Raw genomic sequence first — 140,279 nt, 5'->3', positions numbered from 1 at the left:
GATGCCAGGTGGGGACAGGTGGGCTCGACAGACCCTCCTGGGACCACAGCTGCCCACATCTTCACATCTGGGCGCCCCATCGCTCTGATGGCCCTTCTGACCCTGCAGGACGCAGCTTACCACTGTGTGGCCTCCCTGTTTTACTTCGGTGCCTCCGTCCTGGAAGCTTTTGCCACCATCCAGATGCAAGACGGCTTCAGGTACAAACAGTACCATGAAAACATCTCTGCCGTGGTGAGTCCACAGTCAACCTGCCATGTTCACGGCTCCCACCACCCACTGACAGACAGGCTGAGCCAAAGGCTGCCCAGGCCCTCCCTGTTTTTTAATACTTCACTGATGTTTGAATAAAGTACACCTTCCCCCTCATTTCTGAAGGAAAAAAGCCCCAGAGAAGGGAAACGATGTGCCGCAGGTTCCCTGAGCCATCGGTCAGTGCTGCACTGCCCAGGCCTGGGCTGGCTGGGGGTCCGTGCCTGGGTGGGCTTCGGGGAAGGCAGATGTGTCGGGAGGCATGACCACACACACCTGGCACTGTCTGAGCTCCCTGTGAACAATCTTATTTACCCATCAGAGCAGCCCGAGGATGGAGGTGCTGTTATTATACCCATTTCACAGATGGAGAAGCAGGGCTCAAAGAGCATACACACCTTGTCTCAAGGTCACAAAGAATTGGTGGGCCCTGCTGTCCAGGACCAGTGCTCTGTCACCACACTCCTAGCACCAGTTTGAGCAGAGAGTATGGCAACTTGGGTTCCCAGCTCTCTCCAGTCTTCCAAGAAAGCGTACAGTCAGGGCCACAGGAGTGCTGAGCCCAAGGACAGAAAGTTGAGTGGCCAGTGTCTCCCAGGCGCTCACTCTGAGGGTGGGGCTGTGGGGAGGCCCTTCCAGGTGCAACGTGTCCAGACCCCCAGTTGTGGGGATTTGCTGTTGGGATCAGGCTGTCCTCTTTCCTGTCATTGCCCAACGCTGTCTCCTGCCTGACAGGAGGAGGGGCTGGAGCTCACTCACCCATTCCTTGTGCAAGTCCCTTGTGCCCTCTGAGCCTTGGCTTACTCATCTATAAAATAGGGTGGTGACTCCTGTTGTTTCCCTGGAGGACTAGAGAGCTAGTAAACCACTTCCCCCGCAGGCTTCCCAGTGAGCAGTGGGTGGAACAGGGGCTGAGCCTCCTCCACTCCATCAGTAGAGCAGGTGGGGGTGAGGCTGTGTGTGACTGGGGCACCTTGCCTGCCTGTCTCTGAGCTCTGATGTCCTCCAACTGCAGGGCCAGATCCATTAGTGAGCTGTGAGGTCACAGCCTAATTTTCTTCTTGACGAAATGGACCAGAATAACAGAGAATAAGAGAATGTGTTGTTTCATAGAACTCTCTTCCAGAGTTGTACATGTGTGGCTATGTCCCTGGATGCTAACTCATGGTGTCGGAAGTTTTTCTAACCATGGATATTGTTTTAAAAATAAGAAAATGTTGTGGGAAATGCACTCGCAGATTTCTAGCAATCCACCTATTTATTATACAAACGCTGAGGTCAAATATCTTGACATATCATGAGATGCCAGCTCCAGGTGCCAGAGCTGTGCCACCTCCACCCCTTTTTGGAAAGGGCAGAGCAGAGGCTGAGGGAAAGCCCACAGGCTGGGTGGTGTTGAGGTCTGGGAAGGGATTTAGCGAGGCTGCCCTTCCTGCTTCCGTTGGCGGGGTCTCAGGAGAGGTCTTCAAAGCCTGTCTGCTGGCCCCATGACAGCATCCCCTGCCTCGGGAAAGCAACACACTCCCCTTAAGCTCCCAACCTACTCCCCAGTTCCATAAACATGGCCACTTCATGCTCCCTGACGCCCTCAAATGGCCCACAGTGTGGGGCCATATCTGACACTGGCTTATCTCCCACGATGGCTGGTTTCTAAGCAGTAACACAGCCAGGCAGCACTTTGGCTCATCTTCTTTCCCTAGGGAGACTGGTAATCTGCCTCCTCTATCACCTTCAAATGACTCTATTTCATTGCCCCCTCACTGCAGAGCTTACACGTACTTCTCCCATCCCAACCCCAGGAGCCTCCTCTCTGCACAGACATCAGCCAGGCATTTGACAATGATTTCAGTAAGCTTACTGCAGACAACAGCAGGGAAACGTAGATGGAATGTGGATAGTGGGTCAGCTCCTGATGGAACAACCAGGTGCGTGAGCTAATGACCCTGCCCGCTAGGCCGATCACTATTTGAGAGCCACTGGACTCAACCATGTTCCGACCTTCCTCTTTTACTTTCTATCAAAATACAGCATAAACATGCATCCAGAGAGGTGAGCAGGATGCAGGTGAATTTCCGTATTTCCTCCATTATTCGCAATCCACAAGTCCTCTGTGTGACAAGCATCAAGATTAAGAAACAGAACATAATAAACAGCTCCCAGAAATCCCCCGCTGGTCCTGCTGCCCTCACTGTGCACCCGAACTGAGGATAAGCACTGTCCTGACTTCTAGCTGCAGGGTTCCATTTCGCCTGCTTTGGATCCTCAGGCTGGTGGAATGATACATGTGCCTTCTACATCTGGCTTCTGTCTCAAGCTTAGGTCTGTGGGGCTCGTCCACGTTGGAGGATGGGGACGCAGAGGGCGTCTTCTCACTGCTGTACAGGGCTGCACTGATGACCACCCCAATATCTGTGTATCCCTCCCATGACTGATCATGCCCCTACATCTTTGTGAGTTGAGTTGGAGAACCATGAGCAGGTCCAGGCAAAGTCAGCAGAGCTAGAATCAGGAATCCAAATGTTGTGAGCAGGTAGGTAAGCTGAGCTGAAGGCACCCAGATGAAACATGAGCCCCATTCTATGTAAAGTCACGCCTTTCTATTCAAAGTATCAGTTGTATCCATGCCCGCAGGAGAAGTGGTCATGATCACACACTCAGGATTTAACCCCACACCCTGCCCAACCACAACATGCCCTTCCATGGTCTCGGGGGTGGCCAGTCCCAGGATGTGGGGAGGCATCTCAAGACCTTCTCCCACACACCCCTGGTCTTTGGGAGTACCTGGCCTGCCTCTCGCCCCCTCTGTGGTTCCTGACCTGCCTCAAAACCTGAGCTTCTCCCTCCCTCCTCAGCTGGCAGCATGGAGTCTGTCCTCAAGGGGTCCCTGGGATTGGTGGGAATTTCCTGAGAGTTGCTGGAAAATTCTGCAGCAATCTGGAGGTTCCTGGATACTAACTGTGGAGGGCGATAATGGCAGCTATTTAGGGAGAGGGGTTTCTGAGGGCCGAGGTAAATATCCATTCAGGTCCCTGGCTCTCAGTGTCCCCAGTGTGCCATTTCTTGATCTCCCTTGGAAAACAAGTCTCTGATTCCTGTCCCTGTGGGGACTTCTGAGCTGCTTCTGCCCAGGGTTCTCACAGGGTCTGGAGGCCCCCAGATTGCTTCCTCCTGGTGGGGAGAGGTGTCTTCTGGGGCCTTCTCACTCATGTGTGATTGCTCCCTTCAGACAGTGTCTTTGAGTTCCCAGATGAGTTCTCTTACTTTGGTTATTCAGTAACTCGGCTTACTCATCGCCTCTGGCCATGAGGGTGAGGGTTCGCCCAGGTGTGGAGGCAGGGCGAGAGCAGGCATGGTAATGGCTGGTTTTTATGGGCATTTTCAATAGTCACGGGAGCGTAGCCAGCCTGACGCTGTGCTTGGGTTGGAAACTCTCGACCCCACACCCAAGGTCACAAGCCAGGTGCAGGTATCTGCCTGGGGGCAGGCAGCCTTCAGAGACCAGCCACCCGGAGCAGGGTGATAGGATAGGTGGTGCCCAGCGAACATGGCAGGTCAGGGCCTGGGCAGGGCACAGAGTGACCGTTTCCACATTTCCAGGGCCTCTGTTCCCAGCGGCTTTCTCAGTAAGCCTCCTCCTTTTGTCAAAAGCAAAATCCTTCCTCCCTGTCCCAGTCCCTCACTTCCTGTGGCCGGTTCTCTTGCCCATGCTTGTGAAGTTCACAATTTTAGGACAAAATTCGGGTCTGGTCTGAGGAGGTCCAGGGAGCATCAAGACCATAAGCAGGGACAGCAAACCCACGTGTTCATGATCTTTCCCGAGGACACTGGGATCAGCGCTAGTAGACTCTGGTCTTAGTGGTTTGCTGGAGGGAAGTTTTCCATGAAAAGCAGTTGATACTCGCCTGCAATTATCATCTGTGGGGTCTCTGAGGGCCCTTGTTTCTAGTTGGGTGGCACCAAATAGTGATGTGTGATAGCAGAGAGCTGACCTTGCACACCAAGGCCAGCAGGTCGTTAGGTCCCCTGGAGTCTGTGCTGAGAGCATTCTGGGCCACATCTGGGCTCTGCAGGAAAGGATAACTCTCTGAGTGATGGGAAGCAGTGGTGGTCCCCACAACTTCAGGGCTGTCAGCCAGGAGCACCATGCAAGTGGTCACCCTATTGTGGGCAGCCCACGCCTTTCCCTCTCCCCACGCCTTTCCCTCTCCCCATGCAACCCATTAACGGTCATTTGCCTTGGTTTCAGGTGTTCTCATACACAGTCACTCTGCTGTACGTGGTCCACGCAGTGTTTTCTTTAATCAGATGGAAGTCTTCGTAAAGCAGCTGAAGAACTTTAGCTGAAAACCCAGGAGGGTGTTAACTGATCAGCCCACCTTACAGCATAACATTTTGAAGGCAAAAATACTCTCAATGATGGAAAAAGAAAACAAATAGCAACGCTCTGTGTCTTTGTGGGTATTAGGTCTCCTCTTCCATATTCCCTCATCTTAGGGTAGGGGACTTGCTACGTTTATCCTCTTAACTATTGAGCTATCTTTCTAAGATCATTTCCTATTTGAAAGGGGGCAGTGGGTGTGGGAAGTGGGGACTGTGATCTGAGAGACCATGAAACAAGGATCCCCTGCTGACCCCTGGACAGGATCTTGAGAACTGTCTACTGGAATTTTCCATGAGCTCTTCTGATTGTCCATCCTGCAGCAAGTTTCTAATATTCATGGATGTACTATGTCTTCATGGATAGTCTACGTGTTCACAGATATTCTGTCATGGGGAGTAAGACTTGCCCAACAAGTATTTGCAGATGTCCACAGTGGGAGATGATAAACCTTTGAAATGCTTTATAAAGTGCCCTTATGTTCAATATTTTCTTGGGTGTTTTTTTGTATTTAATTCCCCAGTATTGGGAACACCATCATTTCAGCTTTCTTTCTGAGGAATCCTTGACTTAGACCAGATCTCCCGAGGCAGCATCAGCGAGCAGTTCAGATGACAGCTGTTGTGCCCAGCCACTGCATCTCAGAAAGCCCAGCTGATACCCCATACTCCCCAGCTACCAGGGAGATCAGAAGGCCTCGTCCTCTCTGGAAATTTACCAAGTACCAGCCTGGGGCCCTCTTCTTTCTTCCTATAAAATAAAGGTTTCTGTGCTCAACTAGCAAGTTCTTAAGCCCAAAGAAAACAAGTGCAGAAGTGTCTTCTCACTTTTTGCAAAGCTGATCAGAAACGTCCAGGGTAGCAAGTGTATTCTGTGTTGTGTCCCAACTAGGAATGTGGAAAAGATACTGTTTTTAGACTTTCCTTGGATGACTCCATAGGAGAGAATGCGGACCAGGCTACAGTGTGAGAGGAAGCACAGTGACAAGTGGTTAAGGACCACGTTTCAGGTATGAGTCGTCTGTGATGGAAGGAGAGAGGGTGACTAGGAAGGAGGGCACTCAGTTAGGAATCCTGAAAGCCCAGCTCTTGTTAAATGCTCCTTTATCCCTTCATTCAAAGAAGTTAATGATATTCCAGAGCTGGGACCCCGAACAGGTGCCTCAAAAACAGGCCAGTTTCCAGCATGGAGGTGTGAGGGCAGAGGCTGGACAACCTCTTGCTAGCAGGCATGCAGAGCAATGATTCAAGCCTCAAGCAGAGATTTAACTAGTTAATATCTTACTCCCCTCCAATTTGGGGACCTCGTGACTAAACTGGGTCTCAGTGGTATCTTCGGGTGGTCCTTTGTTATCCCAGGGTAACTGTATCAGAAAAGGTCATTTTCGGGGGGGAGGGTGTAGCTCAAGTGGTAGAGCGCATGTTTAGCATACACAAGGTCCTGAGTTCAATCCCCAGTACTGCCTAAAAACTAAATATATAAACCTCCCTCCTCATCCCCCCAAAAATCTTCAGAAAAGGCTGTTTTAACTGAATCCACTTAAAATTTAGATTAGAATGTTACAGTAAATTAGGAGCAAATGGTTTGATTGGGACTTACCCTCAAAAATTAAAATAAAAATTAGGAAATGATAGTAAGTTTGTCACTTTTTAACAAAATCTGCCATTAAATGTTGATTGAGGAAAGTATCATTTTCTCACAAAGCACCATGATGCTAACAGAGGCTCATTTTTTACCCCATCAAAGAAAGGAAGAAAGAAAGAGAGAAAGAAAGAAAGAAAGGACAGACAGACAAACCAGAGGTTTAGCTGAAATTTTCAAAGGTATCTCAATGTTTCCAAATTTCAATCACCCTCTTTAAAGGAACTTTGATATGCTCTTTCCTGTTTTCTCTTTTTCACGTGCAAATTGTCTAACTCTAAACCCTCCTTAGTCCTAGGCTTTGCAAAAGATTCTTTGACATGATTTTCTCATTCCTCCTATGGACTCCTCCAGGGTCATTTTTTAAATCTGCAGCTTCCTTGAGCATTTAATTTGCATCCTTTTCGCATTGGATTTTAATAGGGGTGGGCAGCCTCAAAACATGCCCTCTCCTGGTCCTGTTTGTCTTCACCCAGACCACTCCTCCCTCCCAACCCCAGCAGACCCTGGTCCAGCCTTCCTGCTGGTGCCTCTTATTGCTCAGCTCCATTTGCATCCAGCTGTTTAGGAAGTGTTTGCGCTGGCCAGTGGGCAGGCCTCTCTGCTAAGAGCAATGCTCCCAGGAAACCCAGGCTGCCTAGGGAAGGTAGCGTTCAAGCCGCCTACTTGGCAATAGCAGAAAGGTCCTCAGACCACAGAAAATGTGTGTTGATTGAGGACATACTGTGTGCTGGGACCAATGGCCCTTGAGGTGTGTGATGGTACTACCCCACAAACTTCTCATGACTGGTATACCTCAGTCTGTTTCTGAGTCTTGGGCAGGAGAGAACCTTCTCTGGGGTTGATGCCATGCCAAGGACAGGCGGGACACTCCTTACAGGTTACTGAGGTTACCTGCTTGGTGGACCTGACTTGGACCAAAAGTCAGGTAGCACAATTATCCAACCACCACTGCACAAAGGACTCACATTTGCACTGTGTGACCATCTTGCCTGCCATGTTTGGAGCACCTGCCTTGGGTTAGGCACTGCAGAAGCGCTTTACATATAGAGAGCCTCCTGTCATCCTCCCAGTGGGCACAGGAGATGGCTACTACTGTCCTTCCACAGGTAAGGAAACAGACTCACTCAGCTGGTGAGAACTGGAACTGGGCTGAGGGCTGACTCCTTCTGTCCCTGAAGCCCCGTGGCCACCTACTGCCCTCGGGTACCCAGACTTGTCCCTATGTGGGTCTGTCCTCTGGCTTCTGAGGAAGTAACAGTAAGACAAGACCTTGTAGTAGACCTGATGTCAGTGGGGGATGACCCCAGGCATTTGGGAGAGCCCCAGACACGTGCAGGGTCTGCAGGAGGCCACCTGGCCAAGTCCAGGTCCTGGGTGCAGTGTCTCCCAAAAGGTGCTGACTGCTCTGAGCGGCAAAGTCACAGCCACGCCCGTTCAGGCAGCTACTGAGTGCCACTTTGCAGCCCCCACAATGCCAAAGCCTCCCCAGTCCAGATGATGCTTTGGGAAGAAGGTGAATAACTGGGTGTTTTTAAGTTCATGGAACAAAGAGCTAAATCCCTCTACAGGCCTCAGAAGGGATTAAGAAGAAATCGATATCTGTACGTGACCAAGTGCCAAAGCTTTCCGAACAGAACAAACCACAGTGACTACACACGTGGGTGGTACACACGGGATGGGAAGAACAAGAGGCAGCTGTGGACAAATCCCACCAGGACATTTTGGAGGCTCTGGCCTATGACTTCAGTGACTGCGGCCCCCTGCTTCATGGGAGATCTAGGGGCATGTCCTAGGGGCACTCCCTGTGCAGGGCAGGGGGGCCTGGCAGGGGCTACATCTGCACACGGTCCTCCTCTGGGACCCGACCTCCTGCCCTCAGCTGGACTCACAGCTGGCCCCACTGGGTCTGCCCTCCTCCTGGGGAGAATATAGTTTAGACGAGCTGAGCTTCACCGACATCCTAGAATCCAAAACCTAAAAAGCACCTCTTATCAGAACCCTGGTAGAAGCTCAAGTGGGGGATTTAAGGCCTCTTTCTACTGATCTTAAAGAGACAGCAAAACGTTCGCACTGCCAGCAGTGGGCCAAGGGCCAGTGCAGCCTTCAGGGTCCACACAAGGGCCTGTTGTTCCCGGAATCACTCGGGGCCAGTTCAATGTCACAACGGGGTCTTTCAGAGGACAAAGAGCCTCTGGCCCAGCCTATTGCCCCTGCACACATGGGCATCCGCCCATGGCATTTAAAATAACACGACTCGAAAAAAAGATTTAAAGTGATTGTCCCCACTCTCTGGGTGTTTCATAGCCTTTGTTCTGTCTCCATCGTACAGTCAGGGCATCCTCTAAGAGCTAGGGTGCTGGAGGCAGACAACAGGGCTCCTAAGCGCTGACCTCTCTCTTCCTTCACAGGTAACCTGGGACAATTAGAGTGCCAGGCTCTAGAGATGGTACCCAGAGAGGTTTGATACATGCAGGGTGCTCAGCTTTCAGGATGTCCTTCAGCCAATACATGGTCAATGAGAACTTGGTAGGAAGCAGACACCTGGGGACATGATGGGAGAAGACTTGTCAACAACACTGGATGCCCTGTGCTGCTTGAAGCACTTTACTCATTCACTTAGTCTTCGTGACAATGCTATGTGGTGGATACTATTTAGATGAGGAATCGGAGGCACAGAGAGGTTAAATGATTTACCCAAGGTCATACAGCAAGTAGGTGTGACTTGAGTTCCAAGGGTCTGGCTCCACAGGCCTCAATGTTACCTGTCATGTGCCACATCTCATAGGACCGGGGGGGAATAGCCCTGCCAGGTAAGTCCTTCAGACCCACAACACCGACAGATGATACTGAAGGTTCCAAATGTCACACAGGGAGTGTCAGGGAAACCCAGGCAGAAGCCTAACGCACCAGGGAGGGGTGTCTGAAATGAGAGAGCCTGGAGACTTGGAGGCTTCCCTGGGCAGAGCCAAGGCAGTGATCCAGCAGGTGGGGTCGAGGAGGGGATGTCTCAGGAGCTTAGGAGGGCACCAGGGTGGCCCTAAAAGGTGAGGTTACAGCCTGGCTTTCAGCCCCGCTGGGAGTACCTGTTGAACAGTGGCAGCTGTCCAGGTGAGAGATGCTGTGGGTCTGGGCAATGGCAGTTGGACGAAGGGGGTGGGGCATAGACAGGCTGGACTGGGGAGGTGGGATAGACTTGCCCAGGTTTGGGAGAACAGAAAACCCATAGAAGGAAGTGGCAGAGGGCATGGACCCTGAGTCAGCACACATGAGTGGCCTCTCTCAGCCTCAGGGCCCTTGCCTGCAAAGTGGGAATATTCATCCTGCCTCATAGGTTGTTGGGAGGACTCAAGGACTTGGTTCAGGTAAGCCCTGGGACTGAGGAAGGCTGAAGAAGTGCCAGCTGGGGTCAACATCAGGGGAATGAAGGAGGGAAAGGTCTAGAATGATCCTGAAGTCTCTAGCCTGGGCAGATGATGGTTGTTGGCATTGTGTCTATTAATTAACCATGTTCCTGATATTGTCATTAACTTGGATTGATACTTTTGCTCTTCCCCCCAGAACTGAACATTTAATCAGTAATGACACACTTTAAAATAGCCGCACCAAGTTGATGACAAGACTGAAATCATAACGGTGTAACTACAGTTCAGGCTCACAAAACAGAGTCGGGCAGCCATTGAGGATCTGGCCTCAGACACGTCGCTGCACCACTGAGAATTTCAGCTTTCTCTTAACTTGATCAAACCGCAAAACACCAGCCCTTTTTAAAACAATGCTATCTAGAACTCTGTAGTCTCAAGGTTGTCCCCCCCCCCAACAGCTGTACAGTCATTACAGACCCAACAATCCTTACTTCTTGCCAGGCTCCAATTATAATTCCTGACCAACAGCTCATGTTACTAACGGTGGCCTTGCAGGTCTTGCCTGTATAAGTTCTCTCCACTTTGCAGTCAGCAGAACACAACTCAAGTGCTTTCTGAATTTGTGTGTACCAGGCTGCAGTTCTAACAGACCCCAAATAAATGCCTCTTTATTTCCATCAGGTCTCCATTTCTGAAATTTTGGTTAACACAGTAAACCAAACTTCAGTCCCTTGGGAAGGAAACTATTTCTGCAAAAACCTTTCAAGCACTAAGGGCCCTGGGAGGGCCCGAGAGGGTCATGGTCATCTGACCAGGCCCTTCAATGCCCTCACTCACCCAGGAATGAGAAGCCAGACCTATGCAACCTCACCTCTCCTGGCCTCTGTCAAGGACAGCAGTGCTGGGGAGGGGCTGGAGACACTACAGATGAGGAACAGGCGGCAGAAGGGGTAGACACTCGCCCAGAGCACCCAGTAGGCTAGTGCTGGAGCTGCCACTCAGCCTCGGGCCCCCGGGTACCCTGTTCTGCCAGCTGCCCCTTGTCTTCCTGCCCCTGCTGCCCTCATTACCATGCTGTACAATAATACATGCCCAGGACATACTCATCTTACAACTGGGAGCTTGCACCTTTGACCACCTTCGCCCAATTCTCCTACTCCCAACCCCCAGCCTCTGGCAACCACAAATCTGATCTTTGTTTCTACAAGATTTTTTTTTTTTTAGATTCCATATAAGTGAGATCCTACAGTATTTGTCTTTCTCTGCGTGACTGACTTCACTTAGCATAAGGCAATCACTATCCCAGAGAGACATCTGCACCCTCATGTTCACCACAGCATTATGTACAGTAGCCAAGACACAGACACAATCTAAGTGTCCACTGGCAGGAACTTGAAAGCATCATGCCTTCCTCTTCTGAGATGCCCCACTGCTTTCTGCCACTGCACTGAGGCAGAACAGAGAGAGGGGTTAAATTAGCAATCTGCACTGAAGACGTGGAAAAGGCTCAAAAACAACCATCCCTGTGAGTGTGGGGGTACAATCCCCTGGCTCTGTGGCCCACCAGCAGACCTGCGGCCTTCAGTTTCTGGGGTAAGAACTGATGACAATCCGGTGAATCACACAGGACAGCGTCCACCAGCAGCTAGTGAGGGGCAGCGCCGTCCCCGAGATCATGCACAAATCACCCAGCAAACTTCATACACTGCTGTATGGATGTCAGAGATAATGGCGACAACAATGATGGTGGTGGTGATGGTGACACTGTTAACATCCACCCGCCCAAACCCTGCCCAGCTGGATGCCACAGCTTCCTGGGAGCTGTCCCCATACCCAGCAGGCTCCTGCTCCCAGTGCCCTGCTCTCTGCACCCCCAGCCTCTGCTCCCTAAGCCTGCAAGCACCTCCCCCAGCCCCACCTCCCAGGCAGATGCCCTGACCAGTTGCTTCTCTGCAGATGCTCAGCCACACCCACCCCGCACCAGGATCTAGTGAGGCCAGAGGACCAGGGGCTCTTAGCAGCTCCCAAGGCAGAAAGTGGCAGAGGGAGGAGGAAGTGAACTGGCTCCGAGGGCCCTTCCTATGACTTATTCCTGTCACCAGGACAGGAAGAGATGGCCAGCAGGGGAAGTGCAGGTAGACAGATAGCGTATTTCCACTGAACCGTCACTTCCGAAAGCAGGGCAGGGGCCTCCCATCTTGGCCTGTTCCCTGCCTTGAGCAAACAACGACAGGAATGCACCCTGAGACAGCACACCTGGGGAGCTGTCCTTGTAAGCCAGATGCTCAGGCAAGGCTGCCTACCCTTCACCCCACTCACGTGAGTCAGTTCGGGCCCTAGATGCTAACAGGTGAAGAATCTTTTGGGGGGGGGTCTCCCCACAGGGTTCCCTCTGTGTCCTGGCACAGCCTCAGGCTGCTGTAATGGAAGAGGCAAAGGTTTCTGGCCTCACCAGGCAGGAAGGTGAGGGAGAGGTAACAAGGGGCAGAGAACCCTGCCCAGCGGTCAGTGTCAGGCCCCATCCTGCCCCTCACCACCTGCTCAGCTCTGTTAAACACGAGGTTCCCCAGTGGCCGGCATGCATTCTCAGTAGGACTGTAGATAAGAGCTTCCCATGCTTTCTGTGCTGTCGCCTCACAACGATCCTACCAGGCAGATGCTATTACCATTTCCACTGTGCAGATCCTGAATCACACCCAGCTGAAGCTGCTGCTAAGAGGCTGAGCCAGGCACTGAACCAGGCAGGCTGATCCGGAGCCCAGGCAGGGAAGGAGCCATCCCTGCAGAGGCGTCCCGTAGACCAATGCATCCCCCACATTCCCCTGTGCCCTCGAGCACATGTCTTCTTCACTCCCCCAGCCCCAGGTCTGGCTCCACACAGGTTCTCAGCCGCCCTTGTTCATCTCTGGGGCGTAAAAGGTCTACTTCCCCGCAAGATGCTTGCAATGTAGCAGGAGACCCTGACAATCTGCGAGAGAGGCTCTAATGGTGTTTGGGCACCAGGATCCCACTTTCTGGTCTTGAAACTTTTCTTGCAATGAGAATGTTCCTCCCACTGGGGTGGGGAAACAGATCCACAGGGAATGGACTCCCTCACATCCCAACCCTGAGAAGCAGGAAGAAGCCCCAGATGGATTCAGTGAGCTCTACTACCCACTCTCCCAGAAGTTCCTTCCCAGATAGCTGTGAGAAAGAAGAGACGTGGCTGCAGCAGCCATCAGGGTCTTTGAGATGTAAGGAGGCAGGAAGAGGGGCAGGGGACAAGGACAGCTAAAAGACCTCCTCCTTTCTTGGGCAGATCACACAAGCTGATGTGGGTTTGGCTCACTGGGTGGCCTCACATCTGCACTGGGACCAAGGCCATGTGTAAGATTCTCCCAGGCCACCCGCCACGACGGTGTACTCCAGGGACCCTTCCCTCTCCCTGGTCAGGAAGAGATGGCTCTCTCTCACTCTGCCCTCCTAACTGGGGTGCTGAGAACACTCCACGGCTCGCAGACTGGTGATGCCACCACCGCCCTCCCTGCCTCCAACCTCAGCAGGGCCTCAGCCAGCAATGGAGGCCCATCCATGACCTGAAAGAAATTTGAAACTCATGCCTCTCCTCAAGACCGTACTGGTCATCCCCTTTAGCACAGCAAGTGACTTCACCTCCTACTTCTAAAAACAAATTTTTTTAAAGAACTAAAAATGTTAAAAAGTAGTAGAAGGAGAAGGAAGAGGAAGTAGCAGTTCAGAGGAACTTTCCCCCGGCCTTGACCTTGCTGGGCGCCTTCCCGCTGCCCTGTCCCTCACAGGCTACAAACCCACCTCTGTCCTCCTGGTCCCTCAGGGCCCTTCCCCCTCCCGGGGCCGGTGCTCAGCGGCCGCCCCTCCGGACAGGACCGACGCCCCCGCTAGCCGCGACAGACCCACACAGAAACAAGCCAGACCAAAACACAGGAATCCAGCAACAACCCAAATCAACCCAAATCAAGCCAAAGCAACGGCAAAGTCTTCCCTCCACCCCGCTCGGCGCCCCTTCGCAGCCGGACTTCTGAACGAGTCCGCTCCGGGCCCGTTCAGGCCTGACCCGCTTAGCGCACGAAGCTGTCACCGCCCACCCACGGGCCCCCAGGAAAATACGACGGAATCCAGCCAACATGGTAAGGTCTGACCTCTTCTCTTGAGCGCAGTCTAGTTCACTGGCCTCCATGGGGCCGGGCGCAGAGGCCTCGCACCTAACGTATCGCCAACACCCGGACTTCGCGCCTTGAGGTGAAGCTGCGACTCATACTCAATCCAAGGTGGCAGCGGAGGGCTGTGTGCAGAGATGCCGCCCCACCCTTCAGTGCGTCGTGCGGTCAGCAACGCGCATGCGCCAGACTCACAGGCCCCGCCCACCTGCCCCGCCCCCCGCAGACCAGAGCCTGTGAAGCGGACCCGCTTTTACTAAAAATTATTTCTCACTTCAGTCATCAAAGAAATAGCAACTCTGGAGTCTTGGATGCAGCAGAGCAATGCTCAAAACACACACACACACACACACACACACACACACACACACAACTGGGTGTGTATCAGATATATATTTGAATCTCGTTATCTGCAGTAGTTCAGTTCTATGAAGCCACCACAAACACTGACTTAGTAAATACTGAACCACTGCTCTAGGGTAGTTACAGGACTGTATTTTATAAGTCTATGGTCACATTTCACCAGCTGGCAAATACATAACCTTATTTTATGTGTGTTTCTGTTGAAAGACACCTTCTTACCATCAAAGACCTAGAATTGCCAAAGCGTTACTGAAGAGAAAGAAAGAGGCTGGAGGAATAACTCTCCCAGACTTCAGACAATACTATAGAGCTACAGTCATCAAGACAGCATGGTATTGGTACCAAAACAGACATATAGACCAATGGAACAGAATAGAGAGCCCAGAAATGAACCCACAAACTTTTGGTAAACTCATCTTTGACAAAGGAGGCAAGAATATACATTGGAATAAAGACAGTCTCTTCAGCAAATGGTGTTGGGAAAACTGGACAGCAGCATGTAAAACAATGAAGCTAGAACACTCCCTTACACCATATACAAAAATCAACTCAAAATGGATTAAAGACTTAAACATAAGACAAGATACAATAAACCTCCTAGAGGAAAACATAGGCAAAACATTATCTGACATACATTTCAAAAATTTTCTCGTAGAAGAAATAAAAGCAAGAATAAACAAGTGGGACCTAATGAAACTTACAAGCTTCTGCACAGCAAAGGAAACCATAAATAAAACAAGAAGAAAACCTATGGAATGGGAGAAAATTTTTGCAAGTGAAACCAACAAAGGCTTGATCTCCAGAATATATAAGCAGCTCATAAGACTCAATAAGAAAAAAGTAAACAACCCAATCCAAAAATGGGCAGAAGACCTAAACAAGCAATTCTCCAAGGAAGACATACAAATGATCAAAAAGCACATGAAAAAATGCTCAATATCACTAATTATCAGAGAAATGCAAATCAAAACTACAATGAGGTATCACCTCACACCAGTCAGAATGGCCGTCATTCAAAAATCCACAAATGACAAATGCTGGAGAGGCTGTGGAGAAAGGGGAACCCTCCTACACTGCTGGGGGGAATGCAGTTTGGTGCAGCCACTATGGAAAACAGTGTGGAGATTCCTCAAAAGACTAGGAATAGACTTACCATATGACCCAGGAATCCCACTCCTGGGCTTGTATCCAGAAGGAAATCTACTTCAGGATGACACCTGCACCCCAATGTTCATAGCAGCACTATTTACAATAGCCAAAACATGGAAACAGCCTAAATGTCCATCAACAGGTGACTGGATAAAGAAGAAGTGGTATATTTATACAATGGAATACTACTCAGCCATAAAAACCAACAACATAATGCCATTTGCAGCAACATGGATGCTCCTGGAGAATGTCATTCTAAGTGAAGTAAGCCAGAAAGAGAAAGAAAAATACCATATGAGATCGCTCATATGTGGAATCTAAAAAACAAAAACAAAAACAAACAAACAAACAAAAACAAAGCGTAAATAAAGGACAGAAATAGACTCACAGAGAATACAGACTTGTGGTTACCAGGGGGGAGGAGGGTGGGAAGGGATAGACTGGGATTTCAAAATTGTAGAATAGACTACACTGTATAGCACAGGGAAATATACACAAAATGTTATGATAACTCACAGAGAAAAAAATGTGACAATGAGTGTGTATATGTCCATGAATAACTGAAAAATTGTGCTGAACACTGGAATTTGACACAACATTGTAAAATGATTATAAATCAATAAAAAAATGTTTAAAAAAAAAAAAAAAGACCAGAAAGAACTGCCTAACAAACTCAGCCAAGATCTGTTGACCAATCTTGCCTCGCTGACTGGTAGAATCCAGAGCAATAATAAATGGTTATTGTTTTAAGCCACAAAAAAAAAAAAAAAGAAAGACACCTTCTTTAATGCGTTTTGTTGATTAATTAACATTGAGCACATGGCCAACAGCACTATAATTCATTCTTGAATGAAGCTTATCTGACACAGATATTTTCTCTGTAAGACACACTAGCCAGCACTATGCTTAGCACCATTTGAAAAAGAAAAGTTACCAACAAAAAGCACAGAAAACATGGCACTAAACAGACCATGAAAAGGATTCTTGGTTACAGTACAAGGGCTGAAACATGAAGGCAGAGCATCACCTTGTTCAGCCTCGGCCAGAATGTGCACATCAGACAACTCAAGTTCTAAGTATTCTGCACATGTCCACAAATGACCACAGAAGTACCATGAGGACTTCAGGGTTACAAATAAATATTAGCAAGCCAGCAAATTCGCAATACAGAATTACAGTTAAGGAGAAGCAACTGTACAGATTGTCAGAAGAATACATGATCTAAGTTGGATACAAGACCTTTGTCAGGCATATGTACTGTGAATATTTGCTCCCAGTCTGTGGCTTGTCTTTTTGTTTTCTTAATGCTATCTTTTGAAAAGCAGAAGATTTTTATATTTATGAGGACTGGTTTACCAATGTTTCTTTTTTATGATTTGTGCTTTTTGTGTTTTTAAGACACATCAGTTTTTGCCTACCCCAAGGCCTTGAAGATTTTTTCCTACATTTTCTTCTTGAAATTTTATTGCTCTAACTTTTATATTTAGGTCTATGATCCATTTTGAATTAACGTTTGTGTGTAGCCTAAAGTAAGGACAAGATTTTTTTCTACCTGAATATCCAAGTTTTCCACCACTACATGCTAAAAAGACTGTCCTTTTCCTCATTGAATTAACTTGGACCCTTGGTCAAAAATCAGTTGACCATATTTGTCAAAAATTGTTTCACCATATATGTGCAGGTCTATTTCTAGATTCTCTTTGGTGTACCATTGATCCATGTGTCTATCCTTTTGTCAGTACCACACTGTTTTGATTATTGTACTTTTATTATAGGTCTTGAAATCAGCTATTATAAGCCTTCTTTTGTCTTCTTTTTCAACATGGTTTTGACTCTTCTAGGTCCTTTACATCTCCATATAAATTTTCTATCAATTTCAGCAAAAAAAAAAAAAAAAAAAAAGCTTGACAAGTCTATGTTAGGGATTGCATTGAATCTACAGATAAATTTGGTGAAAACTGACATCTTAACAATATTGAGTATTCTAATCTTTATATATGCTATATCTCTCCATTTATTTAATCTTCTTTAACTTCTCACCAATGTTTTTTTCCCTAGATACAGAACTTACACACATTGTTATTCTTCCTTTTTTATGTTATTGCAAATGACATAGTTTTTCATTTTTAAATGTTTGGTGTTACATCTAGAAATATAATAGATTTCTTTACTGAGCCTATATGACTTTGCTAAACTCATTTATGATTTCTGGTAGGTTTTCATAGATTCCTTAGATATTTATACAGATACAATCATACCTGCTGTGAATAAACACATTTTACTTTTTCTTTTTCCATCTTACGCCTTTTATTTCTTTTCTTTGCCTTATGAGCCTGACTGGGGCCTCCAGTACAGAGCTAAATAGTTGTTGTGAGAATAAGTATTCTTGCTTTGTTTCTGATCTTAGAAAGAAAGCATTCGAGCTTTCACTATTAGATACGATGCATCTTGCAGGGTTTTCACACATGGTTTTTACCAGGTTGAGGAAGTTTCCTTCCCTTTCAAATTTTCTAAGAGAGTTAATCCTGAACAGTTGTTGAATTTTGTCGAATTTTATCAAATGCTTTTTCTGCATCTGTTAAGATGATCATATGGGTTTTCTTTATTCTATTAATGTGGTGAATTACATCACTTTATTATTAAACGTTCCCAACTTTGTATTCCTAGGACGAACTCCACTTGGTCATGGTGCATTTTTAATGTTTCCATATAAAAATACATTTTGCTGGATTCAACTTTCTAACATTTGCCAAAGATTTTTGTGTCTTGGCTTATAAGTTTTGCTGGTCTGTAGTATTATTGTCTTGTAATGTGTTCATCCAGTTCAGGTATGAGAGATATACTGGCCCCATGGAATGAGTTGGGATGTTTTACCTCCTTTTCCATTTTCTGAGTTGTGTAGGAATGAGATTATTTTATTTTTTAAGTGTTTGGTTAAGTTAATCTGGATCTGAAGTGTTGTTTGGGTAATGGCTCATATTTATAATGGGGTGCAAAAGCTGCTCAGAAGTTCTGAGTGCAAGTAGTTAATATCCTAGAGCATCACTGTATGTGGGAGGGCTGTGTAGTGAAGGAATTTCCAGTATCACCATCTATTCCAAGAAAACTCTGTCAGCCCTCACCTTCCTGACCTCTCACCTGCATTTGATACCAGTGGGCCTCCCCACTCTGACACTGCTTCGTCCCTGCACTTCAGTGGCCTCACAATGTCCTGGTCTCCCACCTCTTTCTCTGTTTCAGTACCTTCAGTGCTCCATCTGAGGGGTAGGGCATCATGGCGGCCATCCAGGTGGACTCCTTCCCCTGCCTGTTTCAGGCTGACTCAAAGTCTTAGGGGATATCTCAGCATGCCCACTTTGAGTGGAAGGGTTATGTGTTAATGGCCTCAAATGAACGCACTATAAACAAGCCCTCACTACCTAGCTGACCTCATGGCTCTTCCCTAGGTGTGAGCAGGCTATGGATTTGGGGTGACCTGGTGAGTGTCTGATTTACAGGCTCAAATCAGATGTCCTGGCCACTGAAGGTCTCATATAGCTTCCTGCTGAGGGGAGGGCAGACTTTGTCTTGGCCAGGAAGCTAAGGACAGATAAGGCCTGCAGAGACCTCCCCATCGGGAGACTGGGGCTCCATGCTGCCCGAGTTGGGCAGCAACCCAGCCAGCTGGCACCTTGGTCAGGCTGGGGTGAGTAGGGTGGTGTGGGTCCTGGGGCCGTGAGTCTGGCCCAGCCCACTCTCGCCTTTGTCACTGCCTGCTACTACTATACTCCCCCTTCCTCCCCACCCTCCTCAAGTGTCCCTGAAGCTGGGTGTTCACGATGGTTGTCTGCCCCCTAACAGAGCCTCCAGCTAAGGCTCTAAACCAACCAAGTTCCCAAGGCCCCGGCGGGTGTGCACCTAACCACCCCCGCCCCTACTTGGAAGGCCCCACATCACATACACCCAGACAGCTCCTTCTCATTCCTTAAGACCCCAGGCAGCCCCCCCTTACCCTCTCTGAGATCCTGGGGCTTTCTTCCCAGAGGCCATAGAAACCTGATTGGTGACCTCCCCTGATGCTCTAAACTGGGTTTCTTCCTTCCACCACGAATGGATCCTGGATCAAGGAACTTCTACAGCCTTATGAGGGCAGTCTGGCCTTAGGGGCTGGACAAGCACTGGAGTCAGCCTGCCTGCGTGACAACCCCAGCCTCACCTCCTACTAAATTGTCATCTTGAGCAAGTTATTTAATCTAGGGATCTCAGTGCTCAAGGGTTATTAATTTAAATATGTAATGGATTACACTCTGTCTAGTATGTGTTAACTGCTCAATAGATGTCAGCCATTACCATGCTCATTCTAAAAAAATTTTTTTTAAGTCACAGGACATAAATACGAACTTGGTGAAACAAGAAACTTGGTAAGATTGAGAGTCTAAACATGGAAGTAATGAGCAAACTCTCAGGGTGTGTGATCCCCCACTTAGTGCTGAGAAAAAGGCAGGAGTGCACCTACCTGACGCAGGTTACAGCGTAGAAACAGCTCATCACGACCACATTTGCTCAGAGCGAGGCACCTTCTGCCCTGTGTCCAGGTCTCACTTGCTGGCAAGTATTGCCTTTTCTGAAAGGATGAGCATCTTAGAAGCAGCGACACTGGGCTGCAGAGAGAAGCTGGCTTCCCCTGACAAGCCACAGGTCCAAGAATGCCCAACTCAGAAGGCTGCAATCCCAGGACCGCCATTTGTCCCCTGCAGCCCACCAGCAACTGCCCTCTCCTCTGTGAACCTGGCTCACATGCTTCCCTCCCTCCTCCAGCAGCACATATGGGGCCTGGGCTGCACTGGTGGGTAGGGCGGCTTTCATAAGCAACACTCATGCCCTGGGAACTCATTTCTTCTTTTTGGAAAGCTGAGGCTGGGGGCTGGGGGTACATAGAGTGGTTAAGCAAGTTGACGTCACAGCAAGTCAAAGGACTTTCAAACTGTCCTCCCCAGATCCCGCCTGCTTCCTGCAGCTGCCCCACAACCCTGACTTATTCTTTGGGCTTGTGATAAACCTCACTGTAAATGCAGTGAGATGCGGCTGAAAGAAGTTTGAAAAGCCTGCATGAGAGGAAGAGAGGCAATCGGAATTCTTTCAAGACAGATCTTTGTAGCATAGATCTGGAATTTAACTTGAATCGTGATGCTAGCAGGTGATTATACTCCTGGGAATCCACACCTAGCACTTCAAATTAGAATGGTTTACCTATATAGCAGACAAGCATTTCCAACTGCAAAATACTTCTTTGAGAAGACAGATGGGTTTCTACTAGAATCATCCATGTCTACAGTAGCAGGTACCACCTCTTTCAATAAACAGAACAGGGACTATTTCGGGAGCTCTGCCTGCCCCCTAGTGGTTGTAACTATAACTTCTTAACAGTTTTAACCTGGTTTAACAGAGGGCACATGTTTAAAGTGCACACTTTGGAAATTTTTGACATTGTATCCACTGTGAAACCATCACCACAATCAAGATAATAAACATATCTATTACTCTCAAAAGTTCCTTATGCTCCTCTGTCACCCTCCCTCCCACCCCTCTCCACCCTCTCTTACCCCCAGGAAACCACTGATCTGCATCCCATTACTATAGATTAGTTTGCCCTCTCTAGATTTTTATATAAATGGAATCATACAATATGTACTCACTTTTGGCTAGTTTCTTTCACCCAACATAGTTATTTTGAGATTCAGCCATGATGGGTGTGTATCAACAGTTCGTTCCTTCTTATTGCTGAGCAGTAATACTTACATGGATATACTCCACTTTGTGTGTGCATTCACCTGGTGAGATACATACGCATGACTTCCAGTTTCTGCCTGTTAGAAATATAGCTACTATGAACGTTTATACGTGAGTCTTGGTAAGGGCAGATGCTTTTGTTGCTCTGGAATATATATCAAGAATGGAATGGCCAGGTTACGCAGTAAATGTATCTTTAACATTTACAAAACTGTTAAGTTATTTCCAAAGTGGGTGTGCCATTTTATATTACCACTAGCAATGTGTGAGAGTTTCAGTTGTCCCATATCTGCACCAACATTGATACAAGAATTTTTAATTTTGGATATTCTAATTGGGGCATAGCATTCTCTCTTAGTAGTTTTAATTTGTATTTCCCTAAAGATTGATAAATATCTTTTTATGATTACTTGCGGTTGTAATATCTTCTTTGGTGAGGTGTCTGTTCAGGTATTTTGCCTATTTTGAGGGAATTTTTCAACAGTAGACTTGCCCTGCAAGGAATATTAAAAGAAGCTGTTCAGAAAGAAGGAAAATGACAGAGGCCAGAATCTCAGATCTACATAAAGAAGGAAGAGCATTCAGGAAGGAATAAGTGAAGAAAAAAAATTAAAACATTTCTTCTTAGTTATCTAATATATAAGAGTTTATTCAAATTAAAAACAGTCACAATGTATTGGATGATTATAGGTTATGTAAAAGTGAAAAGAATGTTAGCAAGGGAGGAGAGGGAGGAATTGGAAATACTTTATTATTATAAGGTACTTGCACCATGTAGGTACTTGTACTATGTACTTGTAAGGTACTTGTACCATGTACTTGTACCGTGAAATGGTACAATGTTATCTGAAAGTGGACTTGGATTAAATAAATGTATATTGGAAACTCTAGGGCAACCAGTAAAAAAATGTGTAAAGAAGTATAACTGATATCCTGGGAAAGAAGAGAAAATAATATAAAATCATATAAAATGTTCAATAAAACAACAACAACAACAACAACAAAAAACAGAACGAAGCTGAAGACAAAAATAGGAACGAAAAAACAAGGGCAATGAGAAAGGATCTGGGAAGATGCCCCTGTAGGAAGCACCAGGAATCTCTCTGCCACACAGACAATTGCACTCACAGAACCTGTCTGATGTAACTGTCTTGAAATTATGGAGTCTGCTGAAGGTTTCCAACTTCCGGGGAGGGATGGATGGTAAAATGTGGTTAATTTTGGTCAATTTCAGCACTTAGTAGAGTAGCGGCTACACACCGCTGCACTCAGCCACCTGGCAGGTAGCCCTGCAAGTGTTCCTGGAGCAGTCTGCACTCGGGTTGCTGAAGGCAGGGCAAGCAAAAAGAACCCTGTCCTCTAAATATCAAGGATCTCTGCTCTGATCACTGACTACTGCCTCTGATCCAAGAGGTGCAGACAAAAAGGCAGGTGGCTATTGTTGTTGCACCTCTTCAATTGTTGCAAGCCCTTCCACCTCCAGCTAAGTGACATTAAAAGGACTTAAAGGGATAATGCCCTTTTCCTCTTAATTTTTCTATTTTCCCTTTTTGAGAGCCAGACATTAAAAAGCAGGAGATCTATAAGCACCTGAATACACAAGGAACATTATAAAATGACCGTGCATGACCAGGGAAAGGCAGACTGAGAAAAGACCTGAGAAGACCTTAAGTTTATGTCTCAGCAGATTCTTGACATAAAAATAGACAAACAAAAAATTAATTAATTAATTAAAAAATTTTAAAACATCAAACCCCAGGGAAGGAGAAGTTGTAATATTATTAGATTAAGATATCCAGTTTTAAATTTGTCCCTGAGAAAGACCTGATGGAAGATCTCCTAGACAAAGACTTTAAAACAACTGTCTTAAAGCAGCTCAAAGGTCTAAAAGAAGATGTGAACAAAGTGGGAAAAAAAATGTAGGAACAAAATAGAAATATCAATAAAGATACAGAAACACTTAAAATTAAACAAAATTTTTTTGGCTAGATTACAATAATTAAAATGGTAAATTTTTACTAGAGGGATTAAAAGATAGATTCAAGCAGATAGAAGAGAAAAAATTAGTGAACTTGAAGATATGACAATAGAAATTTTTGAGTCTGAAGAACAGAAAGAAGAGACTGAAGCTAATAAATCTAAGGGACCTGTGGGATGTCATCAAGCAGATCAATATACACATTGTGGGAGTCCCAGAAAAAGAGAAAGAGAAAGGGGAAAAAGACTTGAAGAAATAATGGCTGAAAACTTGAAAATTTGATAAAAGGTATGAATATACATCTAAAAGATAAACCCCAAAATGCAATGAACTCAAAGGGATCCACACCAAGACACATTATTGTCAAATTTTCAAAACATGCAAAAAAAAGAGACAATCTTGAAAGAAGCAAGAAGTGAATCATCACATGCAAAGGATCCTCACTATGACTATCAACAGACCTCATCTGAAAATTTGACTAGACCCTATGTTAGGCCACAAATTGCCTCCCAGATTTTACAAGGTAGCTGCTATAAAAAGTATCTTCTGCAACCACAACAAGAGGATGTTAGAAACAAAAGGGAAACTGGAAAATTCACAAATTTGTGAAAACTAAACAACACACTTTTAAACAATCAATAAATCAAAAAATAATCACAAAGGGAATTTAAAAATACAGAGAAATGAACATTAGAACACACTATAAAAAATGATGGGTGCAGTGAAAGCTGTCCGAAGGGAGAAATTTATAGCTATAATACTTACAGTACAAATTCAGAAAGATCTTGAATTAACAGCCTTACTTTACAACTTAAGAAATTAGAAAAAAATAACAAACTAAACTTCAAGTTAGCAGAGGGAAAGGAAAAATAAAGACTAGAGCAGAAATAAATGAAAAGAGAACAGAAAACAATGGAGGAAAATCAATGAAACTAGAAGTTGGTTCTTGGAAAAGATCAACAAAATTGACAAATCTATAGCTAGATGGACTAAAAAGAAAAAGAGAGAGAGACAGAAAAAAGACCCAAATTCCTAAAATCAGAAATAGGGACATTACTTCAACTGTACATGTATAAATAGGATTATGAGAAAGTACTATGAACAATTGTACATCAGCAAATTGGATAATCTACATGAAATGGACAAATTCCTAGACACACAAAACCCACCAAGACTAAGTAGCAAAGAACTAGAACATCTCAATAATCTGTTACTAGTAAGGAGATTAAATCAGTATCAAAAATATCTCTGCAAAGAAAACCTGATGGCTTCACTGGTGAATTACAGGAAATATTTAAGGAAGAACTAATGCCAATTCCTCTCAAAATTTCCAGAAAAAAAAAAAATTAAAGAGGAGGGAACACTGCCAATCCCATTCTATGGAGCCAGCAGTACCTTGATATCAAAGCTAGACAAAGCCACTACAAGAAAACCATAGACTCATATCCCCTATGAACACTGATGCAAGAATCTTCAACAGAACACTAGCAAACAGAATTCAGTAGCATATTAAAAGGATTATACACCATGAACAAGTGGGGTTTCTCCCTGGAATGCAAGAATGTTTCAACATATGAAAATCGATCAATGTAATATGCCACATCAACAGAATGAAGGAGCAGAAAGACCATACAATCATCTTAATTGATGCAGAAAAGCATTTGACAAAATTCAATAGCTTTTCATAATAAAAGCACTCAACAGTCTAGAAGTAGAAGGAAACTAACTCAATATAATAGAAGCCATGTGTGACGAACCCAAAGTGAATGTCATACTCAAGGGTGAAATCCTCCAAGATCAGGAACAAGGCAAGATGCCCACGTTAACCACTTCTATTCAACACAGTACTGGACGTTCTAGCCAGAGCATTTAGGTAAGAAATAGAAGTAAAAAGCATTCAAATTGGAAAGGAAGACGTAAAATAATCTCTATTTGTAGGCAATGTGATATTACAGGCAGAAAAACTGTTAGAGCTCCTACATGAATTCAGCAAAGAAGTAGGATAAAAGTCAACAAGCAAAGCTCATTTGCATTTCTATACATGAACAATGAACAATCTGAAAAGGAAATCATAGAAACAATTCCATTTACAATAACACCAAAAAGAATAAAATACTTAGAAATTAACTTAAACAAGGAAGTGAAAACAGTATATAACGAAAACTATAAACATTGCTGAAAGAAATTAAATAAGACATAAATAAATGTATAAACATATTCTATGTTCATGGATCGAGACTTGATAATATAAAAAGATTAACATTACTCAAAGTGATTTAGAAATTCCATGCAATTCTTATCAAAATCCCAAACATATTTTTCACAGATATAGAAAACCTATCCTTGACACAACATTGTAAAATGACTATAACTCAATAAAAAAAATGTTAAAAAGAAAGAAAGAAAACCTATCCTAAGGTTAATATAGATTATCAAGGGACCCCAAATAGTCAACACAATCTTGAAAAAAAAAAGAATAAAAATGAAGTACTCACACTTTCTGATTTCAAAACTTACTACAAACCTACAATAATCAAAGCAATGTGATACTTTACAAAAACAAAAACATACAGATCAATGGGATAGCATACAGAGCCCAGAATTTGAAAACATGGGGCTCACTGACCCTGTGCACACCAGCTGGGCTGGCTTCTGGTTAACGATGGGGGCAGTGCTCTCTCATGCCCGTCCTAGGCCATCCAAGGAGACCATGTTGGCCTGGGCCCTCCCCACTCCAGCCCTGCCTCCAGTAGTCAGAGCACTTCCTGAACTTGGGGCTTTAGGGGTCAAGTTTATTTAATGTAAATAACATAGTGTGGCTAATTTGTTTTGCCAAGTAAAAACCAAAAGTAACTGCTGGTCACTACCATTTTATAAAAGAAAGGATATTTTTACAGCAAAAATACTAGGAAGGATATAATCTCATTTGCTGTTCTAATGATAAAACTGGATGGCATAAGTTCTTTCTTGGGATGACGAGTTTCTAACTTAAATGTGCCTCAGTTTTCCCATCTCACAAATGGATCACCGCCACACTCAGAGCGATGCTGTGAGGATTAACTGAATTCGTATTTGCAAAGGGCCCCTGGTGCCCCAGCACAGCCTCTTTGTCTGGCCCTTCCTGGGCACGGGCTCCCCTGGTCTGACGCTCACCTCTTCTCTCCCTCCCTCTGCAGGTGTTTGGGGGTCTCGTGTGGATCCTGATCTCTTCCTCTCTGGTGCCCATCCCCCTGGTCCAGGGCTGGGTGATGTTCGTGTCTGTGTTCTGCTTCGTAACCACCACTCTCCTGCTCTTTCTCTATGTGATCGGTGCACATGGCAGTGGGACTTTCTGGATCACCCTGGTGAGTCCCAGCCCTGGGGGTCTGAGAGGGGGTGGGTAGTATTGGGCCCTCTCCCCTGGGAGACTGGCTTTTCCTGCGCTGGGTGGGGTGCCCTGTGGATGTCTCCTACCCATCCTCCAAGGCCTTGAGCTCTGAGCTGTCCACAGCAGCCCAGGGCTCCCCGCAGCAGGCGGTCAGTGGAGGTAAAGGCAGAGGTTGACTGTCGCTGCCTAATTCTCTGACAGCTGGTCTCCCTTCTCTTGTGTGACTGCCTCTTTCCTAGACCAGCAGCCCAACAAGCCTCCCTGTACCTCCTGCACCTGCCAGGCGCCCACTGGCATCTCCCACCACCCAGGAGAGTTCGTTTCCATCTCAGGAGAAGGAGGGCAGGGTCCTGGGGACTGGCCCTGGCTGCCGAGTGTGAGACCATGCTCACTGCCCAGCTCCCAGTCACGGCCTTCTAGAGCAGGGTCACCAGAGAGGGACTTGGCCAGGGGAGAGGGATGGCCTGTGATCTCTCTTCTGCATGAATTCTGCCTTGAGACCCATGAAGGAGGTAAACTTACACGGGGACCACCTGCCTTTACCTCCCGTGAAAGGAGAGGGGCCTTTGGCCAGGCCTCTTACTCTCAAAAGGCCTCCAATCTAGACTTGGAAACCACGTCCAAATCACTACTCAGAGATCCATTCTCATCCTTTTTGCTTTTAAACATGCCTGGAGCCCCAGTCCCCTGCTCATCCAACCTCTCAACATGAACAAGAACTAAATAAAACAAAACAACACAGCAATGGAAACGGCCCAGTCCTCTCACTCTGCACTGGCCACCAAGGCCATATCTGACCTGGGGACTATGACTACAGATGACACTTCTCATGGCCACCAAGGCCACATCCGACCTGGGGAACGTGACCACAGATGACACTTCTCAGGTCCAGATCAATTTTCCCTCCCTGACCCCTTTCTTGATCCCACCTCAAGGGAAAGCAGGGTCCCTCCTCCATCAAAGTCCTTACTCTGGCTCCCAAACCAGTGAGAGAAAACTCAGCTGCATGGCCCTGGGTAATCAGTCTCTGTGAGGACAGGGTGGGGTTTGGGGAAGGGGAGCTGTCAAGGGAAGCAGCAGAAATGACTGAGGGACCTGGCTGATGCCAGGTGGGGACAGGTGGGCTCGACAGACCCTCCTGGGACCACAGCTGCCCACATCTTCACATCTGGGCGCCCCATCGCTCTGATGGCCCTTCTGACCCTGCAGGACGCAGCTTACCACTGTGTGGCCTCCCTGTTTTACTTCGGTGCCTCCGTCCTGGAAGCTTTTGCCACCATCCAGATGCAAGACGGCTTCAGGTACAAACAGTACCATGAAAACATCTCTGCCGTGGTGAGTCCACAGTCAACCTGCCATGTTCACGGCTCCCACCACCCACTGACAGACAGGCTGAGCCAAAGGCTGCCCAGGCCCTCCCTGTTTTTTAATACTTCACTGATGTTTGAATAAAGTACACCTTCCCCCTCATTTCTGAAGGAAAAAAGCCCCAGAGAAGGGAAACGATGTGCCGCAGGTTCCCTGAGCCATCGGTCAGTGCTGCACTGCCCAGGCCTGGGCTGGCTGGGGGTCCGTGCCTGGGTGGGCTTCGGGGAAGGCAGATGTGTCGGGAGGCATGACCACACACACCTGGCACTGTCTGAGCTCCCTGTGAACAATCTTATTTACCCATCAGAGCAGCCCGAGGATGGAGGTGCTGTTATTATACCCATTTCACAGATGGAGAAGCAGGGCTCAAAGAGCATACACACCTTGTCTCAAGGTCACAAAGAATTGGTGGGCCCTGCTGTCCAGGACCGGTGCTCTGTCACCACACTCTTAGCACCAGTTTGAGCAGAGAGTATGGCAACTTGGCTTCCCAGCTCTCCCCAGTCTTCCAGGAAAGCGTACAGTCAGGGCCACAGGAGTGCTGAGCCCAAGGACAGAAAGTTGAGTGGCCAGTGTCTCCCAGGCGCTCACTCTGAGGGTGGGGCTGTGGGGAGGCCCTTCCAGGTGCAACGTGTCCAGACCCCCAGTTGTGGGGATTTGCTGTTGGGATCAGGCTGTCCTCTTTCCTGTCATTGCCCAACGCTGTCTCCTGCCTGACAGGAGGAGGGGCTGGAGCTCACTCACCCATTCCTTGTGCAAGTCCCTTGTGCCCTCTGAGCCTTGGCTTACTCATCTATAAAATAGGGTGGTGACTCCTGTTGTTTCCCTGGAGGACTAGAGAGCTAGTAAACCACTTCCCCCGCAGGCTTCCCAGTGAGCAGTGGGTGGAACAGGGGCTGAGCCTCCTCCACTCCATCAGTAGAGGAGGTGGGGGTGAGGCTGTGTGTGACTGGGGGCACCTTGCCTGCCGGTCTCTGAGCTCTGATGTCCTCCAACTGCAGGGCCAGATCCATTAGTGAGCTGTGAGGTCACGGCCTAATTTTCTTCTTGACGAAATGGACCAGAATAACAGAGAATAAGAGAATGTGTTGTTTCATAGAACTCTCTTCCAGAGTTGTACATGTGTGGCTATGTCCCTGGATGCTAACTCATGGTGTCGGAAGTTTTTCTAACCATGGATGTTATTTTAAAAATAAGAAAATGTTGTGGGAAATGCACTCGCAGATTTCTAGCAATCCACCTATTTATTATACAAACGCTGAGGTCAAATATCTTGACATATCATGAGATGCCAGCTCCAGGTGCCAGAGCTGTGCCACCTCCACCCCTTTTTGGAAAGGGCAGAGCAGAGGCTGAGGGAAAGCCCACAGGCTGGGTGGTGTTGAGGTCTGGGAAGGGGTTTAGCGAGGCTGCCCTTCCTGCTTCCGTTGGCGGGGTCCCAGGAGAGGTCTTCAAAGCCTGTCTGCTGGCCCCATGACAGCATCCCCTGCCTCGGGAAAGCAACACACTCCCCTTAAGCTCCCAACTTACTCCCCAGTTCCATATGTTACGGAAATGACAGGCCAGCCAAGAAACAAGCACCACTCGGAGGGTTCGAGTACTCAGATTTATTACGCCGGCGGGCTCAGAGGGGCTTCTGCTCCTAAGCCCTGAGCACCTCCAAGACGTGAGCATGAGGTTTTATAGGGTTAAGTACAAGTTTGGGGTATTCGGCCAATAGGCACGCAATAGCATTAGCAACATCATTATCACAAAAGTAGAGGCAGTGAGGCAGCAAACCAACATTTCAAGGCCGGATATGTCTCTTTGAAAATCCAGCTGGCTAGCAAAAACATGAACAGGGAATCAGCAAACAGACACTTATTAACTTAGATTTACGAGTTAGCCCAGCAGAACTCAGATCAGTAATCCGACACTTGTTACACTTAGATTTGTGACTTAGCTTGTTAGCCCAGCTGGGCTTTTCCTTCACAATTCAGGTCCCTGGCTCTCAGTGTCCCCAGTGTGCCATTTCTTGATCTCCCTTGGAAAACAAGTCTCTGATTCCTGTCCCTGTGGGGACTTCTGAGCTGCTTCTGCCCAGGGTTCTCACAGGGTCTGGAGGCCCCCAGATTGCTTCCTCCTGGTGGGGAGAGGTGTCTTCTGGGGCCTTCTCACTCATGTGTGATTGCTCCCTTCAGACAGTGTCTTTGAGTTCCCAGATGAGTTCTCTTACTTTGGTTATTCAGTAACTCGGCTTACTCATCGCCTCTGGCCATGAGGGTGAGGGTTCGCCCAGGTGTGGAGGCAGGGCGAGAGCAGGCATGGTAATGGCTGGTTTTTATGGGCATTTTCAATAGTCACGGGAGCGTAGCCAGCCTGACGCTGTGCTTGGGTTGGAAACTCTCGACCCCACACCCAAGGTCACAAGCCAGGTGCAGGTATCTGCCTGGGGGCAGGCAGCCTTCAGAGACCAGCCACCCGGAGCAGGGTGATAGGATAGGTGGTGCCCAGCGAACATGGCAGGTCAGGGCCTGGGCAGGGCACAGAGTGACCGTTTCCACATTTCCAGGGCCTCTGTTCCCAGCAGCTTTCTCTGTAAGCCTCCTCATATTTGCAAAAGCTCAAAATCCCTCCTCTCAGTCCCAGTCCCTCACTTCCTGTGGCTCCCTGGCCCAATACTTGTGAAATTCTGTTGGGGGTTTGAGAATGTTTAGCCAGCATGGAGACCTTAACCAGAAGCAGCAAACCCTTTTTGCCGAGGCTGCTGGGATCACAGCTGGTGGACTCTGGTCTTACTGGTGTTCAGGAGGGAAGTTTTCCATGAAAAGCAATGGATACTCACCTTCAACTATCATTTGAGGAGACTCTAAGGGTCCTCATTTCCAGCAGGCTGGCAGATGTGTGACGGCCAATACTGGACCTTGTACACCAAGTCCCGCGGGTCGTTACATCCCCTGGAGACTGTGCTGAGAGCATTCAGGGCCACACCTGGGCTCTGCAGGAAAGGATGACTCCGTGAGCAATGGGAAGCAGTGGTGGTCCGCACACTTCAGGGCTGTCAGCCAGGAGCACCATGCAAGTGGCCACCCTGCTGTGGGCGGCCCACGCCTTTCCCTCTCCCCATGCATGCCCATTAATGGCCATTTGTCTTGGTTTCAGGTGTTCTTATTCCTAATCACTCTGGTGTATATTGTCCATGCAGTGTTTTCTTTAAAAAGACGGAAGTCTTCCCAAAGCAGCTGAAGAACTTTAGCTGAAACCCCAGAGGATGTTAACTGATCAGCCCATCTTCCAGCGTAACATTTCAAATGCAGAAATGCTCTCAGTGGTCAGAAAATAAAACAAAACAAAGCAAGCAACTCTCTGTTTCTGTGGGTTTTGTGTTGACTCTCCCAGATACTCTCATCTCAGAGTAGGGGCTTGCTACTTTGAACAACCAAATATTGAGCAGTCTTTCTAGGGTCATTTCCTGTTTGAAAGAGGACAATAGCAGTGGAAAATGGGGACTGTGATCTGCAAGACCACGAAACAAGGTTCCCCTGCTGACCCCCGGGCCGGATCTTGAGAACTGTTGATTGGAATTGTTCGTGGGCTTTTTGGTACCCGTAGTGTGGCGTGTTTACACATTCACGGAGGGACATTCTACGTCTTCATGGATGTTCTATGTCTTCATGGATATTTTATATATTCACGATATTCTACCAGTCGTGGGGAATAAAACTTGCCCAATGATTATTTCCAGATGTCCACAGTGGGAGATGATAAACGTTTGAAATAGTTTATAAAGTGCCTTTATATTTAATACTTCCTTGGGGTTTTTTGGGGGGGGTCTTTAATTCCCCAGTATCGGGAACACCATTATTTCAGCTTTCTTTCTGAGGAATTCTTGCTTTAGACTGAACATCTCAAGGCAGCATCAAGGGCAGTTCAGAGGACAGCTGCGTGTGCTGCCGGTGCATCTCAGAGAGTCCGGGACGGGGTATCTTATCCTCCCCGGCTACCAGGGAAACCAGACAGCCTCATCCTTTCTGGAAACTCACCAAGTACCAGCCTGGGGTCCCCCTCTTTTTCCTACAGGACAAAGGGGTCTTGCTTAATTATAGTCTTTAAGCCAAAAAAAAACAGGTGTTTCCTTGGATGACTCCATAGGAGAGAATGGGGACCAGGCTACATACAGTGTGAGAGGAAGCACAGTGACAAGTGATTAAGGACCACGTTTCAGGTATGAGTCATCTGGGATGGAAGGAGAGGGTGACTAGGAAGGAGGGCACTCAGTTAGGAATCCTGAAAGCCCAGCTCCTGTTAATGATGCTTTTTGATTTCTTCACTCAAAGATGTTAATAAATTCCAGAGCTGGGACACCTGAAGAGGTACCTCAAAAACTGGTCAGCTCCCAGTGTGGAGGAGTACTGGCAGAGGATGGATGACCCCTTGCTAGGGGCATGCAGAGCAAAGATTCAAGCCTCAAGCAGAGGTTTAACGACTTGACATCTTACTCCTCTTCCTGTTTGGGGAATCTGTGACTAAATTGGGTCTCAGTGGTAACTTCAGGAGGCCCTTTGTTATCTTAAGGTAATTGTACACTAAAAGGCCACTTTTAGTGAGTCTACTTAAATTTTAAGTTAAAATGCTATAGTAAATCATTTTTACTATAATGATTAACTATAGGAAATAGTAAGGAGGAAAAGGTTTGATTGAGGCTTAATCCTGAAAAATTAAAATATGGGTTAAGAAATGATAGGAAGTTTCTTGCCTGTTTAACAAAATTCATATCTTTACTCATCTTGTAACTGGGAGTTTGCACCTTTGACCACCTTCACCCAATTCTCCTACTCCCAACCCCCAGCCTCTGGCAACCACAAATCTGATCTCTGTTTCTACAAGATTTTTTTTTTTTTTAGATTCCGTATGAGTGACATCCTACAGTATTTGTCTTTCTCTGCGTGACTGACTTCACTTAGCATAAGGCAATCACTATCCCAGAGAGACATCTGCACCCTCATGTTCACCACAGCATTATGTACAGTAGCCAAGACACAGACACAATCTAAGTGTCCACTGGCAGGAACTTGAGAGCATCATGCCTTCCTCTTCTGAGATGCCCCACTGCTTTCTGCCACTGCACTGAGGCAGAACAGAGAGAGGGGTTAAATTAGCAATCTGCACTGAAGACGTGGAAAAGGCTCAAAAACAACCATCCCTGTGAGTGTGGGGGTACAATCCCCTGGCTCTGTGGCCCACCAGCAGACCTGCGGCCTTCAGTTTCTGGGGTAAGAACTGATGACAATCCGGTGAATCACACAGGACAGCGTCCACCAGCAGCTAGTGAGGGGCAGCGCCGTCCCCGAGATCATGCACAAATCACCCAGCAAACTTCATACACTGCTGTATGGATGTCAGAGATAATGGCGACAACAATGATGGTGGTGGTGATGGTGACACTGTTAACATCCACCCGCCCAAACCCTGCCCAGCTGGATGCCACAGCTTCCTGGGAGCTGTCCCCATACCCAGCAGGCTCCTGCTCCCGAGTGCCCTGCTCTCTGCACCCCCAGCCTCTGCTCCCTAAGCCTGCAAGCATCTCCCCCAGCCCCAACTCCCAGGCAGATGCCCTGACCAGTTGCTTCTCTGCAGATGCTCAGCCACACCCACCCCGCACCAGGATCTAGTGAGGCCAGAGGACCAGGGGCTCTAAGCAGCTCCCAAGGCAGAAAGTGGCAGAGGGAGGAGGAAGTGAACTGGCTCCAAGGGCCCCTGCTATGACTTATTCCTGTCACCAGGACAGGAAGAGATGGCCAGCAGGGGAAGTGCAGGTAGACAGACAGCATATTTCCACTGAACCTTCACTTCTGAAAGCAGGGCAGGGGCCTCCCATCTCGGCCTGTGCCCTGCCTTGAGTAAACAATGACAGGAATGCACCCTGAGACAGCACACCTGGGGAGCTGTCCTTGTAAGCCAGATGCTCAGGCAGGGTTGCCTGCCCTTCACCCTACTCACTTAAGGCAGGCTGTTTTCTGGCCCCAGGTGCTAACAGGTGAAGCATCCTTGACCCTTTTGGGGGTATCTCCGCAGGATTCCCTCCATGCCTTGGCTGTATGTTATTTTTGATTAGGTCAGATTATAAACCCTGTCTCCCTAATTCATTTGGTTTTTGCTAGTTTAAATGAATATTTAAAATAGTTTTGAGCTAACGTATGTATGCAAAGTTTGTATTATGGTGACTTGTACATATGGTGTGTTCAATAAATTAAATCTCTAACTGTTTATTGTTAGTAAGTGAAGAAATTTAATATTGGCCTTTCCTTAAAAAAAAAAAAAAGTGACATTGCAAGGTGTGAGGGGTTGAGTCTCTCCTCGGTGCCGGACAGCACCGGATGCCAGGCTGCGCGGGCCAGAGGGAGGCCTAGGTGGCGGCTCTCTTTAAACCTGACCACACAGAGCGCTTCATCCCCTGTGCAGCCTTCACGTCTTCCCAGTCCAGTTTGATGTCTGGAACATCCTCTTCTGGCTCCGGGTCCTTTCTCAAGGCCCCGTGGGGGGACGCAACCACGATGGGCAGGGGGCCACACTCCTCCCGGAATTCTACCACGTGGAGACTCTTCTTATCAGCCAGCTGTTGGTGGGTTTCCTGGGCAAGACCAAATTGAGAACACCAGGTTGGGGCTCCGTCTGTAATTGAAAGAGCAGGAACTTCCTGCTGCTAGACTATGGTGTGGGCAGGAAGCATATCGGCTCCACTCCCCACCTCCAGCGGGGACGAAGGAAGGGCCTTGGCCTCTGGTCTCTTGCCTTCGAAACCCTCCTAATCATGTGCCATGCGGTGCTCAAAACTGATCCTGGGGGGGTGGAGGTATAGCTCGTTGGTAGAGCGCATGCTTAACATGCATGAGGTCCTGGGTTCAGCCCCCAGTACCTCCTCTGAAAAAAACCAAACCCTGAACCTGAATTTCATCATGCCCCGGCTCTAGCTACCAGTATACAGGACATGCAGGGAGAGAAGGTGTTAAGGGCCCACAGACATTTAGCATTAGATGGGGAAACCACAGGACAGACAACCTGGTTTCTTCAACAACAACAAAAATGCAAGGAAAAAAGAGAAGAGGGGAAATACAGATGAAAAGTGACTTAAGAAACACAACAAAGATTTAAAATGTATTGATCTTTTTTGCAATCTGATTCAAACCAATTGTGTAAAAACTTTTTTTTTAATCTGACAAATGGATACACTTCTATGAACACTGACTAGACGTTCGATCCTGAGTTACTGTTAATTTTTTAGGTGTGACAGTAGTACTGTCAGATACCTTTTCATCCTTATCTTTTAGAGAAACATACTAAAATATTCATGGGTGAAATAAATTGATGTCTCAGATTTGGTTCAAAATGACTGGGGTTGGGTGGGGTGGTAGAGAGAAGCAAAACTGGCTGGGATCTGCTAACTGTTGACACTGGGTAAGAGAACCATGGGGCTTCGTTATAGAAGGGAGCCACAGAAGTCTGGAAACAGGCACATGAATTCAGTAGCTGCTGTATTGATACTACATTGACATACCTAAAATATGAGATTATATTCAATCTCATGTTTCCAGACCTTATGTCCACCTTGTACTAGTCTCTCTAATTCTATTCATGTTTGAAATTAGAAGACAGAAGAGCTGATTCATTAAAAAAATATAAAATAAAATAATTTAAACTAGAGTGTCTTATAATTGATGGCACATTGCTTATACTGCTGGCATTTTTAATTTTTTCTTTTTGAGTGGCACAATGCAACTTTTTATAGCTGATAGCATTTTAGAAGAGATGATACATGGTCACTATAGCAGAAGATTCAAAATACTAACATCAAACAAAAATATCACATATGACCTATCTAAAACAAATATCTGTTACAGCAATTAAACCTCTAACAATAAGTTTAAAATTAGAAGTGCTTTTGAAGGATATTTTATTTATTATTGTATTATTCAATTATTTTATTTTGGTGGTGGGGAGGTAATTAGGTTTATTTATTTTTAGAGGAGGTGCTGGGGATTGAAGCCAGGACCTCACGCACGCTAAGCATGCGCTCTACCACTTGAGCTATACCCTCCCCTTGAAGGATATTTTAGATAGTACTAACACAGTCAGACAGACACACACACACACACACACACACACACACACACGCACACGCACATAAAGCTGTTCAAAAAAAAATCTTTTAAGCAAAGCTTTATTTTCAACTAATTTTCCTATTTTAAACAGTGAGAGCTACAATTATTCATGGATCACTTTACTCAGAAACAGCCACTGCATTCTGTCAAGGAGCCTGTCAAAGTCCTCAGCAAGTGGAGGTCAATGAATGTCTCTTGAATCTGGTTGTCTTCCTGCCCATCCAGCTCTAAGGTTCACCGTCCCTTCAAGGGACAGGCCATCCCCGCTGAGCTGGTAGGAGGGCAGCCCAGGAGGGGGCGGCCCATGCACTCACAGCCCTTCCTCCCTGCCGCTGGAGTGAAGGTGAGCTTAGCCCAGCCGGAGTGGGCAAGTGGGCGGCAACCCAGAGCTCCCAAGAAAGAACCTGGGATATTAATGTTCATAGTTCCCACTAACTCAGGTGTCCCTCTGAACTACCTGTGCAGGTGATGCGAAAACTATGACTTAAGACTGCTCTGGAGGGGAGGTGCCCTAGGGGCTTCACCCCAGTTTCAACTGGAAGGATGAAATTAGGAAATAGACCTTCTCTTTTCACTTTACATTTTTATGCTGTTGTAGCTTTAGAATAAGCAGGTGTTCTTTTTATAATAGAACAGACTGTAATTACTGGCTTTTAAAAATACTTAATTTTGAAACTTCAAATCACCCATGGAGTATTTTTTTGAAAGTTAATTCTCGTGAACTAACTCCTCAGTTGGATTAACTAACCTGATGCAGCCACAGACAACAAAGAATGCCCCGCGCTCAGGCGGCCTGAGAGCAACTCCAGGCCGGCCCGGGGCGTGGTGGTCTCAAAGCACACAACTGAAATACAGACTAGTCCTTCTGTTTCAGAGCCCAGGGAAGAGTTACCTGGCGGGAGAGCCCGTGGAAGAGGCCTCGGGTAAGGTTGAGCATGTTGATGGAGCCAGAGACCTTGGCGTACATGTCTTTGATGCCAATGAGCCGGCACATGGTGATGATGGCCCGGTGGCAGTGGAGGCCGTAGCCTAGAAAGGGAAAAACTTTAAACACCTGCTCTTCACCTGCAATGCAGGCGGCGTCACCTGCTGGCTTCGCACCTTTTCTGGCTCTGGGTATGGGAGACCCCATGATTCACGTTATGGCTTCACCACTTCCCAGCTGGGTGACCCTTCACAACGTACTTCCATGCTGATGCTTATTTAAATGAGATGTTGTAAGGATTAAAGAAATAATATATTTAATTTTCTTGAACGTATGGGCAAAAAAGCAGGGTTGTTAAGATTAACCAAGATGCCTGAAGATTCTTGGTGCCCCACACCCGTGTTAACTAAGGATCGAGGGACACATCTGTCCTCTCCCTCCTTGACTGCTCAGTTGCACCGAGCAGACATTCACTTCCTCCTTCTGGAAAAACTCTTTTGGCTTTGGTAATACACTCTGTCTTGGATTTTCTCCTAGCTTCCAGCCCGTCCTCTTCACCCTCTTGCTGGCCTCTAAATCTCAGGTGGTTTCCCTCCAGCCACTCGCCCTCATGTCTACCCGTAATCCCTTCTGCAGGAAGAGCCTTAAAAACAGAAACCACTCACTTCCACTGTTCCCCGAATTAAGATAATTAAGTGCAGTTGACCCTTGAACAATGCAGAGGTTAGAGGCACTGACCCTCTGCAGAGAGGAAAACATGAGTATAACTTATAGTCGGTCCTCCCTAACCTCAGTTTCCCTATTTCCAAGGATCTGCATATGTGGATTCAACCAACCACACTGTACAGCACTGTAGTAGGATTTACTGAAAAAAAAAAATCTGAGTATAAGTGGACCCACACAATTCAAACCTGTGTTGTTCAGGGGTCGACAGTAATAAAGAACTCCATGGCCTACAAAGCCTTCCACGACCTGACACCTCGCAGACCCATCCAGAGACACCACCCTCCTCGTGCTGGCTTTCCCGCCACAAGGACTTTGCACTTGGTGTTCCCCTCAGCCTGCTCTCCCTGCATGACCCCATCTTACCTTCAAGGTCTGACTCAAATACGTCCTCCTCAAAGAGACCTTTGAGCACACTACTGAAGGTGGCCCCCTTCCTCACTCCCCTGGCCTCCCCTGCAACCCAGCATCCTGCCTGCTGCTTTCAGACACTTAGCAGAACCTGCTTATCCGATGTTTGCCCTCCGTAGAACGTGGGCTCCAGGAAGCAGGACGTTGTCTGCTTACTGCTGTGTCCCCAGGGCCTAGCTCAGCCCCTGGCAAATGCAGGTGGGAGTGATGCAGAGGAAAAGCCCCAAGTTTAGACTCCAACATTTCGATAAGCCAGGCGGGAAACTCAGTACACACCCCCCTGCTTTAAGGTGACACATCTATAGAAGCTAAATATTTCCTGGCTTCTGATTTTTCAAGGTAATTTAATATATGCGTGGAAAAACCATATTTGGATACAAGTACATATCTAGATAAAGTGCTGTCACCTGGAACTGTCCCCTCTACTTGAAAGAGCCAATTAATTGTGGACTCTGTAACTAAGGCAGATCTTATGAGAACTGGGGACTCTGACAGCAGCAAGAGACAGGTAATAACGAGGTGGTTTGTTCTTCCACACACACAGAACGTGGGTCCATGTGTGAACAAATGCGTGCATGCATACACGTTTACAGGTGCACACACTGGAGAGAGGTGCACACGCAAGGGGTACACAGCAGACTTGGAAGGGCCTGGGACACAGACTCCACTGCCACTGCTCTCTGGGTGACCCTGAGCAAGATCCTCTCCTCTCTGCAACACCTACTTATCCGAGCTGGCGGTGAGAACCTGAGGGAACGTGTGCACACTGCACAGCACAGGACTACACGAGATGCTCCGTGAATGGCAGCTACTGTTTTGCACATACACAAAAATCCATACACTAGTGGTCACAGTCCTGCGGTCATTATTTGACTGAACTGTGACGACTTCCAGGCAAGGACTGTGTCAAAAAAAAATGCTTGTTATAATAAAAGTTAAATTACTAAATGTGTGTGTGTATTATTTACGAAATGCTTTGCTGTGCTGTGTGAGGAATTAAATACAGTCCTGCAGGCAAGTAGACATGTGCTGTGGTTAAATATCCTTGGGAACGCTGCATTCTCTACCGCCCTCTGGAAGATTCACATTGCAGTGTGTATTAAAGCCTGTGGCGTTCACAAAGACACACAAACATCTTTTTTACTTCCCTTAACCCAGTTTTCCCACTTGGCACCCCTTTCGATGTAACACCTATTAACAGCTCCTCACAGAAACAGTGATGTCTACAATGTCTCATACTGTTTATTGTAGCTTCAGAATCAGAAGACTCAACCCCAAAGCGCTAGTAATGAGCTAAAACCTGAAAAATATAGCCTTGGTTAGAGGATGGGGAAGATAAAAAAGGTAACTTCTGCCATGAAATTAGAATTGTAGCCGCCTTTCAAAAATCATTCAGACAAAAATAATGTGTCTAAAGTAACACATCCAATAAAAACATGACACAAGCTATAAATGCAACCCATTAAATTTTCTCAGAGATGCATTTCTAAAGTTTTTTTAAAAAGAGGTAAAATTAACTTGAGTAGTATATTTTATTAACCTAGTATGTTCAAAACTTCATCATTTCAACATGTAATCAATACAGTAGTATTAGTGAGATATTCCTTATTCTTTTTTTTTTTTTTTTTTGCACTACATCTTTGAGATGTGGCGTGGATCTGACACTTACAGTGGCTCTCAGAAGCCACATTTCAAAGCTCAATAGCTTCACTGGCTGTAGCTACCACGTGGGACAGCAACAGGTCTAAACCTGAATGAATGTTCAACCCAACACTTTTCCTAATGATAAACAGTTTTCATCTGGCATGTGAATGATTAACTGTGACATTAAAGCGGAAGGCAAGTTCTGGTGCACTAATATGACTGTACTATATTTGATTTTTTTTTTTCTTAATTAATTTTCTTGTCCTAGCTCTAGCAAAGTTGTGTGAGAAGCTTCGACATGGAAAGTTTAAATTCTGTGTAATGTTTTCTCTTCTGATTCAGACTTTTAAAGTCTACCTAGAGTTAGATGAAATCATTTTTACTACAGAACCACAGGTGAGACACAAATCACAATGTTCAGGAATTCTATACCTCGAGTCCACTGGGCCCACGGCTCAGCTCCCTCCCTGAACTCCTCCCACCTGCCTGCTCTCCCACAAGACAAGACGAAGGCCTATCTCTGGACCCTCAGAGCTGAGGGTGGCACCAGGTTCACAGAAGACGTTCAATAAATACTCCATGATGACAACAAATAAGCAGAACTGAATCAGCTATAAGAAAAGAACCACCTAGCAGCAGTAATGAATTCTCTAGGGGTAACTAACGTTCCCACTACAAACCGAACGACGCACTCAGTTGCGTTTCCTGTTCATAACGTGCTCTTCCCACCTACGATTACCCCTGGAACGTGTCTGTGCTCATGGCAGCCTGGGTAGGTTGACTACTTTTTATTTCCCTGAAAGCCTCAGTCTTCTTAAATCTAACTTAGGCCTTTCCATTTTGGTGTTTTCAAAATGAGTTCAGGTAAAGGTGAGCAAAAATAGAGGACAGGATGAAACTTTCTCTGCTTTATCTTCAACAAAAATTAGAAGAAATTTTTTAGTTACCTCTGGGTTGTTTCTTCATCTTGATATGAGTCCTTTTAAATCTTAAAGAAATATCATGGTATACTGGAGGGTAAAAACATAAACATAAGAAGATTAAGGATGCAGCCTTAATGTCCCTGCAGATATCACAAAGCAACTAAGACTGCCCTAAGCAGCCACCACAAGTTGGCCAAGGATAAGTAACAAACCCCGACTTCACTCATTACTAACCTTCTCAGGAGAGAAAGTTTGTTTCCACATTTTATATATTTACATGTAAGAATGTAGTAACAAGCAGAGAAACACAAAAACACCTATAGAGGTAAACTGCCACACATAGTGAAACAAGCACAACCCTGCAAATTTTAAATGAAAAAATTAACACTCACTTGTATGGTCTTCATATCGCTCTATGTAATGCAAATACTGAACTGCTCTGTTTTTTGCCTGAAAGAAAGCAGGAAAGCATTTTTCTTAAATTGATCGTTAGAATTTACATTTTCTCAGGGATTAAAAAAATCTTTTATAAAATGTTTTATTATGGAAAATTTCAAATTTACACAAAAATTTCAGTATATACTTCTAACAGCTGAGAATTTAATTTTTTAAAAATCCAGAAGCATAATTACACCCAAAATTAGTAATAACAATCATTCCTTAGTATCTTTTAACATTCTGTCAATGTTCAAACTTTGCCCACTGTCTCATAATTTTGGTAAGCAATCACAAGTCCAATAGAAATGATCCAAGAGAAGACAGGTACTTCTAAACCTGCTTTTTATGAGATAAGTAACCTTTGACAACAAGCCTCAGATGGTTCATATTCTTATTTTTTGTGGTTCCCATGGTGTCTAGCACAACTTACTGATATTTTACTGTTAACAAAGGCAAAATGTACATACTTTTCTGAAAGCGTCTATCCGTTCAGTGGCTTTCCCAATGGCAAAACCTTTAAAAGAAAAAGCAAAAATACGAAAGCAGGCATAAATTCGGCACAAAATGTCTTTCATCACATTTCAAGTTTCAGCTCCTACAACATTTCACAGCAATTCATCTTTCTTCTGCCCACAGAAAAACTGCTATCAAGAACGAATGACAAAGTATGACCGAGATTTGCTTTTCTGTGTTGGGGCACTTTGGAAACATTACATTTGAACATACATATGAAATCCAAGGTTAGATACATAACATTATCTTTTATAAATTTCTAGATAAAACTAAATGTACTCAATAATAAAAAATAATAACCACACCAAATTAATAAGGTGAACAGTTTTAAAGGTTTTTTTTTCTGAAAATAGATTTAAAATAACCAGAAAGGTTGGGGAAAAACATACATTGCTATAGAGTAAAACCATGATTTCACTCAAACTTTCAAATTTAACTCAGATTTAAATTAACCAGGAAGTAAAAACAGTGATTCGTGAGCTTGTAAATGCTTAACCCTGTGAAATGAGATTTATCACAAGTTAATGGAAATGAAAATTCTGCCATTGATACACTTGTAAAACTACAGCAAATGGCACGTACAAGCAGCTCACTGTTTTTGTAAGTAGTAAAAATGTGGGAAAAACATAAATTTCAGCAATAGTGAAAAAGTTACAACAATTATATTTATCCATACAATGGAACACAACCTAATCAATACAAAAAAATGAGGGGGAATTTGTTTTCACTAGTATATAAACCTCTGGCTATAATACTAAGCAAGAAAAGCAAGATATAAAATTATGTATATAATATGATCCTTTTGTATAATTAAAAAAATATATATATTGTCATATATATGAACACAGAATTTCTGGAAAGATACAAAAGTAACTGTTAAGAGTAGCTTCCTTTGTGGGGGAGGGTATAGCTCAGGGGCAGAGTGTGTGCTTAGCATGCACAAGGTCCTGGGTTCAATCCCCAGGACCTCCATTAAAATAAATGGATAAATAACAAATAAGCCTAATTACCTGCCCCCTCCACAAAAGAGTAGTTTCCTTTGGCAACATACAACTATATATATTAGTTGTTTATAAAGTGTCAGTAAGGATTTAAATAAGCAGTTTTCCAGTTTTCTTTCCCTTCCACATTCATGTATTCATTTCAAAAACAGATCACTATGGAAACTTCACAGAAAAGTGTAAAGAAGGAAATTTAAATGACTGGCAAACATACTACTTAAACATTTTTAACCTTTTCAGTGTATATCCTTCCAACCCTTCCAGTCTTTTCTTTGCATATAATCATACCTTTTTTTAAAAAACATTGGAATTATTTCTTTTATAAGGGCTTTTTGTTTGTTTGTTTGTTTGTTTGCTTGTTTGACTTACCATTATTTTGTAAGTAATTTTCCATCATTCTCTAACGGCTACAGATATTACAATGTATGGCAATTCTCCTTTTGTGACTATGCCCCTATTGTTGAACATTTAGTGGTTTTTTTCTCCCCTAATCTTTCTCTATTACACATAATACAATAGTGTCTTGAGCCTTTTAAAAGAGCCACTGTCCTCACAGGAAAAGGTGGATGTAGGAAGATCTTTCTTTTCCCTCTAAGGGATTACGGGGTTTTACCACAGGGTCTGTGAGCCCAAACCACTAAAAGATTTCATCAGTAGAAAAAGTCTGAGTACCACGGACTCCACAGCTGAGCCCAGGCGCTGCGTGTCCTCCACCTCCACCACCAGCCCCTCACACATCATCGCCCCCCACTCACCTGCAACTCCCCTGCCATTCCCCACAGCGACCAGGACACGGACTGACTTCTTCCTTCCCTCTTTTGCTGTCATGTTGAAGACACTTCTCACCTAAAAGACAAAATGTTTCATAAATATCACACCTTAAGAAAATTCTGAAGGAGGGAACCGGAATGACCTCCTCACACAGACACAGGCACAGGTAGTAAACAGGCAAATTATCCTCTGATTCCACAAGCGTGAACAGCAAACTGTCTCCAAAGGAAAACTCTAACTGGATTGTTCCTTCATGAGTAAAAAGGAAATAAGACATTCTCTTCTTACGTCACAGGGTTGTTAGAAAGTTTGAGCGAGGTAACTGTGAACTCAATGCACCCTGTTTTAATGACTGTACCACAAGAAAGAAAAAAAAGTTGCTGATTAAACTGGAAAAAAAAGACTTTGACATAGTTTATAACTAATTAATTATAAGACACTTCAATATCAGACATGTTTATGAAAAAATGTGCATCTTAGAAATGATAAAATGCAGTGTACAGAAATAGCAGGGCTGGATCTCTAGGCTAAGGTTTAGGCTCAACTGAGAATAGAAAATCTGGAAAATACCTGCTTATGAACTACAAGAAAACCTGCTTTGTTTGTGTGTATGTGAGTGTGTGTGTGTATTTATAAATTTACCAAGAACTATGAAACTCTTAACAAAACTACTTACATGGCAGCCCCTTAACCAGAAAATGAGGTTAAAGAAAAGGGAGCCGACTCCTGTGGCTAATCTTATAGGAAATCACCCACACAGATAAGAATTCTTCAAAGGGATTAACTTCCAAAGGGTATAAACTGAGACTCAAAGACATAAAATACTTGTAAGCATATTTTAAACTCGGTAATGCAATTGATATTAAAGAAACAATATACACATTCAGTCACAAACTCAATAAATGATGATTCCATATGGCATTTAACACTAAGAATGCAGCACTAGCTCAAAGGGAAGCTGACCATTTTAGGAAATCTGCCGATTCTGTTATCAGCAATACCTGAAGTTGCCTTGTCATGAGACCTCACTTGGTGGTCCCTTCAAACTGAAGCACTCATAAGAGCCAATATCAAATAATCAAAATTTCATTGTTTCCTTACCCAAATCAGCTCTGCAGCTCAGAAAAAAGTCACGCGCCATAGGCTTTTCCTCACTGATCCTCTTGCCCTGTCCCCACTCCACCCACCCCAATTTCTCCAAAGGTTTAACTGGGTATTTAATTCAGCATGCCTACCTCAAGTATCCTGGTATCAAAATCATCATATGTTTCTGCAGGGAGAAAAGAAACAGGTATACAGATGAATGTGTCCATACAATTAGTTTATGAAAGCATTTTTTAAACACAGGCACCATCAACAACTTCATTTTTTTAATTTTTAAGTCAGACAGGAAACGACTTTTAAGTAAGAATCTCAGATCTTTTGGTGCCACTCCCAAGGCCACGCCCTGGTCCTCCATCATCACCAGAAACCGTTCCACCACTAAATTCACACACTTGGCCACCATCTTCCTGACTGCATCCTCCTACCCCTCCAGCTCTCGCTCAGTGACTCAAAGGTGATGGTTCTTGGAGCTCCGCAGCATCTCCAGACTCTTGACCACTGTTCCCCTTCCCTATCACCCGCTCTGGTTTTCCAGCTTCTCCCATTCAGTTGAGACACCACAATCCAACACTGCCACTAGGTCTTGCGAATGTCCTCAGCTCCCTCCCCTTTTCCCGTCTCCACCACACTATCCAGGACAGAATCAGTGCAGCTGTCTGGCCACACCTGAACTGCTGGAGAGAGTCAGAGCATAGTACGCCACACTTGGGCCACTAAAATCTCATGGTCTCCAACTCAGTCAAGTCCGCTCTGCTGCCTGATGGCCTTTTATGTCCTTTTCAGTTAGGTCTCTCTCCACTCACCACAGCAGACATTTCAAACACTGTGTTCTCTTACTTTTATTAACGTTTCACTATAGAAAATTAACTAGCATAGACAAAAATAGAACAGCAAAGTGAGAGCTTATGTACCATTAGCCGTCAGCTTCAACAATGATCAGCTCTACCCAGTTATTCCATTCCACTGGGTAACTGTGAGCCAGTCGCAGATCCCCACCTTTTCATCAACATATTCTGGCGGCCACTCTCACCAGTGCCCTCATCTCCTGCTCACAGATAACTAACTGAAGTTTCCAGAAAGACAGCAACACACCCCTGCCCCACACACACTTCCACTACCCACCGGATAGGCTCACCCGACTCTGCCCCCGACCTTTCTTCTGTCACAAGTTCATCCAATTATCTACTCTCTGGATCTGGGCCCTTACTTGGGACTTAAGTTTATGTGTTTTTTTTCTCTCCCTCTTGTGTCTTCATTTTCCCAACTGACGCATTCTGCTCAGTCTTAAGCATGCTGGCTTGAGTGTCTCTGTCTCAACCTCCCCTCTCCTCTTTAAGCCAAACTTAAGAAAGCTGCCAAACTCTTGTCTATCTCATCGTCTCCTAGTCACTGATGAGAGTGAATGTTTCATGTGATTTTTACTTCTTTACATTCTCAAGAAGTGGGGGGATGGCTCTGTTTTCTAACTTGGTCTGACAAATATTATCAATTTTTATTTCACGTGTACTTTCATGAGGCTTACTGACAACTACCTGGTTTATCTTCTGTTATTAAAATAGCACTCCCAAGCCATGCTGTTCCACAGGTATCCCACGGCCAGTTGTGTTTGGGAAACTGCATCCTACAGGTGACTTGTAGAGATCCAAAATGCACACCACCGTGTTTAAAGACTCTGAGAAGTCACACAACAAAGACGCCTGAACATGGTGCTTTGCATCCTGTTTGTGGAGTACTTCTTTGTTACAGGCTTCTAGTATTCCATAAAAGGTGGGTAATAATGTGAAGTTACTTTAATGATGCTCAAATCCTTTTTTGGAAAAAGGCAATCTAAACAGACAAGTAAATAAAATCATACTAAAGAATCCCAGAAATAGGGATACCCTCTCTGTCACAATGGTAAGCAAAATGAGGATTCTGTTACCTCCACTGGGACCAGGGTCAGGGGGGCCAAGACTGATGCCTCCCCATGAGTTTCCACTCCATCCTCGCTCCCGTTTAACCTTCATCTTCCTCTTCCGGTCCCATTCTTCTCTCTGCTGGATCATCTCCTGCTCTACCTTCTCCTGCTCTTCCTTGCTTCTTTGGGTAATGGTCTGCACAGTTCCATCTTTCATAAGAGGGACATTCAGACCAGGCCATAGGAAGCCACGACGCCCTGAAGATTTAAAAACATACATAAATAAGACTTTTTTAAAAGCATTCATTTCTTGAGTATTAAAATGCCGGGCAATGGGTATACAGATAATGGTATCACTGGTGGGAGCTTAAACTAACATAATCACTTTACAGGCAACTTGGCATTGTCTATTAGAATTTCACACGTACCCACCCTAACACCTAGTAATTCCACTTCACAGTATTGCCTAGAAACCCATTTCCATACAGGTGTGAGGCATCTGTGTGCTTGGACAAGGGTGTTCACTAAAGTGTTATTTATAAAGGAAAAAAATGGAAACAATCTAAACGTCCAGCAATAGTGGAAGAGTTAAATGAACTATGGCACAGCCAACCTATGAAAGATTCTGCACTAAACTCAAAGAATGAGGTAGCTCTACAGGGTCTTATATGGAACAATTCCCAAGACCTATTATTAAGTGAAAGAAGCAAATTAAAGACAATATGCACCATATAATTTAATTTTTTTTTAAAGAAAGTATACATTCCTTTTAGGGTATTTATGCATATAAAAGCATTAGAAAATGTCACACGGGAACACACCAAAATGAGATGAGTGGTTTCCTTAGGGGAGGCGACTGGGATTGGAGGAAACACAAAGGCATCAAGGGTGACTTGAGGCTTCTCTGTAGTCTTTGAATTTTTTTAACTGACAAAGTATACATACGTGATTGTTATAGTTTTTTTAAATGTTAAAAAATGAGATACAAGGTAAGTCACAGAGAAGAACATCTAATTGAGGAAATGTCGATTCAGATATACTATACTATTTTAATTCTTCAAAAAAGACAAGTATAAACAATCATGTGTTCCAGGAGTCAGCAAAGTGAAGCCCATGGTCTAATCCAGCCCATGATTTATTTTTGTAAATAAAGTTTTATTGGAACACGGCTGTGGCCATTCGGTTATGTACTGTCTATGACTGTTCCTGTGCTACAACAGCAGTTCAATAGTGGTAACAGAGACCATGCGGCTCACAAAGCTGAAAATGTTTACTACTTGGCCCTTTTTAATGCTTTATATCTATTTATGAGTGCTTTGTATCCTATTTTTCAGTTTGCCAATTCTCCAGTTATTCCGTTACCTACCACTGAATCATAAGTTCTTTGAGGGCAGGGACTTTCCAGCAGATGCCACAAGGGCACTTCAGATACTGAATGAATAACTAATGAATGAATCCCTTTCTATGGGATTTTTCTTCCCCTGAATCATGGGGCAATAAGCCATTTGGTTGGATTCTAAAAATCCAGATCCTAGTGCTCTTCATGAGAAATGTTTTGATGCTTCTAGTTTATAAAACATCTATAAAATTTGGAGGAAAAAAAATCTTAGAAAGCACATTAGCTGTTTTTATAAATAAGTTTACCTTCACCGATGATCTGACCCCTGTTCAAATCCTTTCTTCTCTTCTTCTTAGTTCTTTTGCCTCTTCCTTTTCTTGCTCCGGCTCCGCTCTCTGCTAAAGCACCTTTCCACAGCTCATCGGCTGTCACTGTAATGAAATAGGTTTTTAAAGAAAAATTTCAAGCAATGATCTATGGTCCTCTGTTGAATTAAAAATGCCAGAAGAAGCCAGGTTCACTTGCATCATTATGGCAATGAAAGCAAAATTAAAACATTCTTGGCACATATCACATGACTGCCCAAGACAAGGTGATTCTACTCCTCTCCTGGACTATGGACTTCCCCCACAAAAGACACTAGCATTTAAATCCCAGTTACTTCCCAGTCGATTTGTCTCCCACTTTATCAGCTATGTTACAGGTCTCTTTCCTGCCCTCTTGCCTCTGTTATAACTATTAAGATCATCAATAATTAGTCTTCCTAAGTACCAATCTCTTAGCCCAAAGAATCAACACTTCAGTTTGAACCCACAAATCTTAATAATTTAGATGGCTTGCTCTATTCTGCAAATTCCCTAAACATCTCTGTATATCCTTCAAAATGAGATGCCCAAATTCACCTTCAACTCTAATTATAAAGTCTAACCAATATTTGGGAAAGAATGAGTATGGAGGGATCTGATAGTTAATACTTGCAAGTGCATATATGTTATTTCTTAAATCACAGTTGTCTTTTATTTTATGTATAAACCCTGACACTGCTGATTTATCTATCAATTTCTAGGATCCCCAAATCTTTTTATAATATACATTTCAAACAGTATTTTCCCCTTTATACTTGTGGACTATTCAGATTCTTTACTTTTGAACACTTCTGAATTTTACTGGTGTAGCTACATTTATTAGATTGATTGATTTTATTATAGTTTAGCCTTTATTAGATTGAAATTGTCCTCACAAGGACTTCCAGCCTTTCACAGTATCACTAATTGATTTTATGACCATAGATTCTGTTCCATTACCAATTTATTTAATAAAGAATCAGAGCCATACAAATGTTGTACTAGTCAAAACTCTGTCTATATGCCTGGAATACTAGACATGTTCTGGAAGTCAAATGGGTATCTTCAATCTCCTTCTCTTATGAGCCCTGAGGGTTTGAAAATTCTACCTGCTTGCTTCCTGAAAGGCCTTACCTTGATCCTTTGGGTAGACAGCATGAAAGGGGAAATGTTCTGGATTTTACATATTTTTTAATGCTTTGTATCTATATAGTGTCCTATTTTTCAGAAGACCCACATATTATTAGAGCTGATCTTTATAACTGAAGCTCAGCAGAGTAAGCAACCTTCCCCATCACATGCTGCTTTGTGTATCCCTGATCAGAGCAAAGGGTTAAGCTCAAACTTTAGATTGACACTGACTCATTTAAAAGAATCACAAGCTTAAAATAAAACTACCAACCTCAAACTAAACTCTCACTGAAGATTGATTGTCTTTCTTAACTGCTTAAAAATGATGGTCTATAATCTATAAATGCCATCAAAAACCTGAAAGTTCACAGTGAAAGCACTTTTAATGGGGGCATAAGGAAGTCAATCAATTACAGTGTTTCTTCACTTAGAATAAGAGAATCACTCATTAAGACTAAAAGGAATTCAATTTTAAAAGGAACGTGATGTTGAGACAAAGATGTAAAAGACTAAAGAGTTTAGTTCATTTTTAATACATTATAAGAGGACAATAAAAAATCTAACTACATTTAAAGATAGCAATTCATATGTCAATTTTTGAATGCCATTCTGCTATTAAAAGTGGTTTTAATTTTTTTCCAGATTATAACAGAATTTTTTTTAATCTGGAAAATATAGACAGTATAAAGAATATTAAAAAAAAATCCCACTACCACTGTTAGATCAGAATGTACATTCTATCTTTTTCTTTATTCATGCATGCATACAAAAGTATATTTATATTTTGTTTTAAAAATTGAATTATATATGTATAATTTTGTATCTTTTTTATTTAATATATTACATTGTAAGCCTTATCTTACATTCTTAAATATTATTCATAAACATAATTTTTAATGACTGTAAGTTGAATTAAGTTGTTTTGACAGAGGTTTTACCTCTTTAACATCAGGACATAGTGATCTAAGATTCTAATTAACCTAACATGCTATTTAGAATAGATTTACTATTATTTTAACTTTTATTTCATTTTCTGGAAGGGCATAGGTAGTTTAATACATATACCTGTTAATTACCATAGTTATGTAAAATGAAGTTCATGTTTACACACAAATACACACACACAATCCACTGTTGCACCCAATCTGATACACTGAGATCTCTCTCTAAAGCATGCTAAGTAACACTGCTTGCTAACTTGGATCAAAGGGATTTAAATGTGGACCCTCTATGGCAGAGGGACAGATTTACAAGTATGATGTTAAGTAGTCTTAGGAAGTCTTAATAAGTTTTGAAAAGTTACGTTTTTTTAATTTCTTGGAGGAGATTTAGAAAATCAAAGACTATTTCCTGGTGAAATAGCAAAAACTAGCCCTATGCTAGTTTTAACTGAGTTCACCCCCCTTGACTTGGGAGCAATAAACTCATAAGGGTACAGAGTCCCATGACTGAGGAAGAACGCAGGCTAATGGAGAGTCAGCGGAAGATGTGGGACAACAGTGGAGGGACCAGGGTCTCAGTGGGTAAGGGGCATCTCCAGAAAAAGAAGAGTTAGAAAAAAGGCCTTTCAGGGCAGGGAAAAGACTATTTTTTAAAAAGCCTGTAAGTTTGATATACCCCCACTAAAGCACATTGGGACTAGGGGCTCCGAGGAAGAGGGTAATGGCTCCAACTCCACCCACCTCTCTTCTCTTTGCACCAAAATCTACAGATACAAGTAAGCCTGTATTGCTTGCAATCCTCCATCATCAGGTCATTCTGCATTCTGCATTGCTGCACAAATGATCTAGTTACTACAATTCTTCCAGATTAAAGTGATCTGTACCCACACAATGAAATACTCCACAGTTATAACGCTGCACTAGAGAAGCCCGTGTACTGACACGGGAAAATGTATAGCACACTGCTGCGTGAAAAAAAGTGGCAAATCCAAGATTTCAGGGTAATAGGATTACAGGTGATTCTTTTTCTTTTTGAATGATATATAATCCTAATTTCCCTTAATTTTCCTAATCCTGAATTGTGGATTCAATCTCCATTTTTTTATAAATTTCAGTTCAGATTGGACTCTTGCAAATACTATTTCAAGTAGCAGTAGTGTTAGCAAAACAGCATCTACTTAAAATTAACTTTTCCTGATTAGTCCTATCTCCTCAACTAAAGTGCAACTGAAAACAGACGTCAAGTATATTCTTGGTGTGAATCTAAATCAGCAGGGATTTGGGCCACAATTCAATACTCTTTAGACCTCAGGTGCCCCAAATAAGGGGTTTAAATTAAACCAACATTCCCGAAAGTATATATAGTACAAATACGACTGATAGCATGTGAGATGATTCTAGGAGGTGCACAAAGGAACATTTTTATTTTAATAGGATAGGCACACCTCGGGGATTTTGTAGGTTTGGTTCCAGACCACTGCAACAGAGCGAACATCACAATAAAGTGAGTCACACAAAGTTTTTTGGTTCCCCAGTACATACAAAAGTTATGCTTAGTATGTTCATGTATAACTGAAAAATTGTGCTCTACACTGGAAATTGACACATTGTAAACTGACTATAACTCAATTAAAAAAATTACACCATATGGTAATCTTCAGTGTGCAACAGCATTATGTCTAAAAAACAATGTACATAAACCTTAATTAAAAAATAATTTATTACTAAAAAATGCTAACCTTCAGTAAGTCATAGTGGTAACACCAAAGATCACTGATCACAGATCATCGTATCAAATACGATAATAGTGAGAAAGGTTGAAATGTTGCCAGAGTTATCAAAATGTGGCAGAGACACAAGGTGAGCAAACACAGTTGGAAAAAATGGTGCAGATAGCTTTGCTTGGCACATGGTGGCCACAAACCTTAAATTTGTAAAAAAATGTAGTATTCACAAAATGCAACAAAGCAAAGTGCAATAAAATGAGATAGGCCTATACATCACACACTAATCTCTGAAGTGTTAATTCATTCAAGGAGGAAAAAGAAAAAGAAGAAAAATTAAGGTGCAAAAAAACTAAGATACACCTTCTATTTCCCTGTTTCATGAAATGGGAAGTTTGTGACCAGTCTACGTACATTTAGTGAAGAAACTGTAGGATCTATACTGTTGGCCCATCAAGTTACTGGGAGAAGAAATGCAGCATTGGGTCTGTAACACACGGGTCAAGCTGGTAAAATGACAGTTGTTTCTGGTTCCTGGAGATGGCAAATGGCCTGAAGGGAGATGGAATAAAACTTTTGTTAGAGGCTCCATGCCTGTGGAGAAACACTGCCAGCATCAAATAATTAACTGTTACTAATAAAAATAAGTCACTAAAATTCTGAACTTTAAAGAATCCTATTTTGAGGACAGTCTTTCTTTAAAAAATAAAACAGAACTTTTGTAGGCTGGCTCAGATGACACAGTGAAGTCTCTCTGGACCTATTAGCTCATTTAGTAAATTACTCAATTAGAAGTAAATAGAAAATACTGGTTTTTCATTTTAAATAAATTCACGTCTTCAATACTCATTCCAAATCCCATAAGCATAAGCTGGACACATTTTAGCTTTCCTTGTAACCTCCTCAATCTTCAACAAATATCAAATGCACATGAATTTATTCTTGCACCTAAGAACTGCAATTTTTGATGCATTTCAAGAGTGTAAAAATCACTACCATCAGATTTAGAATTCTTTTTTTTTCGCAAAAGACCAAAATACTACTCATAGCTAATAAAGTAGTTAGCCTAAAAAGGTCCACTTACCAAAAGTAGAAAGATACCAACTTAAGAGACCAGAAATAATCTTTTTTAATGTACTGTTACTACAAATGAGTTTGCTTAAACTGTGTTGTGCTTTTTAAAACAGGAGATGGCAGCCGCTTCTGCTTAAATCACATTCTGAAGTTCAGTTACAGATGATCATCCACCAGGATCAGTTACCAATTTTACTCTGATCCTTTGACTCCTTATTAATTTCAGACCATGAAGTTTTCGTCTCAGTAGAATAGCTATGGAGTCCACAGAGGGCCAAGCCCAGGAAGCCCCCTTGGGTGGACTTCTTCAAAGACACAGAGTCGGCCCTTGAAGGTTTAACATCAGTGTTTAATAGTTTTTATCATAAAGAATTTCTTCCTTCTAATTGAAATCTCTTCTGTTAAATCAAACTGGTTAATCAGAGATGCGTTTCAGAGAGTTTAGAAAAATCACTGCTATGTTTCTGACCAAACTGTTGTAGCCTTTAGAAAAATATGGCAATAGGTACAAAGAAAACGAAGCCATTCTTTTTAAAAGAACAAGCAATTATTATTAATGCTTATTAATTATTAATGTGGAAAAAGAAACTGTTGTAGGAGAAAGGAAATGCAATGACAGAATACAGTTGACCCTTAAACAATGCAGGGGTGAGGGGCACTGACCCCCCTGCCCTCCAGCAGTTGAAAACCTCAATGGGGTAGTACTGTAGCACATATTTATTGAAAAAAATTCATGTATAAGTGGGCCCGGGCAGCTCAAACTCGTACTGGTCAAGGGTCAACTGTGCTACCTAGCTCAGATGTGAAGAATACATACAGAACCTTAATAATGAAAATACAGCCTACAGCTTTACTCAAAACTGTGCTTACTACTGTGTTCAGAAAAAGCAGGCGTGGAGGTGTAAGAGTTAAATCTTCAATTATTGTAACAATGTTAACAGAGAGAACAATATACACTCTATGTTTAGAAATATAACCATAAAAATGCAAAAAAAAAGCGTCACTGGAAGATGAAAAGGTGTAGGAAAAGGAACTGGTTTTAAGATCTAAACCTTTTAATATTCTTTGGAAGTACAATATTTTAAAACAGCTATCTTCAAAGTAGGGACTACCATGCCCATTTTATAGATGAGGAAACTGAGGGTCTGAGGGGGTGTCATTTGTTCATGGTTCCAAAGGCAGAAAGTGGAGGAGCCAAGAACTGTGCCGTCACTCCACCAGTCAGCACGCTCCCCTGACCCCCAGGGCCTTCTGCAGGGCATCCACTCAGCCAAGAATGCTCCTCTCTGGCCTTCCTCCCGGAAGCCTCTAGGCCCCACATCAGCTCAGTCTGGGGACACTGCCTGGCTCACAGTAAAGGGCAGAGTAAGTAGTTTATGACCGAATAAATCACCCAAACGACAAATGAACGAGTACAGGGAAAAGCCAGGGCCACCTGACCCCTCTGCTGGACCACTCAAGCAAGGTATGAAGGCATCCGGACAGCAGGGTTAACAAGATGAAAAGAGTAAGACTAAAAGTAAAGCCCAGCACAGAGAGGCCCAGAAACTCAAGGATACAAACAGAATTCAATTCTGCCCTAAGCAGAGACCACATGGAAAAGGCAGGATTTAACTGGCCAAATGCACAACATGGACTCAGCAAGCATTGGCTTCCTCTCTTTCTGGAGAGTGACTGAAGAGAGGGCTCTGCACTGCGTCAGGTAGGAGCAAAGATCCTCTACAAAGACAGTGTTTCGGCAAGGCATCATAGTATCCAAGACAGCTCAGAACCCAGTCCCACCATTACCAGCTGTGTGACCTGGAGCAAGTCACTTAGTGTCTCAGACTCACTTCACCATCTGTAAAATGGGAACAATAACTCCCTCATAAAAACTGGGGAGGATTAACCAAGATAACATACTACTGACCTGACATGCAATAATTACTCAATAAATCGCAGCTATTATTTTTTAAAGTCTTGAAATATAACAACTATAACTATTAAAAATTTGAAGAATACCCCTTAGACCTTATGTATTTCTATTATAAACAATTTACTTTATTCATTTACATTTTTAAAAACTACATAAAGTTCTCTAACATTGGATCTTATAAGGAAAGGAAGTTAGATAAATAACTCTCACCAGTGCTGGGAATAGTCTTCCATGCCAAAATGGAAGCTGTTGGAAAGGTGTTTAGGTAAAGATGCCTGGACCATAAATGACCTGTAAATTAAAAAAAAATTTTAAGATACATTTCTACATGACAAGGAACATTTTTAACACCTAAAGAATAGCAATATCTATAGAATAAAAGAACCAAGACAAGAACACGAGTAATTTCTGGGGTTCATGACCGCTTGCCCACGTAGATGATGTTGCATCACATCTTCTCCTTCACACTCTCTCTGACCAGTTACCAAGCCCTATGGATTCTCCTTAAAAATCGATTCATCTGTAGCTGCACACTCTCCCAGTCTCACTGCGCCCCTTTGTTCAGGCACTGTCCCTCAGCCACATGGTGACAGTCTCCTAACAGGTCTTGCTGCTTCCAGTCTCTCTCCCTCTAATTCACGTCTGCTGTCAGGAAGGCCTTTCTACAAGAGGTCTGGTCACCTCACAGCCCTGATACAACATTCTTTGGCTCCCTACTGTCTGCAGAACAAAGTCAGAACACCTCAGCACAGCGTACAGGGCTGCAATTTGGCCCCAACCTTCCACATCAGCCTCATCGCCACCACCCTCCCTCCACCTCCCCCGGCCACAGCAGACTTGCAGTCAAGTCTTGAACGCACTCTGCTCTTGAATGCGTTTGTGTGTCTCTGACAGGTTCTCCTGGTTTGCCTGACACATAACCTCCTGGTGAGGGCTCCCTGATTCCTACAGTGATCCCTTAGCACTCTGCACCCCTCTCTCCTCTGGAGACCCTGTAGCACCAGGTTGTAACAGTCCCATGTACCACTTCACACATGACACTGCTACAGAACAGGCTCTGAATGCATTCACCAGCAATTGATTTTTGAAAAGGATGACAAGAAAAATCACTGGGGAAAGAATAATCTTTTCAACAAACGGTGCTGGAACAACTGAGTATCCACGTGTAAAAGAACGAAGTTGGAGCCCTACTTATACTATACAGACAAATTAACTCAAAATGGTTCAAAGGCCTAAACAGTAAAGACTATAAAATCTTCAGAACATAAGGGCAAACAATCCTGACCTGGGATTTGACAACGGTTTCTTGGATATGACACTAAAAGCATAAGCAAAAAAACCCAACAACAACAACAAAAATCAGATAAATCAGACTTCATCCAAATTTAAAACTTTTGTGTTTCAAAGGACACTATCAACAAAGCGAAAAAACAACACATTGGAAGAAAACTTCTGCAAAGCATTTATCTGACAAGGGTTGTATCCAGAATGTATAAAGAACTCTTATGATTCACTAATAAAAAGACAAGCCAATTTAAAAATGGGTAAAGCAGGGAATAGACATTTCTCTAAAGAACATGTAGAAATGGCCAATAAACATTAAAAGAGACATTCATTAGCTATCAGGGAAATGCATATAAAACCACAAATTGATACCACTTCACATCCACTGTTATGAGTATAATCAAAAAGATGGATAATAACAAGTGTTGACAAGGATGTGGAGAAATAAGAATCCTCAAGCTGGTGGGAATGCAAAAAGGCGCGTTAGCAAACGATTTAGCAGTTTCTCAAAAAGTGAAACACGGAGTTCCCATTTGATCCAGCAACCCCACTTCCATGTATACACAAAAGAAATGAAAAAATATATATAAGCAAAACGCTGCACACAAATATTTATAGCAACATTAGACATTAGCCAAAAGATAGAAACAACTCAGATGCTCATCAACTGATGGATAAACAAAATGTGGTATATACATGTAACAGACTATTATTCAGCCATAAAAGGGAATTAAATACTGATACATGCTACAACATGGACGAATCTGGAAAACATTATGCTAAGTGAAAAAAGCCAGTCACAAAAGATCACATATTACATGATTCCATTTATATGAAATATCCAGAACATGGAACCTACAGAGATAAAAAGTAGATTAGTGGTTGTCCAGGGATGGAAGCAACGGGGATCTGAGGGGATGATAGCTAAAGCGTACAAGGTTTCTTTTGGGGGTGATGAAGATATTCTAAAATTGATTGTGGTGATGGTTGCACAGCTCTGGAAGTACACTAAAAGCCACTGAATTGTACACTTTAAGAAGATGAATTGTATGGCATGTAAATTACATCCCAATAAAGCTGCTACCAAAAAAAAAAAAGTTTATAAACTAGAAAAAGAAAAAAGAAACAGGCTCTGGAGCTAGGTGGTGTGGGTGCAAAAACCAGACATCCTCCCAATCTAACTTTGAACAAGTTTCTCAGCCTTAATGTTGTGCACCTTAATTCCCTCAGCTGTAAAATGGGACTAATAAAGGCATCTATCTCATAAAGGCATTGTGAAGATGAAGTAAGGAAAAATGCAGAAAGAGTTTAAGATAGTCCCTAGCACAAATAAGAGGTCATGAAAGAAAGCTACAAATAATAGCTGCCCTTTCAATGGGGCTTTGAAAAAGAAGGTGATCACAACAGAACAAAAGTAAACAATGTTCAGGTCAGATTTTCTGACAATGATTTCAAGTCAAGTTTCCCAACAAAATGAGTTACAAAAAAAATTGTTTTTCGATTTTTGTAGATCTTTGTACTTCAGAAATACGAATTCTAGATTGTGGGTTTACAATAAAACAGCGAATAGAGACGATCAAAACGATCATGAAGTGGTTCCTAGAGGTAAACATTGTGCTGGAAGATAGCAAGCATATTGCCCCTCCTCGGGCTGCAAACAAGGGGTGGGGGAGGGCAATAACATCAAAATTTCTGACATTCCAAACATCCTTCTTTCAAATAAAAGGCACTGATCAGCCCGGAATCTAAAATAACTGACACTAATCTTATTGGACTCAAGCTGGAGGACAGCTTTTTTGCCTTTTCGAGCTTCGCTGGCTGTCATCTACCTCGAACCCCGTATCAACATCACCTAATGAGCCTGCGGGTTGCGCCCGCGGGGAAGGCGATGCTTGCTTGCCACTTCCCTGCCCCTCTTAGCCGAGCACGCACGGGCCGTCTGGCGAACTGGAGGGGGCCTGGGACCACGTCCAGTCCACCTGCACTTTACAGACATCGGCCCTGAGACCCAGAGAGGGCGCTGACGCACGCAAGGTCACACAGCGGGTCCAAGCAAGACCGGAGCCGAGCGTGAGGGGCCAAGGACCGCGGCTTCTCGCTTCTGACCGCCGAGGCGTCTGCAGCCCCCGGGCGAGCCCTCGGCTCTCGCCCCGCTCAGAGCCCCTGCTCCCAGAGTCCCGGATCTCACCCGCCGACGCGCCATACAGCTCTGGGAGGAATCCCGCGGCGCGCAGCGCCGCCGCCATGGTGGAGCCCCAGGAGCGCCTCCGTCCGGGCAGCCTTCCCACCGCCTGCCGCAGCTGCTCCTCGTCCAAGGCCGGCCTCAGTCGGCGGCTGAATTCCCGAGGACAAGGGAGCCGTGCAGCTGCGCAGGCCGGGGTGAGGGACTGTCCGGACGGGCAACAGGGTGGGATGAGCCCGGCGCAGCCGCGGACAGCCCCGCGGGGGTCCTCGCGTTAGGACCCAGGGGCGGGGCTTGGGCTATTGTGGGCGTGGCTAGCTCCCCGGGTTCTCTCCAGAGTCGCCGCGGGACCCGCCAGGTCTTCTGGGCGTGTGAGAGCGGATCGGTGACAGCCTCCGTTCTCTGGGCCGAACTGCTGCTGCGGACTCGTCCCAACCAGAAGGATGAGGTACAGACAAGTCCGGAGAGGGTCTAAGTGAAGGTCGAAGTAGGGAATAAGGCAGACAGGAGAATGAAGAAGCTGTGCGTACCCAACTCCAGTAAAGCTCTGGGTGGCAGTTTTGGCAGAAGGTTTGAGGGCAGTGAAGACAACTCCATATCCAGAAAGTCTGCTCCAGGGAGAGCAAGGTGCTGCTCCTTCCATGAGAGAACTGGCCTGGTGTAATCAGTCTGCAACCAGAGAGCTGACTGATTCTCAGGGAGTAGTGACGTTTTGGGGCCTCAGGGTTGGTCTCTGCTGTTAGCATATTGGGCACTTAGCAGTGGCTGTAGCCACATTGGCCCTGATGAGTGGAAGTCATGTTGTTGAGCCCAAACAGAAGCTTCATCCATGATGCTTTGTTCATGAGTCCATTTGGCTGGGGAGGGAGGCCCACTGACATCCACAGGATAGTTGTTCTGTCCACCTCATTAAAACCGTCCTCTGTGGAGGTCACCCTTTGGCACACATTGATAAGGGACGTAATTATCTTAACATTCTGTGCCAAATTAGAGAAGTCTGTCCACACACCTCATCCCCAGACCTCCTTGAATTTTCTAATCATGTTCCTTTCAAGTACCTGATCCTCCAGCCAATCCACTAGCCTCAGCCCGTGAAAAAGTATAGATCTGTACTTCTGATCAGACAAAATGAATGACCAGCTGCACTGCTCAAAGTTCTGCCCACTGAGAGGGTTTCCCTTACCACTGCCCCTCAGAGCCTTCCCAAAGTAGGATATTCTACAACTGTCCCTTTTCAGGTGGTGCGTGCATACCATGCAGAACCCAAGAGTTTCCTTCTCCAGGCAACTAGTCATAGGGAACTTAAAGTGAAGCTGTAGGTGGGAGTTGAAGAAGGAAGGTAATGTTGCAAGAGTAGAGGCCACAGTCATGAGGAAATCACTTGTGTCTTCAGGATCTGCTTGAGCCCAACTTCATATATACCGGGTCCATTTGATGAAGGAGTGCTGCTGTGTGCCCAGCTTTATGGCTTGGTGGGTCAGACAGCAGCCAGTTCATGATGGAAGCTCAGGTCAGAAGGGAACTTTCTGGCCCATGGTCAAGCATCTAGGTTCTGGTTTGTTTGTTTTTTCTAACTTTTTATTTTGAAATAAATATAGATTCATAGGAAGCTGCAAAAATAGCACAGAGAGGTCCCACGCACCCTTCATGCAGTTTTTCCGAATGGTAACATCTTATACAGTCATTTCCTCAGAATCTACAGGGCATTTGTTCCAGGACCTGCTGCAGATACCAGAATCCGTGGGTGCTCAAGTCCCATAGTCAGCCCTCCGATTCGTGGTTCCGCATTCATGGATTTAACCATTTGCGTATCTTGTAGTACAGCAATATTTTTTTTAATTTGCATGTAAGTGGATCCATGCAGTCCAAACCCATGTTGTTCAAGGGTCAACTCTGTAACTATAATACAGTATGAAAACCAGGTACACATTGGTACAATCCACAGTTTATTTCAATTTTATCAGTTTACATGGATTGGTGTGTGTGTGTGTGTGTGTGTATGCGTATGCGTAGTTCTATACAATTTTTATCACGTGTAGATTCCTGTAACCACCACAGTCACGATATAGAACTATCATCGGAAAGATCCCTTGTGCTTTCTCTTTAGAGTGACATTTGTCCCTCTTTTGTCTTCCCCCACCATTCCTAATCCTTGGCAACCACTCATATGTTCTCCATCTCTACAATTGTGTCATTTTGAGAAGTTAGACAAGTGGAATTAGTTATATGACCTTTGGAGATTGGCTTTTTTCACTCAGCGTAATACCCTTTATGTCCATCTAAGTTGTTGAATGCATCAATAGTTTATTCCTTTTTGTTTAACCAATCATCATTGTAGGATATTTAGTTTGTCTCCAGTGTTTGACTATTTCAACAAAGCTGCTATGAACATTCATGTACATTTTTTGACATTTAAAAATTTTTTGTGATAAAAAATGCATAAAATTTACCATCTTAACCATTTTTAATCCAGAGGCATTGAGTACAGTCATATTTTTGTGCAACCATCACCACCATCCACCTCCAGAACTCTTTTTATCTTGCAAAGCTGAGACTCCATACCTGTTAAATGACAACTCCCAAGTCCTTTCTCTGTCCAGTCTCTAGCAACCACCATTCTATTTTCTGTCTCTATGAATCTGATTAAGTGTCTTATATAAGTGGAATCCTACAGTTTGCCCTTTGTGACTGGCTTATTTCACTTAGCATAATATCCTCTAGGTTCATCCATGTGTAGCATGTGTCAGAATTTCCTTCCTTTCTTAAGGCTGGATAATATTCCATTGTGTGTGTGCGTGCGTGTGTGTGTGTATACATATATATACATATGTATATACACACACACACATACACATACTGTATTTTGTTTATCTCTCCATCTGCCAATGGACAGTTGGGTTTCTTCTGCCTTTTGGCTATTGTATATAAAACTGCTTGAACATGGGGGTACAAATAGCTTTTCAAGTCCCCGTTTTCAGTACTTAACGATATACCCATCACGGTCATGTTTTTGTGTGGGCGTAAGCTTTTGTTTCTCTGGGATGAATGCCAGGCAGTGAGATTGCTAGATTGAATGGTACATGTATGTTTAGTTTTTTGAGAAACAGCCAAACTCTTTTTCATAGTGGCCATATCATTTTATAATTCCCACCAGCAATACGGAGAGATCTAGTTTCTCTGTAATCTCACTAGCATTTAGAATTGTCACTTTAAAAACTTTTTAAAAAGCTGTTTTAATAGTTGTGCAGTTTTTATTTGTGCATGGTTTTAATTTACATTTCCCTAAGAGCTAATGATGTTGAACTTCTGTTCATGTGCTTGTTTGCCATCTGTATGTCCTCCTTGGTAAAATGTTTGCTTACTCTCTAGTTGGATTGTTTGGTTCCTTTTACCATTGAGTTTTGAGAGTTATTTGTATATTCTCGATGTGAGTACATTTTGAAGTAAGTTCTCTGCAGATATTTTCTCCCAGTCTGTAGCTTGTCTGTTTGGGGGGGAAGGTAATGAGGTTTATGTATTTATTTATTTTAATAGAGGTATTGGGGATTGAACCCAGGACCTCCTGCATGCTAAGCATGTGCTCTACGACTGGGCTATACCCTCCCCCTGTAGCGTGTCTTCTCGTTCTTTTAACAGGGTCTTTCACCAAGTAAAACGTCTCAATTTTGATGAAGTCCAATTTATCAGTTTTTTTCCTTTTATGGATCATGTATGGAAATATTAATTGATTATTGTATATTTGATCTGATTGTATCCTAAACTTTGCTGAACTCATTTATTCCAATAGGTTTTTGTTGTATTTCTTAGGATTTTTAATGTACCAGATCACTGTCATCTGTGAAAAGAGATCGTTTCACACTTCCAGCCAGCTAATTAACATTCTTTGATACTCTGTTTCTCTCTCTCTTATGTTTCTGTTCACTACTGCAGCATCCTGAACCCTGCCCTACTCCTGTTCCCAACAAAAAGAGAACATCATGCTTTTCTTACTTTAGTTAGGAAACTCTGTGCCTTGTGCAGATTTACTAGACACTCCAAATAAGAATTCTGGAGCAGGGGGAGGGTGTAGCTCAGTGGTAGAGTGTGTGCTTAGCATGCACGAGGTCCTAGGTTCAATCCGCAATACCTCCATTGAAAAATAATAAAAAATAAATAAATAAGCCTACTTACTTCCCCGCAAAAGTAAATAAGTTACTAAAAAAAAAGAATTCTGAATATTTTTTGTTGATGAATCATATCTCAAAAGTAAAACTGAAGGTTATCAAGTAGGATAGTGTCACTAATTTAAGTTCTCTCTGGAATATAGTCCTTCACGTGAGTTACAATCAGCCCCGATGGCAGCACTTACTGTGTATAGTTTGTCCACCAGCCAAAGACCAGAGAATGAGCATATACACAGATGAGATGAGTACATGACTTGAGATGCTTTAAAACAAAGAAGGTTCCCTAACCTCCCCCAGAACCCCCATCAGACATGGACTACAAGCTGAAGAACTTATGCATTCACTCCTGTTTCCTAGAGAGGTGGTTATTGAAAGGGCCGAGGCTCATGTGAAGGTGAACGGAAATGCCCTAGCAGATTATGCCAAACAAGCTGCCTTAACCAAGGGGAGGTAACTAAACCCTCAAAGGGTAAATCTCTGGAGGAATTCAAAGAGGGCATTATAGAATATCAATGTTTAGACCCTGATTCTGTAAAACAAGAATGTTTAAAAAATGTAACCTTCGATGCTCAGATCATCACCGGTGCTCCCAAGATGGCCACTTGGTGGCGCCAGATGATTTTAGATGGATATCAGCTAAATTTTCCATAAACTACCCATTGTGATACAGACAAATTGCTTCCTATCTTAAATTAACAGCGGTAAATAAATTTTAAAAAGAAAACTTTTTAACCAGTTACTTTCAGGTCATGTGTCACCTGTAAACATAACCTTATATTCACAGTCTGTTACTAGTTTGAATTCTCCCATGTTTGATAAGGGAGGAGGTGTGATGAAAGCCCACTCCTTCTCTTGACATTAACAGAGCTTCTGTTTGGTGTGTCCTGTGTGATGTTGAACGAGATGTGTCCTCCAATCAAAAGTCTCCCACACACTGTATGCACAGAGGATCTCTTTCTAATACATATTCTCTGAGGTTTAGTGGTGTGTGTGCTCCAGCTTAAAGCCTTCCTACGTTGGCTGAATTCATAGGGATTTTTTTCCAGCATGACTTTTCTGATGTTTAATAAGGGACGCGGTGTGAGCAAAGGCTCTTCCACATTCGTTACATTTGTAGGGCTTCTCTCCGGTATGAAATCTATAGTGTTGAGTGAGAGATGAACTCTGGCTGAAGGCTCTCCCACATCGATTACATTTGTAGGGTTTCTCTCCAGTGTGAAATCTGTAATGTACAATGAGAGAGGAGCTCTGGCTGAAGGTTCTCCCACATTCCCTGCATTCATAGGGCTTTTCTCCAGTATGTGTTCTCTGATGTTTAATCAGGGATGAAGTATGACCAAAGGCCCTGCCACATTCGTTACATTTGTAGGGTTTCTCTCCAGTGTGAAATCTGTAGTGTAGAACAAGAGATGAACTCTGGCTGAAGGCTCTCCCACATTCGCTGCATTCATAGGGCTTTTCTCCAGTGTGCGTCCTCTGATGTTTAATAAGGGACGAAATATGACCAAAGGCCCTTCCACATTCATTGCATTCATAGGGCTTTTCTCCAGTGTGACATCTCTGATGGCGCCTCAGTTCCGATTGGAAATGGAATAGCTTCCCACATTCATTACATTTGCAAGATTTCTTCCCTGGGTGGGTTCTCTGAGAGTCATTTCTCCCTGAAGTCTGTCTGAACTCTGTATCACATTTATGGGGTCCTTCTCCCGTGGGAACACAGTGTTGGTTAACAAGGACTGATCTTAGGCCTAAACTTGTCCCAAATTCACTCCATTCATGATCTCTCCAAAGGGTGGCAGATTTGTGAGTAAGTGACGTTTCTTTCAGATGTCTCTCCTGTTTTGGGGGGTGCATCTCTAACTGGACTTCACAACCACAAGCTGCTCCCAGTCTGGAACACCAGAGTTCATCTCTAATGTGTTTTCCCACTGATGCTATCTGGAGTAATTCTTTGGAAATTCCTTGACTTAGCATTGATTCCTTGGCTTGAGGCCTTCTCTCCCAGTCTGAAAAAAAGAAAACAAAAACAAAAGATAGTCTAGTATTAACCTGTTCCATGTACCAAGAGGAAGGAAAGTCCTATAATAGATGTAAGATAATTAAGCTTTAAAATAGTATCTAAAAGAGGTGTACCATTCCTTTCAAGAATGGCGTGTGTTTGAAGAACATTTCAAAGGTGTCATGAGTAAGATAAGCAGCTGACTAGAGATTAGGAAAACCTGAGACAACAGTGTTTGGATTCCAGTATGCAAGATAAATCCAAAGACTGTAAAGACGAGGAGGGTAGGAAGATGCCCTCTGCAAATTCTTCCTCAACACTCCAGTCCCCACCACACATTATATTATACACACACACACGTAACATGCATGATAGGACCATAGATCGTTGTGGTAGGCAGAATAATTATCCCCCAAAGATGCCCACGCCCTAATCCCAGGAACATATCAGTGTTACTTTATATGGCAAAAGGGACTTCGTAAATGTGATTAAGGGAACAAACCTTGAGATGGGGAGATTATCCTGGATTAGTCAGGTGGGCCCGGTCTAATCACATGAATCCTTAAAATCAGAGAACACTTCCTGGCTGAGTCAGAGAGATGTGGTATGAGGACTCGACCCACCATTTCTGGCCTTGAAGGTGGAGGAAGGGCACCACGGGCCAGGGAAGGTGGCAGTTTCTAGAAGCTGGGAACACCCATCAGCTTACAGCCAGCAAGAACACAGGGAGCTCAGTTTTACAACTGCAAGGAGTTGGTTCTACCACAACTCAGATGAACCGGGCAGATTCTCCCCTAGACACTCCAGAAAGGAACCTGGCCTTGCTGCCACCTTTGCTGTAACCACGTGAGACCCATGCTGGACTTCTGGCCTATGGACTATGAGATGATAAACTTGTATTGCTTGAAGCGGCTAAGTCTGTGACAATTGTTTCAGCAACGATAGACAGCTAAGACAATAACAGTGACACTTCTGAAGAGGGAAGTGACTGGCAGTGCCTAACCAGGGCTCTCAGAGGCAGGATTCTGAGTCAGTACGTCTTGTGTGGCTCCGGGGGATCTGAATGTTTAACAAGCTCCCCGAGAGATTCTGAAACACAGCCGTGTTTGTGGACCACTGTAAACAGACAGGGGCTGATCATGAGACTAGATCCAGACGTCAGACCCTTAATCTCATTCTGGAAGGAAACAAGATAAAGTACTAATGTAGAGGAGACCAGCGTCCTCCCTCTTGGTCCTCTCCTCCAGGTTCCTATGATGAGGCCCAGCCAGAGCTCTAGGGTTTGAGTCCTGCTTTCTGGAGCTTTGGCTCTGGCCTGAGGCTATGATTCTGCCTCAGAGATGGACACTGGCACGGACTGTCACCACCTCCTCCAGTATCCTTGGGCTTCACATGGTAGGAGAGCTTTGTGTCCAGAATTCTGCCCCAGAAGTGGAGCCTATGAGGTATGCTTAAGTCACCTAGGAATAAATGGCCTCAGAGAGATGCCATCCACAGCAAGGAGTGTCTAGAACCTCCTCTGTTGCAGCTTGAAGTGTCCTCACCTTGATCTTCCTGACATCGTCTGTCAGGATGTCCTTGCCAGTAACCCTTTAACTTCTGGGCTACTTAATTGTTCTGTTTGATCTCTTGCTAACTCCCTTAGCCCTGCTGACATACGACTGCCAGGCACTTACATCTGTTAATCCTTAAATTTCATCCAGCACTGACCATGTGACTTCCAGTGATGATGCAGGGCCCTGAGAGTCCAGAAGGGTGGACAGAGGTGGGTCACAAGGGAAAGATAAATTCTAGAGAAGACAATGAACATCTCTTCTTTCCACACCAGAAATAATTTTAAAAAGTGTCCAAATATTCAAAATACTGGAGTTGAGGGCCCCTGACAAGTGAATTCTCCTTCTCAAAGAAGAGCCCCCGACCAAGGGTTCAGGGCAACCTCCCTCTCACGGTTGGGCGTTACTATGTGTGATGCTGCTTTGCTCTTCCTCACTCACCTGGGTGGGCCCCTGTTGAGACTTCTCTTTCCATCATACAAGGCTCTTCCCCTTTCTCCAACTGGCAGATCACATGTGGTTTGGACACTGGAAACCCTGATGGTAGAGAATGAAGAAGATCGTATTTGAGGCCAAGGCTTTGGCCCTTGGTCTTGAGGGTGGAGAAATGTTGTGGACAGCCTCCAAAGGACAGGCCCTGTGAAATATCGGGAGTAAAATCATGAAACTTCTTATTCTGATTTCATACAGAGCAGGACATTTCCTAGGAATGAGAAGCAGAAATACTGTATCTCTGGGGGCCCAAACAGACTATAAATGATTCTAGAACCCCAGGGCAAAAATCAGCCAACAGGCTCAGGCACCCCTAGCTTTTAAATACCAAGGAAAAAAAGATGGCCTGATGGGCAGGCTTTGGGCTTTGGGGGAGTGGAGCTCACCCAGGGAGGCCAGGTTCCTGAAGTTCTCCAGCATTACCTCCCGGTACAGGTCCTTCTGAGCAGCGTCCAGCTGCCCCCACTCCCACCAGGTGAATTCCACAGCCACATCCTCAAATGTCATCAGGTCCTGAAATACAGAAGACACTCTTGCACCCTTAGGAAGCACACTTACGGCCCTCGGGAGAACAGCAGATGGGTGTCTGAGTAGAACCACAGGATGTACCAGAAGGGATGCTAAGAGTTTCTAGCTATCACAGTGCCCACCCCCGCTCTCTGCCCACATTCTGGGTTTATCATCTCAAAAACATTTTAAGCTGCTCCAGGGATTGTATCATCCTTCCTACTTGGTATCTCACCCATGCCCACATACATCAACATCAAGCTGCTTAGGAATAAAATCAGGATCTCAGAAGAATCAAGCCTACAGAGACATTCTGCTTAGGTGGGGGAGACAAATCCAATCAATTTCCTCAGTTTTCAAGAGGTTTTACTCCCAATTTAGTTGCATTTAATTAGAATCCAGTGGAGGTGCTGCAATTGCTCCTCTTCCCTCCACTTTGAGATGGCACATGTCCCCAGAGTGAAGATGTGGGGCCAAACCCCAGCTTGCATGTAATGTGGACAAGAAACAAACCTTTATTGGTATAAATCACCAATTTGCTGTTAGCACAGCATAATTAGTCTAAACGGACTCATTAAAAAAAATGGTGTGCAAAGTGGGGTTCTGCCTTTAAAAAAAAAAAAAAGCCTAAAACACATGACACTGGCTTCAGGGCCAGGCAGTGAGGAAACTTATCGGCAATGTGGCAGCCCATATAATTTGGTGGTGAACCGTGTGGTAAAACTTTTGTCTGCAATAACCTGACAGAGGAAAAGATGTAAGCATGAGCTTGTGATGTTATGGAGAGGAAGGGAAACATAGCAACAGTAGTGAGTTGGTTGTTACTGGCTGCATTTGACAAAGTATGTCAAGAAAAAAAAATGAGCTCAGGAGTTTGTGGGTTTGCAAAATAAAAATCGAAGGCAAAAGAAAATGTCCAGAAATTCCAGGACTTGCAGGGTTGGAGACTTAACCAATTCTCATTGCCAGTTGGCCAAAGACAAAATGGAGAAGGCTTCTGCATGCCAAAGGATGACTGAAACTCAGCCTAGTGGCAAGGACCAAATCATGGGTGTGACTGTCTCACAACATTTTGTTGAAACCTCTGAATAATTTGAGATGGCTCCCAAGAAATCCTTTCAGTGGGACCAAATTTCTCAGAGTGGCTCAAAATATGGTTTTCCCAAGGAGACCCCCAAAAGCTCCAGAATTAAGTCTAAAAAGAAGGGCATATTTTAAAAAGAACTGTGGGAAAAGCTATTGACACATGGAGAGTCACACTGAATGTCCATGACTTGAAACAACCCTTGGGCCATTAACCTACTTGGGCAGGATGAAAGAGCTGCTTAGCTCTCAAAAGAGCTTATTCTCCAATATCATCTTCATATGTGACCAAGGGGGATACTGCAAAAGGAAGGAGCTTCTGGAGAACAGAGCCAAGAGCCCAGGAGAACACTGGACTGGAGAGCTGTACCTAGGGAGCAGAACCAGCCTGTAAGCAAAAGACTTCCCCACTCCCAAGGCCAGGGTCCTCACTGAATTTTGTAACTGTTATGGACCTGGCGCTGCTGGGTTCCTCCCACGCTTCCCCTTTCGGAATAGGGATGTTCACTGCGGTGACCCTGCCCCACTCTTCCGTTGTATGTGGGGAATATGGACTTAGGCAACTTGTCCTTCTTAATTCATAGGTCTCTGTATCCAGACCTGATGTCCCCAGTATCACACCATCTAGGACTTTGATCCTGATGCTCTGATTGGATGGGGCTTTGGGGTTCTGTCTCCTGGGGAGAGATTCTGTGTGCAGGAGGGAGGGAAGTGAACATCTGTGAGTAAGAAAACAGCCAGTGGTAGACTGGCAGAGCAGTTATTCGTTCAGTGTATTCACTGCCCCTCCCTCTGGGCCCCTCACTGTGGGAGACTTATCTCCCCACCTCATTGACACTAGGCTTGGCCACATGACCCGCTCTGGCCAATGGGTTGTGAGCAGAAGCTTGGAGTGCCATCTGCACCTTCCCCCTGCCACAAGAATGATGTATTCCAGAGGAGGGTTTGCTCCTTCAGCCTGAATCCCAAAGTGAAGAGGGTGTAGAGCAGAGCCACAGCCAGCGCACTACTGAGAGGTGACACAGAAGAAATACACTTCATTACTGTGAGCCACTGAGATCTGGGGCTGTTGTTACCACAGCATAACCAGACGGAGGTCTCGCATAAACCTCTGAATGGTGTACATCAAGGCCAAACAGGTGTAAGCTCTATTTATTACTCTACTAATTACTCCAACAACCACATGAGATCATTGTATTATTGAGTGGTTAAGATTCTGGAGCCAGACAACCTAGACCTGAAGTTGGCTTCCCCCTTACTACCTAGATAACCACAGACACGCTACTTTATCTCTTTGTGCCTTGGTCTCCTCAGTTTACCTCTGTGCCTCAGGTGCCATTCTTCAAAACAGGAATGTTTCACAGATGAAATTAATTACTACAAATAAATTGTGTGGACTAGTTCCTGGTACCTATTTGGTCTCAGCAAATGACAGCTATTATTATTTTCATCATTATCATTAACATGATTATCATCCTCATTTTGCAGTTGGCAAAACCAGTGCATTGAAAATTTAGGTGACTGGTCGAAGGTCACACAGCCAGAAGCAGTAAAGTCTGTTGCCACACTAATCCAGGAAGATGACATTTGAACAGGGACCCAGCCTCAAATGGCCTCCTCACCTGTCCATCCCCTCCAACCCTTCTTGCCCCCTCCTCTACGAGCCTTCCCCAACCTCTCCAGCACAGGCTGATTCTCCTTTTCCCAAACTGTGATGGAAAGGTCTGCTTGTGCCACTATCTGCCATCAAACCATCCTTACTGTGACTGGGGCTGCATCCTGGGTGGGGTCCTCTCCCCTCTGTGGCTGAGACACTCCTTCAGGGCCAGGGTGCTCTCTCATTACTTCGTTCTCACCACAGTGCCCCTTACAGAAATAAACCAAAGGATCTGAGTGAGGGCACACTGCGCAGAGAGGAGAGGGCCCTGGGCAAGGGGCGAGGAGCCAGCAAAAACCTTGATGGGCGCAGTGCCCTGCAGAGCTGGAAATGGCGAACAAGGAGGCTCCAGAGAAAAGGAGGCAAAAATATCCATAGTTCAGGCATTTGAGGAAAAATTAAGAGAACCCCAACTCACCTGGGGCCTGGCTTTCAGGAGTAAACTGGCTGTTCCCTTTTCTCCTGTGTATCCCTCTGGAGGAAGAGCAGGGTCCTGAGAAGGGAGAACTAGGAAGGTAAAAGGAGCCATGAGGAAGGCTAACCCTCATGGGGTTTACAGCTCCTAGACTCCCCACGTCAGCGTGTCACCTCCATGGTTCTGGGGACAATATTGGGCCAAAGGGAGCTGAGGGGCAAGGCAGAGGCTGCCCTTGTACAGCTGCATAAGGTCCCCACCTGCCTATAGGCCACAGCAAGCTGCAGCGAGCTGAAGTGTGATCACAGTCTGGCCACTCCATTTGAGAGTTATTTACTGGGTCGCCAATATGTAGGTCCTCTAGGCCTTTTGAAAATATAAACATGGAGAGGGGCTTCAAGGAACTTTAAATGCACACTGAGGGTATAAGACAGGTTAACAATACAAAATAAGGCCCAGGACAAGGCCACGTAGGGTTATAGGCCTTAATGGAAGAAGTTACACCTCTCCGCTTATCCTTGGGAACCCCGCTCAGAGGCCAGCTCTTCCTGAAAAGCTGCCCTCGGTGTTCTCAAGCACCATCAGGTCTCTACAGTGTATTTTGAGAGCCCCTCTATTATAGAGCTTTGTATCATACTGTTTCTAAAGCCTTCAAACAAAAAACTAACCTTAACCATGCCAAAGAAGTGGTTAAGGCCACCAACTACAACATCAAAAGCAGAGGCAGGCAGGCAGCATAGTATAGCACAGGTCAGCACTTCTCAAACTTTAATGTGCGTATGGATTCCTGAGGATCTTGCTAAACAGACTGGTTCAGTGGATGCGAGGTAGAGCCTGAGAGTCTGCATTTCTTAAGAGCTTCCAGGTGATGCCTGTGCTGCTGGTCTACAGACCAGAAGGCATACAGGAAAAGAGGCGGTAGAAGTCCCAGAGATTTGGCCCACTTCTGCCATTGGCCAGTTCTCTGACCTTGAGCATGTGCACTGAAGAATGAAAAGTCAAATTAAAATGCCCACTTGGTGAAGGACAGGAGATTCTAAAGAAAGGAATGGCTTAAAACCTCCTGGGTCACTTGGATTGTGCTGTCCCCAACAGGAGTGGGAGGGGGTTGGTCACAGAAGAGGCCCACCGTGTGCACTGCTGATCTTGTACACAGCTGAGCTGGAAGAACATTATCACTTAATGAAGTGATAAAGGAAATGGGTGGCAAGGCTCCAAATGGAGCCACTGTCCTCTGGTCCCTGGCCAAGGGCCACTCTTTCATAGGTTTGTTTGCCTTCTCCCTGTCACAGCAGGAAGAGACCCCCTCCTGCTCTCCTCTCTCTCCTTTGGCCTCTGGGACAAGTGTCCCCTTCACCTTCATCATGGTCTCTGGGTGCTGGGACCTCGTGCTCCTGAGCCTGAAAGGTTAGACACCACCACAGGGAGGGCGGTTGCAGATCCTGCCCCTTATCCATCCCCTTCCTAGGGTCCTCCTCCTACGAGGCTCGGTACTAACTCCCCAAGACGGCTTCTGGCCCGCGGCACCCTCGAGAGCCAAACCTGATGCTGTGGAGCCCATAGCTGGGGCTCAGGGACGATGTCCTTTGACCAGGTTCAAGTCTCTATCCTTTGGTCGCAGCTCTGCAGTCCTCCCGGGGTTCAGGGAGAAGGGAGCAAGCTGGGTGACACGGGGCATTCCCACTCCGCGCGACGATGCCCAGCGGACCCGCAGGGCCCAAAGCAGAGCTGTCAGACCCGGACCTGCCTCCCGGCGCGGGGCGCGGCTGGTGGGAGCGGTGCTCTTCCACACCCCTCACAAGCCCTGCCGCCGCCCACTGGCTCCGCTCCGCCGCCCTCCTCCCCGGGACCAGGATCTGGAACCCAGATCCCACGCAGACCAGCAGCAGACACGGCCACAGGCACACCAGCGACCTCGGTGCCGCGCGCCCCTCCAACGCCCTGAGACAACAGGGACTCCGGGGAGACCCTCACAGGGAACGGACCGGCCCTGCAACTCTGCGCCCAGCTCCAAGCCTTCACAGCCCCTCGGAGGCAGGCAGACGGAGGGACACTCTCCACTCTGTCCCGTGTGTGCCGGGGGTCTCTGAACCCGCAAAGATCCAAGCGATGCCCCCGCCCCAGCCCGGCCGCCAGAGACCCGTCCTGAGCCTGCGCAGACGACTTCCGCGCGGGGGTCGCTGGAACCAGTGTCCCGGGCGGGTCGGAGGGGTGGGACGAGCGGCGCCTGCCACCTGGTGGCTTGGCGGGTCTTGGGGCGCTTGGGCGTAACGCTCCCGAGTCTGTCGGGAGGGTACGTCTATACAGTTATAGAAAACCTCTTCTAGCTTTCTCAGCCATAGTTCATTACTTGCTCTGTTGAACCCCCATAGTGTCTTGGAAGTGACATAATTAAAGAACGTATGGCTTTGTGTTGTAATTTCCAATTCTGATTTTCCCATTGGACTGTGAGTTCATTTGGGGTAATAACTGTCTTATTTATATTTGTGACAATGCCTTGCCTATGGTAGGCAACTTAGGTATTTTGGGTGCAAGTGTAGACTAGTTCCTGACGTAGTACTTAATCGCATTCTTTGTGTAATCTCAAATCTCCCTTGGAGCTCTAGTTTAATGGTTCTTTGCCTTGGTTGCCCTTTAGGATCACCTGCAGATTTTTTCAATCTCACTCCTTAAGAGAGGCCCCCGGGTATCAATGTCAAAGCTCTTCAGGTGATTCCGGCGTGCAGCCAAGGCTGAGAATCCCTGCAATGTCTCCAAAGAGGGCCCTTCTGGTAGCACCAAGGAAGGCAGGTTGGGGTGCGCTCAAAATGCCGGGAGTTGGGCTGGCTGCCCAAGTAAATACTCATGTATCCTGGGTTCTTCTCTTCTTTCGGCACAAAAATGTGCACGTACCCACCCTCAGGCCCAGCCCCGTCCTCAGAATCAAACTGCGTGTGTCCTGCCCAAATTTTACAACCAAATTCTTTGAAGTGAACAAGCTGAAGCAGAAACAAGCCACCTTCCGGAGCCAGAAAACTGGAGTAGTTGTCCTCCAGGAGTGAAAACTACGAGTAAGGACGGGGTCCCATGGCTGAGAGAGATACATTTCCTTCGAACTGTCCTCCCACCGGAGGACTGGAGGGACGTGACGTCACATACAGACAGCACTTCAGGGTGGCCACAAGCCTCCCAGGCGTCCACGGCGATTCCCTCTCCCCACTCAAGCTACCACACCGGCGTATCGGATCCAGTTTAGCGACGCCAACCCCTTTCTCCGAAGGGCACGCGTGCACAGGACCTTAGACGTCATATTAAAGCGCGCCAACCGCTGGGACTTCTGGGAAATGGAGTCTGCGAAGGCCGAGCATTGGTTGGAAGCGGGGACGTCAGAACCCTCTGCGCAGGCGCACTGCTTTCCTGACCTGAAGAGGCGCCGTCTTCCTGGGTCCTGAACACCCTGTACTGGAGGTGAGGGCTGTGGGTGTGTGTCTTCCAGGAGCCAAGTGAGCGCAGCGGCCGAGAGAAGGGGACACTGAGAACCTGGGGGAGGTGCTATGGGAGTAGAACAGATGACGCAGGCAGAGCCAGCCTGCAGAATGTGTGTGTGTGTGGCGACGTCCCGCCTCGGACAGGTGCGGACGGAAAGACGTTCCCCCACCCCGTGTGTGCCTGTGTTCCGTGGGGTGTGGGCACTGTTAGCAGTGGTCTTTCGGCCTGCGCCCACTATGTGTCAGATCCCAACTTTCAGGTTGGAAGTTTGGAGCCTTCCTCCGCGTCTCCTGTACCTTCTTATAATGGGTGCCTAATAAATGTGAGTGAAATTGACACTAAATCTCGGTGCCGCCTACTCCAATCCCTCCCTGTTTCCCAGAAAGCGCCTCAGATTGTCTCTTTTAGCTCCCTGCTCTAAGGCCTCCGTACGAGTGATCAAGGGGCTTCATGGAGGAGGTGGGGTTTCATGTGAAAACAATACTAAAGCAGTAGCTAAGCGTTAGGCAGACTTGAGAGGAAAATGATTTTTATGAGTGAAGTGTCAAGGAATAGTGAGAGACTAGGGTGGAGAAAAGTACCCTGGGATCAGAGCATAGAGGATCAGGACACAACACGGTCAGCAGGGTGGATTGTATGGGACTGATCGGGGACTAACAGGAGTAAAACTTTTGGTAGAGTTATTCTGGGGGTCACATCCAGGACTAGAGAGGGGAAGGGACTAGTGCAGGGAGCCACTTAGGAGTGCTTGGTAGTGGTAGGTCCTGAAGCAAGCTGTTGTAAATCTGAATTATGTTGGTGGCAGTGGTAGGGAAGGATACAAATGACACTGCAAAACAAGAGTCGAAAGGACCTGGTGACTAACTAAATTTGGGAGGAAAGAGAGCTAGGTAAGAGTTTGAATTTTGGTCACCTGGGACAATAACAGAACATCTGATAGAAATGTAAAAGGGAGATGAGTTGATGTGGGGAACTGAGTAGCAGAAGATGGTTTTAAGGTGCTGACAGAATGCCTAATTCAGAATTCTTAGTCATTTGGAAATGCCGGATAAGTTTGGAAGAGAGATTGGAACTAGACTGAGGAGCCATTTCTGTAGAGGCCAGAAATGGAGCGCCAGGTATGGATGGATTTTCTGAGGGATATCACGTACTCTCACAGTCTGAGCCTTGGGCAGCACCCATGTTTCCAGGGCAAGAGTCGGGGAAAGAGTCCCAGCGAGATGCAGTTTCAGTGGGAGGAAGAAAGTCAGGCTAGTGTAGTGTCATAGCAGCTACAGTACCCATTCGAAAGAGCCGAAACTTCACAACAGTCAAAAAGCTGCAGAGAAATAAGTAGAAAAAGATATTGGAATTAGAGGTCAGAAATACATTGGCAGTTTTCAGTTATGCAGTTCCAGGTATGTGAGAGGTAACAAGAGCACAGTAATGGTTTTGAGGTGAGTAAGTGGTGATGATGTGCAGTCAGTAGGTAGGTAGGACTCATCCAAGAAGCTTGATCATGAAAGGAAAACCTAAATGAGAATTGTTTTGCCAGAGAGAGGCCACAGGATTCTGTGAAGATAGCTTCACATGGAGGAGGAATGTATCTGTTTGAGGATATGGGAACGACCTACTGGAGAGATGGGAGATGCTGGAGAAAGAAAGACTGGGTAATGCAGGGAGCAGATTCTAAGAGGGAACAACAGTGGACAAGGAAGTAGGACACAGATGTAGGACACTGAGGGAAAGTCCTGGAGACAGGTATTTCGGTTTTGTTGACCTCACAGCCCTGCTGCCTAGCACAGAACACAGAATATTGGTTCAATGGGGGATGAATGGGTTGGTGCTGGGCAGTAGAAAGGAAAGGAGCTTTCATTTATTGAACAGACTAAGATAAATGCTTTACATTAATTGTCTCATTTACTATTCATAACTGCACAGTGAAGTGGTTATTAAACAACGGGGCGGTCAACTGTTAGCTTAAGTAACTCCCCCAAGCCTTCACCATCAATCACGGAGGCCCGGGAGTGCTTTCTACTACACAGTCCTTCCTCACTTGGAACTCAATCTTGCGAAGCTTTGAGGTAGTAAAAGACAGCGTTCTGCTGAAATTGAATGGGAGCCATGGAGGTTTGGAATAGCTGTGTAGCTAAGATGGGAATAGTAAAAGCTTTCTAGGCAAAGCACTAAAATAAGAATTTGAAGAGCGTTTTCCCCAGAAATACTCTGAGACCCAGGAATAGGAGAAGGGAAAACAAAAGTGGAGGTGACCCTTTGCTGGGAGTGATTCCGTGTGAATTTGATGGATTTGAGGAGTCTTGAGTACCACTAAAAGCCTGCTGAAGCGTCTCCTGGTGACATCTAAACCTGATGGGGAATGAAGTTGGTCTGGCAGGGAGCCCACTGACAGTGAGCATCTTGGTTGCTTAATGGCTGGGAAGCTTTTATGCTCACCTCCATTTGTAATTTGTTTAATACTCAAGGTATTAAACTCATAATCTAATAACTGAAACTTTGAAAATTGTCTTTAAGCTTCAAACATTGAGCAGTTTTGACTACAATTTCAGATGTAGTTCAACTGATTTGTTCAAAAAGCTCTAACACTTTAGAAAAACATATGCAAATACTTTGATTCCAGTATTATGGCTACACTTACATTTAAACCTACTCTAAAACAACGACAGCACAGTGTAATTAATATTTTCATTATTTCTATCTTCCTAGGGTTATAACAAGATTTTTAGCTAATGTTAACACTTACTTAGCACATTATTCTAAATGCCTTACACATATTATCCTATTTAAGCAACACAATAACTGTATGAGATAGCTACTTTCATTATCCCAATTTTACAGATGGGCAAACTGAGAGGTTATGAAACTTGCCTAAGGTCACACAGGAAGGAATAGGCAGAGCCAGACTTTGATTTCAGGCAGTCTGCCAGAGCCTATGCTCCTATACTGTCCTGTATCTCTAAGTACTAGTTTTGGCATCTATGTAGGACCTAAGGGTAATATTTTGAGACCCTCTTGAGGATGGAAGACCAACAAGGATAATGCATACCGTCAGGGTGATGGAGTATATAGCTCAGTGGTAGAATGTGTGCTTAGCATGCATGAGGTCCTGGGTTCCATCCCCAGTGCCTCCTCGAACAACAACAACAAAATATATACTGTCTTAGAGGACATAACTTGCAGGCTTCAGTTGCCAACTGATGTTACATACTTGTTTCCACGTACACATGTATCACTTTCTGCCTCCAAGCAACATGTAAAACCCCAATCTCCTCCTCAGGTTGAGATACTTTTTATAGTTATACCAAACTTGTTTTTCCAGCAAGATTTTTGGTGGGTTTTTTTGTTTGTTTGTTTTCTTTTTGCCTTTCATGTAGGTTTTAGTTTAACTGATGTTCATCCTCAAGGTAATATTCTTTTAAAGTTTGCTTGGCCAGTGTTAACCCATTGTCTAGTAAATATACATTGATCTAGTCTTTCGGCACTTTTGAAAACGTAACTGTACCTTATTAGTATCTTATAATTAATAAGGCCAGCTGGAGGGCTCATCTCCTAAGGGAGGAAGGATTAAGTCTGCAGTTACCTTGCCTCTTGAGAATCTGAGGTTGGTTCATTATGAGGAGCCCATGTTCTGTCTACCTGGGCGCTTTGCTAATTAGTCCTTCCTATTTGGGGTATAGCGTTCCTGCTTCTGGGGTTACTTGGCTTATCCTCTTTGCCTAGTTTTCTTTTTTCATGCTCATATGAATGGATACAAGTGTATATCTCGAGGGTACATCTGTATTTTATGAATGGTCATACAATTAATAGAAAAAAAAACAAAATTACTTAACTGAAGGCTTAAACATTGCCTTCTTTGTATTACAACCATTTAAAAATACTTCATATTAGCTTTTCTATTTTGACTATAAAACACATAGTTTTTTCAAAATTCAAGTGATTTCATTTGGCAATAATAATTTGTACAACTTGGCCAGCGGGAGCCAGAGTCACCTGGTTTTTAACTGTCCAGCGATGTGGGAGCAGCTCAAATTCTAAATGTCCAAAACTGCACTTCTTAGCTTTCCCTCCAGACCTACTTTTCTGTTGCTCATCTCCATGGATGGTACCATTACTGACACATCAGGGCCTGGGAGTCATCCTTGCCTCTCCCATCCCATCCCATCTCCATTTCCAGTCGGCCTGTTGTCTCTTCTTAATAGTTCAACAGTGGATTCCCTTCTCCTGTCAAGTTGTAACCGCCTCCTCACTGGTCTACTCACTTCTTCTAATCCCGTTCTGCCACAGCTGCCCGGAGTGGTGTGGCCACCTGTGTCGGGGTGCCGGAGATCACCCTTTGTTCAGGGATGTGCTAGAAGAACTCAGGACTCATCCTCTAGTTGTCCTCTTGACTAAGATGATGACAGCAGTCTTGCAAGGTTACACAGGCAGATCGTCAGGGGGAAAGACAGGCGGAGTCTGGAGGAATTTCTGTGAAGTCCACCTCATGCTCTCTCCCATGAGGGCCACACAGAGCACATCCTCCTTTGGCAAAGAAAATACAGCGACATGTGTGATGTGTCAGCCCAAGGAAGCTCATTAGACTCAGAGCCCAAGTGTTTCAGCAGCAGGCCGTCTGCCCAACACATACCAAAATTCCAGGCCCTCTAGCAGCACGGCAGGTGTTCAGCATAAACCATATTGTTTGCACAAATAGCTTAGGCATAGTGGCCCACTCCTATCTCTAAGAGGGCTAAGGGTGGGCCAATAGGAAGCCCTCTCAAAACTGAAGTTGCCAGACCCCAGCCAAAGGCCAACCTTACAGGTCAACGCTCCTAAGAAACAGTCAGGTCTGCGGTAAGTTTCTGTACACCATCTTTCCTTCCTTCCTGGTCTTTTTCCTGTACACCAGCGTAAACACATACTCTTGTAAAACTAAAAAATCAGAATATAAGGAATTGTAAGAAATAAAATAAAAATCACTTGTAATGCCACTAACATTTTAATATATATTCTTCCAGTCTTTTTTCTGTACATGTGTGCACACTCAAATATGTAATTTTAAAAGCGTGCATTCTTCACTGAGTAGTGTATGAATTTCTTTGGGTTTTTTTTTCCCTTTAGATTTCTTTTTTTAAACAGAACATTACGAAGTTGAAGTTTCCTAGCTATCCCTCCCCCACCCTATTCCCCTCCCTCCCCAGAGGTACAATTTGATGTTTATTGGCCCATACAGGTTTTTGTAGATATGGTTTACCTGTTTTTAAATTTCATGTAACTATTGCACAGAAAGTCATTCTATAACTTTCTTATTTTTTGCTCAGTAATTATATTTTTGAAATTTATATGACTAACATGAGGCTCTAGTTCATTCATCTTAGTTAATATTTATGCACACACATACAAAGTCACAGTTGATCCTATTGGTGAACATGTAAGTCGTTTCCATTTATCAGGAGTGATCTTCCCCTCAGCGATTTGTGGTGCCACTTCAGTCGTATTTCAAGCTCCCTACATGCTTGGATGTGTTTGGGGATTTTCTAGCATACCTTGGTCTGTTACCTTTTCATAAAAATAAGTCATTATGGCATAGAGGTTAAAAACTGCTAGGCAGACCTGGATTCAAATTCTGCCTCAGCTTCTTAAAAAGCCTAAGTTTCCTAACCTGTAAAACAGTACCTAGCTTACTGATCCATGAGGAGGGCCTTAAAGTATGCTTGTAAAGAGTACTTAGCACAGTGCCTGGTAAGTAGCAAAAGTTCAATAAATGCTAATTATTATTAAAATGATATTAAGCATCATATTATATCATAAAATAGTATTTCTAATATGATTATGCTATCATATTAATATGCTATCATATTAATGTGATCATATGCTATTAATATGCTATCATATTAATGTAATAATATCAGTGGTATTCCATTCTGTGTATGGACTGGACCATAAATTATTTAATCAAATCTCCTATTTTAGAAACTTAGGCTATTTCAAATCTTACAATGTATTGTGAGAATTAAACAAGATGATACATGTAGAGTCATTAAGAGGTCACCTCACATAACACTTTATAAAGGTCAGTATTAACAATGATTATTAAAAAGCTCTACGTGTGTTCTTTCTTTTATCCTTAGGGAAAACTCCAAGGAGGGAATTGCTGGGTCTAAGGGTACGTGTTTAAAGGCCTTTGATGGACATTGCAGTGATCTTTCTAAAACACAAATCTGGTAGTGACCCTTCTATGCTTAAATCCTTCTGTGATCCCCGTGCCACTGGGAATAGGACCGTGTGGAGCTGGCCTTGATCTAGCTGGGCCCTGCCTGCCTCTTCTCTCGTCTCTCCCCACAGCACTGCTCACAACCTAGACGTCACCATTCTAAACTCACTACAGTTGTTCATCCTTTCCCTGGCTAGACCTGCCTCCTTGTTTTTGGAAAACTGGATGTTTTTCATCAAGTTCCACTAGAATGTTCCACTGCCTCCCCCAAATCAAAACTTATCTTAAGTCCCGCTTCTGCCAAGAAACTTGCAGTGTTCCTCCGTCCATTCCGCCTGGGTAGACAAGCCTCTGGTGTGCTCTCCTGGTTTGCTGTGCACATGCATCTCTTTAGAGCACGTATCCATCCTGTTATAAGATATTAACTTGATTTCTTGTTTGTTCTATGTGGTATCTTATAAGCTTTTGGAAGACAAGGGTGGTGTCAATTTTTTTTGCTTTGGTATAAATAGCTGGTGCTGAATAAATGTTAGTTGGGTAGACGGATGAATGAATAACAAAGTTCAGTGAATACAGTCCCTTGACTGCAGCACAGTGGACAATGAGCCACAGACACACTTTTTCCTCCTTCTCAGGACCACACAGTCTCCACACCCTACTCATGAATCCCCAAGATGCTTGATTTAACTGTGTCTTATTTAGACTCTTAATTGTGAAAAACTGAGATGTACTCAGTTAACTCAAGTAAAGGGAATTTAGTGATAAAGATTCACACAAAGGCTAAGAGGGTTACAGTCTTAAGGAAATCTAAGAATAAGTAAGGTTGGTCTACATGTAAATTGTGGTTCTGGGTGGTACTAGGTGAACTGGGGCCTCAGGGCCAGGAATCCCTGGGTGTCGGCTTCAGCGCTTCACCACCACATGCCTGCCTGTTTAGTCTGTTCCATCCTGTTTTTGCATCGTGCCTCTCACGTCCTCCCAGGCTCTGCTTCCTGGTAGCTCGGGCTCCCCTGACCCATGTGGCTACTTCTGTATCCCTGTGCCCTCTTCATACCCTTTCAGCTCATCACTAGTTGTCCTGACATTTCTTAGTTCACAGTCCTGAGGATGGACGGATGTCATCTTTTCAAACCAGGTCGCATGTTAGTCCACTGCTCAGCCTGTGCATTGCCCATCTGTGGCCTTACCAGTGTGGCTCCAGGAGTATGACGCAGGGTCACGTGGAATAAGTCATGGCTGCCCAAGGGCTGCTCCTTTCGCACAGGGTATTGCTGTGAATGGGCCAGTTTTCCCTTGAAGACGCTGTGGGTATTTACTTGACATGACTTAGCTGTATAGTCATTTATAAAATTACTTACGCTTTTTGTCTAGTAATCATTCCGAACAATATTGAGTGTAAATTTATAAAGACGGTGTGATCCTTAATATGTCCTTGACTGCCAGGAATAGATGTTTGCCTCTGGGATGACAGCAGAACAAGCGCCACCCTGTGTTCTCAGCAGTGGTACCCACGGCCTTTGGCTCTAATGCTGGCGTGGAGCCGGCTTGCTCTTGGCCTTGCTTTTCTTTGCCTTCCCTTTTTATAGGGTGTTGAGAATGAGGGTGGGTACATAACTCACTGGCGTGTGGAAAATTTCTTGCTTCATGGGTCACAAAACTACAAAACAAGACTGGTCTCCCTCATACCCTCTTTCTCCCCCCACAGCTTTGCCTCATTGGGACTCGGCTCCTCTCCACGAGGAGGGCGCACACGAGGGAATGGCTGCTGTGTCTCCGACCGCCAGGTGCCAGGTGAGGGAGAATTTCATGTTCCTGAAATACTCTCGTAGTCTCCAGAATGTAACCACTTTTCTTTCTCTATCCTGGAGCTACTTTGATCAAACCCAGCCAGGTGGGGGAGAGACTCCATAGGTAGTGCGTCCTTCCCGTTTGACTGGTGCTGTGTTTTAGTGACCTTTTCTTGCCTTGGACATGTGCCCACTAGTCTGCCACCAGGCACACAGCCCCTGTAGCCTTCACTCCAAGTGATTTGTCTAAAAACCAATGGTACGGGTCTGAGTGGAAGGTTTGGGGAACAGCGGGCTGCTTCTAGTCCTGACTTCCCTTTAGTACCTCCATGTATGGACTGAAAGTAGGCCCCCACATTGCAGGGAGGCTGGGTTAGGCGGGGAATGTGACACGTGCTGTAAAGCGCCTCAGTGAGGCTGAAGGAGTCCTGAAGAGTTTTGTGTGGGCAGAGACACGCAGTCACCCCATTCCCGCCCAAGGGCAGAGAGTCCTGAAGTCCACACTCTGGTTTAGAACTTCTGCAGACACGCAGGAGACTCAGCGGGGTTTTAGGATTGGAGGTCAAGATGCAGTCTTGCAGAATCACAGAACATAAGAGTGATCTTAAAGATGATCTAATCAACGCCATTATTTGAAGGATTTGTAAAAAGAAAAAAAAGACAATTGATGAAATTTAACTAAGATTATAGATTAGATAATAGTATATCAGTGCTATCCTGATTTTTTCAGTTACACTGTGATTATGCAAGAGAATTTCCATGTTTTTACAAAATATAAACTGAAACATTTTTGAGTAAAGAGACCTCATGTTTGCAAGTTACTCAAGAATTTCAGGAAAAAGATAGGTGAATGTGTAGACACCAAGAAAGATAAAGCCAGTGTGGAAAACATTAACATCTGGGGAAGCTGGGGAAAGGGTACACGGGAGGTCTTCGTTCTGTTCTTACAAGTTCTCTGTAAGTCTGGCGGAAGAGCCCCTGATGCTCAGAGGCCCGGCTGCGAAGACAGTGTGGAATTGTGACCAAGAACATCACGCCTCGGGGGATGTTTGCGCTTTCCCCAGATGCTTCAAAGCCCTACTTTGTCAGAACCATTTTCTTTCCACTCTCTCTGCATCCTCCAGGCTCTTGTCATTCTGACAGTTTGGTCTGGTCCATGTAGAGAGAAGGGTTATGAATAAGGGAGAATGTGATTGTGTTTCCAGGACCCGGTGACATTCGAGGACGTGGCTGTGGTTTTCACAGATGAAGAGTGGAGGCGTCTGGTCCCTATTCAGAGAGACCTGTACAAGGAGGTGATGCTGGAGAACTATAAGAGCATTGTCTCGTTGGGTAAGGAGCACTTCCCACACGGAGCAGACTCTGTATTGTGTTGATGTGGGGTTGGGAGGCTAATAAATTGACACCTCTTCTCCCACCTGAGTCTGAACCCCTGAGAGACAAGATAGGAGAGCAGAAGGATATGGCTTCAGTGGGTTTCTTAGTCCTGAACCCTGACTTGGAACAGGCTGGCTTCTGATCTGTAAGCAGGCTAGACAGCCGCAGGCTCCCTCGCTGCAACACGGAGGGCTGGGGCGATGGAGCGGAGCATGAGAGCCTGCTGCTGGGAGCTGCTCTCCAGGGGGAGAGGAGGCTGAGTCACACACGCCCGGTTCTTCCCCAGCTCGGCAGTAACTTACTCAGCTCCACCCAGAGCTCTGAGGGGCGGAGATGGGTGTGAGGGGCCATCTCGACGGGGGAAAATTTCTCCTCAGAGAAGCAGAGGAGGGGGAAAGGAGTGTTTCCCTTTAAAAAGAGGACAGTGTGGGGGTGGGATTATAAGGCTGTGCCTCAGAGAAGGTCACTAGAAATGTGTTTGATTTTGATTATTTGTCTTAAGGACAGTCTCAGAGAGATGCCCATGGAAGGCACTTCACAATTGTAGAGACTTGTGTGACAAAAGGAAAATTAAGAGCTTCTGCTGATGGGGTATTCAGGAGGAGTAAAGTTGGGCTCCTGCGAGTAATGAGAACCTCTCAGAAACTTCCAGAATGAGAGGCTGAGAGTGTGCAGATTCAGAACAGACTTAAAATCAGCAGCAGGTGTCAGTGAAAGGATTCACACTGCAGATTTCATGGAAGGTAGGTCAAAAAAGCAAGCATAACACCCCTGGATTAGCTCAAACAGGTCAAACATGGAAATAGAATGTTCATGGGGCATTAGGGGGACTGCTGAGGCTGTGTCACAGATTTTGGCGGGATAAAATACAGAGAAAAATAGAATTCCCAAGGTCAGAGAGAGGAAGCCATGGGGAGGTGATGGCAGTGGCCGTTTTGTGAGCAGGGTGTCAGCCTACAGCTGGATGGGTGATCCTTGGGCCCAATAAGAAAGTATCCCTATTTCCTAAGTCAAGGGTCCCAATGCAACGGAATTTTAGGCCTCAAGACTATTTCCAGAAGGAGATCTATTTTTTAACCAAAAATGAACAGATTTGCTTCTAGAAATTTGTCCTAAGGAAATAATAAGATTAGCAGCCCGTGGTGTACACAAATACTCACCATCACATTGTTAGCAGCAAAGCATTGAAAACAGTCTGAAATTCTGTCAGCAGGAGATTAAATAAGCTGTTGTTTCATACAATGTAACGTCATGTAGCCATTAAAATGGTGCAGTAGATGTGCTAATTAAAATAAAATATTTTAAATGTATTATCATGTGAAAAAAATCAAGTTTAAAATTCAGCATCATTTCATTTTACTTGTTTGTTTTTTATTTCTTTTAATTGAGAGTCTTCTGCCCAAAATGATCTTTTACATGTAAAAGTGACTGGAGTGACTTGTATTATATATAGTGAATCGTAGTGGATTTAGGATGTCAAAATAAATCAAATATGAATGATTTTAGGTGGGGTAGCCTTAGTCATTTTCCAAATAATGCTCTCCAGTAGTTTTTTTTTTTTTATTTTGAAATTTTGAGATATAATTGTCATTATCCAGTTTTTAACAAAATGTATCTCCAGGTATCTTTCAGTATCAAAGTGAATAGAAAGAAAGAAAGAAAAAAATGAATGCGAAGTACAAAAGGTGATTTTTCTTTTTCCTTGTATATGCCCCTAGTTTTCTTATAATGAACATGATCCTCTTGTTTAAGTGAAACCATAATACTAAAGGATAAGCAAACAGAAATGGGCACCTTCATTACACATTTTTACACAAGGTGATCTTTTTTCATTCTCACCTTCCCTGAGATGAGGACTCTTCCCTGCAGTCCTACCAGTGCTAAAGCTAGGAACATCTCGTTCACTTCCTGGGGAAGAAGAAACACATTAATTCAGACAGATTCCATCAACTCTCTGACCGGACGCTGCTTGTTCCTTTTTAGAACTTCAGTCTTGATCTCCATTCAGAGGTTCCTGCATTCCTTACATTACTTTGTGCTCTGTGTTCCTGATGTGCGCTTTCTGCCTGCTGCGCCTTCTCTCTGAAAGACTCAGAAGCTGGGATTAGCTTTGGGATAGTTGTGTGCATTCATCACCTGCGACCACCTGGCTTGTCTTTTTCTCCATGAGCAGGACTTCCAGTGCCTGGACCTGATGTGATTTTCCAGTTGAAGAGAGGGGATGCGCCTTGGATCACGGAGCTTCATGGATCTGAGGGGACAGAGTGTGCAGAGAATGTCTGTCTAGGTAATTGAGTATGAACGGGGCAGGGCAGAGTTTGTTTTGTGGTGGTTATTTAGGTGTGAGTGGGAGGAAGTATTGGGTACTACTTTTTTCTCAAATTCAAATCTTTATTGTTTATTCTTTATCATCCACCAACTTTCTTTTTTTTCCCTCTGCATCTTAAAGTATTGTTCACCTTTATTCACCGAATGTTCACATTCTCAGACCTGTCACGTTGCCCATTCACACAGTGATACTCCTGTTCCTCACCATCCCTTCCATGTAGCCGGCTCTCCTACGGCACTTGGCCACGCTCCCAATAGAAATTCTCCCCTTTTCTGAGATTTCCACCATCAGTTCTATTCCCTGCTGTCAGTTCAGTCCCAAGTCTTGATTTCTCCCTAGAGTATAAGACTATTTGTGGGAGCAGGCGATGCGGCAACTGTACGTTACTTTTCAGATTTATCACAATATCTCTTCTTTCTGCTGTAACATTTCTTAGCCCAGAAAAGAAACTGCACCTGTGTTTTCTGTCCATTCCAGACTGGGAGACTAAGCCTGAGATTCAAGGTCCTTCAGAAGTAGAAAAATCAGAAGGAACATTGAGCGAAAAGCTTGGAAGAAAAGGTCCTCTGTGTCCTAAATTGGAATTTCATGCCCTGGAGGGTGGGTTGGAAACAGAGAAGGAAAGTCCTGCAGCGGAGGCCTGCAAGAAGTCCCTTTCCCGGGAGGAAGGCTTGCGGCACCGGTCAGCCCCTCCCAGGAAAACTCTCACTAAAGAGCGGGACCAGGAATGCAGTGACTGCGGGAAGACCTTTTTTGACCACTCCTCCCTTATCCGCCACCAGAGGACTCACACTGGAGAGAAGCCCTATGACTGTCCTGAGTGCGGGAAAGCCTTCAGTCACAGGAGCAGTCTCAGTAGGCACCTGATGTCGCACACTGGGGAGAGCCCCTACGAGTGCAGTGCCTGTGGGAAAGCCTTTTTCGACCGTTCATCCCTAACTGTACATCAGCGAATTCATACTGGGGAGAAGCCCTTTAAATGCAATGAGTGTGGGAAAGCCTTCTTTGATCGTTCATCCCTCACTCGACACCAGAGAATTCATACTGGAGAAAGTCCTTACGAATGTAATCAGTGTGGGAAAGCCTTCAGCCAGAAAAGCATTCTTACTCGACATCAGCTCATCCATACGGGCAGGAAGCCTTATGAATGTAACGAGTGTGGGAAAGCCTTCTATGGTGTCTCCTCATTGAACAGACATCAGAAAGCTCACGCCGGAGAACCCCGCTATCAGTGCAGTGAGTGCGGGAAAGCTTTCTTTGACCGCTCCTCCCTTACACAGCATCAGAAGATTCACACTGGAGACAAGCCATATGAATGCAGTGAATGCGGGAAAGCCTTTAGCCAGAGGTGCCGGCTTACACGACACCAGCGAGTTCACACAGGAGAGAAGCCCTTTGAATGCAGCGTGTGTGGGAAAGTTTTCAGTTCTAAATCATCAGTTATTCAACACCAGCGGCGTTATGCCAAACAGGGAATAGACTGAGTTGGGCAAAAACTTTAGTCACAGGACCTCCATGAAAACTTAAGATGGGGGTTCCCCAGCTTAGACAAACCCATCGCCTGATCATTCTGTGTGTTCTGGCTGCTGCTTTCCTTTCCTGCCTCTGCTGCCACAGTGTTTGAATGAACACCCTCTGCCCACTGTGTGATAGAGCTGACGTGGGATGGATGCCAGAAATTCGGATGTGACTTTAAAAAGTCAACACTTGGCAGAAGTTTGTCAGACAACAGGGATCGCCATTAGGAGGCCATCTTCAGACACACCTCTTGTCTGAGGCCCCAGGTCTCACTGCACTTTAAATAACTGGAGGCTACAACAGGTGGGGAAAGGCAGCCTTGTGCCAGAACAGTACTGTTGTTTCTGAAACAGTTCTTTTTTTGTAGCTGTTCGTCCCTCTCCCTTGGAGCTTTTTTTGGGTACTGACCTCATTCTGTTGTTTCCCAGCTTCTAGATCTCCCAATACTGCCACCACCACTAGCTAGCACTTACTGAGTGCTTATTATGGGACAAGCACTCAGCTGAGAGTGTTGTAAGGAGTAGATTATTTGGTCCTCTCACCAACCCTCTCATAAGTACTGTCACTACTCACATTTTACAGGTGAGCAAACTGAAGTCTGGAGGGGTTAAGTAACTTGCCCCAGGTGACAGCTAGTCAAAAGTGAAGCCAGGTCTTGAATACAGGTCTCCCTTCAAAGTCTATTCTCTGTACCATTTTATGCTATAATGTTTATAATTTATATACAGGTACTATCTCCTCACCCAGACTGTAAGCACTTGGAGGTGTGACTTGGATGTCTTTGTGTCTCATACAGTGCCTTGCAAATAACAGGTGCTCAATAAACATTTAACTGAAGTAATGACTTTCTGACTTACCAAGTTCTATTTAAAACACCTCTTAGATTCACATCCTTTTTCTTGAGTTTTCACAGTCTGGCCTGTACCTTTATCACCTCAGGGTCCTGTTACTGCAGGAGTCACTCCCTGTTTCAGATTCTTTCCTCTTCATTTTTGAGGAGGTGTGTGTTAAGCTATGGTGCAGTAACAAGTAAGCCCCAAATAAACAAAGATTCATTTCTCATGTAGAATCTGATGTGAGTCAGTCTGTCTTGCCTCATCCTTATCGTTTAGAACATGTTGCCTCCAGGGTCATCATGGGAGAGAAATCTGGAGGAGATTTTAGGATATTTTTAAGGGCCATCACTTCTGTTTATATCTCATACACCAGACCCCAGCACCAAGAGGCTAGGAAAGTAAACAGGCACCTCAATATTTGGTTAACATCAGCAGCCTCTGTCACAGTTACATTTTGCATATTACTGTTAGACCAGTCTTTTCAAATGGCCCCCTTCCTGCCCATCATTGCTTTACTCAAGACCTAAAGGAGCTCCCTGTTTAATGAAAGTGTCCCTGAATATTTGTCTGCCTTGACATGGTCCTGCATTGCTGAACTTGAAGTCCCAACTTCCCAAACCCTCTGTACCCTGGGCCCAGCCATGTATTTTTATTTTGTTGAAGATCAGGCACCAGGCAACTTTGACTCTAGGCATCTGCATTCCTTTTCTATTGGCTTAAGGTGATGCCCAGAAGAGGACTTGATTCTGAAAGGCTGTCTGGAACTTAGCTCTCCCTGCATGAATCCAGGTGGACCAAAATGCATTTCTCCCTGGGAGTTAAAAGTCTGATTCAAGAAACTGGATTGCCAAACAGATCCTCAGCATACAAACAACCCTATTGATCAGTCTTTCTTAGAGCAGATGAGCAGCAGGGAAGACTTTTCACATGTGTACTTTCAAAGCAACTTGAGGAAAAACACAGTGCAGAATCTATCATAGTGGATAATATCTGCTATTATTTAATAATTTCAAGTAGAAAATAAAAGGAACTATTGACAAACTTTCGGCTGATGATTGTCTCTGAGAGTTCTGAATCTTATTTATTGCCTTGTTAAAAGTAAATTGAAGGTCAGATATTTCCCTAAGATACTTTGCTATTGTCAGCAAGCTGAGGCTTGAATGAATTTAGAATTCTAATGGACTTTTGAGTAAAGTGATAATCGAAACAGAGTGGGGACATAAATTCATCAATTCTCCATTTGTTCTCTTTTAAAATTTGGTGATGTTGAAGAGCATTTTTAAAAGGGTGAAATACTGTTCCATCTTCTAAAAATTCTGAGGAAAGGGTCATTTTACCTTTTAATTGATACCTCTCAATTCAGCATGGATTAATGGAGACCTTAAATTTTGAGGTTTTAGCTTCACCAAATGGCCATTGGTAGGATCAAATCTTGGAGTCAGAAGTTAGTTAAACTGGAAGCATGTCAGCATTCTTAAGGTTTAAGGCCAAGAATATCTGAGGCAGTGCAGCCAAGGTGTTCCATGTGAGCGTAGAGAATGAATTAATTTGAATATATTGAGCTTGAGATGCTTGTGAACTATCCAAACATGTATGGATGTTCTGTAGACAGACAAACCGAAAACAGTGATTTCAGATATAAAGGTGATATCTGAAACCACGTGAATGGAAGGAAATTGCTCATGAAGAAGGTGTAGTGTAGGAAGAGACTAGGGTCTTGGGGAACACCAAGATTTAAAGGGGTATGAAGAGAGGAAGAGCCATGAAAGCAGAGTGAACAGAACAGGATGGAGAGGCAAGAGAAACACCAAGTGAGTGCGATGTCACAGAATTTAAAAGACTCAAGAAAGGGAATAGTCAAAAAGCATTTAATGTTGCCCCAAAAAGCATTCAATATTGCCAAGTGGTGAAAAAGGACAGAGTCTACTGGCGCTTGTCGGTAACTTGGATGGTGGCACCAAAGTCATACTGGAATGAACTTAGTTAAGGAATGAATGGGAAGTGGAAGGTAAAAATAGCAAGTGTCCACAATGCTGAGTAGTTTGGCTTCGATAACGAGAGAGGGAGAATGGCAGTTGGAGGGGGATGTGAGACTAAGGGAAGAATTCTTTAAAAATGTTAGAGATGTGAACACTTATCAGGATTCTTTAAGTATAGGTAACAAAATACTTCCCCAGCTTGCTAAAGTTTAAGAGTGCTTTATTGACAGTTACGATTGCAACGCCCAGGTTTATTGTTTCAATTAGAGAGGGCAGAAAGAACGGACGTGAAAAAAAGGCAAAGTTGTAGATTTGATTACGGGCAAGCATGAAAATTCTCCCTGATGCTTCTTCCTCACGTGAGGGAGAAGATTAGCAGGTGCCTGAGGAGAACAGAAAAGGTTTAAAAATATCCTTCTGGAGAACTGGATAGAAAGCTGCCTAGGAAACAGAGCTAACCGCGGTAGGGCAGCGAGTCCAGCGAGGGCAGGCAAACAGGGCTATGAGGCTGCTTTGGCTCTTTAATCGTAGGCTTTCCTCCATTTTTACTATTAAGTGAGGAGGTTTCACCTTTTAAATGATTCACTGGAATACCCCGTGGGTACCTAGGGGGCGGGGCGTCTGCGGTGGGCGTGGCCTTGGTGTCTCCCCTTACCCTCGAGGCCTTCTGGGAATCGTAGTTTTCAGGGCGCGTGTTGCGCAGGCGCTTTGAGGTCTTTGAGCCTTACGGGGCCACAGCGAGCAGGTTGGCCCCCAAGGTGAGGGTTTAGGATTGGGTGTGGTAGGAGAGGCTGCTGGGGGAGGGACGTGTTGAGGAAGGGGAGGGGAGGTAGGGAAGGATGCTTAGCGCCACCGCGTGAGGGCGGAACCGAAATGAGGTAGTGTTGAACTCTCCTTGGCTGCTGCTCCCCGGGCTAACCTTGAACTAGTCCGCTGCGCGCTGGGGAGGAGGCGCCAGCTGCGAGCCCAGCACCACTCAGGGTGAAGACGTGGCTGAGAGTGAAATGAGATCAGGATAGCCTGGCCTCCAGCGTGTTAGATGACGTGCTTTGGGGTGCGCAGGCCGCGCTCGGCTGTGCTCATCCCCGGGGTGGGATGGCGCGTTTCCTCCCCTAGCCTTCCTGACCGAAGCTCGCTGTGCCGCCCTTCCGCAGCTAACCCGACCTAGGGCCTCGGGACACCTGGATTGAACCGATTCTGCTGAATCCTGCTGATCCATCTTTCCCGGAAAGCACCTCAGATTGCTCATTTCTCTGGGTTCCCTGGGCCTGGTCCAGGGTTTCAACGCCTTCCACCTGGCCTGTTGCAGCTGCACAAAGACGCTCCCTCTTCTAAGCTTCAGTTCCGCTTTCCAACACCAACCAGACTTTCTTGCAAAACTTGGTATTTCAACTAGTCCTCAAATATTTCTTGAGTACCAGATATGTGGAAGTAGCTTTCCTGGAATGAGGAAAGCAAGATTTGGCTCCCAAGATTCATCATCGACTTGGAAAGATAAAACAAAACACAAATAACTATAGTATCAGATAGTATATATTAGGCGATTGAGGCAGAATCTGAGAGTTCAAGGAAGATAACGACCCTGACTCTTTACTTCATGATGTGGATTCATTTGGTAGAGGATTGGAAATGAGATTCTTAAGACTGATGCCCACCTTTTGGTTCTGTGAGCCATGTTGCATGCTGTGTTCTTCTGTGTATCCCCAGGACCTCAAAAGAACTCTTAAGAAGAGAGATCTTGGTAGCAGAACATGAACAATGAAGCTTCAAGTGAGGGAACTGGGAGGTTTTGCTACCTGCCTTAGGTCCCTGGGTTGCAACTTAAAGGAACCCAGCTCAAAGTAGTATCAGGGGGATTCATTTCGAGGATACTTGTGGGTCTCGGAACCCAAGGAGAAGACTGCAGGTGTGCCTGTAAACTTGAACCAGGGGCCAGAAGAAATTCAGGACCTTCTTGTAACCCTTTGCTTCTACTTATATATATACTAATGTTTGATATTTTCTTGTTACTGCTGACTGGCTTTTCCTGCTCTCAGATGGCATGGCAAAATGTGGCTGTTGAGGGCTCCTAAGTTTTCTTGCCCTCAAGTGGAACTTCATGAGAAGAGACTGACCTCTTCTTTTTTGTGTAATTTCTTTTTTTTTTTTTAAATCGAAGTATAGTCAGTTTACAATGTTATGTCAGTTTCTGGTGTACAGCATAATGTTTCAGTCATACATGTACATACATATGTTCCTTTTCATAGTTTTCACTAAAGGTTACTACAAGATATTGAATATAGTTTCCTGTGTTATACAGTAGAAACTTGTTTATCTATTTTATATATAGTGGTTAGTATCTGCAAATCTCAAACTCTCGATTTATTCCTTCCTACCCCCATTCTCTCCTGGTAACCATAAGTTTGTTTTCTGTGTCTGTGAGAGACTGACCTCTTCTTGGTTCTATTTCCAAAATTCCAGGAGGAGGACTGTAATTGGGTCAGATGCCAATCAGCTTTGTCCAGAAAGTGGAGTCATTTTTTATTAATGTGCAGTTGTGGGAAGAGATTTCCTTGGAAAGTGTGATGTGCTGTTGGCAGAGCTCAAGAGACAGAATAATAGCTGCCTGTCACTCACCTTGAAATACTGCTCCTAGGACAGCTACTTTCTCTAGAGCAGTAGGTCTGGCCTGGCTGTCATCCCTGTCTCTGCCAACTCTGACACAAAGTTGTGGCATATTCATAATATCCATCCCCTGGGAAAGAGTGAGTTTACTTCCAGGTTTGCTTCACTTTTAGAAGGGTATTGGGAGTCAGGGCTGTCTCACACCTAATTGTTAAGTAGAGATTTTCAGCCTGGGTCACACAGCTGCAAAATGGGGTTGTTCTTTATGTTTCCTTGTCTAGTTCTGCCATCTCTGGTCCCAGCCTTTTCCAAGAGAACACCGATGAGGAGAGAATGGCAGCTGTGCCCCTAACAGCCGCACGGCAGGTGAATTGGACTGACTTCAATCTGAAGCTTCCCTGCCAGCCAGACAGTGAATGCCTTGGAGACGGGCCCCATCTGGTGGAAGATGGCCTCCGCAGAGAATACTCACAAGTACCCTGTCTGGCTCCAGATTCTCTCCTTCCTCACCACACAGCCCAGCTGCAGGGACCTTCCTTGTGAGTGGCCCTTCATAAAGCCTTGGCTACCGGCCCCCTCGTGAGTTTGTAATGGTTGGGGAGTGGAGGGTTGAGGCAGCTCTGTCCTGAGCAATGTGCCTGGTGGTTCAGGGGGTGCTTAAAATTTCATGAGAATGTAAACACCCTGAATCCTCTGGTCTGGACAGGATGTAACTTCCTTTTAAAGAAATGCTGTATCTTTGAACCCATTTCTCCAGTTTCAGTTCTTCAGAGGATCCTGTTACAAATTCACTCATCATGGGTCTTCCCTTGGCTTGAGAACCAGTTGCTCACACTGAAATCTCATGGGTCCATAAATGTTAGAGCTGGAAGGGACTTAAAAAATTATTTGATTTAACTCTGTCATTTTATAGTTTAAAAAATTGAGGCTATGTAACAGTGCCCCTGAAATTTGGAGGCTCTGTCATGAATATGATGACATGAGGCCATAACCAAGAGTTTCAGGACTTAGATCACAGACCTGTACCTCTTTCTTCAAATACCTGGTCCCCTTGACATCATCAAAACCATTTCTTTTCCATTCCATTTCTCTTCCAGTGCTGTATGTAGTCTTTCCTCCTCCTCGGTGACACATAAAAGAAGACCCATAAGTGAGGGAGAATATGTTTGTCTTTTCAGAAGTCGATCAAGTTTAAGGATGTGGCTACGAAGTTCTCAAGGGATGAGTGAAAGCAGTTGGCTCCTACTCAAAGGGCCCTTTACAGGAAAGTGATGCTGGAGAACTATCACGGTTTTGTTTCTTTGGGTGAGCAGGACTTTCCTTAGTGACTCAGAACCTGCGCGCGCGCGCGCGCGTGTGTGTGTGTGTGTGTGTTGAAAGAGTGTGGCTCTTCCTTTCTGCCTGAGGCAAAATTGTACATCTTTGGACAGATCCCCAGAAAGGGTAAAGAATAGTTTGTGAGTTTATAGGCTTTTTGTTGTTTGTTTGTGTTTAACTAGTGATGCATTAGTACAGGGATTTGGTTGATGCCTCAAGGAGCTGCTTTGAAAATATATTGCTGAGCAAAGAAGGAGTGAAATCCTATCTCCTCACCAGGAGGTAAAGAACAGGTTCCTGTTGATGTCAAAACTCATTCAAGGCAAGAGGGTATAGCTCAAGTGGTAGAGCACATGCGTAGCATGCACAAGGTCCTGGGTTCAATCCCCAGTACCTCCTCCAAATATAAATAAGTAAATAAACCTAATTAACTGCCCTTCATAAAACAAACAAACAAAGAAGTAAAATGGAAAACTGATTCAAAAGACCTTGAAATATAGTCATGAAGAACAACAGTGAAGGAGAGGTAGCGTATAGAGAGCACACAGAATCCTGTAGGAAGGGGAACCACCAGACAGTTTTTAAAACAACAAAGGAAGGCTGAGATAATGCCAGGGCTCTCTAGACCACAGCAATGGACCAAGAACAGCAAGAAGAACAGGACATTTGAACAGCATTAAGGGAGGCTGCCGAGTCCAAGCAGCCAAGTCCAGAAATTTCTAAGGCCAGGGGCCAGAAAGTGCAGCAAAATGTCCAAAGATGTGGCTGTCATGTCAGTGAAGCCTCATTGTGCAGCCTGAGGGGCACCCCGGGGCCAAGAGGAAATGGCCCTTTTAATCTGCATAAAGTCTATAGGATAAGGGAAGACTAGACTGAAATCCTAGCTTTAAGTAAAAAGTTGTATTATGCAAAACTGAAAATGTGTACCCTCTCTTCTGGGAATCATCCTAAGGGGGAATAAAGTCAGATAAATGTTCATCTCAGTTTTGCTTAAAATTGTGAAAAAAGAAAAAACAATATACATACTTCGTAATAGGCATTTAGAGAAATGAATTACTGTACATCCATAATGGGCTACAGTGTAATATGGGCCTTGACAGTGCTGGTTTTTATAGAGTTTGAAAGCTGGGAATGACACATTGTTAAATGATAAAAGCAGGATACAAAATCATCAGAACTTAGTACATTTCTAAATATATCTATATGCACAGAAAAAGTCTGGAAGAATGTGCACCAAAACGTTACCCCTCATTGTCTTTGACTGCTAGGCTCGCAGGTGACTGTTCCTTTTCTCTTTTTTGTATGTCTCTATTGTCTACAATGAATATGGAGTATTTTAAAATATTTTTTAAATGACAAAAAAGATGAAGAAACACATTTTTTAAGTGCATAGAGTGATTGACAACAAATTTAGTGTGGTGGTTACCTCATGAGAGGAAGGGAGAAGGATGAGGGAGGGGCTTCAAACTTAGTGTTAATGTGTATCTCCTAAGTTAGCTGGTGGGTTCTTAGGTGTTTGTTTTAGTCTTTATGCCTTCTGTTTGTCTTAAATATTTAATAATGCATTAAAAACTAAATATAGAAAATCAAAGCTCTATCCACGTCACTACTTAAAATTTTTAAAAGCCATCTGCATAGTTCCCTTTTCCTCCCTAGAGGGCAAGGAGCTGTTATTAAACCCTGAGACAGCTAGGAATTTCCATCCCAAACGGCCATTTCTCCTTTTGTTCTTTGTGAGCAGGACTTCTAGTTCCTAAACCTGCTGTGATTTTCCAGTTGAAGAGAGGTGAAGAGCCGTAGAAACTTGATTTTTAGGAAGCTGAAGAGAGAGGAGGCCCAGGGGGTGCCGCTGTAGGTACGTGTGAACCGGGCAGGTGGGACTTTGCCAGATGGTTCACTGAGAGTCCGCTCCCTGAGGTCTCGCAGGCCCGTGGAGAGGGTCCCTACCATACCAGGCCTTTGCCTGGAAAGCCTGTCCCCCAGATAGACACATGGCTTTCTCGTCACCTTTCTCAAGTTCTTGCTCAAATGTCCCACATTCTCAGTCGGGCCTGCCCTGAGCACCCTAATAAGTAAAACTGAACTCCGCCCATCCTTTTCTGCTCCCTGGCCCCTCACTCCCCAGCTCTCTTCCCAGCTCCATCTTCCTAACATACTATATCTTTACTTCTTTATTTTATTTTTGTCTGTCCACGCCTACTCTCCAATTAAAATGTAAACTCCACGAGAGACCTTTGTTTTATGCTTTTCACTGTCTCCCCAGCGTCTGGAACAGTACCTGGTACATAGCACACACTCGGATATTTATCAGAGGAATGACTCAGTGGCGCTGTGCATAGCAAGGCCCTTTGCCTTGGTTTTTCTTGGGGGAGCTGGTTGAGACCTATCTTTATTTCAACTCTGCTAACATTTTCTTATCTTTCCTGCTTGTCCTGTAGCGAATCTCCCTCCTCTTCCTCTAAAACACCGTCCAGCCATCCTGGACAGCTCACTTTCTCAGGTGGTAGCCTCCCTCCCTGCTTATCCTCTGCCATTTACCCTCATGGACATGTAACAAACTGCCCAGCCATTTCTCTGCTTCTTTGTGTCTCTCCTGTTGTTCTGCGTGTGTATCTCTTCCTGAAATGCTCCTCTCTTGGCTGTTCACGTGGTTAACTTGTCTTTTAGATCTCAGCTTAAATGTCACTTCTAGATGACCATTTTTTTAAATTTAAAAAAATGTGTTTTTCTTTGGAGGGGGGAGGTAATTAGGTTTTATTTATTTAAGTGGAAGCACTGGGGATTGAACCCAGGCATGCACTCTACCATTTGAGCTACCCCTCCACCCCTAGATGTTCTTACGGGTCCTTTCAAGGAAGCCCCCACTCCAACTCCTAATCATTATTTCCTTCACTGTGCTTATCACCATCTGTTATATTTTGTTTGCTTTATTTATTCTTTGTCTTCTGTCTAGTAGAATATAAGCATCATGATGGCGGCTGTCCTGTTTATTAGAATCCCAGTGACTTTTATTGTCACTTAGGCACCTAGTGAATATCTATGAACGAATAACTGAAACTTGTTTAGTGGGCTAACCCACCTTTCATTTTTAGTCTTTTTTCTTTTGCCATTTTTCAGCCTCTCTGTGATGTTTTTCTTTTGAGGAGCTACCAATAAACCAGACAGTATTTTTTATTCGTTCTTTTCTTAACATATACAATGTTTTCTTTTTCCCTGGCACTAACCCAGTTATATCTCTGTTTTCTATTTGTCTCAGACCAGAAGGCTAGACTTGAGAGCCAGGACTCAACTCAAAGGCAGGATGTTTCTAAAAGAGTAACAATAGGAAATCTGAGTACTCTGAGCAGCAGTGTGCCCAATTATATCTCTCTGCCTCTCTTGCAGTGAAGTATGGCTAATCAAGCCAATGAAATACTGATGTATCAGTTATCAGGCCAATGATATATTGATATAATTGGAATTCGTTGGCTAGGACTTCTGGAAGGGCACCATAAGAGAGGTACACCCAGGCCGATAACTGTCCTATCACGGTGGTGCGGGCTCACAGGCTCTGGAAGGGAAGTGGAGCCAATGGCTGAGGGTATGAGCAGAGGCCCAGAGGTAATGACCAGGCACAAGACTCACACTTGAATTACTCCTTTTGCCAGTTTACTCCAAGCCTGATTTCCTGTCTGCCTTCCTCTCTGGCTCCCTGAGACCTTTACCACCTCTCTCTTCTGTTGAATCTCAAACCTCCGTTTGCCGCCCAAACCCTTCCTTTTCTTTCCAGTTTTTCCCTCTTCCATGGTGATTAATGGATTCCTCATTTACCTCTCTTAACATCAATTTTCACATCAAAGTTAATGGCCTTTGATGGCACTGTAGCATCCTGAGGAAGGCAGGGATGCTTTCCTGGCAGGATGTTGTGGCAAACACAAAGACAGACTAGAAGGAAGCAGAGGCTCTCACTAAATTTAGGAAAAACTCAAGGACAGTCTATCCTTATGAGATAATGGGGACTCAACTGTGGGTTTTTATCCCAAGGTATTCCAACTACACTCTACTGCTTTACGACACCAATTTATGTGTTTGGGCCACCTGCTAGTGTCCATTCTAAAGCTGGGCCTATGCAAATAAAAACAGGGTTATGAATGAAGTCCAAGTTTTCTAAAAGATCACAAATGAAGTCAAGAAAAGCAATGAAGGCCATATTAGTTTCAGACACTTATACCTTCTCTGCAAGTACAGAGGATATTCTGATTCAGTTATTGATCATCTAAGTACCCTGGGGATACTCCTTGCCCTGTGGAGCTTTATCTCTGGGTGTATGTGTGTTGGGAGACACCCAATAAACAAAAGTAATAACCGTATGTTAGAAAGAAAGAAGCACTATGGAATAATGAAGAAGTGTGGTCAGAGAAGGCTTCACTGGGAAGTTGAACAAAAGCTTGGAGGAGGTGAGAGAGCAGGCGTGTGGACGTCTGGGGAAGGATACCCAGGCAGGTGAGCAAGCACAAAAATTCCATAGTGTAAGCATGCTTCACCTAAAGAGTGACGAAGATGCCAGTGTGGCTTCAGCAGAACAAATGAGGGGAAAGTAGTAGGAGATGAGATCAGAGGGCTAGAGTGTGTGGATTATGAAGATTTTGAGGGGCTTTGTGGGCCAATGGAGAGACTTTGGCTTTTGTTCTGAGATAGGGGTACAGTTGTGTTGAGAATAGAATGAGAAGTGAGACCAGTCAGCAGGCAATGGGCCGCGGAGACGCAGTAGAGGGGAAGCGACCGGGTCGGGGTGAGCATCCTTTGGGATGCAGGCGCCTCCCCTCCGAGGGAGCACAGCAGACAGAGAGGAATCCGGGTGGGTCGGGGCGCCGCGCTCTGCCAGCTACAGTTGCCCAGGGTGAATTTCCTGGTAAGACTGGGTTTGGCGCGGCCAAGCATGTCTTCCGGGGCTGGAGCCCAGAGTAGGCACCGAGGAAGGCGCAGCCCTTTGGGTGTCCAGTAAGAAGCTCTCTGAGGGGCCGACCTCTCCGGAAGACCAGCACCGCCGCGCGCCGTTGCGGAGACACTTCCGGGAGCAGAAGGCCGCCTGACCCGTGCCCCGCGGGGTCCTGTGGGAAGCGGCGTCCTGTGACGCGACCGCGCCCGCGCCCCGCGGAGGATTCTGGGAGCTGTAGTTCAGTCGCGAGCTCGGAGCGGCGCGACTCGGCCCGGCAGGCTCCTAGATGCCTTTGTCGCCGGCAGGGCTTCCTCTGTGTCGTTCGTGAGGTCGAGCCTGGGGTCGAGGAGGGCTGAGCGCGTGTCCTTCTGAGTCTGAGTAGCTGGAAGGAGGGCGGGGGTGGGGGGGTCCTGGGTCGGGGAGCGAGGCTGCCCTGAGAGGGTAGCACTCGCGTTCAGGGCCTCTGGGTGGACCCGAGCGGTGGACCCCGGGCCCCTCGCGCGTTCACCGCGCCCTTCTCCCGCCGCAGTCGTCGCCTGTGCCGGCGGGGAGGGAGTCGTTATGGAGACTGGGGGCAAAGGTGAGAATTTCGGAGGGATGCGGCCCCTGCTGGAGACAAAAAAGGAGAAAGGCTGCCCTCTGGCTGGGGCAGGCTCAGGAAGGACGAGCATCACGTCTTCTCTGGGAGAGAGCCCTTTCCTACCAGTTGGTCTCACGTTGCGGTTTAAGGGGAGCCCGCTACCTGCATTGCCCTGCTGGGCTTTGGAATGATGCCTCCCTTGCCCCCTAAATCAACAGGTCTGACAATTTGGTTTTTCATAATGATTTTCTTTTGTTCTCACAGGAACCCCATAAGACAATTATGGGGGAAGCAGACTACCGAATAGGCCCATTTGGCGGATGGGGAAAGTGAGGATTCGGGAATTCACAGGATTTGTTTAGAGTCCTGCATTTCCCCCCCACAAGACCCATTGCTTTTCTGAACAAGCCAATGTTGAATCTGAAAAGCCAGTGTTCAAAAAGAATTTAACCAAGTCTTTCATCCTGTGAGCCTGGAATAGAACAGGAGTGACCCACTGAGGCATAATTTGACCCATGGGGGCTTTGAGATTATTTTGACTGTCACTCAGCAGATGAGAGATAGAAATACGTATTTAATTTAAGTGTCCAGGATCTCGTAGCAGAGTTCTACTGGAGTTTAAGGGCGGAGTAGGAGGAACCTGAGGCAGCCATCCATGATCACAATTGTCTTGATTCAGAGATATTTTGGGATTGTCCCTTGGTTCCCTGTGTTGACTCTTAAGTGACAAGTCACTATGTATGGCAGTTTCTGTGAGTTTACTGCAAGTAAGAGTAATCACAGTGGCTCCTGTTTCCACTTACAGGGTCACTTTCTGAGGACCTTCAGAAAAGTGACCTTCCCCATGCTGGAAACCCAAAAGAAAAGGGCCTCACCACTGTGCTGCTGACCCCTGCATCCCAGGTGGGTTTACTTTTCTTCTGTTTTTCTGTTCTCGGAACATGAATACGGTTTCTTGTATTGTTATGGGTTTGCTCAACCTTGATTCCTAGACCTCTGACTTCAGCCCGATAAAATGATGAGTGGTGAACCTGACAGTAATTGCTCCTCACTTATGCAGACCTTTCCCTCCTAGCATTGGTTCTCAATCCACTTAGTGCTAGATGCACACTTACCAGCCCTTCAGTACTGTAATTGACCTCCTGGTGAGATGCAAAGGAATATAAGCCAGTTGGCTCTCCCTTGTAAAGTTTACTGAGGAGATAAGATACAGATAAGTAAAATAGTTAAATGGCAAGAAGAAACGTATGTATTTTTTAAATACAGAAATCACTGGTATAGACAAGTCATAAAAAGCCCTAGAAGAGTTTTTCCATCCTGTAGAGTATTTGGAGGGGAAAATGCTGGGTTAAAAGCTGCACTTTGAAAACCAAGAGAGAGTAGGTAGTTGGAAAATAAATACAGGAATGTTCTAAGAGAAAAAACAACTTTGCAAAAAAGTCTCCAAGTGATGAGAGAGTCGGAGGTCTTCAGGGGGAATGGGTGCCACTGTGGAGTGAGCTGGAGTGTGATGAGGGAAACGTAGGTGTGTTGTAGCCAGACCATGGAAAAATCCACACGGGGTCTTATTCCAAAGGCACATAAGGCCCCATGAAAGTTTTTAGAGGCCCAGCAAGACGAATCATGCCCTGACTGATTGACGAGAGAAGGTTAGTCACGATGATTCTGTAGGACTGGCCTAGGACACTGGGAGGTTGGCAGACCCCGTGGCAAAGGCACTGGGAGTGCTCGTCAACCTCAGGCCTGCCTGACAGCACACAGGTACCGACAATCCACGTAAAACGCTGGGAGAAAACAAGTTCCAATTCTGATCTAAATTTGTAGATCCCTTTCAAAGGGCATACGGGAGAGAAGGTCAGTGGCATCTGCTGGACAGCGTGTGACTGGTCTGCCTGTGCCCTCCAGCCCCAGCGCACACACTGAGCAGCAGCTCCGTGAATGGGTTTGATTGCTGAGGTTTTTCTCAGAACTACAGTCTGAAAGGAACTGCTGGATAATCTGTTACTGCTGCACTGTTTGTTAAAAAAAAAAAAAAAAAAGGAGACTACAAATTATATTGCTTGTGTTGAAACTCCTGAGGCATGTGGCCTTAAGGGACCATAACTTAAATAAAAGGGGTAGTAATTTCATACTTCAAGTATTAGACAAAGTTAAATTATTTTGAGTAGAGGATTTTCAAAGTAGGTAGTTCTTTTATTTTATTAAGTGGATTATTTTACCTTTTGTTTTTGGAGGATATATATCATATATATATACACATATATATCGTATACCATATATATGTGTGTGTGTGTGTATATATATGATATATATTATATATTAAATACTTGAATGCAGAATATAAACAAAATTAACCGTTATATGTAAATACATCTTTGGGGGGCTATGGCAAAAGTCGGGGTTCAAAGAGCCATGGCTGGTTCATTTACTGGCATACCAGGGACTCGTCTGTTTTAATATGTCTCCATTAAATTGAAGTTGTATAGAAAAAAATTTTTTATAAATTTAGAAAAATGATTAGACGTTAATCAGCAGTAAACAGATTCAGCTATAGATTCAAAGGAGCATTACCCACTCTACTTACTCCCTCTATCTACATTTTAGTGCACAGTCTAAATTTTGTGCCTGTCATTCAGATCAGGGTTAGGCCAAAGGAAACACTCCTGCAATGTTTTCAATGTTCTGTACACTTATGCTTCCCTCCCACCTCTGTTCCCATGAACACTTTTATAGAGCATTCCATGTAAACTTGTTTCTGCCAATTCTTATTCAAGTATTCCTTACTTCATTTGTGTCTTTGACAAATATTTACAATGTTCCAGCTCTGAACCAGCAACTAGGGCTGCTTCACTGAGTAAACTTAGACCTGGCCTCTGCTCTCTCTGGAGGTTAACGTCTAATGGGGCAGACCAACGTTAATCACGAAGTCCCCTCAAAGTGTGGGTAACCCGAGAGAAGGGAAGGAACATGGTGCTACAGTCCAGAGGGTCAGGGAAAGCTTCCCTGAGGAGGTAGCACCTGAGCTGAGATCTGAAGTGTGATTAAAACAGCTGAAAGGACGGGGCAAGCGGAGAACATTCAGGAACAGAAAGTAGCACATGTGAAGGGGCAGAAGGGAGCGTGGCACATATTCCAAGCAGCTGAAAGACAGTTACCAGCTGGAGCACAGAGAATGCAGGAGGAGTAGCGTTCAGTGGGGTAGAGAGTAGGTGGGGGGTGGGTCAGACCAATCAGGGCCATTATGAAAAATGGCAAGAACACTGGGAACTTTCATAGTAATTGGGCTTGAAATGCTGTTTTACAAATCAATCTATATACTGTGACATGCATAGCAAACTTCCTAATTTTTAATATACATTAGACTGATTTTATTCACGAAGGAAAACTAGAGAGAGAAGTAATTCGTATTTTCCTAGGCAACTTTGTACTTACTAGAGGCCACGCCCAGATCCAGAGCAGAGAATGGTCCTGGGGGAAAATACTTAGTGCAGAGAAGGATTTCTTGAACCCCTTATATTTTAAAACCATACCACAAAGAAAATACTTAATTCATAATTATATTTTCTCTACTTTCCCGTGTCTAAAGAGTAAGGATTTCTATAGTTCTATAACTTGTCAATGCGTAAACTAGTAACTTGGTATTTGCAGATTTACACTGAAGTTTTCCTTCCCACAGCAGATTACACGCGGTTCTGATGCGTGGAGGTAAGGAGCATCTGAGGCTACAAATGCGCCAGAGGGTCTTAGTGTTGGAAGGGAAGTTAGAGGTCGTTTTGTCTAACCTTCCTGCCTTTCCTGTCTTCCTTCTCTTGTGCCGACAGTTTGAGTCCATCCCAGCACCTTCCGGAAGGAGGTCCCTGGGTGAGCACTGATGTGTTTCGTTTTTCAGGAGTCCTTGATGATCAGGGATATGGCTGAGGCTCTCACCCAGTGGGGGCAGCTGAACCCTCCTCAGGGAGATGTGCCTGAGAAGCATAGGAATCTGGTCTTGCTGGGTAAGGATGGCTCCCCGCCCCCTGTGAATTTACCCAGTGTGGTACCTTTGCTTCCTCAGTTCCTAGGAGCCCTGAGGTGCTTAGATTCAAAGATTTTTAATCCCTGTGTAAGGTCTGAGAACAGGCAATTTCTGCTCTTCTTGTTTCTAAATATAGGTTTAACACTCCTGGAGTTAGAAATGGACACCTTTTTAAAATTGAATTTGCCAAGGTCATAGCATCCTTCTTCCCTACTCCCTGACCAAGGATGTTGAGACAAAGTTCTAGTGGAAGCACCTCTTAATAAATGGGTGCTTATTTTAATAGGGAGAGGAAAAAAAAAGTGATTCAATTGTTCTGAACTCAAATGGACCCCATATCAGTCTTCCTACCTTCTTCAGAGAAATTCAGAACCAACCTCTCTCTCTTACACTGTCTTCCCCAGCAACCAAGGAGCTGACACTGGACCCTTTACCAGACTCCTTTATCTTTCCCCATGAACAGGGCTGCCAATTTCCAAGCCTGATGTAATCTCTCAGTTGGAGTGTGGGGAGGAGCTGGAGAGAGAAGTCTCAAAAGCAGCTAGTCCAGGTGAGTGATTGTTGGAAACAGTGAACATAAAACCCAGATGGTCCGTGGAAGAGCATCTTTGAAATGCTTGATTTTGCTAGACCCCTGGAAGGGTTGAAGTGAACTGGAGATCTGTTATAAAGTCATAATGTTATTTTTTAGAAAGTAAATACTTTCTACCCTTTCAGACTAATTCTTTTTCCCAAATAAGGTGAAATAAAATCAACATTTAACGTTTGTTAGTAATTTGCCTGGGTGCAAGGCTCTAAACCAGGCTTTTTCATATATGTTATTTTATCTCGGCAGGATAGTGTGACTTTTTGTCTCAGACCAATGACTGTGAATTCATTTCTGAGTCTTTACTTCCCTTCCTCTCTGTCTAAGCAGAGGCAGCATAGCATAGTGGTTAAGAATGTAGACTTTGCAATCATTCTTAGGTTCAAAAGCCAATCTCAACTACTTACTAACTCTGTGACCTTCAGCAGGTGAGTTAGCCTTCCTATGGCTCACATTCCCCAGCTGTGAAATGCTATCATTATAGCGCTTACCTCATAGGGTTGTTGTGAGGATAAAATGATATAATCCGAGAGAAATGCTTAGAACAGTACCTGGCTATCTGGTAAGCAAAGGAGAGCTAATGATGAAGTCCTGCTAACTTTTCTTTCAGAAAATGTCATGGATTTGAGCCTGTCACTTCTGTCCAACTGGATACTGCACTAGACTACGAGCTAATTTTACTTTCTTTAGTCTTATCCTCGTCCACTTAAGACAGCGTAACACTGCCGGATTCCCCACAGTGAGCTGTTCACTGTGCCAGTTCTGTGTTTCTCTGTCTTCAGGACCTTTGTCGGTATACCTGCCCCTGCCTAGTCATTTTACCTTCTCTGTCCATCTTGAACCCTTAACACCGGGTAGGCAAGGCTCTGACTATCCTCCACTAAGCATATGTTCTCTGCAAATGTTTGAGGCTTCCCCTTAGCTAAAAGTCCATTTGCCTTTAATCTATTTCTACCTATTTGTCCTGGAAATCCCAGCCTCTTCTGATTATGATAAACATTGTATTGTCTTGATCTATTTCATGGAGAGTCATGGTGGGAATAGATATTAATGACCATTTAAGCCTGGAATATTTAAACACTTCTAGCAGTACAGTTTCTTCCCCAAATCTTACCAGGAAGCCTAGAATTCAGGGGCAGGTGTCCTGACAAGTTGGGGACCAATCTGAGCATGTGGGGATTTGACCTTCCCCTGCCCACACACTACTCATTTTTTTTTTTTTAACTTGGCTATGTTTTACTGTTTCTAATTTGTTGAGTATGAATAGATCAGAGATTGTCAGTTGCTTTTTAATTACTAATTGAATTTGTAAATCTGGACCACCTCGAATGCTAGCTTCTAGGATTTGTGTCTCACTTGGGGACAGTGGAACCAACAGAGATTTTGATGTAAGAGGTATGGTTTTAAAAGGTTGGTCTGTTAGCAGTGATTGGGACATAGTGGAACAGGAGTGGATTGGTGGCAAGATCGGCTAATGATGGTCATTGTCAAGGCATGAAGAGGTGAGACTCTGGTGAGGTGGTGACACTGGGCAATCCCTGGGAGACCCATCACTGATCCCAGTCCTGTCTCCACCAGACCCTCCTGTTTCTTATCCGTTAGTCTCTTTATGTGCATTATTTTGTTTGTTCGTTTCATTATTTCCCTACCACAGCAGTCATTTTCCTCTCGGTGTAGGAAACGATACATTGGAGTTGTGTTTCTTTCAGACTGGGAGGCAAGACCAGAAAGCAAGGCGCTCACTCCAGAGCAGGACAGTTCTGAAGAAGACTCAGCCCCTGGGGTGTTAACTGAAAGATTTCCAAAGGAAGGTTCCAGTGAAGGTGAGGATTCTTTAGAGAGTCAGCAAGAAAACCACGAGAAACTCTTAATACAAGAGGTTGCCCCTCAGAAGAAACCTGGGGAGAGAAGTTACCTGTGTGATGGATTTGGAAGAAATTTCAGTCGGAGGTCATTACTTGTTCCACAGCAAGGGGAGAGACTACATCGTTGTGATTCATTTAAAAAGAACTTGAAACAGAATTCAGATCTAACGAGGCATGAGAAAATTTGTGCAGGGAAGAAACCCTGGAAGTGTAATGAGTGCGAGAAGGCCTTTAGCTACTACTCAGCTTTTGTCTTGCATCAGAGGATTCACACAGGAGAAAAACCCTATGAATGTAACGAATGTGGTAAAGCCTTTAGCCAGAGCATACACCTCACCCTACACCAGAGAATTCACACGGGAGAGAAACCTTACAAATGTCACGAATGTGGGAAAGCCTTCAGTCACCGCTCAGCCCTTATTCGGCATCATATAATCCACACTGGGGAGAAACCCTATGAATGCAATGAATGTGGGAAGGCCTTTAATCAGAGTTCGTACCTCACTCAGCACCAGCGAATTCATACAGGAGAGAAACCTTATGAGTGTAATGAATGTGGGAAGGCCTTCAGCCAAAGCACGTTCCTTACCCAGCATCAGGTCATTCACACTGGAGAGAAACCCTATAAGTGTAACGAATGCGGGAAAGCGTTCAGTGATCGTTCAGGCCTTATTCAGCACCAGAGAACTCACACTGGAGAGAGGCCTTATGAGTGTCACGAATGTGGGAAAGCGTTTGGTTACTGTTCAGCCCTGACTCAGCACCAGAGGACTCACACTGGGGAGAAACCCTACAAATGCAGTGATTGTGCCAAAGCCTTCAGTGACCGCTCAGCCCTCATTCGTCATCAGAGGACACACACTGGAGAGAAACCTTACAAGTGTAAGGACTGTGGAAAAGCTTTCAGCCAGAGCTCGTCACTTACAAAGCACCAGAAAACTCACACTGGAGAAAAACCCTACAAGTGTAAGGAATGCGGGAGAGCTTTCAGCCAGAGTTCGTCCCTTTCTCAACATCAGAAAACTCACACTAGAGGGAAGACCAAGGAGTATGGGAAAGTCTTTAGTGACCATTCAGCCTTCAGCTAGCAAAACGGAATTTATACTGCATAAAGACCATGTAAATCTAGTACATTCCGAACATATTTATTGAACAATGACTATCCACGCTGTGAGGGCGAGAAAGGAATTTAAGACTGTAACAAAAAAAGATATCAATTGATAAGTCACTGTTGATATGGGACATAGCTTTCCTAGAGTGTGAAAGAATGGTTTTACATTTTTTTTTAATGTCCTAATAGAGGACACTGTGGATTTCCCTGGGGAGAAGGGAAAATTATTTCCAACACCCTAATGTGTATGTAAACTGCACAGTCCCTGGGATGGAGATAGGATATGCCACAATAGAGGAATCTTAGCTGGGCTGGGTGATCTCAGAATGTTAATGGGCTGAAAACTTAAAGGGATAAATGGTTCTTTTAGGGAAGATGCCCGGGTAGAAATAAGAGGTTGACGATTCACAGTGAGTTTATCCAGGGGCGAGAGTGGTGGCAGAAGGAAGTTGTCTTTAGTCTTAAATACAAGAGCACTTAGGAGGTAGATGGAAAGGGTAGAGAAAAAGAGCTGGGGAGATGAACTCAAGAAATGTGGATTAAGATAACTACCCATATGAATACAACCAGGGAAAATACGTCAAGACTTGTTGGTCAGTTGCAGTGTTTCCACCTTGAAGCCAAGGAATGTTGGCCTAGCAGCCCACTTCTGCACTTCTGGTCTTTCAGACCTTACTTTTTGAGAAGTCATGTACTGAGAATCACATTAACTCCAGGGGTCAAGACCGAAGGCCTAGACAGGGCGACCACAGAAAGGACCTCTGATGTTTTCAGCCTGCTTTAAGCTGAGAATGTGCTTATTGACAAAGCTTTAGCTCAGTTGTGTGTCATTTGGACCTTAGACTTTTTCATGCCATCACTGAATTTAGTTGTAGAGCTGAACTGACACAACGTATTAGATTGTGAAAAACGTGAAAAGACTTTGGCATCCTTACTTTTCACCAGTTTACTCTTGGATAGAGGGAGGTGATATCGTTAAACATAATTTGTTTTTCCCTGAAACTTCGAAGGTTATTTTTGCAAACATTTTGACTACTGTGTTTTTAGTTTTTACAAGTTTGACTGTGATGTCTTAGTGTGCATTTCTTTGAGTTTATCCTGTTTTCCCAGCTTCTTGAATCTTTTAAATTTATGTCTTTTGCCAAATTGGGGGGATTCTTGGCCACAATTTCTTTGAATACATTTTGAGCCCCCACCCCCCTCTCCTTCCTGAACACCAGATTTCACCGGATTTCACAGATGTTAGTCTGTTGACTGTAGTCTCCTGGGTTATTGAGGGCCTGTTTATTTATTTTTCAGTGTATTTTTCTCTTAGTCTGCTTGGGTTTCCCTAACAAAATACCATAGATTGTGTGATTCAAACAACAGAAACTAATTTCTCACAGTTCTGGAGGCTAGAAGTCCAAGATCAAGGTGTCGACTTTGGTCTCTGGTGAGGGCTCTCTTCCTGGCTTGCAGATGGCTGCTTTCTTGCCGTGTCCTCATATGGCCTTTCCTTGCTGCATGCGTGTGAAAAGAGAAAGCTCTCTCTCCCCCTCTTCTTATGAAGAAGAAGGAGATTCCTATCCAGTTAGGAATCCAGCCTATGACCTCACTGAACCTTAATTAACTCCAAAAAACTCTACCTCCAAATTCAGCCTCCCTGGAAGTTAGCACTTCAACATATGAATTTTGGTGGAATACAATTTAGTGTTTAGCCCCTGGCCCCCCAAAATTTGTGTTCTCATGTGCAAAATACATTCACTCCATCCCAACAACCCCCAAAGTCTTAACTCATTCCAGCATCAGCTCTATAGTCCAAAGTCTCATCTAAACATCACATAGCTCAGATATGAGTGAGACTCGAAGATTCTCCTGAGGCAAAATGCTTGTCCATCTGTGAACCTGTGAAACCAGACGTGTCATGTGCTTCTAAAAGGGGACAGTGTAGAATAGACATTCTCATTCCAAAGGGAAGAAATAGGGAAGAAGGAAGGGGTTATGGGTCCCAAGCGAGCCCAAAACCTGGCAAGGCAAACTGCATGAGGTCTTAAGGTTCTTTGGCTTGATGCCCCACCTTCCAGACCCACTGGTGCAGCAGACCCGCCAAGAAGGCTCCGCTGGGCAGCCCTGCCTCCAAACTGGTTGGAAGCTGTCTGGCCTGTTGAAACTGAGATGATGCCCCCATCCTTTGCAATCAAAGGCAGGCTAAAGATCTTTGAACTGACTTCAGAGTCATTCTTCCTTTTCTTGAAGCTGAATGAGCTCCCCTGTCTGGCCCTGCAGGGGCTAAGAAGTCCAGCAGTCTTCCTTCATTTGTCTGGTTTTTCTGTCCCCTTTAGTCCCAGCTGGTGGTGCTTCTGCTGGTGAAGTCCCATTTCTATTCCTGGCTTCTGCTGAGAACAGCTGCTTAAATCTGAGACACACCCTGATCTCTTGATCAAAATGAATCAAAATCAGCCACACCCTCAGTGTTCTCTCCAGAACAAGCTTTTTCATGTTTTGCAATGTGGATAGAATTTTCTAAATCTCCAAGTTCTAGTTCCTCTTTGTTTAGTAGTTCCTTCCTCAATTTATCTCGCCTCTCGAGTTTTGCTCTAAGCAGTTAGGAGGACCCAAGCTGTGCCCTCAGTACTTTGCCTGGAACTCTGCTGGGTATCCAGTTTCACTGCTTGCAGGTTCTGCCTTCCACCGAACACTGGAACACAGTTGAGCCACCTTCTTTGCTGCTTTACAACAAGCATCCCCTTTCTTCAGTTTCCAATAATGTGTTCTTCATTTCCATCTGAGACCTCACCAGAATGCCTTTTAATATCCATATTTCTAGTACATACTTCAAAACTTCCAACCTCTAAGCATTACCCAGTTCCAAAGCTGCTTCCACATTTTTAGCTATTTGTTAGAACAGCATCACACTTTCAGGTACCAAAATCTGTCTTAATCTGTTTGGATTCTAAGACAAAATACAGGCAAACCTTGTTTTATTGCACTTCACTTTATTGTGCTTTGTAGGTATTGTGTGTCTGTGTTTTAACAAATTCAAGGTTTGTGGCAACCCTGTGTTGAGTAATTCTATTGGTGCCATTTTTCCCACAGCATTTGCTCACTTCATGTCTCTGTGTCATATTTTGGTAACTCTCTCAATATTTCAAACTTTTTCATTATTATTTTATTTGTTATGGAGATCTGTGATCAGTGACCACTACAACTCGCTAAAGGTTAGCATCTTTTAGCAATAAAGTATTTTTAAATTAAGGTATATATGTTGTTTTTTAGACATAATACCATTGCACACTTAAGAGACTACAGTATAGTGTAAAGATAACTTTTCTACCCACTGGGAAACCAGAAAATGTATGTGACTCGTTGCGCTATTCAATTTATTGTGGTTGTCTGGAACTGAAGCTGCAGTATCTCCGAGGTGTGCCTATACCGCAGACTGGGTGGCTTAAAAACAGAAATGTAATTCTCACAGTTCTGGAGGCTGGGAAGGTGCAGCCAAGCTGGTTGCAGCCAAGCTGGTTTCTGGTAAGAGCTCTCTTCCCGGCTTTCAGAGGGCCGCCTTCTTGCTGTGTCCTCAAAGCCTCTCGGGACATGGGTATAGAGAGAGAATTCTCTCTTCCTCTGCTTAGAAGTCTACCAATCTTATCCGATTAAGACCCTATACTTACAACCTCATTTAACCTGATTACTCCTAAAAGCCCTACCTCTGAATTCAGTTACATTGGGGTTAGGACTTCAGCATATGAATTTGGGGGACAGTTCAGTTCACAGCGATTTTCTCTTTGTTCCGATTGGGTATTTTCTGTTGTTCTGTCTTGAAGTTCACTGATTCCTCTGTCCCTTCCGTTCTGCTGTTTGAGCCCATTACTGGGTTTTATTTCAGTTATTGTGGTTTTCGATGGCATTGGATTCTCTGTATATTCTGTTCCTCTGCTGAGACTTTCTGTTATTTTTAAAATGTGTATCATGCATGTTTGTAATTGCTCAGTGGGGCTTTGTTCTCATGACGGTTTTAAAAGTCCTTGTCAGGTGATTCTTACACCCGCGCCATGTCAGTGTTGGCATCCGTGAATCATCTTCTCTCACTCAGGTGCAGATTTTCCTGGTTCTTGGTGTGATGAGGGATTTTCAGTTGAAATCTAGACATTTTGCATATTATGAGGCTCTGAATTCTGCCAGGAGCTTCTGTTTGGGCAGGATTCCTCTGACACTGCTCTGACAGAGAAAGGGTTGGAGGGACACTCCCTCATCACTACAAGCCGGTGTTGGAAGTCCAGGTCCATCATTGGCCTCTACTGACATGTGGGACAGGGGTCCTCAGTACTGCTGGGCTGGGGTGGGGAGTCCCTGCTCCCCATGTGGCCTCCGCTGACACCACACCGGTAAGGAAGGGGAGCAATGTCTTGTCCCTGAGTGGGGTAGGAAGCCTCGCCTCCCTACATGGTCCCCAGTGATGCTGCCGGAATGGGAAGTGGGGAGGGATTGGCTTTGAAAATCCCCCACTTGACCTTCTCTGACCCCACCAGGGGTGTGGGACATCAAGGAGCCTTGTTACAGCCCAGTGAGGGTGGACATTTAGGCTCCCAACTTGGCCTTTGGTGGTGTGGATAAGACCACAGTGTTTTCCCATGGCCTTTGGTTGAAGTACGGTCATTACTGTCTAAAAATTTTCTGTCTTACTAGGCTGTTCTTTACCTAGTCCTTTGGCAAGAAAGAGCAGACTTTCCTTGGGCTTTTTGTTGGTGGTGTTTCTGGATTACCTGCTCGGTCTAAGACAAATGAGGCAAAAGGAAACCCAAGGAATCAGTGCAGCATCGTGCTTCAGGTCCCAGGGTCCCCAGTCAGCCTGTATTCTCTCCATCTTTTAGAATCTTCTCATTGTTGTTTTCTAAAGCGTGTCCAGGGTTTTTAGCTGTACGAAGAGAAATAGGGAAAGTCACTGCGCCGCCTTTCCCATCCTCCCATCTGACACTGAAATGGTGGGTCAAGTTGTGTCGGAAGTTTGTGGCTTACACAGGTCATTTGTAACCAGGTAGGTACCCAGAGGGATGCTCACTGTTCCCCGGAGATACGTTGCCAAGTTGGTGGGTAGAAACTACCAGGCTGCAAGCTTCATCTAGCTTTGAAGGAACTGTAGTTTTATGTTTTTTATTATTTTTTAACATTTTTTATTGATTTATAATCATTTTACAATGTTGTGTCAAATTCCAGTGTAGAGTTCAATTTTTCAATTATACATGAACATATATATATATATTAATTGTCACATTCCTTTCTCTGTGAGCTACCATAAGATCTTGTGTATATTTCCCTGTGCTGTACAGTATAATCTTGTTTATCTGTTCTACAATTTTGAAATCCCATCTATCCCTTCCCACTCCCCACCCCCTTGGCAACCACAAGTCTGTATTCTATGTCTATGAGTCTATTTCTGTTCTGTATTTATGCTTTGTTTGTTTGTTTCTTAGATTCCACATATGAGCGATCTCATGTGGTATTTTTCTTTCCCTTTCTGGCTTACTTCACTTAGAATGACATTCTCCAGGAGCATCCATGTTGCTGCAAATGGCATTATGTTGTCGGTTTTTATGGCTGAATAGTATTCCATTGTATAAATATACCACATCTTCTTTATCCAGTCACCTGTTGATGGACATTTAGGCTGTTTCCATGTCTTGGGTATTGTAAATAATGCTGCTATGAACATTTGGGTGCAGGTGTCATCCTGAAGTAGGGCTCCTTCTGGATATAAGCCCAGGAGTGGGATTCCTGGATCGTATGGTAAATTTATTCCTAGTCTTTTGAGGACTCTCCATCCTGTTTTCCACAGTGGCTGCACCAAACTACATTCCCACCAGCAGTGTAGGAGGGTTCCCTTTTCTCCACACCCTCTCCAGCATTTGTCATTTGTGGATTTTTGAATGACGGCCATTCTGACTGGTGTGAGGTGATACCTCATTGTAGTTTTGATTTGCATTTCTCTGATAATTAGTGATATTGAGCATTTTTTCATGTGCCTATTGATCATTTGTATGTCTTCCTTGGAGAATTGCTTGTTTAGGTCTTCTTCCCATTTTTGGATTGGGTTGTTTATTTTCTTCTTATTGAGTCGTATGAGCTGGAACTGTAGTTTTTAAACTGAGGAAACACCAGTATTTAACTGTAGGCTACACATTTGAGAAAGAAGCATAGATATGACTAAGAATATAAACTATGGGGTTAAACGTGGTTATTTGTATCTTTTTCCCAAGAGCATGTGAGTATCACCGGAGAATTAGATTCAGAATTTTGGTTGGGTTTTTTCCTATTATGTATTACCTATATGTATATATCTGTTCATTTTAATTTTGGGTTTTTTGTTTGTTTGTTTGGGGAGGGGAGGTAATTAGGTTTATTTATTTGTTTTAATGGAGGTACTGGGGATTGAACCCAGGACATTGTGCAGGCTAAGCTTGGGCTCTACCACTGAGCTATATGCTCGCCCATTTAATTTGATATATAACACAGAATATCATAGAGGGCCAACAAAATAAAGAGGGAAAGTAATTGGGATTTGGGACAAATCACTTCATCCTTTTAAGTCTGTTTCCTCATTTATATATATATTTTAAAGGTAATGCCCACTTGAGAGTAGCCAGACAAGGTAGATAACAGATGCAAAGTGATTTGTAAGCTGTCAAGTGCTTATCACTATTGGAAGATTCATGGAAGGCTGCTAGTGAAGGTGGAGACAAAGACACATTTCTCCGACCCACACCTTATTTCCACCTCAAGATTTCAGTGCAGCTACAAAACGACCAACGATCTCTTACCTGCTAGGACTCTGGCCTGAGGAAGCTCATTTAAAAAAAAAAAAAAAGACTAAATGGTAAAAATAAATGAGTGTGATGGCCAATTTTATGTATTAATTTGGCAGGGCTACCAGATAGCTGGGAAAACATTGTGTCTGTGCTCTTTGAAGAAATTAGCATTTGAATTGGTGGACTAAGTAAAGCAGTAAATCTATAATTGATATCTGCATGTGTCTATACATCTGTATCTGTATTTCCTATTAGATAAAGGTATTTATTGCAAGGAATTGGCTCATGCATTTATGGAGGCTGAGAAGTCCTAGGACCTGTTGTCTGCAAGCTGAGGACCCAGGAAAGCTGGTATGTAGTTAAAAAAGCCTGAGACTGGAGAATAATAATGTAGATTCCAGTCCGAGTCTGAAGACCTGAGAACCAGGGGTGTGGAGGGCAGGAGAAGAGAAACCCAGCGCAGCAGTCAGGCAGCGAGAGCCAGTTCACGGGTCCTCTGCCTTTCTGTTCTGTTCATGTCCCATTCATGCCCTCAGCAGATTGGATGCTGCACCCACACTGGGGAGGGCACTCTGCTCTACTCAGGCCAGCAGGTCTCTGATTCATTTGTGGAAGTTCTTTATGTCTATTCCTGATACAAGTTCTTCATTAGGTATCTGCATTGGGGATGCTACCGCCCTTCGCTTCGTTATGATGAAACGTGGGAAGTGGGAACCCTTTGTGCTGGCTGCTCTGTCCTTGTTTTCTGAGAGGAGATTCCAGGCTCACTCTTCTCTTTCCTTGGACCAAATCTGGAATCAGCCATTCTCCAAGGATCCTTGGTTCCTTTTAGTGAGAAGTGATTCTTTTGTCTGAAGGTAGATTTATGTTTTTATGAGCAGACATAGGACGTTTTAATGCAGCATCTCCACTTCTGTTGGGAATTTTAGAACATCTGCCTCAATGCTGACGTAACAGTTCATTTGGATGCTTATTTTCCTTGCTTTGCTGCTCAGATAGAATTGGACTTCTCCAGATTTTAGAAACAAAAGGAAACTCATACACTGCTGGTGGGGAGGTAAAAATACTACCCCACTTTGGAAAGTGGTTTAGCAGTTTCTTAGAAAGGTAAACATTTACCTACCCCGTGACCCAGAAATCTGACTCCTGAGTATTTACTCAAGAGAAAGGAAAACACTTGTTCACAAAAACACTTCTACAAGATTGTTCCTAGAAGTGCTATTCTTAGCCAAAACTGGAAACAGCCCAAATATCCATCTGCAGTATAATAGAAAAGTAAATTATGGCATATTCACACAATGGACGGCTGCTCAACAATAAAGCTACTGACGCGCATACGAATTTCAAAAACACCACGTGAGTGAAAGGAGTTAGAACATACAGTGCGTACTATACGATTCCATTTATACGAAACACTAGGAAGAATAAAACTGATATATAGTGACCAAAAGTAAAGAGCCACTGCTTCTTGGGGGAGGACTGAAGGGAAGGGACACAGAGAAATTTCTAGGGCGATGACAGATCTTCCTTATCTTGATTGGGTGTGGGTTCCACAGATGCGTCTCTGTCTGCCAAAACTGTACAGTTAAGATTTAAGTATGCAGTGCATGCAACATTTTTCTTAAACTTGTGTAAGTGTACGTAATATGTATGTGTGTGTTTTCACGTTTCAGAGTTTAAAAAGAAAAAGGGGAGGAGGGAAATATTAACTGCCTGGCAAAGACGCAGAGTTAGCTGAGTAGATCACGTTCATTTAACGTTAGGTGAAAGGGGGTAAGCAGGACCTCGGCTCTGCTGTCCTGGAGCTCACTTTGGTTTTGCCCTTTTCAGGGGTTTATTGTCCTTTTAACACTGTCCTGTAGTTCCCTTTAGCTTCACCAGGTGGCAGTGTTGTACCAGTCATTCAGGGGCCGAGGCCCCGTCAGATCACCAGAGATACCTGTGCCGAGCGGAAGCCCCTAAAGAGAGCTGGTTTCATTCTGTCCTTATCATAATCCAGACAGTATTACTCATCTTCATTACCTGTTTAGTTCACCAGCCTCAGCTGAAAAAGACTTTGATCTTCTTCCAGCCCATGGAGGATTTTGGAAAATGATTTACCTTCACAGAGCCACACCCCCGCAATTTTCAATTACTGAGCCCCAGGCTTCACTGACAATTACTACCATTTGTTGAGCACCTGCCACGTGGCAGGTACTGTGTAAGTGCTGAATACACATTCTATCCTTTCTGCTTTAGGAGGCAGGGCCTATTCATAAACTAAACTTTCACGTGAAGACACAGATCAAAGGGGTTCTGTGATGTCCCCCTGATGGTAGTGTTGCAGAAAAGTGTGTTACAGCTCGGTGTTACAGCTCAGTTGTGACAGCAACCTGGATCCTGGCAGAGAGAAGCAGCATTTGGAGAGCTGGAGAACTCAGGTTTATTTACACCAGCAGCCCCAGAGGAGTTAACACTTCAAGCCCTGGATCCCATCTGTGGGTTTACACAGGCTTTTATAGGCTGCCAGTCTATACTTTGCAACATCATATGCAAATAAGGTATAATAAAAGTTGACTAATTAGGAACAAGCTTTGTAGAAATGGATCAATCAGGAGGGAGAGAAATGGACCAATCAGGAGTGAGCTCTATGCAAATGAAGTACTACAAATGGACCAATCGGGAGTTAGCTCAGGGAACCAATAGAATTTTAGGGATAAGTTCCACTTGCCTGGAAATAAGCGGTTTCTGAGGCAAAAGGTGAGATAGAGCCGCTGGGCCAGGGAACCTGATGGCAGGAGAGTAGTGGCCCTGCCTGGGGGTCTTGCTGGTCTTTTTTATGGGGCTTTCCACCTCAGTAAGATGACCCCCCAGCAATCGGACATCAGGGCCGCAGTCAAGGCAGTGGACCTGGGACTCTCCTGGTCTCCTCGCTGAGCAAAACAACAGAAGACAGGTTTTGGCTGATGTTTCCATGAGGGTATTTTGCTTTTCATCCCTTTAAAACTCTGGAGTGGCTCACCTGTTCAGTGCTGGTCCTTAGCACATCCCATGAACTTGCCAGCTTTGGACTCAGGACTTCTAGCGTGTCTGCTTCAAAAAAGAGTAAGGTGATTGGTCTCTTTAGAAGCCATGTCTATGGAGAAACAACAAAAGGAAAATGATTTTATTTTCTTGTCATTTCTTAGAGCATCTCCGTACCCTGATCCCTTCCATGGCTCCTACTGATTTAGGCTGCTCCTTTTTTGTTTTCAGGAAACAGAGTTGCAGAAATATCCCTCCATTCACCCGTGCTCCCAGCACCCAGCATGGCAGTGGGTCCACAGAGGGCACTCAGTGAAAGTGTGTGGACTGAATGGCCTTTTGAATTCTTGGCAAAACACACCTGAAATTATTTTTAGCTCTCTAATTCTAGTTTGCCTCATTATGTGGGGTGTCCTGTTCTCTGCTGGACTAATTGTTTTTGAAAGATGTACTTTCCCTGGGAATGACTTCAAGTGACGTGGTTTTAAATTTTGGAAGCACACCTTTGTCCAGGGTTTTTTTTTATAAGAACTCCAAATTCTAGCTCTTTGTTATAACTACACACACACACACACACACACACACACACACACACACAAACGTTTTAAATGGTCCTTTCCCTTTTCAATACACACATTTGCTCAGCTTGGGCAGGCTGTTCTTGGCTGACACCGTCTGCTTCTTTGCGCTCCTGCAGCCCCACAGGACCAGTCACCCAGTCTCTTGCAGAGTTAGGTCTATAAAGTTGCAGCCATAGAAATGACCAGAGGCCTCAGGATGCGGAGCAGAACACAGCCTGCCGTGGGGAGATGCCTCTGACCTGGGCTCCTCAGCTGGGAGGAAGGAGGGTCCTACGGCTTTGAGTTGGGGATCCTGGCTGTGCATGGAGGTGAGGCCTTGCTGGGAGATGTGCCCTTGTGTGGTTCAGTCCCAAGCAAGGCCTTCACAAGGAAACCCATCCAAGGGTCCTGGTGAGCCTGTTCTAACAGTGATGTAGACTCATTTCTCAGAAACTCCAGTGGGGAGATAAACAGACACATGACTACACTATCAGAGGAGAGGTGTGGCCCTGGAGACAGGTACTCGGACCTCGGCCCCACTGGTGGTGCAGTCGCAGGCTTAGCCACCAAGAACTTCAGGAGGGCATTTGGGTGGGGACACAGCCTGTTCAATGGCACAGATAGAGGCATGAGCGCTGGCAGGTTGGGGGCAGAGACAACTTCAGTGTGGCTGTGTCTGGGGACGGAGGGGCGTGGCAGGAGATGACAGCTGGTTGTGAGCACATGAAGATGCCGGGAGACACCTGGTCCACAGGCAGCTGTAGTTAGGTAGGATGGCCTAGGCCATGCTTCAGTAACAGATTAACTCCAGATCTCAGTGCCTAATCCAACAAGGATTTAGTTTTCATTCTGGTGGCTGGAATTGGGGTGTGTGGGCGGGGGTGGTGGATGTTGGCAGCTCTGCCAAGTCCCCGGGATACAGGCTGATGGATGCTCTACTATCCCATGACAGCCCATCTTGACGTACGGCTTCAGGGGCCCCACGCAGAGGGAGAGAGAGAGTCAGGAGACCTCACACCTGCTCTGCTGTGCTGTAGCCAGAAAGTAACTCCCTTTACTTCTGCCTCCGGCCTGTTCACCAGGATTAATCAGTCACATGGCCTCAGCCAACTACAAGGGAGGCTGGGAAGCGGAGTCTTCCTCGGCCTCCGGGAGAGGATGCTGAAACGGGGCTGGTGAACGTGGACACTGTTCTTGCCGCAGCAGCTGAGCAACGCTGGGGACAGAACTTTATTAGGGGCTCGAGGAGCCCGGAAGCATTGCACGTCGGGGACTGTTGTGACCAGATGGGGTGACCTGTGGGCCGTTCTCCGGGACAGGCGCCCCGCCGCCTTCCGCCGAGGGGAATTGCGGAGGCTCCGCGGTGTGGCAGGTGCTGCTGAATCTCAAGGATTTTCATCAGCCAGGGAATCAGGAGACAGGACTCCCTCCATGCCTACTTCCCTGACCTGAGCAAAGGCCACTTCTCCCTGGAAGTTTCCAGGTGCTCCTGGTTTTCTGACATCTACCCAAGCGGAGGCACGTTTGACCTGAGGCTTCTTCTGTTTTTTTTTAATTGAAGTGTAGTTGATTTACAATATTGTGTTATTTTCTGATGTACAGCATATTGATTCAGTTAAACATATATATATTCTTTTTCATCATAGGTTATTACAAGCTATTGAATATAATTCCCTGTGTGTAATTCCTTGTTGTTCTATTCTGTACATAGTAGGTTGTATCTGCTAATCCTAAACTCCTAATTTATCCTTCCCCCACTTTCCCCTTTGGTAACCGTAAGTTTATTTTCTATGTCTGTCAGTCTGTTTCTGTTTTGTAAGTAAGTTCATTTGTGTCATTTTTTAAGGTTCCACATATAAGTGATACTATATGGTATTTTTCTTTCTCTGTCTGACTTCAGTTAGTATGGTAATCTCTAGGTCCATCCATGTTGGATGGAAGTGGCATTATTTCATTCTTTTTAATGGCTGAATAGTATTCCTGAATACAGCATCTTCTTTATCCAGTCATCTGTCAATGGACGTTTAGGTTGCTTTCATGAATATTGGGGTGCATGTATCTTTTCAAATTGGAGTTTTCTCCAGATATATGCCCAGGAGTGGGATTGCTGGATCATAAGGTAAGTCTATTTTTAGTTTTTTAAGGAATCTCCATACTGTTTTCTATCATGGTTGCACCAAACTACACTCCCACCGGCAGTGTAGGAGGGTTCTCTGTGCTCCACACCCTCTCCAGCATTTATCGTTTGCAGACTTTTTAATGATTGACTTGTGGCTTCTTGTGAGAACTTGGGTTTGGTGGAAACCGGAGTCCTTGAGCTGACCCTGGAGGCCTCGCAACAGACTACAGAGCTGAGGCCTCCTTCACCTGCAGCCCCGGGCCGGCTTTCCTGCCCCTGGCTGCCGGCACCTGCCGGGTGCCCTGGTATCTGTATTTGCGCAGGTCCCACCTATGTGTGTCTAGTTCCTCAGCCCGCTGCTTCCTCTTGATGCCAAACTTCCATCCCTGCTGGGTTGCCACCTCACTACCTCACACCAACTCTGCAGTGGGCGTCTGGCCTCCCTACATCCTGCCTGGCCCCTGATTTAGCCTAGGTCCTTGGCTCCGGCATACCCCCAGCTCTTCCCCTCCTGGCGCTATCCTGCTGACACCCATCTCCCCTTTGTCAAGCCTCCTTTCAAAGGGCCAGGTCTGCTTTGGGGTGCGGTGCCCTCACCTCCAAAGCATGCTCCTGGCCTGGCTGTCCCAGAGGCATCCGCTTCCCAGATTGCAGCCCTCTGTCCCACCAGTCACCCCACGGGGCATCAGCATTCACCCCAGTTACGCCTCCCTCAAAGCCCGGATATTCTCAGGCCCTTGGGTTTTCAGCCTCCCTCCCTCTGGGCCAGGAAGACCCTGACCCTGACTCCGTGGCCCTGATACAGGTGCCCTTGCCTCCCTTGTCCCAGGCCTGCCTCATCTGCAGGAACATTGCTCTCCGGGCAGAACTCACCCTGCTGCGTCAGGGGAAATCAGCTGTCACTTTGTGGGGATGAGGGGTCCACCTCAGGGGCCAGCAAGACCGAACTTCCCTTTTGCATTTAAGGAGACTGAAGTTCTTAGAGGTTAATGAGTCTGAAGCGAGGGGCCGGAACCCAACACTGTCCTTTCTGAGTGTGATGTGTCCTTGAAACGTCACCTGCTGTGCACACAGAGGGCGCCCAAATCCCAGTCTCAAACAGAATCCCTCGACCACAGTACCATCAGGTTACAAGCTGGGGTTTCCCATACCAGGACCTGAGACAGGAGGAAGACCAGACAACACGTGGGAGGAAGGGCCTGAGGACAGACAGAGCCCAGGAGAAACTCCCGCTGGCGAGATTGCCAGGAGCAGGTTGCTAGGACTGTGATGACTGACACTTCAATTTGAAGTCTTTTCCTTCCTCTGCGGCAGTCACCTTCCTTTACCCCTTGGCCATTAGTCAGAGATCCTTACATAATTCCTTTGGTGATGAGTCAGGGATGAAGAAGGGCCAGCTCCCCAAATATCAGGTGGTGACCAGCAACAAGGTGAGCAGGGGCCACGACACAGTCCTCCTTTGCCCCAAGGCAAGAAGTCCCTGCTGGTGTGTCCAGTCCCGGGGATGCAGCTGGTAGGCTGGGCCCCAGTGCAGGACCTGCAGCTCCCCTGCACCTTGAGGGTTTTCCCTGGAGCTGCCGTACCAGCACATGGGTGCTGTCCCACAGCTGAGCACCAGCAGCCAGACATGAGTGAAGGGGTAAAAGGAAGATGGAAATGATGTGGCTTAGGTCTGACGAGCACAAGATTCTATTTTGATACAATTTAGGGACATTTATGTTTTCTTCAGTACCATATAGTTTGATCTTTAAATACTTTCACTACTGAGCCTTCTTCGGGAGGCACAGAAATGGGGTGAAAGAGGGGCATGGGAGTAAAGAAGAGTGGCTCGTGGGGCGGGGACAGGACAAAAGGGCATGTCACAGAAAGGGCAGAGCGTTGAAGGAAATTGCCAGTGGCACTGAGGGGCCTCCAGTGGCCAAGGGCCTGGTGAGACAAGCAAAGGAATTCATTTCTATCCTGAGGCTGGTGCAGGAGGCATTGGAGGTTCGAACCAAGGAGTCACGTGGCCCGATCTGCATTTCTGAAGGTCCATTCTGGGGAGATGCTCAGGTGCTGGCACTGGCAGGATACAGCTGAGTGGCTGGATGCAGGATTGAGGGACACGATATCAGGATGGTTTTCAGGCTCAGGATTCATGATGGTGGAAATTCTCCAGAACAGTCCCACAAAGTTATCCCTTCTCCTCTCACTAAATTCTCAACCCAAAGCTTTTCAGAATGATATACTTTGGTGGCTTTTTGGAACCAGAGTCCTGCTCCCACGATTATAACCAGTATCTTTTGGATGTTACCTCCTGCTCAGAGGACTGTCCCCACATACCCACCACCCACCACGGTGGACCAAGCAGCCATGCCTGGACCACACAAGGCTGTCGCCATGGGCTAGGCTGCGGTGGCCTGGGAGATGCTGTCTCAGGTTGGCATCATCATTTCTTCCTGCTGGGATTCAGGATGTGGCTTGTGGTTCTGTGGGTTCTGGCACCAGTAGACCTGGAAGAACAGGTAGACTCAGACCAGCAAGCAGCCTTCTCTGCCCTGTTGGACGCAGAGAGGCCAGTCTGCAGAGGATGCTGGCCAGTGTGCAGTGGGGAGAAGCCTTGAGAGAGGTCTGAGACAGAGCGGTGGGCGGTGGGCACTCAGTGGGTTTCCTGCTCCAGCCCCTGAGCACCCCCCCGCCCACCTCCCCTACTCAGGCTTATGCCCTGTATCCCTATTATAAATGCTCACTTTTAAAATCCTTCAGCGCCTAAGTGGATCTCTGATTCTTGCCATCAAAAGAGTGTTGACTAAGGCAATGCTGTGCTCTGGCCTCAGTGATCTGACCCCTCGGGTTGATTTACAACCTGTTCTCAAGACATAGCGTGAACACCTAAGGCCAGAAGGAAGAGGAACCAGCCCTCGCCCTGCTGCTTCCTTGAGAACTGCTGAGTATCTCTACCTGGGTATCTATCCAGGGAGGTGGCACAAGGGAGCTGGAGGGCCACACCTGGTGTCCTTGGGCCCTACTGCTTAATAAATCAGGGCAGAGTCCCACCCCTCACCCAGGTCTCCCCGGCTCCACACTCCCCTTTCCGACCTCAGGGCTGTGGGGCTTAGGGACCGTCAAACTTCTGAGGATGTGAGTCAGGGGTAGGAAACTGGCCCCAGGAAGTGTTCCCAAGGTAACAAGGACCAGCTTACCCCAGATCAACCAAAGATGGATGGCAGAGGGTCCTGAAGATAACAGGAGGAAGGGACGTGCAGGTGTGCCCAGAAAGAGGTGAATAAAAGGAGGGGGCTGGACAGGACCACCCTTGGACCCCCTTCCCTACTTCTAGAAGCCCACCAGCCCTGCTGCCTGGCAGCCCCACGCCCTGAGAGGCTGCTGCAGGAGCGTCTGGGCTGGCCCAGCCCCCACAGAGCCCGCTTGGTCTGCACCTCCAAGGAATTCAGTCACAACAGCAATTTCATCGCCTCCTCTGCCCAGCACCCAGGGCTGACCCCGGCGCTCCACTCATTCTCCCTGGTGGGCTGGGGGAGGGGAGGAGGCTGGGGCCAACCAGACAGGCTGATGATAGATTGTTCCACCAGGATCCAGCTCAGGAAGGAGACTCCGGGCTTAGCCACTGACTCAGGAAAATCCCTTCATTTTGCCCACCCATCAAATAGGCAGATTCAATATTTTCATCAACCCTCCTGCTTAGGCTGAGAAGGAGGCTTGGTATGTTTTGTTTTTTCTTAGGTGAACTCTTATGTTCAAAGTATGGTGCTTCTATTATGGACACATGAAAACAAGAGCACTAGAAACTGATTGGCTTAGTTACAACAGTTGCGGGTGGTGGGGAGACAGGACCTGGGGGCCTAGGCTGCTTATTTCCCAAAGTTCCAAGCATTTTTAATCCTCCCCCAGGAAGCTGGGACCTCAACTCTCCTGCCAACAAATGCACCCAAGTCAGAAAATACAAAAAAGCATAAATGGCAGTTATTAATTGCACCGTAGGTGGGTTATATCGAGCTGGGAAAGGGCCATTTCCATCCTGCGGGTGGCAGGACTAAAGTTAGAAAGTGATGGCCAGAGGAGTAATTCCTTTCAACAGCTCACATTGGAGGAGAGAGAGGAGGAGCAGGTGGGTAGCCTCCAGGGGGCCAGGTGCCCCCAGAGCAGGTGCAGAGCTCAGGTGAGTCAGAGGAGAAGGGTGAGGGATGGGCCCAGCCTGCGTTTAGCTTTTCGGCAGTCTTGGGGTGGAGTGGTCAGAGGCCTCCCTCCACAACTAGAGTTGGGCTCCAGGGAGCAGTGCTGGCCCAGGAACCTCCACCGGGATCTGAGGAGCCCCCCTCCACTGCTGCAGCCCTGATCCTCATCTCTGAGTCACCCTTTGATGAGATTCCGTTTCCTGTCTGCACCCCGTTATTAACTGGGCTATTCCTTCTACAACTGGGTACTCTTGCCGCCCACCCCCACCGCCCCTCTGAGAAAACTGCGGGGGCAGCAGTGGGAAGGGTGTGGACTCTGGTTCAAACTGAAGTCACTTCTCTACTGCTGACCCCCATGAGCAGCCCCAACCCCCTATGCCCCTCACTCACCTTGCAATCCAAGGTGGGGGGTTGCAGGGACAGACCCAGCCTCTCCCTCCAGGGCTCCCATGGGGGCTGCTATGGAAACTCACAAACTTCTAATACTTCTCTGAACGCAGGTAATGCATGTTTGTTGCGCACAAATTCGGAAGTACAGATGAGAAGAGAATTAAAAATTACCCGTGATTCCACCTGGAGATGATCGGTTTATGCCTTCACCCCATGTACTATTTTGTAATCAGCTATTCACACCTGTTAATGCACTGTGACTGTATCTTTCGGGTCAAAAGAGCCATGTCTACATCATTTTTCTTTAATGACTGCTCAGTGTGTTGTGTAAAACGCTCATTTTACCAATTCCTTCGTGGTGGTGCCGTGGGAACTGTTTCCGGCATCGTGAATAATGCTGCCAGGAACACCCTCCATCCATTTAGCAATATTTCCCCATGACCTGTTCGGCTACAGGCACCCTCTGGGCTCTGGGCTTACAGCCACTGACAAAACAGAGGCCTGTGCAGACACATCTCTGGGCATATTCCTGATAGTTCTTCAGCTGACAACTGGATGGGCCACTGCTAGGCCAAAGGACGCTACTTGCTGGGATTCACCTCCCCTCCCCCCGCCCCCAACAAAGGACTGTGGCCCCTCAGAGAACCGCTCTGGAGGCCTCTGCTCCAGATTGGACTGGCAGTGGGCACACGCATGACCCGAGGGGACAGAGCAGACCGCAGAGGAAGCTGGGAGAACCAGGAGCCTGGTTCTGAGGCCTGCGCGGGTGCTGGTCCTGCCACCCTTGGGCCAGACTTCAAGGGGTGGCTCTTTTCCAAGGCCCCAGATTTGAGTGTTGAGTCTGAACACGGAATATACCAGTTGACAGTGTGCCACCCTAGACAATCCAGAGGTGCTGAGGTACTTCCTCCTCCCAGCTCGGAGGCAGCCCTCCCAGAGCATCTGGGGACCGGAGAAGGGACGCAGGCTCCCACCCCAGACGGCTGGGGGCGGGGCCGAACACCCCCCGCCCCGCCCCTCCCTGCTGCGCTCCGGGCGGGTGCCCAGGTAGCCCAAACCTGTTGGGCCGGTTTCGAGAGCGGGCCGGAGGCTGGTGAAGGATGCACGGCCTGCCCCGTGCGCCGCTCGCACTCTCGGCCCCCTGAGCCCGGTGCCGCCCGGCCCGCAGCCCACCAGCCGACCCCATGGTGCGCGCGCCCGGCCTCCTGGCGCCCCTGCTGGGCCTAGGCCTGGGGCTGGCCCTGAGCCCGCTGGGGGCGGCTGCGGGGGACTGCGGGACCCTCGGCCGGGCGGAGCGCCTGGCGTTCGCCCCGGCGGCCAGGGCCCGCTGGATGGCCCCTCTCGTCCGCGCACCGGGGCCCCTGGACCCTCTCTACGGCACCGTGCGCCGCTTCCTCTCCGTGGTGCAGCTCAACCCCTTTCCCGCCGGTGAGTGCGCCTCTCCCCTAGGCGGGCCTCGCTATTGGGGTCGCCACCCTGAACCCTTGTCCCCCCTCCACCGCGGGGCGCGCCCACCCGGTCTGCAGGTGCTAGGAGGGCAGGTCCTCAGCACTTCCCACCCCCATCTTCCTCCCCAGAAGCGCGGGCACCCAGGGCATCACCTTCCTTTGTGACCTTGGACAAGCCCCTTTTCCTCTCTGAGCCGCAGTTTCTCTGTCCTCAAGTAGAGGAAGTTACATTCGAAATTCTCAAAGAGCTGGCTGAGACTTTCTCTGGTTCTAGTGGTGCCAGGAATTGGGAGGTCAGGAGGGGGAGCAGGACCTTTCCCAGCCGCCCTGCCTTTTAGGGGAAGGTCTGCTAGGCCAGGCCCCTTCTCTGCTTTTAACCAGGCTGCTGGCTTCCAGCCACAGGACCAACCTGGAGGGTCCAGGAGGAGGGGTGGGCCAGGCCTCCCTTCAGCCACACCCTCCTGTAGCCCTGCTGAGGCCTGGGCTGGACTGCCTGGGGCTCTGGTGACACTGCCTTCTCCAAGGGTTCTGTGGTGGTGGGAGGACCTCCTCTGGAGAGCCTACCTCCCCTTCCAGTGGGGACGGACACAGGGACAGGGCAGGTGCTGCCCCAGACTCAGCTTGACTCTTTCCCTAGAGTTGGTAAAGGCCCTGCTGAATGATCCGTCCTCCATGAAGGTGGATGAGGTGAGCACAGGGCCCTGCCGGGGGAGGGAGGTCCGAGGTGAGCCCGAGGGGCAGAAGGAGAAAGGCCGCCTCAGCTCAGCCCACATTGCTGGGTGTTCCCAGGGTGGGGTCTCAGGCACAGGCATCCCTTCCCCTCTTCTGTGAGCACTGCAGACCTGATTTCAAACCACAGCTTTGCCCTTAACTGTGGGGTTTGCAGTGAGCCCCGGCCTCCTTGTACTTCAGTTTCCTTGCTTGTAAGATGGTAAAGAACAGTAAGGACACCATGCACCTCGCAAGGGTTCAAGGATACACGTGCAAAGTGCCCCCCAACCCCCGAGTGCGCACCCCTCCCTTTCTGGTTTCCCTCTGGAGTCAGGACAGCCCCTCATGCCTTGCTGCCCTGCCAGGTGGTGCGGTACGAGGCGGGCTACGTGGTGTGTGCTGTGATCGCCGGCCTCTACCTCCTGGTGGTGCCCATCACTGGGCTCTGTTTCTGTTGTTGCCGCTGTCGCCGGCGCTGTGGAGGCCGAGTGAAGATGGAGCACAAGGCCATGGCCTGCCAGCGAGGCATCCTCATGGTCTTCCTGCTGTTGACTACCCTCGTGCTGCTGTGAGGGGCACCCACATCAGGTGGGAGGTGTGGGCCGAGGCCCGAGATGCCCACGGGCATCCAGCCAGCCCCATCTTCCTCCCCCATCCCCACAGGATCGGCATGGTCTGCGCCTTCGTCACCAACCAGCGCACGCATGAGCAGATGGGCCCCAGTGCCGAGGCTGTGCCAGAAACTCTGCTCAGCCTCCAGGGACTGGTCTCTGATGTCCCTCAGGTGAGCACCAACTAACCCCTCGTGCCCCACTAAGCACCAGGCCTAGGCAGGACAGAGCAGGGTGGGTCCTGCAAGTAAGCCCATAGCCTGCAAGTGAGAAAGGATGCCCCTTCCAGCACGCACCTGACTGCCCTCTACTGGAGAGTCACTGTAATCCATAAATGCACCCATGGTACCCTGAGGATGGATGCCCAGTGGTTTCGGGGATCAGGAAAGGCTGGGGAAGGGATGGGGCTGGGGCTGTCGGGTGACGGGAAGAGCAGCCACACGGCCCTGTGTTTGCCTAGGAGCTGCAGGCCGTGGCACAGCAGTTTTCCCTTCCTCAGAAGCGAGTCTTGGAGGAACTGGATGGTGAGGGTTCCAGCTAGCAGGTTGGCCAGCCCCAGGGGCCCCCTCATCCCCTCCTCCCAGGCTCCACCTGCGAACACCCTCACAGAGGCGGAGGTCGGGCCCAGCCGAGCAGCACAGCAGCCACTCTGCTGCAGGACCCCCCTGTGGAGCCCGGGGCGGGCTGGCTGGCCGGGTTGGGGGCCCTAGGCTTCTGGGGGCCAGCTCTGCAGACTGCCCTGTGCTCTCCAGGTGTCGGCATGAGCATTGGGAACACGATCCACACCCAGCTCAAGAGCACGGTGTATGAGGTGCTGGCCTCAGTGCTCAGCCTGGGCCAAGGTGAGTGTCTCTGGGGGGCAGGCCCCACCCCCGCCCAGCCCTGCATTTCCGATGCCACCTCAGTAGGCCCCACCCCGACTTTCCCACACCTTTATCCTAGGATCCCTTCTGGCATCCCTTCCCACTCCTGGCTTAACGTGCCCTGGGGCAGTTTCCATTATAACTACAGAGGTTAACAACTGCTTCTCCCTTAGGTTGGGGGTGGGGGGAAATGTTTTGTTTCCCACAAGGCCTCCAAGGATGTTGGTAGCAGTGGAGACTGCTCAATCCAGGTGTCCATCTCTCAGCCCTGCAGGTCTCCGTGGACCACCTCCGAGCCCTGAATGCCACCTCCGTGGAACTGCGGAAGGGGCAGCAGGCCTTGGGGCCGGCTGTCCAGGGGCACCAGGAGCGCCTCCTGGCCCTGCTGCAGGAGTCCAGCTGCCAGGGCTGCGCAGAGGCCCTCAACAGAACCCGTGCGCTGAAGCTGGGAGCCGACTTCAGCCAGGTGCAGGGCCAGGACGGAGGCCTCTTGGAGCAAAGCGGGCTGCTCTGCCTGCTGCTCCAGGAACCCCTGGGCAGCCTGTATTCTGGACTCCTGACCTCTTTCCCAGGGCTGCCCCTCCAGTCTCCATGCACCCAGGGTTAATGATGGTCACCCTGGCAGTGGGGCAACAGCTTTCCTGGGCCACATGCTGTGCCGTGAGCCTCACAAGGATTAGGTTCTTGAGTTCTCCCTGCCACCCAGGGCTGTCAGGTCCTGTGGTGGTCCCCATCTTGCACACAAGGACACTGAGGGTTCAAAGACCTCTTTCCTCCATCCTCCCCCAGGGACTCCTCACAGTCCTCTCCATGGACTTTGTCATAACACCCCCCCCAAACCATTTCAGGTGCCCCCAGTGGACAACGTCCTGCATCGGCTAAAAGATGTCCCAGAGGCTAACTTCTCCAGCATGGTCCAGGAGGTGAGTCCTGCCCTGGTCTACCTGACTCCTCCCCCACTTGCCTGGGAATTCAAAATTGAGAGGCCTCGGTTTCCCCCTTTTGGGGTGGGAGCCCAGTTGAACCCAAGACTCGGGTCAAAGCAGGGCCTCACCTACCACATGGTGCCCCGGGCTGGAGGCTCGTGATGTTGGTCCTTGAGTGCACACGGTCTGGTGGGGGAGGCAGGCCTGGAGCTCAGAAGGAAGAGCTAGGACCCTCACGGGGTGCGGGGCTGGGGGTGGCAAGGGAACGAGCGCACAAACTGAGCCGCAGAGGACAGGCAGGCTCTCCTGGGTGGAGATAGGCTGTGGGGGAGGGTGCAGTGTGAGTCAACACCTGTAACCCAGGGCCTGGAAAATGCCGGGGTTGGGGAAGCGGTGAGTCAGCTGAGCTGGTGACTGGAGCAGAGGTTCCAGGAGAAAGAAAGTGGGAGCTGAGGCTGGACGAATAGGTTGGAGCTGGACTTCAGGAAAACAGTCCTGACGGCCATAGGCAGGATGGCTGGGAATCTACCGCACTCACGAGTCTAGGCAGGAGGGGCAGGGACAGAAAGGAGCAATGTCTAGAGGGCTGAGTCAGGCTGGGCCGAGGGAGGGGAGAAGGCATTGACCAAGAGAGCAAAGGGAAGCCTGTTTCCTGATTTCCTGGGCTGGGAGCACGAGGCAGGATTCTCTCCCTGTGGACCTAGCTGGGACCCCTCGGGTGGAGAGCAGGAGGCACAGCCACATTTGGTCCCCACAGGAGAACAGTACCTTCAATGCCCTCCCGCTCCTGGCTGCCTTGCAGATGGCCGACGTGGTCAGAGGTAAGGGCGAGCCCAGGGGCCCGGCTGGCTGCCCAGGATGCCCCCCATCCCACTCCTCCCAAAGAGGCTTGTTGAGAGAGGCATGGGGCAGTGGGGTGGGGGAGGGTGAAGGCCATCTCGGCCGGGCCTGGACAGAGAGTGGGCCAGCTCTGCGTGTCCCAGCTATTCTTCCTGCCCATCCGTCTCCTCCCTGGGCCCCGGGATGTCTTCCCCATCCCATAAGCCCCTGCTGCTTTGGGCAGAGCTGAAGAAGGTGGTGGCCCAGCAGCCTAGAGGGCTGAGGACGCTGGTCGAAGCATTCCCGGGCTGGGAGGCAGCTTCTCGCTGGAGCCAGGCACTGGAGGAGGCGGAACAGGGCAGCCGCCCCTACCTGAAGGAGGTGCAGAGATACGAGAAATACAGGTGCCTGGGAATGCGTGGGGGTGGGGTGGGATGGGCACCTCAGCTTCTCAGCCACCCGGGGCCCAGTTTCCAGCCCTTATCAACCCTGCTAGTACTGAGTCCCTGCCTCCATTGAAACCAAGACCCCATACTCCTTGGGCCTCCATGTCCCCACCTTGGCTGTGTGCCCTTGGGATCTAAACCTGGGGACCCCACTGGAACGGTGGGGCCTCAGGAAGTGTCTGCACCCACACTTCTAAAGCCCCAGCATTGGGGTGAGTGGTCCCACCCAGCCTCTAGGTCCACCAGCCCGTCCTGACTCCCTTTCACTGACGCCCCACCTTCTCTGCGGCAGGTGGACTGTGGGCTGCGTGCTGTGCTCCGTGGTCCTGCTTGTGGTGGTCTGTAACCTGCTGGGCCTCAACCTGGGGATCTGGGGGCTCTCTGCCAGGGAGGACCCCGGCCACTCAGAAGCCAAGGGCGAGGCTGGAGCCCGCTTCCTCATGATGTGAGAAGCTCTGGGGAGAGGGAAGGGTCCCTCCCCCAAGCTGGTAACTTTCTCTCATGCCCTGGACAGCTCCTGGTGTGGCTGTGGGAGCAAGTCCTGGGAATGAAGGGCCAGTTTTAGTTCTGGCTCTGAACTAACTTGCTGGGTGGCCCCAGGCAAATTATAATCCTCAGTGTCCTCATTTGTATGAAAGGGTTGGCCTAGAGCAGGAATGGCAAATAAGAAGCATTTCCCCTTCCCACACCGGTGGCAACTACAGTAATCAATGGCACCCTTTCCCACTGAACCCAGATACAGCCTCAGAATCCTTCTTAACCCAGCTTCTAGGCAGCAGCACTAATAGGAGGGGGCACCAGAGGTAGAATCTGTTTACCATCCTTGGACTAGACAGTGTCTAAGGCCAGGGCTGCCGCATTCAGTTGTGCAGGCTGATCACTGCATAAGGGTGCCTAGCCAAAGAGGTGAGTGAAACCCAGCCCATGTTTCACTCTTCAGGGCTCCCCTGACCTGGGGCTGTGCCTGTCTCACAAGGAAGCCCTGGTCAGCGACACAGGTCCTTCTCAGGTTCTCTAGGTTGGTGCCCCTGTTGGTGGATCACGGCTGGCTGTGCTAGGTGGTCTGCTGAGGCTGGGCTCTGGAGCTGATCACTTCCGTGTGCCTTGGGCCCAGAGTCCGGCAGTCCTGGCTCCTTGAGTAAAACGGCTGCCCTCCCCTTCAGGCTCCCAGGGCTGCCAGGGCACCATATCCACCAGTGGGCACGAGGAGAGGATGAGTTGGGGACAGTCAGCAGTTCTGAGTCCTCTCTTCTGTCCTGGAGGCTGAGTCCTCTGAGCTTCTCTCCCCAAAGGGCTCAGCCCTGGGGCCAACTCACTGACCATGCTTGCCCTGGGGTATGGGTGGGGACAGAGCATCTTGCCTCCTCTCTCCCATCTCAACCCTGTCCCTCTGCCTTCCCCAGGGGTGTGGGTTTCAGCTTCCTCTTCGCCACACCCCTCATCCTCCTCGTCTTCACCACCTTCCTGGTGGGCGGCAACATGCAGACACTGGTGTGCCGGAGCTGGGAGAGTGGAAAGCTCTACGAGGTGGGCCTGCCTTACTCCAGGGCCCAGAGGGATGTGGAGAGAGACGTGGGCAGAGCAAGAGGTTTAGAAGGAAGTGGGAGCCGGAGGGGGCAAGAGGGAGAGAGGGGCAGGAAGAATGGTGGAGTCGGCTAAGGAAAGAGACAAAACCAATGATAAATAAGGGGTGAGAGAAAAGAGCCAGTGAGCCCCTGGGGTGCTGCCCAGGCCCTGGAACAGGGACCCGGTGGGATGGTACCCAGACCTGAGCCCCTCTGCTCTCCTAACACTGAGTCTGGGAGCTGGGGATCCTGGTCCCCTATTGCATCAAGGAAGTGAGCCAAGTTGCTGGCATGGATCCTCTGCTGAAGACCAGAGGATCCAGGCCACCTTCCCAGAAATTTGTGGGGCAAGTCCCTGCCAGGAGTTAGGACCCAGGAGTGATTTGAGTTAGAGGCAGATTTGGGCTGGAGTCACAGGGCTGTGGTCTCTGCCGTGACAATAGTGTGGGACTAGGCCCTGCGGAGCTGGGGTGGCCTTGCCCCCAGACTCCCCGCTCTGGGCCCATTCCTCCCTTGCCCCATCTCTAGTTTGCAGACACCCCAGGGAACTTGCCCTCGTCCATGAACTTGTCCCAGCTTCTTGGCCTGAAGAAGAACATCAGCATCCTCCTGGCCTATCAGTGAGCAGGAAGCCTGGGCTGGGAGTGGTGAGGGGGAGCTGAGGGGAGTGTCCCACTAGGGCGATGGCAGCCCCCACCTGCCCTCCTTTTCTCTCATCTTCGATGCCCGTTGTTCTCCTCCAGACAGTGCAAGCAAGGGGCTGCACTCTGGAAGGTCCTGCAGCTCAATGACTCCTACGACCTGGAGAAGCACCTGGATATCAGCCAGGTGAGAGAACCTTCTGGAATACTGTGGGGACCCCTCCTGTAGATCCCCCCTCTTGGTCTTGCCTTTGTGGAGGGACCGTCTCCTTGAACCTAAGAAGTCTGCAAGAGCGACTGAGGTGCCTCAGGGGCAGGGGACCCAGGTGCAAGCTCAGGGCCTGGCCCAAGGCTAGAGCCCTGGGAAGGTTCCAGGGTGTGTGGGTGGGTGCATGAGTGCCTGGAGGCTATGGCCAGCTCTGAGCACCATGCTCCTGGAGAAATGGAACACAGATGAGGACAGGATGGTGACAGTGAGAGGGCTAGGGTGTGTGTGTCCTGACTGAGGACAGGCATTGGTTGGGATGCTCCAGTTGAGAACGGGGAGGATGGGGAGGGATGTGACAGTGAAAACGATGGTGGTGAAGTTGGGTACCACTGGAGGAGGGCTCACCACAGCCCCTTCTGAGCTCACAGTGCCAGTAAGTGGTGTCAGGATTTCCACCTCCCCTCGACCACCACCACCAGCCTGTTCCCTCATCTCTGGGCTTTGCCAGAACTTGGTATGTAGAATTGGAGAAACTTACCCATGCTGGCAAGAAACAGTTCTAGGACAAAGAAAATGAAGAGCTACTTCAAAAGAGGAGATGTACTTTGAAATGTGGGTCTCTTAATGGTGTACAGAAGCTGTAAAACGCCCCTTCTTTCCTCTCTCCACTCCTAAGTGAGGCGGGAGGAGAGCTGCCTTGACTCTGAGGGTTCCCGGGGAGCCCTCTCCAAGCATATCCTGGGAGAACTCACATTTCTCCCACCTGCCTCTCCCCCATCCCCTCCTACAGTGCTAACTCCTGATTCTGTATCCTCTCCAGGATCCTTCCAACTCCTTTGAGTCCACCACCCATTCCTAGCCCACAGGATAGCATGGCCAGGTAGTCCAGATTTCAATCCCAACTCCATGCCTTAAATTGTCTAACCTGGGACAGCTTCCATAATGCCTTAGCCACCGTCTCTTTCAGTGTCTCTAATCAGGTGTGAGATCCACTGAGCAGGCAGTATCCTGGTGGAGGCCACAGGGTGAAGGTGGGCCAGGGAGGGCTGCGGCAGCGGGCCTGGGCAGAGGAGGCCCTGTGCCCTGGTAGCTGGAAGGGGAGAGCTCTCCGCCCTGGTCCAGGGAGGAGTGGGGTCTGAAGAGATAGGGCTTCAGGTCCAGAGGCACTGGGCCATCTGGCAACATACTAAATGTGACTTTAGGAGAACTTGTCCTCAAAGGAGATAATAATGAGCTGATGGTGCAGAGATAAGGAAGACAAAGTGTGTGCTTTCCAAGGCACCAGGAGGACTCTGCCCACCTTCAGACATCTCCTGTACCTGGTGCTTGAAACGCTGCCCTGAAATCCCCACCTCTGAGAAGATAAGCCTTTTCTCCCCCTGGGGAAGGCGGTGTGGTGGATGGGGGAGGTGAGCAGAGCAGGGCTCCATCCTCCAGTGCTCCTCTCTGGCTTCAGCCTCTTGTCCACTAAATATTAGGCTGAATTTCATGCCCTTCAAATCTCTTCCAGCAATGGTTGGAAATGTGGAGTCCCTTTTTAAACTGTGCTCTGTCTTAGAAATGTGAGTGTGTCCATTCATTCATCCAGTCATTTATTTTTACACATTCAGCAAACTTGTATTGTACCCGCCATGTGTGAGCCTCTGCTCCAGACGTTGCAGGTCGGGTACAGAGTGGGCAGACAAGGTGCCACTCTCAGGGAGCTGATGGCAATAAACAAGTACCCAAATAAGTAAATAGCATACAGGTGGAGACTGTACTATTGGTGATGTGATAAAGACGGGCCAGGAAGCTATTTTGTATCCTCCCAGGGAAAGTCTGCGTTGCTGTCCAGTAGCCAGAGGAGAGCTGGGTCTTGGTAGGGGGAGTTGGAGTTGGGGATGGTGGGTTGGGAGCAGAGGCCTGCTGGGAACCTCTCTGGGGTTGGGACTGTCCAGGGGAGGGGCCCTGGGTATCCAGGAGGAGGGCCCTGAGGGCCTGGTGACCCCTCACCTGGGATAGCAGCTCTGGGGGCCTGGCTCAGACACGGAGTGCGCCCCTACCCTGCCCTTTCTTTCCCAGTACACCACCAAGCTGCAGCAGGAGCTGCAGAAAATCAAAGTGGACGTGAAGAATCTGGACCTGCTGAGCCCAGCTGCCCGCCAGGACCTGGAGGCCCTGCAGAGCAGTGGGCTTGAGAACATCCCCTACCCTGGTTTCCTTGTCGAGGTCAGCAGTGGGCACCTCAGGCCAGATCAGAGAACAGAGGGGCCCACAGAGGGGGTGGGGGTGTCTTGCCTTGTCTCGGCCCTCCGCCTTCCCTCAACTCCTCCGCATGTCCGTGGGGCCTCTTCTGTTGGGGGTGTCCCCAGATCTTGGGCCCCAGGGTGCCCCAACCCAACAGCATGTGTCACTGTTCATGGTCCTGAATCCAGTGCTGTGGCGAATACTGGTGGGAAGTGGCCTCTCTTTGGGTTACACCAGAGGGCGCCTCATTTTTTTTTCCTAATGGAAAATGTTTCATATTTCACAATTTCAGGTCAAACCCAGTGTGACTGATGTGTCACAATAGACTTAGCTGGTGTGGGTACTTTAGAAAAGACTGAGAATCAGGGGCTGGAGGGACCAGGGATCAGCCCCTCTTGGCCTCTTCTGTCCGTCTCTAGATCCAGAAGCCTGTGGTGAACACCAGCATGGAGAAGCTGGCGCAGGAGCTAGAAGGACTGTCCCAGACCCAGGTGAGAAGGGAGCGGAGACCCCACTGGGCAGGCAGGAGTCAGAGGCCTGGGAGAGGGGAGAGGGTAGGGGTGCCTGGATTGGGGAGGGGTGAGGGCAAAGACGGGGGACTGAGGGCCCCCACAGTGAGGGCTGAGGCTCTGGACCCCTGGATGGGATGAAGGGTTTTACAGCACCGGTTCTGACTCAAGCTCTACCATTGGCTGTGTGGCCTTGGTTCCACATCTCTGGGCCTTGGTACCTTCATCTGTAAAGTGGATTATCCTCCACCTCAGATCAGGTGCGGTAACGGGTCTGACATCACCCAGCTGGGCAAGTACTTCTCAGCTTGTACACCGACCGCTTGTAGGATCCACCGGGCCGGATGCTGTGAGGACAGCCTGGTGGATCAGATATCGTGACAGTTGCCCTCTGGAAGCTTACGCTCTGCTGGAAGAAATAGCATTTTGTATTTATAAATATTGAGAGTTTAAAAAGTTCTCTCAAGATGTCTCATAGATACCCCCCCAACCCCCCAAGAAGGGCGGAGCAAGGAAAATTCCTTGGTTTCAGCGACTGCTTGGCTGACATAGGGGCACCTAGCAAGCCAGGGCTGGACCTGGAACTTGGGCTCAGGCCCCCAAACCCAGATCTGGCTCAGGACTACAGGAGGCCTTCGGTTTCTGCCTCTGAGCCCATTTCCCACTTCCCAGCAGTATGTCTGGTTGAACAGTTTGGTAGAAGACACATTGGCAGAAACTGCCTGGCCCGGACTGGTACCATTCTGATCTGTCTCCCCTCAGGGCAATTCTATGCTGAGGCAGCAACTGCAGAAGGAGGCCCAAGGGCTCAGAAGCCTCCATCAGGAGAAGGTCCTCCCCCAGCAGAGCCTCGTGGTAAGTTTGGAGGCCCAGGAAGCCTGGGCCTAGGGAGGAAAGGCAGGGAGGGGGCCTGGAAGCAGACAGAGGCACTCGGAACCCTCTCTAACCATCCCCTTCCCTAACCAGCCCTTATCTCTTTTTTACAGGCCAAGCTCAACTTCAGTGTCAGGGCCCTGGCATCCTCTGCCCCATATCTCCAGGTGGCCGCTTGGGGTGGATGGGGTGGGTGGGGTGGAGCAGGTGCACAGCAGAGGGAGGAAGGAAGGGCGGGCCCAATTGGCTTGGGACCACACCTGCTCTGCCTGGTCCCACTGGAGGTTGAGGCTGGGGTGGGGAGAAATGAGGGTGGGTGGGCAGATCCTTGAGGACCACCATCTTTGGCTTCTGTGTCCTTAGGGCCTGTCACCCTCCACCCCAAGGTGAGCAGGTTGTGCGTAGTCTGTCGAGTTAATGAATGGATGAGTGAATGAGTGGCCGATCCCTGACTGAGCCCCTCCCCTCTCCCCTAGCTGGAGACTTCAGGTGTCCTGGACAATGTCACTCACCTGAAAGGAGAGCTGCCTGCCTGGGCCACCAGCATCCTGAAGAATGTGAGTGGGGGGGATAGGGCAGGGGGCAGGGGACTGCCTCAGAGCCAGAGGTGAGTTGAGAGGTCGAGGCACACGGGGCTCCCACTCCAGGCTTCTCCAGCCCTGCCCCATCACTGTGGCTCCCAGGAATGCCAGCTCGGCTGGTCCTGGTGGTGCCTGGCATGGGGGGGCAGGGGTGCTGGTCCTGGGGCTCCTACCAGCCCAGGGCCCCTCTCTTCCTGCAGGAGAGTGAGTGTTTCCTGACCCGGGAGATGGACTACTTCTCCCAGTACGTGGCCTGGGTGAGAGAGGAGGTGAGTGGGGGCTCAGGCCCTCCGGGCCGCAGGCAGGCGCCTAGGGCACCAGCTGTTCACCCTCCTCTGCTCCCTAGAACCCCTGGGAGGTGCCCTGGGCCTTCAGGATTGAACCCCAACTCCCAAACCCAGCATCTGTGACCCTATTCGCTGGCTGGGTTCTGCCCATCCGACTTCTGCCACAGCCCATCTCTGAGGCCCGAGGTGGGGCTGGGCTGGCCGTGGCTCTCTAACAATGCGCTGTCCACACCTTGCCCCCTGCCCTTCCTTATGCTGGTCCCCTTGCCCGGCCTGTCTGAGGCCACCCCAGCCCTCAAAGTTCACCCCCTCCTGTGGGCCCTTACAGACCCTGTGGACTGTATGTCACCCACATTAGGATGGCAGGGGTCTTGCTTAACCCTGAGTGTGTGTGCACACGTGTGTACAATGCATTATGTGTACGTGCACACACATGTGTTGCCTCCCAGTGAGAGTGTGACTTAGAGGACAGCTCTGGGCCCACAGTAGGGGCTTCATACAGGCTGGTGAGTTGGGTGGGAAGGGGAGGAGGTAAGCCATGAGCCGAGTCAGTGCATCCTCACCTCTCTGTGTTCCCACATCCACGTCTCTGCATACCCCTGTGCAGTGGCTCCCCACTATGTCCTTGGGCCTATCCACATCCCTGTCAACCTCTCTCTGCATAAGGGGTTTACAGCTGTGGGTCTGAGTGTCTCTGCCTGTACCTACATCATTTGACATGACAGGTGACCCAGCACATTGCCACCTGCCAGCCCCTCTCTGGAGCCCTGGACAATGGCCGAGTGATCTTGTGTGACATGGTGGCTGACCCCTGGGTGAGTGCCCCCCAGCTCATCAGGGCTCATGGACATCAGGGCTCCCATGGGAGGGGTAGTGTGGACAGGGCATGGGGGCTGCACCCTAGTCCTTCCCCTCAGCTCTGAGAATGCCTCCCCTTGTCCCTCTGGGTCAATGGGGAGACCTGGGGGGCGGGGCGGGGCGGGAAGATGCTGCTGCCCCACCACGGTGCGCTGATCTCGCACCCTTTGTTCCAGAATGCCTTCTGGTTCTGCCTCGCGGGCTGCACCTTCTTCCTGATCCCCAGCATCATCTTTGCTGTCAAGACCTCCAAATACTTCCGTCCCATCCGGAAACGCCTCAGGTGAGGAGGCTGCCAGGACTGCAGGGGGCAGTAGGGGCCCCAGAAGGAGTCCTGGCACCCTGCTACAACCCCTCCAGAGACCTCTAGGCAGGGGAGGATTATGCCTAACCCTGAAAGTTCATCCACTTGTCTGCCCCAAATCCTTCTTGCTGCAACACATCCACCAGACGTAGCTTTGGGAAACTTCCTTCCCCTGGAGAGCTTCTGAGGCAAGAAATCCCAGGCTCTGGGTTTGTTCCTGTGTCAGGGCTGAGGGTCTGTGCCCAGGGGCTCACTCACTCACTTCCTGTGATGCCGCAGCTCCACCAGCTCTGAGGAGACTCAGCTCTTCCACATCCCCCGGGTCACCTCCCTGAAGCTGTAGGACCCCAGTGGGTGAGTTTCCCCACCCTCTTTAATTCCTGGGTGCCAGGGGTGGAGATGGGAAGGAAAGGGTTTGGGATCTGGGGTCTCCAGGGCGCAGGAGGGCAGGAAGGTTCTGAGACTTGGCCAAGACCGACAGGTCTGAGCTCGGCTCCTCCCTCCTTCCCCCATTTGGTTCTTGATCCAGAACAGGGATATTTGCTGCAAAGTGATGCCTGGGGCTGCCTGCCTCCCCCACTGACTTGACCTGGACCAAAAGACTTCTGTCGCTTTTGCTGTCAGAGCCCAGGCTGGCATCCAGGCCTGGATTGTCCCCAACTCCAGTGACCTGACCCCATCTTGCTGCTCCCTTTGCACCCCCTTTCTGCTCCTGACCGCCATTCATTCTCAAAAACACACTTCTGCTGAACTGCAGAGCCAACAGGTTCTGCTAGGTGTCTATCCCTTATCCTCCTTGCTGTAGTCTGTCAGCACCAGGTAGAGCCTGTTCTCCACCTACTGGAACCCTCAGCCCCTTAGGTGGAACAGAGGCCCTGCCCAGCCCCACTCTGTCCCATCTGCCCACCCCCTGCCCACACCTCCCCCGCACCTCTCTAACCTCCTTGCCCCTTTTCCTCATCTTGGCCTCCCCAGCCCTTACATCTTCCCCTTGGGGAATCCCTTGTCCCTCTTTGTCCCCTCTTTACCTTATCCCACTACCTGCTGGCCCCCACAGAGCCCTTCTGCCCAACCAAACTAATCATGTGAAGCCACTAAACAGGCCAGGGGCCATTGTGGCCTGGGCCTGGGCTGGCTGCAGGCTCTGCCTCATGCACCCCAAGCCCTCCACTGCTCGGGGACCGGGACCCTCCACAGGCCCGGGTCTAGACTTCTGGTCCCTGGTGGGTGAGGGAGGCCTGAGTGAAGGCTGAGCCCCCGCCTGCACCTTGGGTTGGAAACCGCACCGCTGCCCCTCAGCTCCTCTCTGAGCCCTGGCTCCCTAGGAAGGGACCTGGGGCATGGGCTGGAGCAGGGTGTCCCCCTCAGCTCCCCAGAAGCAAGCCTCTTCAACAGCGCCACCCAGCTTTCCCAGGAGAGATCCAGTGGCCACAACAGGATTTTGCACTGTGGCCCTCACTCCTATCCTATGTGCGTGGCCTAGGGTCATCCCTGGTCCATCCCTGTGCCCTGTCTCTGTGCTGGACCCTGAGTTCCAGAAATGGGAAAGAGAAGGAGAGAGAGGAGACGGAAGGACCTCGCATCCATTAAAGTGTTCTCACTTGGCTAAGTCTTGGCCTTGGGTCTTTCAGCTCTTCCAGGCTAGGGCCCTGGATGTGGTTGGCGTTTAATGAGTGTTTGGGGAGAGGAGAATCCCAGGTGTCCTCTGACCGCAGGCACCCAGTGACACCCCAGCAACCTGCAGGTGGGGAGTGGGGCCCACTCTGGGAGAAGGAAGACTGGGGTTCACATCCTGGCTCTAATGCTTGGTAACCAGGGCACCTTGAACAGTTTCTTGGGTCCCCTAGACCTCTTCATCTATAAAATAGGGAGAATAGTTATAGCCACATCAGAGGGTCGTGAAAAATGTGACAGTGTTTGGAAATCCTTTGGCAGGGGCCGGCACAAAACAAATGCTCAGATGCCGCTCTTTTTATTTCCTCCATGACTGTTCTGAGCAGAGCTGGGTCTGGGCAGATACAGGGGAAGAAGGAGACAGATCCCTGTTCAAAGGCACAAAGCCTTTTAAGATTATAGTCTGCTGAATTTCAGGGGGTATCTGTGTTTAATTGCATCTTACAAACCAGCAACAAATTTGCTGCTAAAATTAGGATGGTGCCTACACAATGTATTGTCACCATTGCAAGTACTCTCAGACAGGCATCCTTGAACGTAGTACAGTCGCCTCTTTTTGGCTTTTCCCAGAGAAATTTTGACTTGCTTTTCATCTGATGCCCTGTGTGGGGAACTATAGCACCCTGCATCTGAAGAATGAAATCAGTGGGATTAAAAACAGAAAACCATTAAAAAATCATTTCCAGTTCTGTATCAGAATTGCCTATCTTATCTTTTATATATTTGAGTGTATTCTGTGTTATTTTAAGTTCAATAACTCCCTAATATGGAGCCTCTGTGAGTCTGTTTCTAGTGTCTGTTTTTTCTCTTGATTTTTGTTAGTTTTGTCTTGTCTCCTTGCACACTTGGCAAAATTGAGTACCAACCATTTTATCTGAAAACCTATAAAAATAATTTGAGGCTGAGGATGAAGTTATCTTGTTCTGTGAGAATAATGTTTACATCTGACAAATGGCTGGGGATCCTTCAAACCGGGTTGTTTTAATTTACTTTCAGGGACTGAGTGATTTGCAGTCCCTTGGAGCACTTGTCTGTTTCCAGTTCATTCATATTCTGGGGGGGTAAAAACTTCTGTGGACCCAATCCAAAGCATGAAGGGTTTGCCAGGCACCTTCTGCTCTTGG

At 46.6% G+C, this 140,279-nt stretch overlaps 6 protein-coding genes and 2 long non-coding RNA genes across 14 annotated transcripts in view; 6 read left to right on the top strand and 2 right to left on the bottom strand.

Annotated features, from left to right (window-relative positions):
• LOC105072158 (myelin and lymphocyte protein) overlaps window positions 1-5,118 on the top strand; it is an 18,723-nt gene extending 13,605 nt beyond the window's left edge. The window contains exons 3-4 of the mRNA XM_010959008.3: window positions 109-234; window positions 4,499-5,118. Coding sequence (XP_010957310.1) covers window positions 109-234; window positions 4,499-4,573 — 201 coding nt within the window. The 3' untranslated portion in view covers window positions 4,574-5,118. The remainder of the gene's footprint in view (window positions 1-108; window positions 235-4,498) is intronic.
• Window positions 241-2,418, top strand: LOC141575489 (uncharacterized). The gene is made up of 2 exons (XR_012503089.1): window positions 241-2,177; window positions 2,281-2,418. It is a non-coding gene; the product is annotated as an uncharacterized LOC141575489 (long non-coding RNA).
• A 20,760-nt stretch (window positions 5,119-25,878) lies between the features above and the next one.
• Window positions 25,879-32,718, top strand: LOC105072275 (myelin and lymphocyte protein-like). Of its 2 annotated transcripts, none has more exons than XM_010959142.3 (3): window positions 25,879-26,414; window positions 27,647-27,772; window positions 30,947-31,080. In XM_010959142.3, exons 1-3 carry the CDS (start codon window positions 26,319-26,321, stop codon window positions 31,028-31,030), a joined length of 306 nt encoding a protein of 101 aa, XP_010957444.3. In that variant the 5' UTR covers window positions 25,879-26,318; the 3' UTR covers window positions 31,031-31,080. The 2 variants fall into 2 exon arrangements, with proteins under 2 accessions (XP_010957444.3, XP_074210639.1); XM_074354538.1 differs by lacking the exon at window positions 30,947-31,080 and adding an exon at window positions 32,689-32,718 and having other exon boundaries at window positions 25,921-26,414.
• Window positions 32,719-34,034: 1,316 nt separating this feature from the next.
• MRPS5 (mitochondrial ribosomal protein S5) lies at window positions 34,035-58,433 on the bottom strand. Its single transcript, XM_010959010.2, has 12 exons — window positions 58,234-58,433; window positions 54,972-55,052; window positions 52,187-52,324; window positions 47,938-48,063; window positions 46,318-46,551; window positions 44,528-44,562; window positions 43,277-43,367; window positions 41,475-41,521; window positions 40,962-41,019; window positions 40,594-40,656; window positions 36,836-36,972; window positions 34,035-34,415 (listed from the first exon to the last, which is right to left on the bottom strand). The coding sequence occupies exons 1-12, from the start codon at window positions 58,289-58,291 to the stop codon at window positions 34,191-34,193; spliced, it is 1,293 nt and encodes a 430-aa protein (XP_010957312.2). The 5' UTR covers window positions 58,292-58,433; the 3' UTR covers window positions 34,035-34,190.
• A 4,834-nt stretch (window positions 58,434-63,267) lies between these two features.
• ZNF514 (zinc finger protein 514) lies at window positions 63,268-72,274 on the bottom strand. Of its 2 annotated transcripts, XM_074354537.1 has the most exons (5): window positions 71,528-72,274; window positions 70,100-70,188; window positions 66,821-66,947; window positions 66,384-66,479; window positions 63,268-64,396 (listed from the first exon to the last, which is right to left on the bottom strand). In XM_074354537.1, the coding sequence occupies exons 1-5, from the start codon at window positions 71,655-71,657 to the stop codon at window positions 63,417-63,419; spliced, it is 1,422 nt and encodes a 473-aa protein (XP_074210638.1). In that variant the 5' UTR covers window positions 71,658-72,274; the 3' UTR covers window positions 63,268-63,416. The 2 variants fall into 2 exon arrangements, with proteins under 2 accessions (XP_074210638.1, XP_045375536.1); XM_045519580.2 differs by lacking the exon at window positions 71,528-72,274 and having other exon boundaries at window positions 70,100-71,468.
• A 1,174-nt stretch (window positions 72,275-73,448) lies between these two features.
• ZNF892 (zinc finger protein 892) lies at window positions 73,449-113,570 on the top strand. 5 transcript variants are annotated; one of them, XM_045519582.2, is made up of 6 exons: window positions 73,449-73,543; window positions 81,460-81,545; window positions 82,747-82,873; window positions 85,092-85,205; window positions 85,725-86,710; window positions 105,570-113,570. In XM_045519582.2, the coding sequence occupies exons 2-6, from the start codon at window positions 81,513-81,515 to the stop codon at window positions 106,551-106,553; spliced, it is 2,244 nt and encodes a 747-aa protein (XP_045375538.2). In that variant the 5' UTR covers window positions 73,449-73,543; window positions 81,460-81,512; the 3' UTR covers window positions 106,554-113,570. The 5 variants fall into 5 exon arrangements, with proteins under 5 accessions (XP_045375538.2, XP_074210637.1, XP_045375535.1 ...); XM_045519579.2 differs by lacking the exons at window positions 73,449-73,543; window positions 81,460-81,545; window positions 82,747-82,873; window positions 85,092-85,205; window positions 85,725-86,710 and adding exons at window positions 98,595-98,748; window positions 99,805-99,902; window positions 102,889-102,994; window positions 103,478-103,564 and having other exon boundaries at window positions 105,310-113,570; XM_074354535.1 differs by lacking the exons at window positions 73,449-73,543; window positions 81,460-81,545; window positions 82,747-82,873; window positions 85,092-85,205; window positions 85,725-86,710 and adding exons at window positions 98,644-98,999; window positions 99,805-99,902; window positions 102,889-102,994; window positions 103,478-103,564 and having other exon boundaries at window positions 105,310-113,570.
• LOC141575420 (uncharacterized) lies at window positions 89,672-93,275 on the top strand. The gene is made up of 3 exons (XR_012503000.1): window positions 89,672-90,338; window positions 90,735-91,708; window positions 92,466-93,275. It is a non-coding gene; the product is annotated as an uncharacterized LOC141575420 (long non-coding RNA).
• Window positions 113,571-124,670: 11,100 nt separating the features above from the next.
• PROM2 (prominin 2) lies at window positions 124,671-139,090 on the top strand. Its single transcript, XM_074354481.1, has 24 exons — window positions 124,671-125,033; window positions 125,691-125,740; window positions 126,130-126,332; window positions 126,428-126,548; window positions 126,836-126,899; window positions 127,128-127,217; window positions 127,505-127,704; window positions 128,087-128,161; window positions 128,922-128,985; window positions 129,228-129,387; window positions 129,722-129,874; window positions 130,833-130,956; window positions 131,523-131,614; window positions 131,738-131,822; window positions 133,905-134,051; window positions 134,489-134,560; window positions 135,341-135,433; window positions 135,565-135,618; window positions 135,928-136,008; window positions 136,233-136,301; window positions 137,045-137,134; window positions 137,354-137,460; window positions 137,761-137,835; window positions 138,011-139,090. Exons 1-23 carry the CDS (start codon window positions 124,790-124,792, stop codon window positions 137,822-137,824), a joined length of 2,502 nt encoding a protein of 833 aa, XP_074210582.1. The 5' UTR covers window positions 124,671-124,789; the 3' UTR covers window positions 137,825-137,835; window positions 138,011-139,090.
• Window positions 139,091-140,279: the final 1,189 nt, after the last annotated feature.

Source organism: Camelus bactrianus, chromosome 28, assembly GCF_048773025.1.
Source record: "Camelus bactrianus isolate YW-2024 breed Bactrian camel chromosome 28, ASM4877302v1, whole genome shotgun sequence".
Classification (NCBI taxonomy): domain Eukaryota; kingdom Metazoa; phylum Chordata; class Mammalia; order Artiodactyla; family Camelidae; genus Camelus; species Camelus bactrianus.
Note: the sequence above shows the minus strand (reverse complement) of the source record. Positions and strands in the feature narration are given on the sequence as shown.

Bases quoted from the DNA above. Each gene is read 5' to 3' on its own strand.
- LOC105072275 (XM_010959142.3), top strand. From the start codon at position 26,319: ATGTTCGTGTCTGTGTTCTGCTTCGTAACCACCACTCTCCTGCTCTTT. The intron at 26,415-27,646 runs GTGAGTCCCAGC...CTGACCCTGCAG, and splicing joins GGACTTTCTGGATCACCCTG to GACGCAGCTTACCACTGTGT. The intron at 27,773-30,946 runs GTGAGTCCACAG...TCTTGGTTTCAG, and splicing joins ATGAAAACATCTCTGCCGTG to GTGTTCTTATTCCTAATCAC.
- MRPS5 (XM_010959010.2), bottom strand. From the start codon at position 58,291: ATGGCGGCGGCGCTGCGCGCCGCGGGATTCCTCCCAGAGCTGTATGGC. The intron at 48,064-52,186 runs GTACGTAGACTG...ATTTCATTACAG, and splicing joins CTACAGTTTCTTCACTAAAT to TGACAGCCGATGAGCTGTGG. The intron at 41,522-43,276 runs GTGAGTGGGGGG...TTTCTTTTAAAG, and splicing joins GAATGGCAGGGGAGTTGCAG to GTTTTGCCATTGGGAAAGCC.
- ZNF892 (XM_045519582.2), top strand. From the start codon at position 81,513: ATGGCTGCTGTGTCTCCGACCGCCAGGTGCCAG. The intron at 81,546-82,746 runs GTGAGGGAGAAT...TTGTGTTTCCAG, and splicing joins CTCCGACCGCCAGGTGCCAG to GACCCGGTGACATTCGAGGA. The intron at 82,874-85,091 runs GTAAGGAGCACT...CTCCATGAGCAG, and splicing joins TAAGAGCATTGTCTCGTTGG to GACTTCCAGTGCCTGGACCT.
- ZNF514 (XM_074354537.1), bottom strand. From the start codon at position 71,657: ATGGGCTCCACAGCATCAGGTTTGGCTCTCGAGGGTGCCGCGGGCCAG. The intron at 66,948-70,099 runs GTGAGTTGGGGT...TCTGTATTTCAG, and splicing joins TCCTGAAAGCCAGGCCCCAG to GACCTGATGACATTTGAGGA. The intron at 64,397-66,383 runs GTGAGTGAGGAA...TCTTTTTTTCAG, and splicing joins CTCAACAGGGGCCCACCCAG to ACTGGGAGAGAAGGCCTCAA.
- PROM2 (XM_074354481.1), top strand. From the start codon at position 124,790: ATGGTGCGCGCGCCCGGCCTCCTGGCGCCCCTGCTGGGCCTAGGCCTG. The intron at 128,986-129,227 runs GTAAGGGCGAGC...TGCTTTGGGCAG, and splicing joins GATGGCCGACGTGGTCAGAG to AGCTGAAGAAGGTGGTGGCC. The intron at 129,388-129,721 runs GTGCCTGGGAAT...TCTCTGCGGCAG, and splicing joins CAGAGATACGAGAAATACAG to GTGGACTGTGGGCTGCGTGC.